Source organism: Mustelus asterias, chromosome 16 (assembly GCF_964213995.1).
Source record: "Mustelus asterias chromosome 16, sMusAst1.hap1.1, whole genome shotgun sequence".
Classification (NCBI taxonomy): Eukaryota; Metazoa; Chordata; class Chondrichthyes; order Carcharhiniformes; family Triakidae; genus Mustelus; species Mustelus asterias.
Genome location: NC_135816.1, coordinates 78,977,796 through 79,121,974, shown reverse-complemented (window position 1 = coordinate 79,121,974; position 144,179 = coordinate 78,977,796). Strand labels below are relative to the sequence as shown.

At 47.0% G+C, this 144,179-nt stretch overlaps 1 protein-coding gene across 1 annotated transcript; it reads right to left on the bottom strand.

Moving 5' to 3' along the window:
* Window positions 1-35,939: 35,939 nt before the first annotated feature.
* LOC144505574 (A-type potassium channel modulatory protein KCNIP1-like) lies at window positions 35,940-134,244 on the bottom strand. Its single transcript, XM_078231694.1, has 7 exons — window positions 134,133-134,244; window positions 94,186-94,310; window positions 78,240-78,309; window positions 62,949-63,019; window positions 39,714-39,821; window positions 37,651-37,755; window positions 35,940-36,041 (listed from the first exon to the last, which is right to left on the bottom strand). Exons 1-7 carry the CDS (start codon window positions 134,242-134,244, stop codon window positions 35,940-35,942), a joined length of 693 nt encoding a protein of 230 aa, XP_078087820.1.
* Window positions 134,245-144,179: the final 9,935 nt, after the last annotated feature.

Sequence of the window (144,179 nt, the reverse complement as noted above, 5' to 3'; positions counted from 1 at the left end):
CTCAGTACAGACAGACTGACCTCAGTACAGAAAGACTGTTTTAAAATAATCCATTCTTAAAGTTACAAAGCCAATGCTCAGAATCCATTCCTTGCTTGCTCCAAAATCCAAATGCAAATTCCAATTGAATCCAATTCAGGGTTCCCATAAAAGAGACAAACAAGATCCAAGCTGACAAGATAAGGCATTACACCATTCTTGGGCTTGATCTGACACTTGATTTTAGTGAAAAGGCCGAGAAGTGACAGACAGACTGTCCCCGATACGGACAGGTGGCCCCCAGTAGAGACTGACTGCCCAGTACAGGCACACTGTCCCTGGTATGGAAAGACTGACCCAGCACAGATAGACTGACCTCTGTACAGACAGACTGATCCAATACAGAAAGACGAACACAGTACAGAAAATCTGCCCTCACTAAAGACAGAATGTCCCCAGCACAGAAAGTCTGACCCAGTACAGAAAGACTATCCCTGAATATAGAAAGTCTGACCTCAGTATCGTCAGTCTGTCCCCAGTCCAGAAAGCCGAACCTCAATACAATCTGTGCCCAATACAGAAAGACTGCCTCCAGAATAGACAGACTGTCCACAGAAAGCATCGGCTACCTGCAGTACCATCAGACTGACACATTAGGGAGAGTCTGCCCCCACTACAGGCAAACTGATCCTGTATCGACAGACTCTCCAGTATGACCAGACTCCCCCTCACACAGACAGGCAGTCTCCAGTATTGACAAACTGTCTCCTGTAAAGACAGACTGTCCCCAGTAGACTGCCTCCAGTACGGACAGTCTATAAGACTGTTCACAATACAGTCAGATTGGTCACAGTACATAAAGTCTGCTCCCAGTACAGGCAGACTAGACTGTCTGCACCGAGCATGTACAGACTGTCTCCAGTACAGACAGTCTGAATTTACACCTTCCCCTTCCTCCACTCACTCTCTCTCTCTTTCGTATTGATTGTTGGCTTCTTGCCAGTGTTGGCAGTTTGAGTCACATTTGCAGTGTGGTTGTGCAGCTCAGCCTCAGGCTCCATCTGTTTACAGCCATTGCAATTGGATGTTGCTGTTTTGCATCATTTTGTCTAAAGCAGGGTTTCCCAAACAGGCTGCTGCTCCTTCTGCAGATCCAGGCTCTCTCAATCAGGGTCTCCCTCTGTGCATCCAGCCATACGTTCTGTCTATAATTGATGTACACACAGGAACAGACTGTCTGCACAACCAGTGCTGGACATCCCAGATCACAGATAATCACCAGGAAAATATCACAAATAAATCAGAGTGTCAGTGTAATTTCCTGGGATAAAACCAGGAACTATTCTAACACTTAATTTAATTCTTAAAACATTAATATGTGATACATGTGATAACATTAACACCACTTTAATTCACCTAGTAATATTTCTAAAGCTACTTTCACAATGAAACATCCTAAAGTGCTTCAAAGGAACATAATAAAACAAAATATGACACCAAGCCACAATCAGAAAATATTGGGTGAGAATTTGCACCCGCATTTGCCCCGGGCGCAACTCTCCCTCAATGTCAACGAAACAAACCCAATAGTCATCGACTTCAGGAAGCATAGTGGAGGACATGCCCCTGTCTACATCAACGGGGACGAAGTGGAAATGATTGAGCTTCAAGTTTCTAGGTGTCCAGATCACCAACAACCTGTCCTGGTCCCTCCATGCCACTAGAGTTAAAAAAGCCCATCACTACTTCCTCAGGAGGCTAAGGAAATTTGGCATGTTCGCCTCGACTCTCACCAACTTTTACAGATGCACCATCAAAAGCATTTTTTCTGTTGTATCACAGCTTGGTGTGGCTCCTGCTCTGTCCAAGACCGCAAGGAACTAAAAATGAAGCCCAATCCATCACGCAAACCAGCCTTTCATCCATTGACTCGGTCTGCACTTCTCACTGCCTCGGGCGGGCGGCACGGTAGCACAGTGGTTAGCACTGCTGCTTCACAACTCCAGGGACCTGGGTTCGATTCCTGGCTTGGGTCACTGTCTGTGTGGAGTTTGCACATGTGAGACCACATTTGGAATATTGTGTGCAGTTCTGGTCACCTCACTATAAGAAGGATGTGGAAGCGCTGGAAAGAGTGCAGAGGAGATTTACCAGGATGCTGCCTGGTTTGGAGAGTAGGTCTTATGAGGAAAAGTTGAGGGAGCTAGGGCTGTTCTCTCTGGAGCGGAGGAGGCTGAGGGGAGACTTAATAGAGGTTTATAAAATGATGAAGGGGATAGATAGAGTGAACGTTCAAAGACTATTTCCTCGGGTGGATGGAGCTATTACAAGGGGGCATAACTATAGGGTTCATGGTGGGAGATATAGGAAGGATATCAGAGGTAGGTTCTTTACGCAGAGAGTGGTTGGGGTGTGGAATGGACTGCCTGCAGTGATAGTGGAGTCAGACACTTTAGGAACATTTAAGCGGTTATTGGATAGGCACATGGAGCACACCAGGATGATAGGGAGTGGGATAGCTTGATCTTGGTTTCAGATAAAGCTTGGCACAACATCGTGGGCCGAAGGGCCTGTTTTGTGCTGTACTGTTCTACGTTCTATTCTCCTCATGTCTGCGTGGGTTTCCTCCGAGTGCTCCGGTTTCCTCCCACAGTCCAAAGATGTGCGGGTTAGGTTGATTGGCCATGCTAAAAATTGCCCCTTAGTGTCCTGAGATGTATAGGTTAGAGGGATTAGCGGGATCCCTAAATGTGTAGGGATATGGGGGTAGGGCCTGGGTGGGATTGTGGTTGGTGCAGACTCGATGGGCTGAATGGTCTGTTTCTGCACTGTAGGGTTTCTATGATTCTATGAAAAGCAGCCAGCATAATCAAGGACCCCATGCACCCCGACATACTCTTTTCCATCTTCTTCCTTTGGGAAAAAGATGACTGTAATATTACATTTTGCACCCTCTTCTTTCCTTGTGTGTGAACGGTACGCTTTGTCTGTATAGTGCGTAAGAAACAATACTTTTCACTCTATACTAATACATGTGACAATAAATCAAATCAAATTAAAATGTCACGTGTGCAAAATATCACAAGACTCAAAAAACAAGATTATCACTGACGAGATTGCAATTTTAATATTTTCCCCACCACCCTGCTCATGACGTAATGAGGTTCCTGCCCTTCATTTCAATATTTCATTAGCGGACAGTCCCACTGTAATCTCCCCACTGCTCGCATATTAGATGTCATACCAGCACGGTTTACAACAGACTTATTAAAATGTGAACCTGGCAATCTCATCTCTGAGGGAGAGTTCAGAGGTGAGTGCATAGCTTGCCACTACCCACCAGGGAATCATAGAGTCATAGAGGTTTATAGCATGGAAACAGGCCCTTCGACCCAACTTGTCCATGCCGCCCTTTTTTAAAACCCCCAAGCTAATCCCAATTGCCCTAATTTGACCCATATTCCTTTATACCCATCGTACTCATGTAATTATCTAAATGCTTTTTAACTGATAAAATTGTACCTGCCTCTACTACTACCTCTGGCAGCTTGTTCCAGACACTCACCACCTTCTGTGAAAAAATTGCCCCTCTGGACACTTTTGTATCTCTCCATGGGAGAGCCTAGGAGGGCACCCAGATAAGAAGGTATTGGGGTTTGGATGGAGGCCTAAAAGGAAAAGCTGATCCTGGGGTTTTGTAAGACAAACCCCTCATCTCTGGAAACAATCTAGTGAACCGCCTCTGAACTTGCTCCAATGCAGCTACATCCCTTCTCAAGTAAGGGGACCAAAATTGTACACAGTATTCTAAGTGCAGTCTCACTAATGCTTTGTACAGTAGCAGCAACACTTCACTACTTTTATACTCTATTCCTTCAGCAATAAATGCCAAGATTCCATTTGCCTTCCATATTTCCTGCATAGTAGTTTTCTGCAATTCATTCGCAAGTTTACTGAAGCATTCTGAAGTTTTTCCAAGGGTCACTTTAGTGACTCTCTTCCTCTTTATATGCCACTTTTTGCTTTTTTGTCTCCTTCAATATTATCAGTACAGAAGAAGTAACGCTTGAACTTAGTATACTGGGCCCGATCTTCCCCACTGGTATCATAGGGCTCGAATTCCCTGAAAAAAGGCAGAATGGCTTTTTCTTACTGGAGAGGAGGGAAAGATGAAGGAAAAGAATTTCACCTTATCGCAATTGTAGTAATTCAGCCAAATGCCAGTTTCCCATCACCAAGCACCCTTTATGGTACAACAAATAGAAGAGCCGCACCTGCGGCTTACAGCTAGACAGTCTCCACCTGGCGACCTGCAAGCCCAGTCCGGGTTGAGCAGCAAGTTTAAAAGCACCCACTTAAACAGTTCCCATTGTGCATGTCTCCACTCACTCAGCAAGGAAACTCATATTCCACAAAGCCCATGGGGAGATCTGTCAATGAGTCCCCATGTCCTTCGTGGCCATCTTAGCAGTTTAAAACCCACAACCGCAAACATAGTTAGGATATCACAAGAAGAATGGAGCTTGGGTGGCCCAACATTTCTATGTTTCTATAGATATAGCTCTTGGGGCTAAAGGGTTCAAGGGATCTGGGGGGGAAGGGAGGATCAGGATATTGAATTCAATGATCAGCCATGATCAAAATGAATGGTGGAGCAGGCTCCAAGGGCCAAATGGCCTACTCCTGCTTCTAGTTTCTATGTTTCTTTGTCATCAGCGTAGATGAGCTTGTGAGATGTGATTGTTCGCAGCATATTTGTTTAAATATTGAATAGGATTGGGGCTGGCACTAAGCTCTCTATTGCCCTGTCTTCTCCATGCACTTCTCCCTTGGCTAGGTGGGCTTTGAATCATCAGTTGTGAAGGTGTGTTTCAACAATCCAGGTTGGAAGCATTGAGGACAGCTTTAGGAGCTAGCCAGTGTGTGTCACATTGTATTATATATAATAGTGAGGACCAGCAGCACCACACTCCTGGCTTCAGGATTTTTTGGAATCCATTTCAATGTAGGCTGTGAGTGGCAGATCTAGATCACTTGTGCTCTTCCCCTTACAGAAAGCAGTTTGTTTAACAGTAAGGATGGCCTGTACTTCTGGAGATGTGGGTTTCAGGACAAGATGCTCAATGATCTTAAAGCACACAGAAAGTAGTGAAATTGGTCAATAGCTGAATGCTGGGAACAAGAGGTCAGCGAGAGCATGCCTTCCACCCCAGAATCCTCAGCCGAACAGGTATCCGAGGTCACCATCGTAGACATCAGATTAGCCTTCTCGAAAGTCAACCCATGGAAAGCGACCGGCTTGGATGGATGAGCACTCAGATCCTGCATGGGTACTCGCAGACATCTTCAACCTCTCTTTACAACAATCTGAGGTCCCTGTCTAGTTCAAGATGGCGATCATCAAGAAAAGCCAAGCAGCATGCCTTAATGAATATCGGCTGGTGGCTCAGACATGTATCATTATGAATTGCTTTGAAAGATTAGTCATGGCACGAATAATTCCTGCCTCCCAGATTGCCTGGATTCACTACAGTTCACCTATCGCTGCAACAGTTCCACAGCAGACGCCATCTCTCTGGCCCTAAACTCAACGTTGGAACCAGATCACCGGAACACCTGGATAACAAAGGCACCTATGTCAGACTCCTATTTTTTGACTGCAGCTCAGCCTTCAACACCACTATTTCTACAAAACTCATCTCTAAACTCCATGGCCTAACTCCACGGCTCCTCCCTCTGCAACTGGATCTTGAACCTCCTAATCACAGACCACAATCAGTAAGGATAGGTATCAACACCTCCTTCATGATCGTCCTCAACACCGGTGCCCCACAAGACTGTGTTCTCAGCCCCTTACTATATTCCTTTTTTCACCTGTGACTGTGTGGCCAAATACCCCTCCAACTCGATTTTCAAGTTTGCTACACCACTGTCGTGGGTTGGATCTCAAATAATGATAGACAAAGTACAGGAAAGAGATAGAGAATCTGGTGATCTGGTGCAACGACAATAATCTGTCAACAAAACAAAGGAGATTGTCATCGACTTCAGGAAGAGTAAAGGAGAACATGCCCCTGTCTACGTCAACGGGGACAAAGTGGAAATGGTCGAAAACTTCAGGTTTCTCGATGTCCAGGTCACCTGGTCCCTCCATGCTGACGCTATAGTTAAGGAAGCCCCACCAACGCCTCTACTTTCTCAGGAGGCCAAGGAAATTTGGCATGTCCGCTATGACTCTCACCAACTTTTACAAATGCACCATAGAAAGCATCCTTTCCAGTTGTATCACAGCTTGACATGGTTCCTGCTCTGTCCAACACTGCAAGAAACTAAAAAGGTCGTGAACGAAGCCCAGTCCATCAGGCAAATCAGCCTCCGATCCATTGACTGTCTACACTTCCTGCTGCCTCAGAAAAGCAGCCAGCATAATCAAGGACCCCACCTTCCAGGCATACTCTCTTCCACCTTCATCCGTCAGGAAAAAGATACAAAAGTCTGAAGTCCAAATGGAGCAGGTGACAGGCAACATGGTTCAGGCTAGCTGATGGGTGATTTAATTTTGGGGATTTGTGGGCTGCTCCAAGATAATGACCAGGGTGCAGTACTTCTGACTGGAATGAGTAAAACTGAGCCCTGCTGTCATTTTGTCCCATCTGACTGCAGCATTGGGAGACTCGACAAGGTGGTCTGACATCTGTTTGATAATACAAACCATTCTACACTCAGATTCCTTTCACCACTTTAAACTGTCTAGTTAAACCCCTCTCCCCTGACTTCACCACCCTCACTTCCAACAGCAAGTATGAGAAGCTCAGGGAATTCTTTGTCACTCTGATCAGCTGTTGCCTCTTCCCCTCCTGGTCCAAACGTTAGTTGTTATTGATAACAGTTCTCTTTTCCCTCTCTTTTTTTAACACTGCAGATGTCACCCCTCTCCTAAAAACAGTAATAACTTTTGAGCTCCTCCATCATTGCAAGTTACCAACATCCTTTTCCTCTCCAAAGTCCTTGAATGTGTTGCAGTTTTACAAATCTGTTTCCATCTTCCTGAGAACTCTACATGTGAATCCCTCCAATTATGTTTCTTCCCCAGCCACAGTTCTGAAATGGTACTGAAATGAGAATAGATTGATGCTTGATGGCTGGCACAGATCTGATGGATCAAAGGGTCTCTTTCTGCGCTGAAAAACTCTATGAATAAAAGTAAATTGTCCTTCCCTGTCTGGTCAATAGTCTTTGACGTGATGACCCTCCAATTCTCCTCCAACACTTCTCCCCCATTGTATAGCTGGATGCTCTCACCTACCCAATTCTTATCCATCTAATGGCTGGCAATGGCTTCCGTTCCTGCACTCTGGAGTCCTCAAGATCTATTCTTGACCCACTTGTATTGCTCATCCAGATTCTGTTGATCAGCAACAGCACCTAAGTCACGTTGTGAGATTCCACATGTACCACTGACCACATCTTCACTGCATTGAGATAGCACCCAGCTCTCCCTCACTTCCCCTGTAGCATTGATATAGTACCCACCTCCACCTCACCACCACTGCATTGATATGGCACCTAGATTTACATTACTCATCACACTGAACTGAGATAGCACCAGTGCAATGATATAGCATCCAGAGCTATGTCAAGCACTGCATTGATATAGAACCCAGCTCTACCTCACCCTACTGCATTGGTATAGCACCCAGCTCCAGCTCACCCCCACTGCATTGATATAGCAGCCAGCTCTACCTCACCCCTCCTGCATTGCTATAGCACCTAGCTCTACCTCATACCCATTGCATTAATATAACACCCAAATTTACCTCACCCCCCCCCCCCCCCCCCCACCCCGCATTGATATCGCATCCACATCTTTGTCAGGAGCATTGCATTGATAAGAATCTAACTCTACTTCACCTGATTGCATTGATATAGAATCCAGCTCAAGCTCACCCCCCGTGCATTTATATAGCACCCAGCTCTGCCTCAAACCCACTACATTCATATAGCACCAACTTCAACATCATGACCAATGCATTGCGATAGCACTCTGATCTACTACACGCCCACTGCATTGATATAGCACCCAGCTCTATCTCACCCTACTGCATTGATTTAACACCCAGCTTGACCTCACCACATCTGCATTGATATAGCACCTATCTCTAGCTCACCCCTACTGCATTGATACAGCATCTTCTTTATCTCCCCTGCATTGATATAGCATCCAGCTGTACTGCATCACGAACCCTGCTCTACTCTGTACCCACTGCACTGATGTAGTATCCAACTTTACCTCACCCCCCCACTGCATTCATATGGCATCCAGCTGTACCTCTCAATCAGTGGGTTAGGATAGCACCGAGCTCTAACACATCCTCACTGAATAGGTATAGCACCAAGTCCTGCTTCACTTCCACTGCATTGAGATAGCACCCAGTTCTACTTCAACCATAATGCATTGATATAGCACAGCTCCACATCACCCCCACTGGTGGCAGAAAGGACATTTGATGAGGACTCGTCTACTGAGGTAGTTTGGGCTGAGATTAGAAACAGGAAAGGAGAGGTCACCCTGTTGGGAGTTTTTTATAGACCTCCGAAAAGTTCCAGAGATGTAGAGGAAAAGATTGCAAAGATGATTCTGGATAGGAGCGAAAGTAACAGGGTAGTTGTACTGGGGGACTTTAACTTTACAGATATTGACTGGAAAAGCTATAGTTCGAGTAAGAACAAAGAACAATACAGCACAGGAACAGGCCCTTCGGCCCTCCAAGCCCGCGCCGCTCCCCGGTCCAGGATTGAATCCTGAATCCAGGATCCCCGCCCAATTTTCCAGCCTATCTACATACCAATATCCTATCCACCGAGCTGTCCCCACAGCTACGATGCTTTGTTCATTACAACCTATTAACTCACCCCCACCCCCCCATTCCAGACCATGTGATCTCCAGGGAGAGGCGAAAACCCAGAGTGAAAAACCCCAGGGCCAATATGGGGAAAAAAAAATCTGGGAAATTCCTCTCCGACCCCCTGAGGCGATCGAAACGAGTCCAGGAGATCACAATGGCCCTGATCGGAAAATGCTTCCCAACCCTAGTCATTTCCACTTCCACGAGAAACAAGGAACAATTAGCCCGCGCCGCTCCCTGGTCCAAACTAGACCACTCTTTTGTATCCCTCCATTCCCACTCCGTTCATATAGCTGTATGTACTTTAGAGGGGTCGGTTTTTGTCCAGTGTGTGCAGGAAGGCTTCCTGACACAGTATGTAGACAGATCAACAAGAGGCGAGGCCACATTGGATTTGGTACTGGGTAATGAACCAGCCCAGGTGTTAGATTTGGAGGTAGGTGAGCACTTTGGTGACAGTGACCACAATTCGATTACGTTTACTTTAGCAATGGAAAAGGATAGGTATATACCAAAGGGCAAGAGTTATAGCTGGGGGAAAGGAAATTATGATGCGATTAGGCGAGATTTAGGTGGCATAGGTTGGGGAAGGAAACTGCAGGGGATGGGCACAATTGTAATGTGGAACTTGTTCAAGGAACAGCTACTACGCGTCCATAAGACCATAAGACCATAAGACATAGGAGCGGAAGTAAGGCCATTCGGCCCATCGAGTCCACTCCACCATTCAATCATGGTTGATTTCAACTCCATTTACCCGCGCTCTCCCCATAGCCCTTAATTCCTCGAGAAATCAAGAATTTATCAATTTCTGTCTTGAAGACGCTCAACGTCTCGGCCTCCACAGCCCTCTGTGGCAATGAATTCCACAGACCCACCACTCTCTGGCTGAAGAAATTTCTCCTCATCTCTGTTCTAAAGTGACTCCCTTTTATTCTAAGGCTGTGCCCCCGCGTCCTAATCTCCCCTGTTAATGGAAACAACTTCCCTACGTCCATCCTATCTAAGCCGTTCATTATCTTGTAAGTTTCTATCAGATCTCCCCTCAACCTCCTAAACTCCAATGAATACAATCCCACGATCCTCAGACGTTCATCGTATGTCAGGCCTACCATTCCTGGGATCATCTGTGTGAATCTCCGCTGGACCCGCTCCAGTGCCAGTATGTCCTTCCTGAGGTGTGGGGCCCAAAATTGCTCACAGTACTCCAAATGGGGCCTAACCAGTGCTTTATAAAGCCTCAGAAGTACATCCCTGCTTTTGTATTCCAAGCCTCTTGAGATAAATGACAACATTGATAAATATGTACCTGTCAGGCAGGGAGGAAGCAGACGTGTGAGGGAACCGTGGTTTACTAAGGAGGTTGAATCTCTTGTGAAGAGGAAGAAGGAGACTTATGTTAAGATGAGATGTGAAGCTCAGTTAGGGCGCTTGAGAGTTACAAGTTAGCCAGGAAGGACCTAAAGAAAGAGTTAAGAAGAGCCAGGAGGGGACATGAGAAGTCTTTGGCGGGTAGGATCAAGGAAAACCCTAAAGCTTTCTATAGGTATGTCAGGAGTAAAAGAATGACTAGGGTAAGATTAGGGCCAGTCAAGGACAGGAGTGGGAAGTTGTGCGTGGAGTCTGAAGAGATAGGAGAGGCACCAAATGAATATTTTTCGTCGGTATTCACACTGGAGAGGGACAGTGTTGTCGAGGGGAGTACTGAGATGCAGGCTGTTGGACTGGACGGGATTGATGTTCATAAGGAGGAGGTGTTAGCAATTCTGGAAAGGGTAAAAATAGATAAGTCCGCTGGGCCGGATGGGATTTATCCTAGGATTCTCTGGGAGGCTAGAGAGGAGATTGCAGAGCCTTTGGCTTTGATCTTTGTGTCGTCATTGTCTACAGGAACAGTGCCAGAAGACTGGAGGATAGCAAATGTTGTCCCCTTGTTCAAGAAGGGGAGTAGGGACAACCCTGGTAATTATAGACCGGTGAGCCTTACTTCTGTTGTGGGCAAAGTATTGGAAAGGATTATAAGAGATAGGATTTATAATCACCTAGAAAGGAATAATTTGATTAGGGATAGTCAGCACGGTTTTGTGAAGGGTAGGTCGTGCCTCACAAACCTTATTGAGTTCTTTGAGAAGGTGACCAAAGAGGTGGATGAGAGTAAAGCGGTTGATGTGGTGTATATGGATTTCAGCAAAGCGTTTGATAAGGTTCCCCATGGTAAGCTTTTGCAGAAAATACGGACACATGGGATTGAGGGTGATTTAGTGGTTTGGATCAGGAATTGGCTAGCTGTAAGAAAACAAAGGGTGGTGGTTGATGGGAAATATTCATCCTGGAGTTCAGTTACTAGTGGTGTACCGCAAGGATCTGTTTTGGGGCCATTGCTGTTTGTCATTTTTATTAATGACTTGGATGAGGGTGTGGAAGGATGGATTAGTAAATTTGCGGATGACACTAAAGTCGGTGGAGTTGTAGACAGTGCGGAGGGAAGTGGCAGGTTACAGAGGGACATAGGTAAGCTGCAGAGCTGGGCTGAGAGGTGGCAAATGGAGTTTAATGCGGAAAAGTGTGAGGTGATTCACTTTGGAAGGAGTAACAGGAATACAGAGTACTGGGCTAATGGTAAGATACTTGGTAGTGTGGATGAACAGAGGGATCTGGGTGTCCACATGCATAGATCCCTGAAAGTTGGCACCCAGGTTGATAGGGTTGTTAAGAAGGCGTACGGTGTGTTAGCTTTTATTGGTAGAGGGATTGAGTTTCGGAGCCAGGAGTTCATGCTGTAACTGTACAAAACTCTGGTGCGGCCGCATTTGGAGTATTGCGTACAGTTCTGGTCACCGTATTATAGGAAAGATGTGGAAGTGTTGGAAAGGGTGCAGAGGAGATTTACCAGGATGTTGCCTGGTATGGTGGGAAAATCGTATGAGGAAAGGCTGAGGGGCTTCAGCTTGTTTTCGTTAGAGAGAAGAAGGTGACTTAATAGAGGCATACAAGATGACCAGAGGATTAGATAGGGTGGATAGTGAGAGCCTTTTTCCTCGGATGGTGTTGGCTAGCACGCGGGGACATAGCTTAAAATTGAGGGGTGAGAGATATAGGACAGCTGTTAGAGGTAGGTTCTTTACTCAGAGAGTAGTAAGGGCATGGAATGCCCTGCCTGCAGCAGTGGTGGACTCGTCAACGTTGAGAGCGTTCAAGTGGTAATTGGATAAACATATAGATGATATTGGAATAGTGTAGATTAGACGGGCTTTAGATTGGTACCACTGGTCGGCGCAACATCGAGGGCCGAAGGGCCTGCATTGCGCTGTAATGTTCTATGTTCTATGTTCTACTGCGTTGATACACCACTCAGCCCATGGGTGGCATGGTGGTTCAGTGGTTAGCACACATGAAGACGGCCTCAACTGGGATCTTGGGTTCATGTCACACTATCTGTAACCCTTATGACTTGCCTGGGCTTGCAAAATCTCACTAACTGTCCTGGCTGGACACAATTCACACCTCTTTAACATGTGCTTAACCTCTCTCCGCTCACATTGTCTGCACCTGAAAAGAATTGATTACCTGTTAAGACTCGCATTCCAACCATTAGCTTGTAATTGAGTTTGTGTCTATATATGCCCTGTTTGTGAAACAAATCCTGCACTCACCTGATGAAGGGCAGCGCTCCGAAAGTTCGTGCTACCAAATAAACCTGTTGGACTTAGACCTGGTGTTGAGAGACTACTTACTGTGCCTACCTCAGTCCAACGCTCGCAACTCCACACCATGGCTAATCAGAAGTTGAGGTGCTGTTCCTCCAGTTTTCATTGGGCTTCACTGGAACTTTGCAAAAGGCCAAGGATGGACATGTGGACATGAGAGCAGTGTGGTGTGTTATTATGGCAAGTCATAGGAAGGTCTGGCACCTGTTTGTGGACGGACTGAAGGTGTTTTGCAAAGAGGTCACCCAGTCTGTGTTTAGTTTCTCCAATATAGAGTAGACCGCATTGGGAGCAGCGAATACAATCGACTAGGTTAAAGGAGGTGCACGTGAATCTCTCCTCGTGTACATGGAGAGGTTGGACAAGCTCGGACTTTTTTCTTTGGAGCGTAGGAGACTGAGGGATGATCTTATCGAGGTGTATAAGATCATGAGAGGCATGGATAGGGTGAATGCACTCAGTCTTTTTCCCAGGGTTGGGAAATCAAGAACTAGAAGGCATAGGTTAAGAGGGGAAAGTAGTAATGGGGACCTGAGGAGCAACTATTTTTACACAGTGGGGTACATATGTGGAGTGAGCTGCCGGAGGAAATGGTTGAGGCGGGGACATTGACAACATTTAAAAGCATTTGGACAGGTAAATGGATAGGAAAGGTTTAAAGGGATATGGGCCAAATGCAGGCAAATGGGGTTAGCTTAGAAGAGCTTCTTGGTCGGTATGGACCAGTTTGGGCTGAAGGGCCTGTCTCCGTGCCATAGATTCTATGATTCACCTGAAGAGTGTTTTGGTCTCAGGGTGGAGCCTAATCTTGCCAGTGAAGCCAGCCGCTGAACTCTAGGGGCACCATTGTGCAGGTGCCCCAATCTCCCAGTGCACTTGCAGAGTTCACCCCTTCCCTCCACAGCCACACACCTCCACCATGGAGCTCCCCCACCATGTTGGTGATGACTGTACATGATCCTCGCCGATGGGGACTTCAACCGGTGAGGAGGTAAGTGAGCCTGGACACTAGAATCTTTAACTCACTCATGACATGTTAATGATATCATGACTATTGAAATCGAAAGGGCGTGAAGCCAATTTTGTTGCCAAATCAATGCCAGTAAGATCACTAGAGGTGAAAAACCAGGCAAGATTCTTATTTTTTGCCTCTCGCCTGATCTTACCGGCTCGCCTCAGTGATTGAACAGCGGGGCAAGCCAGAAAGATCGCTGCTTTTGTCTTTTTGTCTGTGACATTGTCAATTCCCCCCCACTTCCACCAACAGTATAAATCTGGTCCTATTTCCTACTGTCTTCAGCTGTGATGAAGGACCATCCCGACTTGAAGTGTTAGCTCTATTCTCTCTCTGCAGATGTGGAGAGAGGGGGTCAAATAAGGGGGTATAGGTCAGTGGAAGAGCATTTGCCTGCAGATCAAGAGGTCCCCAGTTCAAATCTGGGTGCCCCCTATCTAATATTTATGGGTAAGTTTTTCACTCAGAGGGTGGTGAGTGCGTGGAATCGGCTGCCGGTAGTGGTGGTGGAAGGGGATTCGAACAAAGAACAATACAGCACAGGAACAGGCCCTTCGGCCCTCCAAGCCTGTGCCACTCCCTGGTCCAAACTAGACCATTCTTTTGTATCCCTCCATTCTCACTCCGTTCATGTGGCTATCTAGATAAGTCTTAAACGTTCCCAGTGTGTCCGCCTCCACCACCTTGCCTGGCAGCGCATTCCAGGCCCCCATTCGATTGAGTCTTTTAAGAGACTTTTGGATAGGTTCATGAAGGTTAGTAAGATAGAGGGTTATAGATGAGCCTGGAAGGTAAGGAAATTGTTCGGCGCAACTTGTGGGCCAAAGGGCCTGTTTGTGCTGTAGCTTTTCTATGTTCTATGTGGCACAGTGGTTAGCACTGCTGCCTCACAGCGCCAGGGACCCGGGTTCAATTCCAACCTCGGATCACTATCTGTGGTGGAGTTTGCACATTTTCTCCGTGTCTGCGTGGATTTCCTCCAGGTGTTCCAGTTTCCTCCTACAGTCCGAAAGATGTGCAGGTTGGGTGAATTGGCCATGGTAAATTGCCCCTTAGTGTCAGGAGGATTAGCAGGAGATAGGGGGTGGATGGGATTGTTGTCGGTGCAGACTACCGTTCTATGATTTTATGCTGTCAGACTTGCTGTGATTTTCCAGCATTTTTTGTTTTTATTGCAGCTTTGACTTTCTGGCAGTCTGCGGCGCCATCTGCTGGCTATAGCTGATACCGCAGCCATGCTCGTGTATTGAAGTGCATTATTTCCTGGACTGGGAAAATGCATGTGCTATTGTGCTATTCAAAGCCACCGAACATCTCAAAGAGCTTTACAACTAATGAAGTCATTGTTGTAATGAAGAAATAGACCAGTTAATTTGTGCACAGCAAGCAGTACAATTTATGTTATTTCTAAAATCATAGAATTTACAGTGCAGAAGGAGACCATTCGGCCCATCGAGTCTGCGCCAACAACAATTCCACCTGGGCCCTATCCCCGTAGCCCCACATATACCTTTCTAATCCCCGACACTAAGGGGCAACTTTACCATGGCCAATCAACTTAACCTGCACATCTTTGGACTGTGGGAGGAAACTGGAGCACCCGGGGAAAACCTGCGCAGACACGGGGAGAACTTGCAGGCTCCACACAGACAGTGACCCAAGCCGGGAATTGAACCTGGGTCCCTGGTGCTGTGAGGCAGCAGTGCTAACCACTGTGCCACCGTGCCGCCCCTGATTGAGGAATAAATATTGTTCAGGACACCGGGGTGAACTCCTCTGCTCTTCCTTGAAATAATACCGCTGGACCTGGGTCTTCACCCTCAAGCATGTGCAGATTGAGTCTAATACTTCATCTGAAATGGCACGGGTGGCACAGTGGTTAACGCTGCTGCCTCACAGCACCAGCGTTTGATCCCTGGCTTGGATGACTGTCTGTGCGGAATCCGTACATTCTCTCCTACACGGGGAGAATGTACGGATTCCTTCGGGTGCTCCAGTTTCCTCCGGGTGCTCCAGTTTCCTCCCACAGAAAGTCCAAAGATGTGCGGGTTAGGTTGATTGGCCGTGCTAAAATTGCCCCTTAGTGTCCTGGGATGTGTAGATTAGAGGGATTAGTGGGTAAAATCTGTAGGGATATGAGGGTAGGGCCTGGGTGGGATTGTGGTCGGTGCAGACTCGATGGGCCGAATGGCCTCTTTCTGTACTGGAGGGTTTCTATGATTTCTATGAAAGACGTGCGGGTTAGGTGCATTGGCTGTGCTAAATGCTCCCTCAGTGTAACCCGAACAGGAGCAGGAGTCCGACAACTAGGGGATTTTCACAGTAACTTTATTGCAGTGTTAATGTAAGCCTACTTGTGACGAATAAATAAACATTACACTTTAAACCTACTGCAATACTGCAACTGGGTGCCATCGAGTTTCACAGCACAGAAAGAAGTCCTTCGGCCCATCCTGTCTGTGCCACTGTGTGCTGTGAAACTTTATGCTGGAACCTTGAGATTCAGAAAGAAAGGTTTTACAAACTCACCCATGGCTGTAATGATCACTCACTCATCACCGAGTCTGAACCCTTCTATACTCAGCAAAGGATTCAGTTTCCTCCCCTTCTCTTCTCACCTCGATAAAATTTGGACTCAGCATGATGCTGAACTCCATCCCCATGCCCACTTCTTTGGGCAGGAGTCTTCCCCCTTTCACCTGCCTGCAGTCTCCCTTTGGCCTACTACCTCAGGGCGGCACGGTAGCACAGTGGTTCGCACTGCTGCTTCACAGCTCCAGGGACCTGGGTTCGATTCCCGGCTTGGGTCACTGTCTGTGTGGAGTTTGCATTCTTCTCGTGTCTGCGTGGGTTTCCTCCGGGTGCTCCGGTTTCCTCCCACAGTCCAAAGATGTGCAGGTTAGGTTGATTGGCCATGCTAAAATTGCCCCTTAGTGTCCTGAGATGCGTAGATTAGAGGGATTAGTGGGTAAAATATGTAATGATATGGGGGTAGGGTTTGGGTGGGATTGTGGTCGGTGCAGACTTGATGGGCCGAATGGCCTCTTTCTGTACTGTAGGGTTTCTATGATTCTACCTGCTCTTGATCATTGAAGATTGTCGCCACAACATCAACCGTCTTAATTTCTCTGCCCCTCTCACCCACTCTAACGTTTCACCCTCTGAACTTGCTGCATTCCATTCCCATAGGTCCAACCCTGACCTTGTGATTAAATTTGTTGACAAGGGTGGTGCCAATGTTGTCTGGCAGAGGCTGAGTGCCAACTTTCAGACATTTCCTCCTATTTCCCCCTGGACCATGACCCCATCACCACCAAACATCAAACAATGGTTCCCAGGACTATCACTGGTCTCATCACCTCTGGAGATCTTCCCTCCACAGCCTCAAATCTCAGTCCCCCAGCCCTGCACAAGCCCATTTCTACCTCCTTCCCAAAATTCACAAATAGGACTGTCCAGGTAGACCCATCATATCAGCCTGTTCCTGCCCGACAGAACTCATTTCTTCCTATCTTGACTCCATCCTCTCTCCCTTTGTCTCGTCTCTTTCCACCTACATTCGTGATTCCTCTCATGATCTAAGTCGTATCAACAATCTCCAATTCCCTGGCTCCAACTGCCTCCTCCTCACCATGCATTTCCATCCCCCTGACAACTCCATCCCCCTGACAACTCCATCCCCCTGACAACTCCATCCCCCTGACAACTCCATCCCCCTGACAACTCCATCCCCCACCAGGACAGTCTGAGAGCTCTTCACTCCTTTCTTCAGCAGAGGTCTGAACAATCCCCATTCTCCGTCTGGCTGAACCTGTTCTCTCACTCAACAATTTCTCCTTCAACTTGTCTCACTTCTCCCAAATAAAAGGTGTGGCTATGGGCACCCACATGGGTTCAGGTTTTGTCTGCTTTTTATGGGATATGTGGACCATTACTTGTTCCAGTCCTACTCATCCCATTTTCCCAGTCTCTCTGCCTCTGTCACATCTGTTCTACTGATGTCACCTTCAAAAATGGGCCCTCAACCATGTCCAGCCCATCTCCTGCACCTCTGTCCTCCCACCATCCCACAACCATGATAAGGTGCCGGTAAGCCCACAGTGCTGTTAGGTGTACACAGTATATTGGGAGATCTGTCAACCATCCTCTCCCCATGGACGTGGCCCCCTTACACCACCCTCCATGACTCCCCCCCCCCCCCCCCCCCCGCCATTGATGGTACATACCCCACATCACCACCCTGCCCCTCGGCCCCACTGTTCAACCCCCAATGTGGAGATCCCTCTTCTCTCCCCTCCTATGGACTTGCACCCAACCATCCCCCGAGCTCCCTCCTTCAGACTCTGCCCCTGTCAGGCCCCTCTCAGGTCCCACCACCTTGACACTGCCAGTGGACATGTCAGGGCAATACCCAAGGGGCCTGGCCCAGCCATACCCCTAAACATCTGGGGTGGCGAGAATAGCCTCCGGTTCCACCAGTGCGGACATCTGGTTAACGTTGGTGGGGACCATTGTGAACTTCGCGGGGGAGAACCTCCACTGGCAAGGTGGGAACGATAGGTGTTCTCAGAGTTTGAAAGTTCAGAACTCATCCGTATTACTTCTGAAAAACGTGCTTTTACATCAGATTCCTATGCTGTACTACTATTTCCCATCATGTCCAATAATATTTCCCAGACCTTTCCATTCCCTGCATCCTTCTCTTTTATAATAAACCAGGTCACCAGAACAGGACTGTTCTCTTCCTGTTGGGGAGCACTTCAGCGGTCACGGGCATTCGGCCTCTGATATTCGGGTAAGCGTTCTCCAAGGCGGCCTTCACGACACACGACAGCGCAGAGTCGCTGAGCAGAAACTGATAGCCAAGTTCTGCACACATGAGGACGGCCTAAACCGGGATATTGGGTTCATGTCACACTATCTGTAATCCCCACAGCTTGCCTGGACCTGCAGAGTCTCACTGGCTGTCCTGTCTGGAGACAATACACATCTCTTTAACCTGTCTTAATGCTCTCTCCACTCACATTGTTTGTACCTTAAAGACTTGATTAGCTGTAAGTATTCGCATTCCAACCGTTATTCTGTAAATTGAGTTTGTGTCTTTATATGCCCTGTTTGTGAACAGAATTCCCACTCACCTGAAGAAGGGGCTTAAGGCTCCGAAAGCTTGTGACTTTTGCTACCAAATAAACCTGTTGGACTTTAACCTGGTGTTGTTAAACTTCTTACTGTGTTCAAAGCAAGCACACAGAGGCACAGGACTGATGGAATTCAAATGTGAGGTTTGTTATCAGCCTCAAGCCACTCAAAATCACAGGAATACTGAGGCAATTCCAGGTATTTAAAGGGAGATGAGAGTCAGAGTAATCTGACCGCCTCTTTAGACAGGAGGGAGGGGCTAGGCTCTCATATATAAAATCCTGCAGTTTAATGTATGTCTTCATCAAACTTACCATCCACAGTCAAAAATAGATAAATTCGGAAGATGTTTTAAACCTGAACAGCAAAGACCTTCAGACTTCTAACAAGTGCCTGATTATATATATATCCTTTTGAGAATGACTGGAATTTATAAGCTTTTGTTTCATTTGTGAGTCTTGCATTATTAGAACAGCATTCTATTGGGGAGTTTATTCAGTTTGTTAATTGTCTTAATAAGGTGGTCACCAATTTTAAAATAAAGACCTGTTAATTGTTCATGACAGAGAGTGCCAGATCCTGCTTTAATTTACCATAACTAGTAGCTTCCTACTATCTCTCACACACTTATTTAAGTTTACAAAGCGAGGTATATCCTTTGGGGGTTCCAAAATTGCACAGAGGGAAACATCACCTCAGCGTCATAACAGTATGGCTCTGCTCTATCCAAGACTGCAAGAAACTACAAAGGGTCATGAACGGAGCCCAGTCCATCACTCAAAACAGCCTCCCAACCATTGACACTGTCTACACTTCCCGCTGTCTCGGAAAAGCAGCCAGCATAATTAAGGGCCCTATGTACCTCAGATATACGCTCTTCCACCTTCTTCCATCGGGAAAAAGATACAAAAGTCTGAGGTCACGTACCAACTGACTCAAGAACAGCTTTTTCCGTGCTGCTGTCAGACTTTTGAATGGACCTACCTCACATTGAACTGATCTTCCTCTACACCCGAGCTATGACTGTAACACTACATTCTGCACTCTCACATTTCCTTATCTATGAACAGTATACCTTTTCTGTATAGTGTGCAAGAAACAATACTTTTCACTGTATACTATACATGTGATAATAAATCAAATCAAATCAAATAAATTGTGATATTTAAATTCACACTGGAAACACCTGGTAATGATTCCCTGCATATTTCTTGGATTTATTCATACATAGAACAGTACAGCACAGAACAGGCCCTTCGGCCCACCATGTTGTGCCGAGCTTTATCTGAAACCAAGATCAAGCTATCCCACTCCCTATCATCCTGGTGTGCTCCATGTGCCTATCCAATAACCGCTTAAATGTTCCTAAAGTGTCTGACTCCACTATCACTGCAGGCAATCCATTCCGCACCCCAACCACTCTCTGCGTAAAGAACCTACCTCTGATATCCTTCCTATATCTCCCACCATGAACCCTATAGTTATGCCCCCTTGTAATAGCTCCATCCACCCGAGGAAATAGTCTTTGACCGTTCACTCTATCTATCCCCTTCATCATTTTATAAACCTCTGTTAAGTCTCCCCTCAGCCTCCTCCGCTCCAGAGAGAACAGCCCTCGCTCCCTCAACCTTTCCTCATAAGACCTACCCTCCAAACCAGGCAGCATCCTGGTAAATCTCCTCTGCACTCTTTTCAGCGCTTCCACATCCTTCTTATAGTGAGGTGACCAGAACTGCACACAATATTCCAAATGTGGTCTCACCAAGGTCCTGTACAGTTGCAGCATAACCCCACGGCTCTTAAACTCCGACCCCCGTTAATAAAAGCTAACACACTATAGGCCTTCTTCACAGCTCTATCCACTTGAGTGGCAACCTTTAGAGATCTGTGGATATGAACCCCAAGATCTCTCTGTTCCTCCACAGTCTTCAGAACCCTACCTTTGACCCTGTAATCCACATTTAAATTTGTCCTACCAAAATGAATCACCTCACATTTATCAGGGTTAAACTCCATTTGCCATTTTTCAGCCCAGCTTTGCATCCTATCTATGTCTCTTTGCAGCCTACAACAGCCCTCCACCTCATCCACTACTCCACCAATCTTGGTGTCATCAGCAAATTTACTGATCCACCCTTCAGCCCCCTCCTCTAAGTCATTAATAAAAATCACAAAGAGCAGAGGACCAAGCACTGATCCCTGCGGCACTCCGCTAGCAACCTGCCTCCAATCCGAAAATTTTCCATCCACCACCACCCTCTGTCTTCGATCAGACAGCCAGTTACCTATCCAATCGGCCAACTTTCCCTCTATCCCACACCTCCTCACTTTCATCATAAGCCGACCATGGGGGACCTTATCAAACGCCTTACTAAAATCCATGTATATGGCATCAACTGCCCTACCTTCATCAACACACTTAGTTACCTCCTCAAAAAATTATATCAAATTTGTGAGGCACGACTTGCCCTTCACGAATCCGTGCTGACTATCCCGGATTAATCCGCATCTTTCTAAATGGTCGTAAATCCCACTCACAAAGATTGCTCAAAAGGATTGTTTCCTACAAGTCTTCCCTGCTTTTTAGAGCAGTGATCATTTATTCTCTAAAAAGAGAATCCTCAGAATGAAATTGAACACCTATCAAAACCACAAATCTATCCATGGGTGAGATTCATGCACAATCTGAACACAAGCACAGATTCCAGAATTTCTAGATATTTCTTTAGTCTTTCATTAGGTCTCTTAAAATCTGTGACACATCAGCTCTTTTTTCTCTTTACAGATGCTGCCAGACCTGCTGAGATTTTCCAGCATTTTCTCTTTTGGTTTCTTCCATGAGTTGATCATCCATCTTCTTAAATTGATCAAATAATGATTACACCTCCTAGGCCTCCAACAAGCCATCCTTTTTTGCAAATTTAGTCCATAATCTGTAGTAGAATCGGCAATCTCTCCAGTTTATATATCCGTTAAATTCAGCTCTGAATATACTTTATTTCTAACCTTCCTTCTTACTGGTAAAGACCGTACTTCCACCTCATTCTTCTCATTGTTTGTATGGTTCCACTTCCAGGGAGGCAATAGCCTCTTGGAATTATCACTAGATTATTAATCCAGAAATTCAGCTAATGTTCTGGGGACCCGGGTTCGAATCCCGCCATAGAAGATGGTGGAATTTGAATTCAATAAAAATATCTGGAATTAAGAATCTACTGATGACCATGAAACCATTGTCGATTGTTGGAAAAATCTATCTGGTACATTATTGTTCTTTAGGGAAGCAATTCTCCTGGTCTGGCCTACATGTGACACCAGAGCCATAGCATGTGGTTGACTCTCAACTGCCCTTGGGCAACATGGGATGTGCAATAAATGTTGGTCAGCAAGCGATGTATACATCCCACGAATGAATAAAAAAGATTGGTGGGTAATTATCATTTCTGATCCTGCAGTGTCACTCAAACATCAAACCTTAAAAGCTGCTTGGAGCTTTATTTTAGTCAGAAACAGGAAGTGCTTTCTGTTTCAGCTTTGACAAAGGATCATCTGGACTCGAAACGTCAGCTCTTTTCTCTCCTTACGGGTGCTGCCAGACTTGCTGAGATTTTCCAGCATTTTCTCTTTTGCTTTCTGTTTTCTTTATCTTCCCACCCGACACAATTGAGGCCAATCCTCTGCCACCATGTTGAATAGGTGAATATCCATTTCCTGAATTCAGCAGCAGAAGACGAATAAAGAACAAAGAAAATTACAGCACAGGATCAGCTCTTCTGTCCTCCAAGCCTGCACCGACCAAAAAATCCACCACCTGCCACAGTGGGATTTGAACTGGGGTCCCAGAACATTAGTTGAGTTCCTGGATTAAGTGTAGCAGAAATACCACTAGGCCATCGCCCACCCAAGACATTCTGTGATTCACGATTGGTTTATTGTGATACTTTAGTTCAGCACAGACATCAGTTTCTCTCAGGCAGCAATAGCTCCAACTTGCTGCAGTTTGCTCCTCTTTCCTCTTCTCAGTGCTCTACAGTTAAACCACTTCTTTGCCTTTGATTCTATCCTATGGAGTTGGATTTTTGCCGGTACGTGTCAATATCCTTCTCTCCGCTTTGAAGCTACCACGTCTATAGCTCCATTGTTCTCTCGAGTCACATATGTAAAATACTTGCTTTCCACAGATAGGCTAATTCGCATCTCATCATTTCACCAGCTGTCTGCCTCTAATCAACTCTCTACTTTTACTTTTTAAAAAATCTTTCCCAAATTCTAAACACCACCAGACAGCCAGAACACACATAACATTATAAACTCTTGTTATGTGCATGGTCCCTTTTACCTTGTGAATTGGGAGCCAGTGATCAACAGAGAGGTCAGGGAGATAGTACTGGCTGTGATCTACACTGAGCCCATGTGACGTGGTTCACAGAGTTCAGTTTCAATGTGTATCCATCAGCTGATTGAAGAGCAAGGTCAGGTGCACATCTTCCAGCTGATACCCATTGACTGGGGGTGACAGAAGGTGATCCCAGTGATTAGGGAAGGGGTGGGAGATACCACTGGAGCAAGGGTTGACTAGAGCAAAATTGACCGAAGCAAAGAGTGATTGAATTGCTGATTGGCTGGGGAGCTCAGGGCCTGAAGTCAGGGGGCAATGGAGGCCATGAAATTCGTAACCTGGTGAGATGGGGTTTGGGAGGATTGTGGTCTGCTCAGTGAGAAGGAGAGTCAGTGGGAGAGGGAGAGGTGTGAGAGAGGGAGAGATAGTGAGAGAGGGAGATGGAGAGATAGTGGGAGAGGGAGAAGCCTTGTGGGAGCAAGGTGAGGAGAGAGAGGAAGTGATGGTGGGAGAGGTAGTCAGGAGTGAGGGAGAGATATTAGTGGGGAAGTGGTGGGTAGGTCGGGGGAGGGGAAGATGGTATTGGAGCAGGAACATGTGAGGGATGACCAGGGGCAAAGTACTTTTCCTTGATGGTTCAGGAAGGGGAGAAAAACCTTTGGCCACTTTTGCAGCAGTAACTCCTCCATTTGTTAAGGTATTGCATTAGACATTGGTGAGAGATCCAGACCAAACTTATGGAAAATGTGCAGAAATTTACTTCAAAATGTAAAATTAGTGAGATTTAAAAAGACATTTTTTGACTGAGACCATGATTATTACACAAAGGTTATCAGAATGGTGTGTGTCTGTGAGTGGCTGTGTGGTCCAGGGAATGTTACTGTTTACTTGCGTCCATATGGCAAATAACTACAAACACTGAACTATCTGAAGAATCATTTTTTTCACATTATCTCCAAGAAAGATTCCAAGAGTTTATTCATTTAATGATACGGATACCAGCAACTAATGACATCACAGAAACCATTTGGCTTCATGTTTGTTTAATGAAAAAACACTGTTGTTGGATCTGATGCCAGTCTCAACTCATTAGTTTACAGGATGTCTGTAAAACTAAAGCTATTACTCACAGTTATATTTGCCACTTTGCTCCATTCTGGTTTGAGAGAGTGGATTTATAAAAAATGCCCAACTGACAAATATAGGCCCCAGAAATGGAAAGTGAAATATTTTAACTATCAAACTCCAATAATTCAAGGCATCTTGAAGAGTAAGAAATAGAATTTGTAGAAGAGTGGAGCAGGTGGAGTTTGGACCAAAGGAAGGCAGACAACAGAATGGGCAGTCATCAGAGATAAAGAGAGAGAGGAAATGAGAGTGAGAGAGATAAGAGAGATAGATAGATCATGAGAAAGAATGAGAATGAGAGACAGAGAGAGAGAAAATGAGAAAGAAAAAAGAATCAGAAAGAAGGATAGAAAGAAAAAGATGGAAAGAGAGCATGAGAGAGAAAGAATGAGAAAGAAAAGAGAAAGAATGGGAAAGAAAAGAGAAAGAATGGGAAAGAAAAGAAATAAACAAGAGAGGGAATGATAACGAAAGAGAGAAATAAATTGAGAATGAGAGAAAGAGGGAGAGGGAGGGAGAGGGGCGGTACGGTAGCACAGTGGTTAGCACTGCTGCTTCACAGCTCCAGGGACCTTGGGTCACTGTCTGTGTGGAGTTTGCACATTCTCCCCGTGTCTGCGTGGCTTTACTCCGGGTGCTCCGGTTTCCTCCCACAGTCCAAATATGTGCGGGTTAGGTTGATTGGCCAAGCTAAAATTGCCCCTTAGTGTCCTCAGATGTGTAGGTGAGAGGGATTAGCAGGTAAATATGTAGGGATATGGAGGTAGGGCCTGGGTGGGATTGTGGTCGGTGCAGACTCGATGGGCCGAATGGCCTCCTTCTGCACTGTAGGGTTTCTATGAGAGGGAGAGGGAGGCAGAGGGAGAAGGAGAGAGAGAGAGAGAGGAGAGAGAGAAAAAAGAAAGGAGAATGAGACAGAAAGAAATGAGAATGACAGGGAGAGAATGTGGAAGAAAGAATGAGAAACTAAAACAGAGAATTAGAAAGAAAGAGATAATGAGGAACAAAGAGAAGAGAAAAGAAACAAGGGGAAAATAAACAATGAAAGGGAATGAGAGAAACAGGAGATAGAGAAAAAGGGAAATAAAAGAGATATATGGGTGAGAGGATTAGCTGAAGGGAATAAAGAACAAGAGAAATGAGGGAAAATAAGGTAAAGAAGAAGTAATAAAAACAGAATAAAACTAAAGAGAGAGGAATGGAATGAGGTGAGGAAGAGTTCTGTCTTTGTGCTTCCAGTTTGAACAGTAGTCAGGCTTTAACAGATGAGTTGTGGAAGAGCGCTCTGATCCCCATAAACACACTGTGGTGGTGCAGCATGCTTTACAAATTCAAAAAATTACTCTTTACAATTTCTTAGCAAGTTTACAGTCTTTTTGTTGTAGAAAATTATTGTGATGGAATCTCTTCAGGGTTACATGCCATCCGGACAGGAAGCGTGCACAAATGGAAGGGGAGGTCCAGGCATTACTCATTCAAAGGGTCCCAATAAAATCTCTCAGTCTGGGAGTTCCATTCCTCAGTCTGAACAGCTACATCACATTTTCAAAGAGCTGCAAAGATCTCATGATATTTTCATCCTAAATAGAGGGAGAGACAGAGTTGCAGATGAATAATGTTTAATCAACAAACAGATTGCCACAAACATCAGGAAGGGTCAGCCTCAAAAACAGCCAGTAATCAGTGAGGTGACCTTAATTGGTGCAGAGGTGAGGCCCACACAGCTGAGGGGAGGCCAAGGCTTCATTCAAGACTCTTCTCACGCATCTCCCTGGTGTGGTCATTTGACCAACACTGCTGTCCCAATTATCATTATGATCAGAGTTTCTCCCCAAGCCCCTTCTCCACCCCATCTGCCCCCCCCCATTGTCCCTCAAACCCATTGCACCTCCACCCCATTCCCGCTCTTCCCTCATTCCGACTCTCACCCCATTCCCCCTCCTCCCTCATTCCAACTCCCACCCCATTCCCCCTCCTCCCTCATTCCCCCTCCTCTCCATTCCCCCCTCTTCCACCATTCTCCCTCCTCCAATCCCCTTGCAGTAAAGGCTGACATACAATTTTCCTTCCTGATTGCTAACTCTGTGCTGTTGGACAAGCACAGCCATGTCTCTTTGAACATCAGAAGTTTCTTACTTTTTGAAAAAGATTCTGTTTTTCTCTTCTCATGACCAAAGCGAATAACTTCATACTTTCCTATATTATGCTCCATCTGCCATCTTGTTGCCCACTTGCTTTAACCCATTTGCAGCCTCTCTGTGTGCTCCTACCAGCGTACCCTCCCATCCAGTATGGCTTCATCAGTAATTTTGATACAATTCTTTGTCCTTTCATCTGAGTCATTAATATAGATTGTAAATAGTTGATAATCCATCCTTGCGGCACTCCATGAGCCCTCATCATAGAAATCACAGAAACCCTACAGTACAGAAAGAGGCCATTCGGCCCATCGAGTCTGCACCGACCACAATCCCACCCAGGCCCTACCCCCATATCCCTACATATTTTACCCTCTAATCTACGCATCCCAGGACACTAAGGGGCAATTTTTAGCAAGGCCAATCAACCTAACCCGCACATCTTTGGACTGTGGGAGGAAACCGGAGCACCCGGAGGAAACCCACGCAGACATGAGGAGAATGTGCAAACTCCACACAGACATAAGAACATAAGAAATAGGAGCAGGAGTAGGCCATCTAGCCCCTCGAGCCTGCCCCGCCATTCAATAAGATCATGGCTGATCTGACGTGGATCAGTACCACTTACCCGCCTGATCCCCATAACCCTTAATTCCCTTACCGATCAGGAATCCATCCATCCGCGCTTTAAACATATTCAGCGAGGTAGCCTCCACCACCTCAGTGGGCAGAGAATTCCAGAGATTCACCACCCTCTGGGAGAAGAAGTTCCTCCTCAACTCTGTCTTAAACCGACCCCCCTTTATTTTGAGGCTGTGTCCTCTAGTTTTAACTTCCTTACTAAGTGGAAAGAATCTCTCCGCCTCCACCCTATCCAGCCCCCGCATTATCTTATAAGTCTCCATAAGATCCCCCCTCATCCTTCTAAACTCCAACGAGTACAAACCCAATCTCCTCAGCCTCTCCTCATAATCCAAACCCCTCATCTCCGGTATCAACCTGGTGAACCTTCTCTGCACTCCCTCCAATGCCAATATATCCTTCCTCATATAAGGGGACCAATACTGCACACAGTATTCCAGCTACGGCCTCACCAATGCCCTGTACAGGCGCATCAAGACATCCCTGCTTTTATATTCTATCCCCCTCGCAATATAGGCCAACATCCCATTTGCCTTCTTGATCACCTGTTGTACCTGCAGACTGGGCTTTTGCGTCTCATGCACAAGGACCCCCAGGTCCCTTTGCACGGTAGCATGTTTTAATTTGTTTCCATTGAGATAGTAATCCCATTTGTTATTATTTCCTCCAAAGTGTATAACCTCGCATTTCTCAACGTTATACTCCATTTGCCATATCCTCGCCCACTCACTCAGCCTGTCCAAATCTCTCTGCAGATCTTCTCCGTCCTCCACACGATTCACTTTTCCACTTATCTTTGTGTCGTCTGCAAACTTCGTTACCCTACACTCCGTCCCCTCCTCCAGATCATCTATATAAATGGTAAACAGTTGCGGCCCGAGTACCGATCCCTGCGGCACGCCACTAGTTACCTTCCTCCAACCGGAAAAACACCCATTTATTCCGACTCTTTGCTTCCTGTCGGATAGCCAGTCCCCAATCCACTTTAACACACTACCCCCAACTCCGTGTGCCCTAATCTTCTTCAGCAGCCTTTTATGGGGCACCTTATCAAACGCCTTTTGGAAATCCAAAAACACCGCATCCACCGGTTCTCCTCCATCAACCGCCCTAGTCACATCTTCATAAAAATCCAACATGTTCGTCAAGCACGACTTTCCCCTCATGAATCCATGCTGCGTCTGATTGATCGAACCATTTCTATCCAGATGCCCTGCTATCTCCTCTTTAATAATGGATTCCAGCATTTTCCCTACTACAGACTGACCCAAGCCGGGAATCGAACCCAGGTCCCTGGAGCTGTGAAGCAGCAGTGCTAACCACTGTGCTACCGTGCCGCCCCTACCTTGCCTATTAAGTGTAGGGGCCTGAAAAAAAAGGATAAATGAAAGAAAAATGAAAAGAGTGTGTTTTCTTGATGTATGGGTAAATTTAATAAAAAAGACATTTCCCATTATTCTTTGTTTTCTTGAGTTTCAATATCCTGTTTACTGGGCCCAATGTCCTGAACAGATACTGTTTGTTTGAGTGATGTAAGCTAAGCCAATCCGTTTTCTAGAGAGCTGCACTTTCAGCCAATCAGATTACATAGGGGGAGGGAAAAAGAAAAACGGCGGGAGGCAGAGGAAGCTGCAGTGGGGAGACACACGTGGGGGAGAGGAAGCTGCAGTGGGGAGACACACGTGGGGAAGGGGAGCTGCAGTGGGGAGACACACATGGGGAAGAGGAAGCTGCAGTGGGGAGACACACGTGGGGAAGGGGAGCTGCAGTGGGGAGACACACGTGGGGGAGAGGAAGCTGCAGTGGGGAGACACACGTGGGGAAGAGGAAGCTGCAGTGGGGAGACACACATGGGGAAGGGGAGCTGCAGTGGGGAGACACACGTGGGGAAGAGGAAGCTGCAGTGGGGAGACACACATGGGGAAGGGGAGCTGCAGTGGGGAGACACACATGGGGAAGAGGAAGCTGCAGTGGGGAGACACACGTGGGGAAGGGGAGCTGCAGTGGGGAGACACACGTGGGGAAGAGGAGCTGCAGTGGGGAGACACACGTGGGGAAGGGGAGCTGCAGTGGGGAGACACACGTGGGGAAGAGGAGCTGCAGTGGGGAGACACACGTGGGGAAGAGGAGCTGCAGTGGGGAGACACACGTGGGGGAGAGGAAGCTGCAGTGGGGAGACACACGTGTGGAAGGGGAGCTGCAGTGGGGAGACACACGTGGGGAAGGGGAGCTGCAGTGGGGAGACACACATGGGGAAGGGGAGCTGCAGCGGGGAGACACACGTGGGGAAGGGGAGCTGCAGTGGGGAGACACACGTGGGGAAGAGGAGCTGCAGTGGGGAGACACACGTGGGGAAGGGGAAGCTGCAGCGGGGAGACACACGTGGGGAAGGGGAGCTGCAGTGGGGAGACACACGTGGGGGAGAGGAAGCTGCAGTGGGGAGACACACGTAGGGGAGAGGAAGCTGCAGTGGGGAGACACACGTGGGGAAGGGGAAGCTGCAGTGGGGAGACACACGTGGGGAAGGGGAGCTGCAGTGGGGAGACACACGTGGGGAAGAGGAAGCTGCAGTGGGGAGACACACGTGGGGAAGGGGAGCTGCAGTGGGGAGACACACGTGGGGAAGGGGAGCTGCAGTGGGGAGACACACGTAGGGGAGAGGAAGCTGCAGTGGGGAGACACACGTGGGGAAGGGGAGCTGCAGTGGGGAGACACACGTGGGGAAGGGGAGCTGCAGTGGGGAGACACACGTGGGGAAGGGGAGCTGCAGTGGGGAGACACACGTGGGGAAGGGGAGCTGCAGTGGGGAGACACACGTGGGGAAGGGGAGCTGCAGTGGGGAGACACACGTGGGGAAGGGGAGCTGCAGTGGGGAGACACACGTGGGGAAGGGGAGCTGCAGTGGGGAGACACACGTGGGGAAGGGGAGCTGCAGTGGGGAGACACACGTGGGGAAGGGGAGCTGCAGTGGGGAGACACACGTGGGGAAGGGGAGCTGCAGTGGGGAGACACACGTGGGGAAGAGGAAGCTGCAGTGGGGAGACACACGTGGGGAAGAGGAGCTGCAGTGGGGAGACACACGTGGGGAAGGGGAGCTGCAGTGGGGAGACACACGTGGGGAAGGGGAGCTGCAGTGGGGAGACACACGTGGGGAAGGGGAGCTGCAGTGGGGAGACACACGTGGGGAAGGGGAGCTGCAGTGGGGAGACACACGTGGGGAAGGGGAGCTGCAGTGGGGAGACACACGTGGGGAAGAGGAGCTGTTTCCATGCGGTAAAAACCCAGTTTTAACGTCGAGGCAAATAATATTTGTAGACTAACATACTTCACAGTATGGGCACAAATATTACTGTGCAGTTAAAGCTCGTGTTTGTCGCAGTTTAGTAACTCGTTTTTTCCAGTTTGAAGTGAAAGACAGCAAGGTTTAGTCCTGTTTGTTATTTTCATTATTGTTGAGAAAAAGTGTAAAGTGCATTGTCTTGTACTCTCAAGCGTGGACGTTTCTGCTAGAAACTGCCGGTGAGGGACAGTCAGCTATAGACGCCGGGCGTAGTTTTCACTGAGAAGACGGAGAGAACGAGGATTAGCTGAAGCTAACTTGCTAAGTAGCACTGCCGAGGAGGACAGACTTCAGCGCACTGGACCTGCGTCACTACACGGACAGCTTGCTGCATTTTCTTTTCCTGCTGCATCATCTTCCCGCTCGCAGACCCTTCTGGACTGTGTGTGTCGTGGTTGCCTGAGCAACTGGAGACTATACTATCAGACACTGAACGGTATCAGCAGTGTGTTGTTGAGGGCGTGTTTTCTTCATATGTGCACCAACGTATGGGCCCCAACATTTATAAATCCAAGCGCTTGGTAATATTTTGAACATTTCTCAGAGTTGAAACTGTTTAATTGAAAAATCTTTAGTTTGGGACTCTTTGGGAATCCAGATAAATGCGAAGTGATGCATTTTGGTAGAACTAACGTACGGGGGAGCTATACGATAAATGGCAGAACCATAAAGGGTGTAGATACACAGAGGGACCTGGGTGTGCAAGTCCACAGATCCTTGAAGGTGACGTCACAGGTGGAGAAGGTGGTGAAGAAGACATATGGCATGCTTGCCTTTATAGGACGGGGCATAGAGTATAAAAGTTGGGGTCTGATGTTGCGGTTGTATAGCTTCGGCCGCATTTGGAATACTGCACCCAGTTCTGGTCGCCGCACTGCCAGAAGGACGTGGAGGCTTCAGAGAGAGTGCAGAGGAGGTTTACCAGGATGTTGCCTGGTATGGAAGGGCTTAGTTATGAGGAGAGATTGGGTAAACTGGGATTGTTCTCACTGGAAAGACGGAGGATGAAGGGTGACCTAATAGAGGTGTATAAAATTATGAAAGGCATAGATAGGGTGAACGGTGGGAAGCTTTTTCCCAGGTCGGTGGTGACGTTCACGAGGGGTCATAGGTTCAAGGTGAGGGAGGGGGGAGGTTTAACACGGATATCAGAAGGTCGTATTTTACACAGAGGGTGGTGGGGGCCTGGAATGCACTTCCGGGCAAGGTGGTGGAGGCGGACACACTGGGAATGTTTAAGACTTATCTAGATAGCCACATGACCGGAGTGGGAATGGAGGGATACAAAAGAATGGTCTAGTTTGAACCAGGGAGCGGCACGGGCTTGGAGGGCCGAAGGGCCTGTTCCTGTGCTGTATTGTTCTTTGTTCTCTTTGTTCTTTACCTGTTTTATGAGACGCAACAATGCAAGAAAATAAATTTATTTTTGTTATTCCTTTTGCATGGTTGTCCTGAACCTTTTCTTATTAGAAGGTTTACATACTTACCAGTTTAGGAGGCACATCGCTATTATTAATAGGTTATTACTCTAGATTGCAACTGCATACACTAATCCTTTTCATTCACGCCTGTACTGACATTTATTGGTAAATAGGAAATTTAGCCTAGCTCAACACCAACCGCTAAGAACTCAGGATCCTGTTAATTGAACATTTACATAGTAACCCCTTATAACATCAAGCACATCCCAGGTACAGCTTTACTGAGCATCTACTTGTCATGATGTGGAGATGCCGGCGTTGGACTGGGGTAAACACAGTAAGAAGTTTAACAACACCAGGTTAAAGTCCAACAGGTTTATTTGGTAGCAAAAGCCACACAAGCTTTCGAAGCTCTAAGCCCCTTCTTCAGGTGAGTGGGAATATGTTCCCACTCACCTGAAGAAGGGGCTTAGAGCTTCGAAAGCTTGTGTGGCTTTTGCTACCAAATAAACCTGTTGGACTTTAACCTGGTGTTGTTAAACTTCTTACTGCATCTATTTGTCAGCAGGGGGTTACATAAGTTTTTGTGCGGCAACTTATTGAATGTCTTTTTGGAAATCCAGTTATTTTACATCGACTGGTTCCCCTTTATCAAATCCTACTAGGTGCATTGTCAAAAATTCTAATGAGTTGTCAAACTGGATTTCCCTTTAGCAAAACAATGTTGACTTGTTCTAATCAAAGAACAAAGAAAATTACAGCACAGGCCCACCAAGCCTGCACCGATCATGCTGCCCGACTTAACTAAAACCCCCTACCCTTCCGGCAACCAGAGAAATCATAGAAACCCTACAGTGCAGAAAGAGGCCATTCGGCCCATCGAGTCTGCACCGACCACACTCCCACCCAGGCCCTATCCCCATATCCCTATATGTTACCTGCTAATCCGTCTAACCTACGCATCCCGGGACACTAAGGGGCAATTTTAGCATGGCCAATCAACCTAACCCGCACATCTTTGGACCGTGGGAGGAAACCAGAGAACCCGGAGGAAACATACGCAGACACGGGGAGAATGTGCAAACTCCACACAGACAGTGACCCAAGCCGGGAATCGAACCCAGGACCCTGGAGCTGTGAAGCAGCAGTGCTCACCATTGTGCTACCGTGCCGCCATATCGCTCTATTCCCATCCTATTCATGTACTTGTCATGCACTTTAAAAGTCACTACTGTATTCGCTTCCACTACCTCCCCCGGCAACGAGTTCCAGGCACCCATCACTTTCTGTGTAAAAAAATCTGCCTCGTACATCTCCTTTAAACCTTGCCCCTCGCACCTTAAACTTATGCCCCCTAGTAATTGACTCTTCCACCCTGGGAAAAAGCTTCTGACTATCCACTCTGTTCATGCCTCTCATAATCTTGTAGACTTCTATCAGGTCTCCCCCCAACCTCCGTCGCTCCAGTGAGAACAAACCAAGTTTCTCCAACCTCTCCTCATAGCTAATGCCTTCCATACCAGGCAACATCCTGGTAAATCTTTTCTGTACCCTCTCCAAAGCCTCCACATCCTTCTGGTGGTGTGGCGACCAGAATTGAACACTATATTCCAAGTGCGGCCTAACTAAGGTTCTTTTAAGCTGCAACATGACTTGCCAATTTTTAAACTCATTACCCCAGCCGATGAAACCAAGCATGCCTTCTTGACTACCTTCTCCACCTGCATTGCCACTTTCAGTGGCCTGTGTACCTGTACATCCAGATCCCTTTGCCTATCAATACTCTTAAGGGTTCTGCCATTTACTGTATATTTCCTATCTGTATTAGACCTTCCAAAATGCATTACCTCACATTTGTCCAGATTAAACTCCATCTGTCATCTCTCCGCCCAAGTCTCCAACTGATCTATATCCTGCTGTATCCTCTGATGGTCCTCATCGCTATCTGCAAATCTACCAACCTTTGTGTCATCCGCAAACTTACTAATCAAACCAGTTACATTTTCCTCTAAATCATTTATATATATTATAAACAGCAAAGGTCCCAGCACTGATCCCTGTCACAGCCCTCCATTCAGAAACGCACCCTTCCATTGCTACCCTCTGTCTTCTTTGACCGAGCCAGTTTTGTATCCACCTTGCCAGCTCACCTCTGATCCCATGCGACTTCACCTTCTGCACCAGTCTGCCATGAGGGAGCTTGTCAAAGGCCTTACTGAAGTTCATGTAGACAACATCCACTACCCTACCCTCATCAATCATCTTCGTCACTTCCTTGAAAAACTCGATCAAGTTCATGAGACATGACCTCCCCTTCACAAAACCATGTTGCCTCTCACTCATACGCCCACTTATTTCCAAGTGGGAATAAATCCTGTCTTGAAGAATCCTCTCCAATAATTTCCCTACCATTGATGTAATCATAAGATGTTTTTGCTAAGTGTATTGTTAAGACTTCTTTAGTAATAGATTTAATCTTGGTTTCATATTTAGCACATCTATTACCCCTGCCACTATCTCTTTTTGAACCCTCGGTGATCTTACCAGAATTTGGCAAAGTGTCGGTTTTAGCAAGAGAAATGGTGTGAACCACGTCGAAGGCTCTGGCATAATTTCTGACTGGGGATCCTGAGCCTCATTGACAAAACCTTCTGAGGCCACGAGAATCATGCTGTGTCTGCAACAGCCTCTCTCTGATTTACTCGCCATGGCTTCACTCAATCATGCCAATCACTATACACTGCATATAAACGGCTCCCCAGCACTTGTTCCACAGTGACTGCAGGGGATGGCAGCCAGGAAGCCCTCACTACATTTCTCAGAGGGAGCCCTGACCAGATTTCTCAAATGGAGTGGAACAGAAACAGGATGCATTCTACCCCTGCTCCAGGATGCAACCTGGTCACCACCCCCGCCTGGGATGCAGAGGCAGCCCTGGTGAGTACAAGCTCGCTGCAGAAGAGGACGGGGCAGCAGTGCCACAAGAAGATGAACGATCTTCTGCATTCAGCCAGTGTGCATTAATGTAGCCTTTTCCTGGACACCCCTCCCACCTCCATCTCTCATCCAGCCACTTTGATCTTTGCCAACATCTGTAACAAGGCCTTCCTTCCCTCCCCCCAATCACCATGTTCTTCCTACTCACTGCCATGCTCCTCACACACCAGCTCCAACTCAAGATCCATTCCTACCCACACTTCATCATCATCTTAAATGTCAACACTGCCATCTACACTCTCCCTATCTGTGTCATTGCAAACTCAACCACAACAAGCACGTCTAGTCGGAGTAATGCTGGAACTCAGAACCCTCATGCCATTTAACCAGAGCCCTCGAGCTGGCCTTTGCATATTGAAGTGCTCCCTCAGTCCACCCCTGTAAACCTACTAATCCAATGACTGCATTTAATCTTCACTTCTGTCTGACAATTAAAATCTCATGGTTAAACACTCGTCTCATTTCTTTCCCATTATAAATTCCTACATCCACATTTAGAATGTAAGTTGCCTAGGTAATCCTGTCATTCTGTAATTGTATCCTTCTATCTGTAGGGGAGCTGTTGGCCAGCTTTGTGAGGATGGTGTATTTACAATGGGATATGTTAACAGCAACTTAAAACTCTCTGGTAGTTCCTTACAGTGAAGAATACATCCCATGGCAAGAACATATGTGTGGAGTCTTTTAACATGAGGAGGATCTTGCACTGCGGTTACCACGTGGTTCTGTCTTGCCAAAATTCTCTCCCGCTCCTACCACCTGCCAGAGAAGGATTTACAAGTTGATATTCAATTTGTTTGACCACGTTATGAACATACCTTCTTTGGCCAGCAACTCCTGGAGTGGGACTCAAACTCGGAGCCTCTGGCTCACAGGCAGAGATACGACCCACTGCATCTCAAGACTTAAGAGTTAAACCCAAGAACAGAATGAATTGCCATTCATCACTGGAGATATCCAAGAGAGTAAGTGACTTGAATTGAATTCAAGGATTGAATTTTGAATCCAGGATGCAAGCGGTCATGGAGTTCAGTTCCTGTGACCTTAAAAATCAGGATTGAACCATGTTTTATGTGCCCTAATCTAATCATTGGTTCACCTCTCCTGAACTGCTGTTAGCTTCCTGTGCGCATCACTCCCAGAGATCATCCTCAAATTAAAGGAGAAATGGACAGTATGTCGGTGTGGCTACCCGTCTGGCTGAATGTTTCTCAAACAATCTCTTACCTGTAGGCAGGATTCTATAAACTCATCAATCGTGACCACACCATCTTTGTTCTTGTCCATTTTCTGTGAAGATTGACATAAAAGATCATTTGGAAACATTTCAGGAGAGATTACATCAGTTTGCTCTGTGCATGAAAAAGTCATGGTGAATTTTCATTTGTGACTAATTGAAACCCATGGAATGATGCCTGTCTGCTCAACTTCACCAATCACTAAGACTTGGAGAATTGGAGCTGACATCCAATAATGGCGATGAGGCACATGGGAACACCACCACGTCCAAGTTCCTTCACTGCTGCTGGGTCAAAATACTGGAACTCCCTCCCTAACAGCACTGTGAGTGTACCTACATCACATGGACTGCAATAAGACAGCTCAACTCCACCTTCTCGAGGGCAACTGGGGATGGGCAATAAATGCTGAAGAATAATTTGAAACTAAAATGCTAAGGTAGAAATGGGCACCATGTCCACTACTGTCAGACAGTGAGGCGTCTGAACGAGTATTGAAATGCAGCCCATCAGTCTGAGCTGCATCCTGTCATGCACTTGCCCTCAGGATGATCAAATCAATCAGCAAAGAGCCAAGAAAGAGTTTGTTAAGGCCAGATTTGTCCAGCTGCAATGTCGTCCCTGGAGGTTGTTTTCAAAATCTCAGTAAATGCAGTGGTAATTCCTCTATTCCTCTCGAACATTAATTCCCCATTCATCTAGTACCTAGCTCCCCATTAAAGACAATCTTATTAGTACAATTACTTCCAATTGAAGACAATTTCCCTGGTACACTAACTCCCAATGAACACCATCTCTCGAGTGGTAAAGAAAGTGTTCCCCCAATCACAGGCTCCTCTCCCAGATTTGCAGCTGATAAGTTCACTGGGAGTGAGTTGGACCTGCACACTCTCACCTTTACACACTAATGGTCACCTTTATTTATTGCTCATTCTTTCAATTGTTAATTTATTCCTGTGACTTTTTTTGCTCAGCAACTTGTTTATTTTCATTCATCAGCTTTATCTTTCCAAAATTTGAAAAAGGCCTCCAGAGTCTGGGAAAAATGGAAAAGTGGCCTCAACGTGAAAAAGTTGGGCAAGTTTGGTCTAAATTGAGCTGTTGCGATGAAGAAGATGAGAGTTTGGAACTGCAGTATAAGATCTGGGCATATCATAGAATCATAGAAACCCTACAGTACAGAAAGAGGCCATTTGGCCCATCGAGTCTGCACCGACCACAATCCCACCCAGGCCCTACCCCCACATCCCTACATATTTTACACGCCAATCCCTCTAATCTACGCATCCCAGGACACTAAGGGACAATTTTAGCATGGCCAATCAACCTAACCCGCACATCTTTGGACTGTGGGAGGAAACCGGAGCACCCGGAGGAAACCCACGCAGACACGAGGAGAATGTGCAAACTCCACACAGACAGTGACCCAAGCCAGGAATATAAAGGAATGTAGTACACTGCCCACACTGTGATGTAAGAGAACACATGACCCACACTTCAAGGTGTAGTGTTGACCCAGGTCAACACAAATTTACAAAATATTCCCATCAGCTTGGGCTGAATCCAAACTCAGGACCCAAGATGATAGGTGAAACCTGCTGCTCGATCTCAGACCATGTTAAATGAGGCATTCTAACAATTAAATACCTGGAAACATTTACCTGAAAAAAGACATCCACATGGTGCCGAGGAGCATCATCCTTGAGCACAGGATATGTGTATTTCCCCATCATGTCATAGATGGCTCTCACAATATCAGTCATCTCCTGTGGTTTCAATAATAGAAGGTTCAGTCTCTCCTTGACCATGGCCTATCAAACACTAACACACAAATTCTCTATTGCAGGCCACACCACTGAAACTCCATTGAAAATCATCTCTAGGTATAAAAACACACCATTGAAGATCATGCAAATAGTACACTAAGAACCGTTTGAAGACCAGTTTATAGAATCATAGAAACCCTACAGTGCAGAAGGAGGCCATTCAGTCCATCGGGTCTGCACCAACAACAATTCCACCCACCCAGGCCCTATCCCCGTAACCCCACATATTTACCCTGCTAATCCCTCTAACCTACGCATCCCACGACACTAAGGGGCAATTTAGCACGGCCAATCAACCTAACCCACTCATCTTTGGACTGTGGGAAGAAACCGGACACCTGGAGGAAACCCACGCAGACACGAGGAGAATGTGCAAACTCCACACAGACAATGACCCAAGCAGGGAATCGAACCCAGGTCCTTGGAGCTGCGAGGCAGCAGTGCGAATCACTGTGCCACTCTGCCGCCCTAAGTTTAGTTAGGGCATCATGACCAGCACAGTCTTGGAGGGCTGAAGGGCCTGTTCCTGTGCTGTACTGTTCTTTGTATCACTCTAGTACAGTAACTCCCGATTGAAGACCATCTGTCTGGTACTTTAACTCCCATTGAAGAGCAAACCCTCCAGTACACTAAGTCCCCATTGAAATCATCTCTCTAATTCACTAACTCCCCACTAAAACCATCCCTACTGTACACCAACTCTCCATTGAAGATCAGCCCTCAAGTACTAAATATCCCATTGAAGACAATACCTCGAGTTTACTAAATGCCCCATTCAACACCATTACTCCAGTTCACAAACTTGCCATTGAAGTCCATCTCTCCAGTACAGCAATACTTCATTGAAGACACTTCTAGTACACTAAGTCCCCATTGAAACCATCTCTCTAGTATATTAACACTTCACTGAAACTATCTCCCTCGTACACTAACTGCCCATTGCAGCTCATCCCTCTAGTACACCAACTTCCAATGAAAACCATCCCTCCCTCAATGGAGAGAATCTCTCCAGTAGAGTAATTCCCCAATGAAGAACATCCATCTAGTACACTAACTCGACAGTGATGACCATTTCTCTAATCACAACTCCCCTATTTAAGATCTTCCCCTCAATCCACCGACCCTCAAAGAAGACCATCTCTTTAGTGTAATAACTCACCATTAAAGACCATCTCACTAATACACTCACTCTCAATTGAAAATCATCTCTCTGGTACACCAACTCCAAATGAAGACTATTTCTCTAGGACATTAACTCCCCATTGAAGACCACTCGTCTAGTACACTAGCTCCCCATTAAAGACAATCTCATTAGTACAATTACTTCCAATTGAAGACAATTTCTCTGGTACACTAACTCCCAAAGAACATCATCTCTCTGGTGCATTAACTTCCCATCGAAGACCATCCCTCTAGTACACTAATTCCCAATGAACACCATCTCTCTAGTGCACTAACTTCCCATCGAAGACCAGCATTCTAGTACACTAACTCCCCATTGAAGACCATTCCTCCAGCAAACTAACTCTCCATTGAAGGCCATCTCTCCAGTACACTAACTCCCATTGAATACCATCTCTCGAGTAAACTAACTGCTCTTTGAATACCACTCCTACTCTGCACTCTCTTTTCCTTCTAATTATTACTCATACACAGCAAAGATGTGCGGGTTAGATGGATTGGCCATGCTAAATTGCCCCTTAGTGTTAGTGGGACTAGCTAGGCTAAATGCATGGGGTTACGGGGATAAGGCCTGGGTGGGATTGTAGTTGGTGCAGACTTGATGGGCTGAATAGCCTCCTTCTGCACTGGAGGACTCTATGATCAGAACCCCTCAAACATCGCTGCAGATATTTGGACCATTCTTTTTTGTTAGTTATTAGCTTAAGGTTGCTTACCTCTTTATTGATATATCCATCCTTATTAATATCATACAGGTTAAATGTCCATCTGAGCTTTTCATGAACAGTACCCCTCAGTAATACCGAAAGAGCCATCACAAAGTCCTGAAATGAGAGGATAGAACATAGAACATAGAACAGTACAGCACAGAACAGGCCCTTCGGCCCACGATGTTGTGCCGAGCTTTATCTGAAACCAAGATCAAGCTATCCCACTCCCTATCATCCTGGTGTGCTCCATGTGCCTATCCAATAACAGCTTAAATGTTCCTAAAGTGTCTGACTCCACTATCACTGCAGGCAGTCCATTCCACACCCCAACCACTCTCTGCGTAAAGAACCTACCTCTGATATCCTTCCTATATCTCCCACCATGAACCCTATAGTTATGCCCCCTTGTAATAGCTCCATCCACCCGAGGAAATAGTCTTTGAACGTTCACTCTATCTATCCCCTTCATCATTTTATAAACCTCTATTAAGTCTCCCCTCAGCCTCCTCCGCTCCAGAGAGAACAGCCCTAGCTCCCTCAACCTTTCCTCATAAGACCTACCCTCCAAACCAGGCAGCATCCTGGTAAATCTCCTCTGCACTCTTTCCAGCGCTTCCACATTCTTCTTATAGTGAGGTGACCAGAACTGCACACAATATTCCAAATGTGGTCTCACCAAGGTCCTGTACAGTTGCAGCATAACCCCACGGCTCTTAAACTCCAACCCCCTGTTAATAAAAGCTAACACACTATAGGCCTTCTTCACTGCTCTATCCACTTGAGTGGCAACCTTTAGAGATCTGTGGATATGGACCCCAAGATCTCTCTGTTCCTCCACAGTCTTCAGAACCCTACCTTTGACCCTGTAATCCACATTTAAGATTTAGGATGAGCATAGTATTAACTCTTGTCTCACTAAGGTAACACTATTGATTGATTTGTGACCAGCCCAGTCCTAAATCCCCTCACACACAAGTGTCACTGATCCCGGACCTCTCTCCCTTCAAACTCTACATGAGTGCTGGACGTTGGCACATCTCATGGAATTCCCTTCATTCACAGTAATGCACCAGGTCAGGGAGAGGAATCGGAAAGATGAATGCACACAAGGATCAGGTGCCCCAGTAGCAGCTGAAAGAACTGCTGCCAGGTAGCGCATACCACAAACTGCCACAGCGCTGAGACACACAGAGGATACTCCATAAAGGATGATGCTCACTGCCCCTGCATACCAACTGCTCCCTCATGTCTCTTCCTTATCCCACTGGATGACATTAACACTCCCGGAAACTAAAAGAACGCGATGGAAACCCAGATTCAAACCATTGCCAATGTCCCACACCCACTGAAGGGAAGACTGAAGTCTTCAGCACTAGGTGCTGTGAAGGGAGGGCTGATGGGACAGGAGGCCATGAGGCAAGAAGAGGGGACAAGGGGCAAAGGCCTCACTGTACAAGCCGGATGCTATTGAGAGCAGCTGTTGTAATGTGTCGCTGCGTGAGAGGAGGGAGTGGTGTTGAGAGTTGGGTGCTCTCCAGCCGCTGCACCACATAGGGATGACGGGGGTATGTTAGAGTGAAAAGATGGATAACATTGCTAACTGTCTCTCAATCTCTCTCTCTTCCACATCCTTAACCGGGATCTTGGGTTCATGTCACACTACTTATAACCTCTACCATACTGCCTGGATTTGCAAAATCCTACAAATTGTCCTGACTTGAGACAATTCACGCCTCTTTAACCTGTGATTATCCCTCTCTCCTCACACACTTTTTGTACCTGTAAAGACTTGATTACCTGTAAAGACTCGCATTCCAACCATTCCTTCATTGCAGTGTTAATGTAAGTCTTACTTGCGACTAATAAGTAAAAACTTTTAAACTTCTTCACATTCCAATCTGTAATTATCTTCAATTGTGTCTTTGCCTTTTTATGCTGTGTTTGTGAACTGACTTCCAATCATCTGATGAAGGAGCAGCACTCCGAAAGTTCATGATACATCGATGACATTTTCTTCCTTTGGACTCATGGTGATCAATCACTGAAACAACTATATGATGACATCAACAAGTTCCATCCCACCATCAGACTCACCATAGACTACTCTCCGGAATCGGTTGCATTCTTGGACACGCGCATCTCCATTAAGGACAGTCACCTCAGCACCTCACTGTACCGCAAGCCCACGGATAACCTCACGATGCTCCACTTCTCCAGCTTCCACCCTAAACACATTAAAGAAGCCATCCCCTACGGACAAGCCCTCCGTATACACAGGATCTGCTTGGATGAGGAGGATCGCAACAGACACCTCCAGACGCTGAAAGATGCCCTCATAAGAACAGGATATGGCGCTAGACTCATTGATCAACAGTTCCAACGCGCCACAGCGAAAAACCGCACCGACCTCCTCAGAAGACAAACACGGGACACAGTGGACAGAGTACCCTTCGTTGTCCAATACTTCCCCGGAGCGGAGAAGCTACGGCATCTCCTCCGGAGCCTTCAACATGTCATTGATGAAGACGAACATCTCGCCAAGGCCATCCCCACACCCCCACTTCTTGCCTTCAAACAACCGCACAACCTCAAACAGACCATTGTCCGCAGCAAACTACCCAGCCTTCAGAAGAACAGTGACCAAGACACCACACAACCCTGCCACACCAACCTCTGCAAGACGTGCCGGATCATCGACACAGATGCCATCATCTCACGTGAGAACACCATCCACCAGGTACACGGTACATACTCTTGCAACTCGGCCAACGTTGTCTACCTGATACGCTGCAAGAAAGGATGTCCCGAGGCATGGTGCATTGGGGAAACTATGCAGACGCTGCGACAATGGATGAATGAACACCGCTTGACAATCACCAGGCAAGACTGTTCTCTTCCTGTTGGGGAGCACTTCAGCGGTCACGGGCATTCGGCCTCTGATATTCGGGTAAGCGTTCTCCAAGGCGGCCTTTGCGACACACAACAGCGCAGAGTCGCTGAGCAGAAACTGATAGCCAAGTTCCGCACACACGAGGACGGCCTCAACCGGGATATTGGGTTCATGTCACACTATTTGTAACTCCCACAGTTGCGTGGACCTGCAGAGTTTCACTGGCTGTCTTGTCTGGAGACAATACACATCTTTTTAGCCTGTCTTGATGCTCTCTCCACTCCCATTGTTTTGTTTCTTAAAGACTTGATTAGTTGTAAGTATTCGCATTCCAACCATTATTCATGTAAATTGAGTCTGTGTCTTTATAAGCTCTGTTTGTGAACAGAATTCCCACTCACCTGAAGAAGGGGCTTAGAGCTTCGAAAGCTTGTGTGGCTTTTGCTACCAAATAAACCTGTTGGACTTTAACCTGGTGTTGTTAAACTTCTTACTGTGTTTACCCCAGTCCAACGCCGGCATCTCCACATCGGGGCTCTGAAATACAGCCCGGAGATGGTCACAAAGATTGTCGTTGCTTGCTGTGTGTTCCATAATCTTGCACAGCAGCAGGGCAACATGGTGGAGGAGGAGGAAGAGGAACAGACAGACCCTGAGGAGGGGGATGAGGAGGAGGAGAGGAGGTGCTGAAGAAGAGCCCGAGGAGGACCCAGAGGATGCTGGATAGGGAACAGTTGTCAACCGGCGTGCCTCACTCTGGCTTACATGGCCTCCTACTGAAGGGTCGGTCTGTCGAGCCTCTGAGGCCATGAGTGCTGTGCTGGAGACAGAAGGGTCATGGAATGTGGCAACTAGGGGATTTTCACAGTAACTTCATTGCAGTGTTAATGTAAGCCTACTTGTGACACTAATAAATAAACTTAAATTTCAATAAACTCTAAAAAAGGAAGTGGAGGCAGTCTGCTGCTTTCCACACCCTGTGGCCTGTGATGCCCTTGGCATGCAGCCTCTGGAGGGCCTGGACCTGGATTGGCCAGGTTGACTTTCAGGTGTCATTGGTGATGCCGTGTCACCCAGTTTTTCCTAAATCCCAGTAGATTCGCCGGTGTCAGGAAGGGAGGAATTCAGAAAGGCAATAGACTGCCAGAAGCTCCCTGAAGGAAATCCCTAGGCTGCGCTTCCTTCACCCTCAGGGTGCCTTGTGGTCCACCAGGTTACTCCATGAGTTGGAGGGATGGTTGGAGTGAAAACTAGCTGCCTCACTGTCATCTGGTGATGCCAGTCCTGGAGGCCTTCCATAGTCTGAGCAATGTGGGAAATGCCCTCATTGTCTAGTGTGACTGGACCAAACTCTTGAGCACTTCTGCAATGTCCACATCAGCCTTTGACATGCCCGTAAGAACGCTGTACATACTGTCTTGGCCCTCAGCAATGGACAACACAGAGTGAGCCAGGCCTTGGAAATCATTGGTCATTGCTAGGACCTCTTGCCCCAGGCTCTCCACTGCGGCCACCACTCTCACAGCATTGTCCTGGGTTGCACGCGTTGCTGGCACCATCTCCTGTGACAAAAGCCTGATGGACCCCTCCAGTTCACTTGCAGTTGCAGGAACATTCCGAATACCACTTCCTGATGAGCATGGCTTTGCTTCTGCATCTGTAGCAGTGCTGGGATGAACTCTCCCAGAGGATCGACATGTACCTTTGGGCAGTTGGTTCCTGGGAGTCCCCAGTTCTCTGAATCCAGGGCTCGCCTTGAAGTTTCTACCTCATCGGATGTGTAGCAGCTGCTGTGTGGTGTTCACCCACTAAGTGCCCAGAAGCCTGACCGCTCACATTTCCCACTGAGGTGAGTTTATCTACGCTGCTGGATGGTGCAGGTGAAGGTAATGCTGAGACTTCAGTGTCATCCTTGTTCAAACAGAGCAAGGGAGAGAGGAGAGATTTGTGGCTGCAGGGAAAAGGGTAAGGGATTAACTTTATTTTCATTACTTTTTCGCGGGGTTTCTTTTTTACGAGTTTAAGGGGAAAGCGGAAGTAGGCCGGGCGCGAGGTAACCTGGGAAGAAAAAAAAACTTTTTTTATAAGCGCGCGGGAGGTTTAAAAAGCAGGCCGCTCTATCCAGCGGGCAGCGTTATGAGCAGGTGGCGGAGTGAGAGGGAGCAGAGTGAAGGCTGAATGGGCTTAGGCGGAGACCGGCGAGGCAGGGTAGGTTTAGATAGTTTTTCCTGTGTTATTTGAAGAAAGGGGAATGATGAGTGTGAGGTCAGTTTGTTGTTCTCAGAGTCGGATGTGGGAGGTCCTGGAGTAAGCTAGCCTCCCGGACATCCATATCTGCGCCAGGTGCGTCGAGCTGCAGCTCCTAAGGGACCACGTTAGGGAACTGGAGCTGCAGCTCGATGACCTTCGTCTGGTCAGGGAGAATGAGGAGGTGATAGAGAGGAGTTACAGGCAGGTGGTCACACTGGGGCCACGGGAAGCAGACAAGTGGGTCATGGTTAGGAAGGGGAAGGGGAAAGGTCAGGTACTAGAGAGTACCCCAGTGGCTGTGCCCCTTAACAATAAGTACTCCTGTTTGAGTGCTGTTGGGGGGAGCAGCCAACCTGGGGGAAGCAACAGTGGCCGTGCCTCCGGCGCAGAGTCCGGCCCGGCAGCTCAGAAGGGGAGGGAAAGGGAGGATGAGCAAACTGACTTCAGCACCAAGGTACAGGGAGCCGTTCAAGTGGGGGGAGAAAAAAGAAATGTAGTAGAAATTGGGGATAGTACACTTTTGGATGCTGTTGGGCGGGGGACTTAGCAGGGGTAAGCCATGGTGTACAGGTCACTGGCTCAGAGTCTGTCCTTGTTGCTCAGAAGGGAAGGGGGGAGAGGAGTAGAGGATTAGTCACTGGGGACTCCATAGTTAAAGGGACGGATAGGAGATTCTGCGGGAATGAGAGAGACTCACGGTTGGTGTGTTGCCTCCCAGGAGCCAGAGTCCATGATGTCTCGGATCGTGTTTTCGAAATCGTTCAGGGGGAGGGGAACCAGCCCCAAGTTGTGGTTCACATAGGCACTCAAGACATAGTTAGGAAAAGGGATGGGGATGTAAGGCAGAAATTCAGAGAGTTAGGGTGGAAGCTTAGGGCTAGAATAAACAAAGTTGTTATCTCTGGTTTGTTACCCGTGCCACGTGATAGTGAGGAGAGGAATAGGGAGAGAGAACAGTTGAACACGTGGTTACAGGGATGGTGCAGGAGGGAGGGTTTCAGATACCTGGACAATTGGGACTCTTTCTGGGGTAGGTGGGACCTCTACAAACAGGATGGTCTGCACCTGAACCAGAGGGGGACCAATATCTTGGGGGGGGGGAAATTTGCTAATGCTCTTCGGGAGGGTTTAAACTAATTCAGCAGGGGGGTGGGTACCTGAATTGTAGCTCCAGTGTACAGGAGGTTGAGAGTAGTGAGGTCATGGATGAGGTTTCAGAGTCGCAGGAGTGTACTGGCAGGCAGGAAGGCGGTTTGAAGTGTGTATACTTCAACGCCAGGAGCATCCGGAATAAGGTGGGGAACTTGCAGCATGGGTTGGTACCTGGGATTTCGATGTTGTGGCCATCTCGGAGACATGGATAGAGCAGGGACAGAATTGGTTGTTGCAGGTTCCAGGGTTTAGATGTTTCAGTAAGTGCAGGGAAGGTGGTAAAAGAGGGGGAGGTGTGGCATTGTTAGTCAAGGACAGTATTACGGTGGCAGAAAGGACGTTTGATGAGGACTCGTCGACTGAGGTAGTTTGGGCTGAGGTTAGAAACAGGAAAGGAGAGGTCACACTGTTGGGAGTTTTTTATAGACCCCCGAAAAGTTCCAGTGATGTAGAGGAAAGGATTGCAAAGATGATTCTGGATAGGAGCGAAAGTAACAGGGTAGTTGTACTGGGGGACTGTAACTTTACAAATATTGACTGGAAAAGCTATAGTTCGAGTACTTTAGAGGGGTCAGTTTTTGTCCAATGTGTGCAGGAAGGCTTCCTGACACAGTATGTAGAACATAGAACATAGAACAGTACAGCACAGAACAGGCCCTTCGGCCCACGATGTTGTGCCGAGCTTTATCTGAAACCAAGATCAAGCTATCCCACTCCCTATCATCCTGGTGTGCTCCATGTGCCTTTCCAATAACCGCTTAAATGTTCCTAAAGTGTCTGACTCCACTATCACTGCAGGCAGTCCATTCCACACCCCAACCACTCTCTGCGTAAAGAACCTACCTCTGATATCCTTCCTGTATCTCCCACCACGAACCCTATAGTTATGCCCCCTTGTAATAGCTCCATCCACCCGAGGAAATAGTCTTTGAACGTTCACTCTATCTATCCCCTTCATCATTTTATAAACTTCTATTAAGTCTCCCCTCAGCCTCCTCCGCTCCAGAGAGAACAGCCCTAGCTCCCGCAACCTTTCCTCATAAGACCTACTCTCCAAACCAGGCAGCATCCTGGTAAATCTCCTCTGCACTCTTTCCAGCGCTTCCACATCCTTCTTATAGTGAGGTGACCAGAACTGCACACAATATTCCAAATGTGGTCTCACCAAGGTCCTGTACAGTTGCAGCATAACCCCACGGCTCTTAAACTCCGACCTCCGTTAATAAAAGCTAACACACTATAGGCCTTCTTCACAGCTCTATCCACTTGAGTGGCAACCTTTAGAGATCTGTGGATATGAACCCCAAGATCTCTCTGTTCCTCCACAGTCTTCAGAACCTTACCTTTGACCCTGTAATCCACATTTAAATTAGTCCTACCAAAATGAATCACCTCACATTTATCAGGGTTAAACTCCATTTGCCATTTTTCAGCCCAGCTTTGCATCCTATCTATGTCTCTTTGCAGCCTACAACAGCCCTCCACCTCATCCACTACTCCACCAATCTTGGTGTCATCAGCAAATTTACTGATCCACCCTTCAGCCCCCTCCTCTAAGTCATTAATAAAAATCACAAAGAGCAGAGGACCAAGCACTGATCCCTGCGGCACTCCGCTAGCAACCTGCCTCGAATCCGAAAATTTTCCATCGACCACCACCCTCTGTCTTCGATCAGACAGCCAGTTACCTATCCAATCAGCCAACTTTCCCTCTATCCCACACCTCCTCACTTTCATCATAAGCCGACCATGGGCAACCTTATCAAACGCCTTATTAAAATCCATGTATATGACATCAACTACCCTACCTTCATCAACACACTTAGTTACCTCCTCAAAAAATTCTATCAAATTTGTGAGGCACGACTTGTAGATAGACCAACAAGAGGCAAGGCCACATTGGATTTGGTACTGGGTAATGAACCAGGCCAGGTGTTAGATTTGGAGGTAGGTGAGCACTTTGGTGACAGTGACCACAATTCGATTACGTTTACCTTAGGAATGGAAAGGGATAGGTATATACCGAAGGGCAAGAGTTATAGCTGGGGGAAAGGAAATTATGATGCGATGAGGCGAGATTTAGGTGGCATAGGTTGGGGAAGGAAACTGCAGGGGATGGGCACAATTGTAATGTGGAACTTGTTCAAGGAACAGCTACTACGCGTCCTTGATAAATATGTACCTGTCAGGCAGGGAGGAAGCAGACGTGTGAGGGAACCGTGGTTTACTAAAGAGGTTGAATCTCTTGTGAAGAGGAAGAAGGAGACTTATGTTAAGATGAGACGTGAAGGCTCAGTTAGGGCGTTTGAGAGTTACAAGTTAGCCAGGAAGGACCTAAAGAAAGAGTTAAGAAGAGCCAGGAGGGGACATGAGAAGTCTTTGGCAGGTAGGATCAAGGAAAACCCTAAAGCTTTCTATAGGTATGTCAGGAGTAAAAGAATGACTCGGGTAAGATTAGGGCCAGTCAAGGACAGTAGTGGGAAGCTGTGCGTGGAGTCTGAAGAGATAGGAGAGGCACTAAATGAATATTTTTCGTCGGGGACATGAGAAGTCCTTGGCGGGTCGGATCAAGGAAAACCCCAAGGCTTTTTACTCTTATGTGAGGAATAAAAGAATGACCAGGGTGAGGTTAGGGCCGGTCAAGGACAGTGGTGGGAACTTGTGTATGGAATCAGTAGAGATAGGCGAGGTGATGAATGAATACTTTTCTTCAGTGTTCACCAAGGAGAGGGGCCATGTTTTTCAGGAAGAGAAGGTGTTACAGGCTAATAGGCTGGAGGAAATAGATGTTCGGAGGGAGGATGTATTGGCAGTTTTGAATAAACTGAAGGTCGATAAGTCCCCTGGGCCTGATGAAATGTATCCTAGGATTCTTTGGGAGGCGAGGGATGAGATTGCAGAGCCTTTGGCTTTGATCTTTGGGTCCTCGCTGTCCACGGGGATGGTGCCGGAGGACTGGAGAGTGGCAAATGTTGTTCCTCTGTTTAAGAAAGGGAATAGAAATGACCCTGGTAATTATAGACCGGTTAGTCTGACTTCGGTGGTTGGTAAATTGATGGAAAAGGTCCTTAGGGATGGGATTTACGACCATTTAGAAAGATGCGGATTAATCCGGGATAGTCAGCACGGATTTGTGAAGGGCAAATCGTGCCTCACAAATTTGATAGAATTTTTTGAGGAGGTAACTAGGTGTGTTGATGAAGGTAGGGCGGTTGATGTCATATACATGGATTTTAATAAGGCGTTTGATAAGGTCCCCCATGGTCGGCTTATGATGAAAGTAAGGAGGTGTGGGATAGAGGGAAAGTTGGCCGATTGGATAGGTAACTGGCTATCTGATCGAAGACAGAGGGTGGTGGTGGATGGAAAATTTTCGGACTGGAGGCAGGTTGCTAGCGGAGTGCCGCAGGGATCGGTGCTTGGTCCTCTGCTCTTTGTGATTTTTATTAATGACTTAGAGGAGGGGGCTGAAGGGTGGATCAGTAAATTTGCTGATGACACCAAGATTGGTGGAGTAGTGGATGAGGTGGAGGGCTGTTGTAGGCTGCAAAGAGACATAGATAGGATGCAAAGCTGGGCTGAAAAATGGCAAATGGAGTTTAACCCTGATAAATGTGAGGTGATTCATTTTGGTAGGACAAATTTAAATGTGGATTACAGGGTCAAAGGTAGGGTTCTGAAGACTGTGGAGGAACAGAGAGATCTTGGGGTCCATATCCACAGATCTCTAAAGGTTGCCACTCAAGTGGATAGAGCTGTGAAGAAGGCATATAGTGTGTTAGCTTTTATTAACAGGGGCTTGGAGTTTAAGAGCCGTGGGGTTATGCTGCAACTGTACAGGACCTTGGTGAGACCGCATTTGGAATATTGCGTGCAGTTCTGGTCACCTCACTATAAGAAGGATGTGGAAGCGCTGGAGAGAGTGCAGAGGAGATTTACCAGGGTGCTGCCTGGTTTGGAGTGTCGGTCTTATGAGGAAAGGTTGAGGGAGCTGGGGCTGTTCTCTCTGGAGCAGAGGAGATTGAGGGGAGACTTAATAGAGGTTTATAAAATGATGAAGGGGATAGATCGAGTGAACGTTCAAAGACTATTTCCTCGGGTGGATGGAGCTATTACAAGGGGGCATAACTATAGGGTTCATGGTGGGAGATATAGGAAGGATATCAGAGGTAGGTTCTTCACGCAGAGAGTGGTTGGGGTGTGGAATGGACTGCCTGCAGTGATAGTGGAGTCAGACACTTTAGGAACATTTAAGCGGTTATTGGATAGGCACATGGAGCACACCAGGATGATAGGGAGTGGGATAGCTTGATCTTGGTTTCAGATGAAGGTCGGCACAACATCGTGGGCCGAAAGGCCTGTTCTGTGCTGTACTGTTCTATGTTCTATGTTCTATTCACACAAGGGAGGGACAGTGTTGTCGAGGGGAGTACTGAGATGCAGGCTGTTGGACTGGACGGGATTGAGGTTCATAAGGAGGAGGTGTTAGCAATTCTGGAAAGGGTAAAAATAGCTAAGTCCCCTGGGCCGGATGGGATTCATCCTAGGATTCTTTGGGAGGCTACAGAGGAGATTGCAGAGCCTTTGGCTTTGATCTTTGTGTCATCATTGTCTACAGGAACAGTGCCAGAAGACTGGAGGATAGCAAATGTTGTCCCCTTGTTCAAGAAGGGAACATAGAACATAGAACATTACAGCGCAGAACAGGCCCTTCGGCCCACGATGTTGCACCGACCAGTTAAAAAAAAAAACTGTGACCCTCCAACCTAAACCAATTTCTTTTCGTCCATGAACCTATCTACGGATCTCTTAAACGCCCCCAAACTAGGCGCATTTACTACTGATGCTGGCAGGGCATTCCAATCCCTCACCACCCTCTGGGTAAAGAACCTACCCCTGACATCGGTTCTATAACTACCCCCCCTCAATTTAAAGCCATGCCCCCTCGTGCTGGATTTCTCCATCAGAGGAAAAAGGCTATCACTATCCACCCTATCTAAACCTCTAATCATCTTATATGTTTCAATAAGATCCCCTCTTAGCCGCCGCCTTTCCAGCGAAAAGTAGGGACAACCCTGGTAATTATAGACCGGTGAGTCTTACTTCTGTTGTGGGCAAAGTTTTGGAAAGGATTATAAGAGATAGGATTTATAAGCATCTGGAAAGGAATAATTTGATTAGGGATAGTGAGCACGGTTTTGTGAAGGGTAGGTCGTGCCTCACAAACCTTACTGAGTTCTTTGAGAAGGTGACCAGAGAGGTGGATGAGGGTAAAGCGGTTGATGTGGTGCATATGGATTTCAGCAAAGCGTTTGATAAGGTTCCCCATGGGAAGCTTTTGCAGAAAATACAGACACATGGGATTGAGGGTGATATAGTGGTTTGGATCAGGAATTGGCGAGCTGTAAGAAAACAGAGGGTGGTGGTTGATGGGAAATATTCATCCTGGAGTTCAGTTACTAGTGGTGTACCGCAAGGATCTGTTTTGGGGCCACTGCTGTTTGTCATTTTTATTAATGACCTGGATGAGGGTGTAGAAGGATGGATTAGTAAATTTGCGGATGACACTAAAGTCGGTGGAGTTGTAGACAGTGCGGAGGGAAGTGGCAGGTTACAGAGGGACATAGATAAGCTGGAGAGGTGGGCTGAGAGGTGGCAAATGGAGTTTAATGCGGAAAAGTGTGAGGTGATTCACTTTGGAAGGTGTAACAGGAATACAGAGTACTGGGCTAATGGTAAGATACTTGGTAGTGTGGATGAACAGAGGGATCTGTGTGTCCATGTGCATAGATCCCTGAAAGTTGGCACCCACGTTGATAGGGTTGTTAAGAAGGCATACATACGGTGTGTTAGCTTTTATTGGTAGAGGGATTGAGTTTCGGAGCCAGGAGGTCATGCTGCAACTGTACAAAACTCTGGTGCGGCCGCATTTGGAGTATTGCGTACAGTTCTGGTCGCCGCATTATAGGAAAGATGTGGAAGTGTTGGAAAGGGTGCAGAGGAGATTTACCAGGATGTTGCCTGGTATCATAGAAATCATAGAAACCCTACAGTGCAGAAGGAGGCCATTCGGCCCATCGAGTCTGCACCGACCACAATCCCACCGGTATGGTGGGAAGGTCTTATGAGGAAAGGCTGAGGGACTTGAAGCTGTTTTCGTTAGAGAGAAGAAGGTTAAGAGGTGACTTAATAGAGGCATACAAGATGATCAGAGGATTAGACAAGGTGGATAGTGAGAGCCTTTTTCCTCGGATGGTGATGGCTAACACGAGGGGACATAGTTTTAAATTAAGGGGTGATAGATATAGGACAGATGTTAGAGGTAGGTTCTTTACTCAGAGAGTAGTAAGGGCGTGGAATGCCCTGCCTGCAACAGTAGTGGACTCGTCAACATTAAGAGCATTCAAATGGTTATTGGATAAACATATGGATGATATTGGAATAGTGTAGATTAGAGGGGCTTTAGATTGGTTTCACTGGTCGGCGCAACATCGAGGGCCGAAGGGCCTGTACTGCGCTGTAATGTTCTATGTCTATCCTTGGAGCTGTGGTGCGGGATTGGGATAGGGGGTGCAGCACCACATAACATGGCCTCCTCGGATGGTGATCCTGTAAGAATGGACATTGGTCAGATTTTGGGAATCTCGATGATGTGGAGAACTCGAGATATGGATGAATGTGCTTTGGACTCTCACTTGTATGGACCATACCGCCCTCGCAGTTGGCTACTGGCCACGCCTGGTCCTCCCCTGCGATTTCCAGGGTCTTTTATTTGAAGCGGGTAAAGGCCCTCAGTGCAGGTATGTCCCCCACCTGTCTCCCTTTATCCCTCCTGTTTATGCGGTCTTATCCTTTGGGGACAGAATGGAGATTTTGAGAGGCTGGCCAGGTGGGTTTGGGTGCTTCACATTAGTGCCATGCGTGGGTCTGGGGCAAACCGGTGAATGATCATGATGGGTGTTGGGTGAAGAGGTGAGACTGCTGGGGATCATTGGGGGTTTGGGAGGGGAGAAATGGGGGTTCTGAGGGAGGGAGGCCGGTTGGTTGAAGGCGAGAAGTGCTTATTGTGGTTAGGGCCAGGAGAGGACAAGTGGGTACTCGTTCTTTCAGTTCTAAGGCGGTTGTTACTTTTCTCCCTGCAATGAACGTCGGTCCTCCAGGTCAAACTGCTGCTGCTGCTGACAGCCCCGGGCCCCGACTCCCAGGCCCCGGCCTCCGACTCCCAGGCCCCGGCCTCCGGCTCCCAGGCCCCGGCCTCCGGCTCCCAGGCCCCGGCCTCCGACTCCCAGGCCCCGGGCCCCGACTCCCAGACCCCGGCCTCCGACTCCCAGGCCCCAGCCTCCGACTCCCAGGTCCCGGCCTCCGACTCCCAGGCCCCGGCCTCCGACTCCCAGGCCCCGGCCTCTGACTCCCAGGCCTCGGTCACCGTGTTAGCAGGTAGTTTCCTGCCCACCCTGGGGAACAGGGTGACCCTCCTTTCCTCAATGATGTTCAACATCCGCATCCAGGATCTGCGGGGCTGGTCTCCTTCTGGCCATCTTCCCTGGTGATTTGACTGTGGGATGGGAAGGGAGCATTGTTAAGCTGCTCCCGCTTTCTGTCAGTCAGGTGATTCCCCACTGCAGCAACTCAGCCACAGGTGGAATTGGCGAATCTGCGAGTTTCACGCAGGGGCCAGACTGGTCCATTTGAATAGGCAGAGTGGCTTGTGAACATTGCTGCCAGCAGAAACGTGATTCACTTCTGTTTTCCCACCGGCGGGTGTACAGTCTCAAAACAGGAGAATTGGGCCCTCTATCTCTAATAATTTTAATCCAGCTCCTTCATACTCAGTTAGGTTTAAAACTTCTTCCATCCTATATTCAATATAGAAACACAGAAGATAGGAGCAGGAGGAGGCCATTTGGCCCTTTGAGCCTGCTCCGCCATTCATTAAGATCATAGCTGATCATCCAACTCAATAGCCTAATCCTGCTTTCTCCCATAACCTTTGATCCCATTTACCCCAAATGCTATATCCAGCCGCCTCTTGAATGCATTCAATGTTTTGGCATCAACTACTTCCTGTGGTAATGAATTCCACAGGCTCACCACTCTTTGGGTGAAGAAATGTCTCCTCACCTCTCTTCTAAATGGTCTACCTTGAATCCTCAGACTGTGATCCCTGGTTCTGGACTCCTCCACCATCGGGAACATCTTCCCTCAATCTATCCTGTCTAGACCTGTTAGAATTTTATAAGATTCTATGAGAACCCCCATCATTTGTCTGAACTCCAGGAAAAACAATCCTAACCTAGTCAATCTCTCCTATACATCAGTCTGATGGAATCAGCCTGGTAAACCTTCACTGCACTCCCTCGAGAGCAAGAACATCCTTCCTCAGAAAAGGAGACTAAAACTGCACACAATACTCTAGGTGTGGCCTCACTAAGGCCCTGCATAATTGCAACAACACATCCCTGCTCCTGTACTCGAAACCTCTCACAATGAAGGCCAACATGCCATTTGCCTTCTTTACCTTCTGCTGCACCTGCATACTCACCTTCAGCGACTGGTACACAAGGACACCCAGGTCCCGCTGCACACTCCCCTCTCCCAATTTACAGCCATTCAGGTAGTAATCTGCCTTCTTGTTTTTGCTTCCAAAGTGGATAACCTCACATTTATCCAAATTATATTGCATCTGCCACTTACCCAACCTGTCCAGATCATTCTGAAAGATTTCTTGCATCCTCAGCACAGTTCACCCTCCCACCCAACTTGGTATCATCTGCAAATTTTGAGATGTTACATTTTGTTCCCTGATCCAAATCATTAATATGTGAATAGCTGGGGTCGCAGCACCGATCCCTGTGGCACCCCACTCGTTACTGCCTGCCAATTTGAAAAGCACCCATTAATTCCTACTCTTTGTTTCCTTTCTGCCAACCAGTTTTCTATCCATCTCAATACACTTCCCCCAATCCCATGCGCTTTAATCTTGCATGATAATCTCTTGTGCGGGACTTTGTCAAATGCTTTCTGAAAGTCCAAATATACCATCTACTGGTTCCCCCTTGTCAACTCTACTAGTTCCAACAGATTTGTCAAGCATGATTTCCCCTTCATAAATCCATGCTGGCTCTGTCTAATCCTGCCACTGCTTTCTAAATCATAGAATCTTGGAACCCTACAGTGCAGAAGAGGTCATTTGGCCCGTCGAGTCTGCACCAACCACAATCCCATCCAGGCCCTACCCCCATATCTCTACATATTTACCCGCTAATCCCTCTAACCTACGCATCTCAGGACTTTATGGGGCAATTTTTAGCATGGTCAATCAACCTAATCAATCAAATGCTCCACTATAAAGTCCTTGACAATGGATTTGAGAATTTTCCCCACTACTGATGTTAAGCTAACTGGTCTATAATTCCCTGTTTTCTCTCTACCTCCCTTTTTGAATATTGGAGTAACATTCGCTATCCTCCAATCTGCAGGGACAGTTCCAGAATCTATAGAATCCTGCAAGATGACCATCCACTATTTCGAGAGCCACTTCCTTAAAGTACTCTGGGATGTAAATTATCAGGCCCTGGGGATTTATCCGTCTTCAATCCTATCAACTTTCCCAGTACCATTTCTCTGCGAATACTGATCTCCCTCAGTTCTTCCCTCTCACTAAATCTTGCATTTTCCAACATTTCTGGTATCTGATTTGTGTCCTTTTTTGTGAAGACAGAACCAAACTATGTATTCAGTTGCTCGGCCATTTCTTTGTCCCCTATTATACATTCCCCTGTTTCTGTCTGTAGGGGACCTACATTTGTCTTCACCAACCTCTTTCCCTCCATGTATCTATAGAAACTTAGTGCCAATCTTTATGTTCCCTGCAAGCTTACTTACGCACTGTATTTTCCCCTTCTTAATCAATCCCTTGGTCCTTCTTTGCTGAATTCTAAACTGCTCCCAATCCTCAGACCTATTATTTTTCTTGGCCAATCTACATGCTTCTTTTTTGGATCGGATACTCTCTCTAATTTCCTTTGTAAGCCATGGATTGGCCCTCTTACCCATTTTGCTTTTGTGCCAGACAGGAATAAACAGTTGCTGCAGTTCCCCCATGCATTCCTTGAATATTTGCCATTGTCTACCCACTATCATCCCTTTAAGTAACTTAGAACATAGAACATAGAACAGTACAGCACAGAACAGGCCCTTCGGCCCACGATGTTGTGCCGAGCTTTATCTGAAACCAAGATCAAGCTATCCCACTCCCTATCATCCTGGTGTGCTCCATGTGCCTATCCAATAACCGCTTAAATGTTTCTAAAGTGTCTGACTCCACTATCACTGCAGGCAGTCCATTCCACACCCCAACCACTCTCTGCGTAAAGAACCTACCTCTGATATCCTTCCTGTATCTCCCACCACGAACCCTATAGTTATGCTCCCTTGTAATAGCTCCATCCACCCGAGGAAATAGTCTTTGAACGTTCACTCTATCTATCCACTTCATCATTTTATAAACCTCTATTAAGTCTCCCCTCAGCCTCCTCCGCTCCAGAGAGAACAGCCCTAGCTCCCTCAACCTTTCCTCATAAGACCTACCCTCCAAACCAGGCAGCATCCTGGTAAATCTCCTCTGCACTCTTTCCAGCGCTTCCACATCCTTCTTAGAACATAGAACATAGAACATAGAACATTACAGCGCAGAACAGGCCCTTCGGCCCACGATGTTGCACCGACCAGTTAAAAAAAAAACTGTGACCCTCCAACCTAAACCAATTTCTTTTCGTCCATGAACCTATCTACGGATCTCTTAAACGCCCCCAAACTAGGCGCATTTACTACTGATGCTGGCAGGGCATTCCAATCCCTCACCACCCTCTGGGTAAAGAACCTACCCCTGACATCGGTTCTATAACTACCCACCCTCAATTTAAAGCCATGCCCCCTCGTGCTGGATTTCTCCATCAGAGGAAAAAGGCTATCACTATCCACCCTATCTAAACCTCTAATCATCTTATATGTTTCAATAAGATCCCCTCTTAGCCGCCGCCTTTCCAGCGAAAACAATCCCAAATCCCTCAGCCTCTCCTCATAGGATCTCCCCTCCATACCAGGCAACATCCTGGTAAACCTCCTCTGCACCCTCTCCAAAGCCTCCACATCCTTCCTGTAATGTGGGGACCAGAACTGCACACAGTACTCCAAGTGCGGCCGCACCAGAGTTGTGTACAGTTGCAACATAACGCTACGACTCCTAAATTCAATCCCCCTACCAATAAACGCCAAGACATCATATGCCTTCTTAACAACCTTATCTACTTGATTCCCAACTTTCAGGGATCTATGCACACATACACCTAGATCCCTCTGCTCCTCCACACTATTCAAAGTCCTCCCGTTAGCCCTATACTCAACACATCTGTTATTCCTACCAAAGTGAATTACCTCACACTTCTCCGCATTAAACTCCATCCGCCACCTCTCGGCCCAACTTTGCAACCTGTCTAAGTCTTCCTGCAGACTACGACACCCTTCCTCACTGTCTACCACACCACCGACTTTGGTGTCATCAGCAAATTTGCTAATCCACCCAACTATACCCTCATCCAGATCATTAATAAATATTACAAACAGCAGTGGCCCCAAAACAGATCCCTGAGGTACACCACTTGTAACCGCACTCCATGATGAATATTTACTATCAACCACCACCCTCTGTTTCCTATCCGCTAGCCAATTCCTGATCCAATTTCCTAGATCACCCCCAATCCCATACATCTGCATTTTCTGCAGAAGCCTACCATGGTGAACCTTATCAAACGCCTTACTAAAATCCATATATACCACGTCCACTGCCTTGCCCCCATCCACCTCCTTGGTCACTTTCTCAAAAAACTCAATAAGGTTAGTAAGGCACGACCTACCTGCCACAAAACCATGCTGACTATCACCTATCAATTCATTACTCTCCAAATAACTATAAATCCTATCCCTTATAATTTTTTCCAACATCTTGCCGACAACAGAAGTGAGACTCACCGGTCTATAATTCCCGGGGAAGTCTCTGTTCCCCTTCTTAAACAATGGGACAACATTCGCTAACCTCCAATCTTCTGGTACTATACCAGAGGCCAACGACGACCTGAAGATCAGAGCCAGAGGCTCTGCAATCACTTCTCTTGCCTCCCAGAGAATCCTTGGATAAATCCCATCCGGACCAGGGGATTTATCTATTTTCAGACCCTCCAGAATATCCTGCACATCCTCCTTATCAACTGTAATACTGTCTATTCTACTCCCTTGCAACCCAGTGTCCTCCTCAGCTATATTCATGTCCCCTTGCGTGAACACCGAAGAGAAATATTGGTTCAATGCTTCACCAATCTCCTCCGGTTCCACACATAACTTCCCTCTGCCATCTATAACTGGCCCTAAACTTGCCCTAACCAACCTTCTGTTCTTGACATACCTATAGAACGCCTTAGGATTCTCTTTAACCCTATCCGCCAAAGTCTTCTCATGTCCCCTTTTAGCCCTTCTAAGCTCGCTCTTCAACTCCCTCTTAGCCAATCTAAAGCTTTCTAGTGCACTACCCGAGTGCTCACGTCTCATCCGAACATAAGCCTCCTTTTTCTTTTTAACCAACAAAGAAACTTTTTTGGTGCACCACGGTTCCCTAGCCCTACCAATTCCTCCTTGCCTGACAGGGACATACCTATCACAGACTCGCAGTAGCTGCTCCTTGAAAAAACTCCACATGTCGGACGTTCCCAGTCCCTGTAATCTCCTAGTCCAACCTATGTTTCCTAATTCTCTCCTAATAGCCTCATAATTACCCTTCCCCCAGCTAAAACCACTGGCCCGAGGTTCATGCCTATCCCTTTCCATCACTAAGGTGAACGTAACCGAATTGTGGTCACTATCACCAAAATGCACACCAACTTCCAAGTCTAGCACCTGGTCTGGCTCATTTCCCAGCACCAGATCCAATATAGCCTCACCTCTAGTTGGCCTGTCTACATACTGAGTCAAAAAACCTTCCTGCACGCTTTGAACAAAAACTGACCCCTCTAACGAGCTAGAGCTATAACAATTCCAGTCAATATTAGTCAAGTTAAAATCCCCCATAACAATTGCCCTATTACTTTCACTCCTAAGCAGGATTGACTCCGCAATCCTTTCCTCAACCTCTCTAGAACTTTTAGGAGGTCTATAAAAGACTCCCAACAGGGTGACCTCTCCTCTCCTATTTCTAATCTCCGCCCATACTACCTCAACAGATAAGTCCTCATCAAACCTCCTCTCTGACACTGTGATACAATCTCTGACCAATAATGCTACCCCTCCCCCTCTTCTACCTCCTTCCCTACTTCGACTAAAACATTTGAACCCCGGGACCTGCAGCATCCATTCCTGCCCCTGCTCTATCCATGTCTCTGAAATAGCCACAACATCGATATAGTGAGGTGACCAGAACTGCACACAATATTCCAAATGTGGTCTCACCAAGGTCCTGTACAGTTGCAGCATAACCCCACGGCTCTTAAACTCCAACCCCCTGTTAATAAAAGCTAACACACTATAGGCCTTCTTCACAGCTCTATCCACTTGAGTGGCAACCTTTAGAAATCTGTGGATATGGACCCCAAGCTCTCTCTGTTCCTCCACAGTCTTCAGAACCCTACCTTTGACCCTGTAATCAACACCTAAATTAGTCTTACCAAAATGAATCACCTCACATTTATCAGGGTTAAACTCCATTTGCCATTTTTCGGCCCAGCTCTGCATCCTATCTATGTCTCTTTGCAGCCTACAACAGCCCTCCACCTCATCCACTACTCCACCAATCTTGGTGTCATCAGCAAATTTACTGATCCACCCTTCAGCCCCCTCCTCTAAGTCATTAATAAAAATCACAAAGAGCAGAGGACCAAGCACTGATCCCTGCGGCACTCCGCTAGCAACCTGCCTCCAATCCGAAAATTGGAGGCAACTCTCCCCAATTGGAGGCAACTCTCCCCAATTTATCAAGGCCAACTTATGCCTCATATCCTCATAGTTTCCTTTATTTCCTAAATATTGAATACCCTGGGACATTCAATTCCCACCCCTGGTCACCCTGCAGCCATGTCTCAGTAATCCCAATTATATCGTACCCGTTTATATCTATCTGCGCGATTAGTTAATTCACTTTTTTGCAAATGCTCTGCATTTAGGTACAGAGACTTTAAGCTTGTCTTTTTAACATTGTTTGTCTGGATCCCAGTATTTTTCGCTATAGCCCTGTGTGAACTTTCCTTGGTTTCTCTGCCTATCACTTTTCCTATTCTCTTTTCTCACCTTTTGTTTTTGTCCTTGCTCCCTCCTTCTCTGACTCCTTACATAGGTTCCCATCCCCCTGGCATATTAGTTTAAACAGTAAGAAGTCTCACAACACCAGGTTAAAGTCCAACAGTAGCAAATACCATAAGCTTTCGGAGCACTGCTCCTTCGTCAGATGGAGTGGAAATGTGCTCTCAAACAGACAAAATCAAGTTGCAGAATACTGATTAGAATGCGAATCCTACAGCCAGCCATGTCTTAAAGGTACACACAATGTGGGTAGAGGGAACATTAAACACAGGTTAAAGAGATGTGTATTGTCTCCAGACAGAACAGCTAGTGAGATTGTGCAAGCCCAGGAGGCAAGTTGTGGGGGTTACTGATAATGTGACATAAATCCAACATCCCGGTTTAGGCCGTCCTCATGTGTGCGGAACTTGGCGATCAGTTTCTGCTCAGCGACTCTGCGCTGTCGTGCATCGTGAAGGCCGCCTTGGAGAACGCTTACCTGAAGATCCAAGGCTGAATGCCCGTGACTGCTGAAGCGCTCCGCCACAGGAAGAGAACAGTCTTGCCTGCTGATTGTCGAGCAGTGTTCATTCATCCATTGTCATAGCGTCTGCATGGTTTCCCCAATGTACCATGCCTCGGGACATTCTTTCCTGCAGCGTATCAGGTAGACAATGTTGGCCGAGTTGCAAGAGTAGGTACCGTGTACCTGGTAGATGGTGTTCTCACGTGAGATGATGGCATCCGTGTCGATGATCCGGCACGTCTTGCCGACTCCAGACGCTGAAAGATGCCCTCATAAGAACAGGATATGGCGCTCGACTCATCGATCAACAGTTCCAACGCGCCACAGCGAAAAACCGCACCGACCTCCTCAGAAGACAAACACGGGACACGGTGGACAGAGTACCCTTCGTCGTCCAGTACTTCCCCGGAGCGGAGAAGCTACGGCATCTCCTCCGGAGCCTTCAACATGTCATTGATGAAGACGAACATCTCGCCAAGGCCATCCCCACACCCCCACTTCTTGCCTTCAAACAACCACGCAACCGCAAACAGACCATTGTCCGCAGCAAACTACCCAGCCTTCAGGAGAACAGTGACCACGACACCACACAACCCTGCCACAGCAACCTCTGCAAGATGTGCCGGATCATCGACACGGATGCCATCATCTCACGTGAGAACACCATCTACCAGGTACACGGTACCTACTCTTGCAACTCGGCCAACATTGTCTACCTGATACGCTGCAGGAAAGGATGTCCCGAGGCATGGTACATTGGGGAAACCATGCAGACGCTACGACAACGGATGAATGAACACCGCTCGACAATCACCAGGCAAGACTGTTCTCTTCCTGTGGGGGAGCACTTCAGCAGTCACAGGCATTCAGCCTTGGATCTTCAGGTAAGCGTTCTCCAAGGCGGCCTTCACGACGCACGACAGCGCAGAGTCGCTGAGCAGAAACTGATCGCCAAGTTCCGCACACATGAGAACGGCCTAAACCGGGATGTTGGATTTATGTCACATTATCAGTAACCCCCACAACCTGCCTCCTGGGCTTGTAGAATCTCACTAGCTGTTCTGTCTGGAGACAATACACATCTCTTTAACCTGTGTTTAATGTTCCCTCCACCCACATTGTCTGTACCTTTAAGACCTGGCTGGCTGTAGGATTCGCATTCTAATCAGTATTCTGTAACTTGATTTTGTCTGTTTGCACTGTTTGAGAGCACATTTCCACTCCATCTGACGAAGGAGCAGTGCTCCGAAAGCTTATGGTATTTGCTACCAAAGAAACCTGTTGGACTTTAACCTGGTGTTGTGAGACTTCTTATTGTGTTCACCCCAGTCCAACGCCGGCATCTCCACATCATATTAGTTTAAACCCTCCCCAACTGCTCTAGCAAACACTACCCCGAGGACATCAGTCCCAATCCTGTCCAGGTGTAACACATCCAATTTGTACAGGTCCCATCTCCCCGAGAACCAATCCCAATGCCCCAGGAATCTGAAACCCTCCTCCTGACACCATCTCTTCAGCCACGTGTTCATCCGATATATCCTGTCATTTCTACTCTGACTACCTATGGCACCGGTAGTAATCCTGAGATCACTATGTTTGAGGTCCGATTTCTTAACTTTATTCGTAGCTCCTTGTATTCTGCTTTTAGGACCTCATCCCTTTTTTTTAAACCTATGTTGTTTGTACCAGTGTGTACTACGACCACTGGCTGTTCACCCTCCCCCTTCCGAATGTCCTGCAGCCGCTCCGAGACATCCTTGACCCTAGCACCAGGGAGTCACGTTTGCAGCCACAGAAACGCCTGTCTATCCCCCTTACAATTGAATCCTCTATAACTATTGCACTGGCACACTTTTTACCCCTCCCCTCTGCAGCAGAACCAACCGTGGTGCAACGGGTTTGGCTGCTGCTGCTTTCCCCAGAGAAGTCATTCCCCTCAACAGTGCGGTATATCTGTTTTGCAGGGGAATGACCACAGGATTAAAAGTAAATATCAAAATTTTTGAGACAGATTGCAATTGATTTGCATGAAAAGACTTCTGGAGTCAATTAGATATCTTCGCCATGCAGAGGTAAGTTTTTATGGGACAAGATTTACCTCAAATTTGATGGATCCATTGTGAGCGCTGTCAAAAGCATTAAAGAGGTAATGAGCATACATACTGGCATCTGGAAAAAGAAAGAAGCAATAGTGCACTACAGCCTGTAACTGGGCAAAAATATCAAAAATCATCTCTGTAACTTTCTCTGTAATAATTTTTTATTAATAGGGGCTAGAGGTTATTCTGACCTCAGACAAGACACGAGTTAGATCTCAGCTGGAATGTTGGCAAAATCTTACTAAAAAATGGCAGTGTGTTGTTTCCAGTGAGAAAACCGGCATGCTTCTCTCCAGCGAAACCGGTCGGTTTCCTCTTCAGATCTTATGACATTCTGCCATAAAAGATTCAAGAGGGCATGCTTCAGACAATCATATAGGGAGATAGAGCAACATAAAGGCCAAACCCAGCTGCTCAGAGATTGGGCTCCCCAATCAGAACCTGACCAAACCTCATTTCCAGCCCATCCAGGCCCCCCTTCCTTTCTCCTGAAAGGAGTCGACACTCCTCTACCACTCACCCAAACCGCACCCCCCCCCCCTCCCCCGGATCATCAGCCCTACTCCCACCCCAACCTGAACAGGGCCCTTTCTTCATCCCCCTGATCAATGACACCTTCCAACCTTCTAACCCCGCCACACTCCTCCACCCCGCCTCTCCCCCACCCCGCCTCTCCCCAGATGCCATCGCTGGCATCCCCTGCTCCTGCGTCTGCTCCCAGCCACTACCACGTCATGCCAACCTGACAGTGCCAACCTGTGCCAAGAGGCAGTGCTGGGGCATTGCATAGCCACTTTTGGCTATGTCCCGCTCCCCCCAGGGTTTGACTGGGGGTGTCAATATCTGGCAAGGAGGCGTATTAATAATATTAAAATGTATGTAAATCAGGTTCACACCCATTGTGGGCATGGACCTGATGATGTCACCGGTAAGGGGCATGAAGATCCAAAATCATTATCTTGCCGGCAAGATCTGCGACTCCCAGATCTTGAGCCCCCACCAACATTCTGCGGACAGCGGGAGTGTGCTCAAGATCTTTAACCTTTCCAACATTTCTTAGATAAGGCAGGGTTGCAGAATTATCTCAAGATTCTGACTAATTCCTTGTCGGATGATCCCTGGAAGTTCAAACTTCCTGGACAATTCCTGCAGGCTCAGTGCATCAGAACGTCCACTGCATCCCAGCAATATTTTCAGTTGCATGTCCAGTCTCTGACATTCCAGAGATTGAGAGATTTTCCTATAATAATTTAATCAATTGGAATGTGTTCTCTGGGATCTGCTTGGTTTGGTGCTCTTTGCAACTTTTGGCACTGGATGCGGTCTCGGGTACCTTTGTTGGTCCCAGCTGAACTAACTGATACCAGGCAGAGTTCAGTTATCTGTGAGGGTTGGGTAGTTTTAACAATAGTCAGTTTGCCTGCACTGCGGTAACCCAGACCTGAAGCTTGGCCTCTGGGGGGTTTGGAAAATTCCCAGAACAGGGGAGAATTCAGAAGCAGTGAGTCCTGTCAGAAGAAATTTAACCCTATAAACGGTGGGCTGGTGTCAGGTGCTAAATAACAATTGAAACATTTAAAACCCAAACAAATGCCATCTTGAACCTGCACACTTCCCATTTTAATTAAGTTAGGATGTTTAATGGGGAACTAACCTGCTCCCAGGATATGAGCTGTTGATGTAAACATGTTACTGAGGCTGTGAGGCTCAGATTTTACTCAGCTCTGACTTTATTTCTGGTCAAGCTGAAGGGCTGTGTTATGGTGGAATTAAAGTGATGGGCACAAAATGGTTGCCTGGCACACAAAATGGTTACCTGGGAAGGGACATTAACAGGCACTGGCTTTTAGCACAGACAGTTACACAAAAGGTTAAAACCTGCAGGATCTGAATTGCTGCAGGAAGCTGGTCGGAGCTTGAGGCACTTTAGATAAGAGCAGCCCCAGAATAATGAGTCTGATAATAAGGTCAGCCACAGATGGGGACATAAATACATAAATGTAACAAGATCAGCCACTGAATGTATAGATCAAAACCAGTCATTGATAGAGGACATAACTGCATAAATGTATCCATTCTATGAACAATGATATGTTAACTGCCCATATCCGTACCTGTCTGCTTGTAACGATGTGTTAACTGTCGATGTCCGTATCTGTCTACTCAACTTGTAACGATGTGTTAATGGCTAATGTCCGTACTGCCTATTGTCTAAAAGGTATAAAAATGATCAACTACCATTGTGTAGTTGAGAAGGTAGCTGCTAAGTACTGCGGAGTACTAGTGCTTTCTCCGGAAGCTTTGTGTCCAAAATAAAACTGTATTGTTGAAACCTCCAAGTCTGACTCCGAAGTGGTAAATTTCCCACAACAATTGGCGTAGTCGGCAAGGATCTCATTGCTGGTAAGTCCGATCGATTGGCTACGATCGGAAAGCCGGGGTAGAGATCACTGAATCTGTGGGTGTCAGACGGGGTCAATAATACAGTTTAAAAGCGGTTAAAATTAAGGGGTATTTATAGTGATAAGTATTAATTGTATATGGTATAATGAGAAGTACTAACTGCTGATAGTGATAAGTAACTGTTACTTGTGCTGACCGACTAGAGGACAAGGAAATACCTGTCTCAAACGCGAAACCTTAGACCGGTTGTTAAGAGGGGAAATCCCCCACGCCAAGGTCAGAACCCTGAAGTGGGCTTAGAGGCACCAAGGGCACTTAGGATTGTGAAGCACAAGTGGCAAAGGTCGGTTAACATCAAACTCTGTAGTGGCGAACAAACACAGAGTTGCCACCTGTTTGCATGAAAGTTTGTATAGTTGGATACTGGACTGTCAATGTTGTAAAGCGGTGCGGAAAAGGAGCTGATCAACTCTGACCTAGAACCGGACTCCGGTGGAGAAACACATTGCCGGGGCGGTAATAGTGGAGCAGTGAGTATAAATTGAAACCCTGAGATGGTAGTGAAACACAGTGCTAGAGTAGTAATAGTGGCCGGGGGTAGTGAAGTCCCTACGGTAGAGAGCACACTTTGCTCGGAAGTAATCATGGCCGTACGGTGCCTAAAACACGTTGCCAAGGAGGCAATAGTGACCGGGGGTAGTGAAGTCTGCGAGATGACAGATAAAGAAGTTAAGAGAGGACCTGCAGGATCTCTTATTGAAGTGTACATGATAAACAAAGGCAAGCGTTAATAAAGAGGATGCAAAGGGATGGCTGGGATGCTTCTCAGATCTTAAAACAGCAGAGAAAGTGGATAGATGGGGAAAAGAGAAACAAGACAAAGAAGACAGGGGTATTATTAATACATCAGTTAGCTGGACTAATTGAGCAAGTAATCGCCTCTACTAAAAAGTGGAGTGAAGACAAAGAAAAGATTAGAGAGTTAGAATCCAGAGTAAGGGAACTGGAGAAATGAAACCAAGTGTTAGAAGAGAATCAATGGAGAGGGGAAACTGTTCCTCTACCTCCTTATGAGTCCACACAACAGGGACCAACTGCTCCTCCAGAGGAATGGGAAGCGCTAGAACACAACTTAGCGCCAGTAACCCGAGGGGGAACAGATGCGCAGCCAAAAGCAAATTATAAACCATTCACCCCAGGTGAGAGGCAGCAGATAATGGCTTCCCTGTGTAAATTACAACCTAGAAGCGCAAACACTAAATTCTGGGAAGAATTAGATACAATTTGGGTGGGACACCAATTACACCTGAGAGACGTACACCAGCTGGTCAGGGCAGCCTGTCCAGCGGATAAGTGGAGGCAGGTAGCGGGTGGACCCGCCGCTCCTCCAGCACAGGATTATAGTGGGGGACGGTGGACACATGTAGTCACCCTAACAGCAGAAATAGATGCCCAACAGGCACCCTTCACCCAATTCAAGACAGAAATTCAGAGAGTTTTAGGGAATGCTCCTACTAACTGGAGCAGAATTACCACAACCAAGCAGCTAAAGGCGGAAGGAGCTGCTGAATACGGGGAACGGTTGTTCCAAGTATACCAGGAATGCTAAGGGCAAGGAAACCCAGGTCGTGGGGATCGAGCGTTCATCCAGGCTTTTAAGGATGGACTCTCTAGTGCTCACCAAACCATCCTAAAAATGGGAGTGATTATGTCCCAAGATTGGTAGAATGGGCTAGTGGTGTACCAGGAGGCGGAGAGGAGAAATCCCAGACAAGAGCAAGGCTAGAAAGAGTAGCCGCTTACAGTAACGGGAATGGAACGAAGTCCAAACTGACTTGCCACAATTGTGGCTGACAAGGGCACTTTGCGAGGGATTGCGGGGTCCCAAGGAAAGGAAACAGATTTGGGAGCAGTGGGAAACATTGTAGCCACTGTAATAAACATGGACACAGAGAAGCAGTGTGTTGGGATAAACATGGGAGACCCCCGACCCGATCCATGACCACAGCAGAACCGGAGGAACCACAGGACCTCCGGGGTCAGCAAGATTGATGGTCTGCAGCCCCCATTCATAAGGGTAAGAAGGAGGGAAGGATTTATGTGTCTGCACTGGTAGGGGGCAGGCAATGTGAGATGCTGGTGGACACAGAAGGATCCATATCTGTCACCGACCTACCCTTACCCACTACAAGCAAAATGATTTACCTAACCGGGATAGGAGGGAACAAAACACCCGCCTACTTGAGCAAGACCACGTTAGTAGAAATAAATAATTTGTATATACCGATGAGGTTTTGAGTGTGTAAAAATAATGAGGGTACAATAATGGGAAATGATTTAATGAAAGAATATGAGATTTTGATAGGCTGTGGAAAGGGAGAATTAATCTGGCCAAGACAGGACGGTCGGAAAACTAGAATAGGGAAACTCACAAGTCACCTCGAAACTATTAAGGTGGCCACAGCCACCACCAGAAATTGGGAATTAGAGACAGGAGGGTTCGGAGCCATCTGTGCCTCCGTCCCCGGAGTATGGGCTAAAACAAAGTTAGATACCGGCTTAACTAAATGGACCCAATAAAAGGTACCTGGACCGGAGCATAAGCCCCATCAACAATACCCAATAAAACCAGAGGCAGAGAAAGCTGTAGTGGAGAGAGTTAAAGGGTTAGTGGAAAAAGGAATTCTGAGAGAAACCACGAGCACCACTAACTCCCCAACCTGGCCGGTAAGCAAACCTGACGGAAGCTATAGGCTCACGATAGATTACACCGGACTCAATAAAGTCACGTCCAAGTTGCACCCCATTGTAGCAAGCCCCTCGATAATCCTGAATGGACTGTCACAGGAGCACAAAATATTCACAGTATTGGAAATAGCCAACGGATTCTGGTCCCTACCCTTGGATCCCGAATCCCAAGACAAATTCGCCTTTACAGTGGGAAACAAACAGTACACTTGGACTCGCCTACCACAGGGATTCCATAACAGCCCCGCTATCTTCCATCGAGTAATGAGTGACAAACTGAACAGGGTAAAACTGCCAGAGGGTAGCACGAACCTACAACATGTAGATGATATCTTGATAGCTTCAGAATCCAAGTCAGGACATCAAGAAGCACTATATCTAGTATTAAACAAACTAAAAACCGCAGGGTTAAAGGTGAGCCCCAAAAAGGGACAAATCGGGAAAGCACAAGTCCTGTACCTAGGACACCTTATATCCCAAGGGCTTAAAGAAATGCCAACAGACCGAAAGAAGGCAGTACAACAAATGGCGCGACCCGTCACCATAAGAGGAGTCAGGAAGGTGCTGGGACTATTTAACTGTAGCCGGAGTTTCATCCCAGGATTCGCAAAATTGGCAGAACCTATACAAAGACTAGTCAAAGGGGGAAAACCAGCTTTAAATCCTGTAGAATGGGGACCCGAGCAGGAAGAGGCTTACAACAAACTAAAAACAGAACTGATATCAGCCCCTGGACTAAGATTACCAGATTCTAATAAAGACTTCCACATCCATTGTAGTAATGAGGGAGGGTTCTATTCTGCAGTGGTAACAGGACCATGGCGAACCAGGTACACGATACATACTCTTGCAACTCGGCCAACGTTGTCTACCTGATACGCTGCAGGAAAGGATGTCCCGAGGCATGGTACATTGGGGAAACCATGCAGACGCTACGACAACGGATGAATGAACACCGCTCGACATTCACCAGGCAAGACTGTTCTCTTCCTGTTTGGGGAGCACTTCAGCGGTCACGGGCATTCGGCCTCTGATCTTCACATAAGCGTTCTCCAAGGCGGCCTTCACGACACACGACAGCGCAGAGTCGCTGAGCAGAAACTGATAGCCAAGTTCCGCACACATGAGGACGGCCTCAACCGGGATCTTAGGTTCATGTCACACTATCTGTAACCCCCACAGCTTGCCTGGACTTGCAGAATCTCACTGGCAGTCCTGTCTGGAGACAATACACATCTCTTTAACCTGTGCTTAATGCTCTCTCCACTTACATTGTTTGTACCTTTAAGACTTGATTATCTGTAAAGACTGCATTCCAATCATTATTCTGTAAATTGAGTTTGTGTCTCTGTATGCCCTGTTTGTGAACATTTCTCCACTCCACCTGACAAAGGGGCAGCGCTCTGAAAGCTAGTGGCATTTGCTACCAAATAAACCTGTTGGACTTTAACCTGGTGTTGTTAAACTTCTTACTGACAAAAGGAGACCCATAGGTTATTATTCAACCACAGAAGGGCCGGTAGTCACCGGACAGCCAAGGTGCATAGCCGCCTTGGACTGCGCCGCCTGGGCCGTAAAGGTTAGCGAGCCAATAATAATAACAGGGAATATAATCCTTTACACCAAACACACCTTGGTGGAAATGCTGAACACGGGAAAGCTGAGGTCCATCTCAAACATGAGAAGGGCTAAATGGGAATGCTACCTCCAAGCAAATCCATAATAATAATAAGGGACACAGGAAATAACCCAGCAGAAGGGATTTTAGACACAGGAGAGCCACACAATTGTGGGGATATAGATATGGACGTAGAAGAAGGTAGGATAAAGGATGTACCTTTAACAACAGCTGAGGAGACCCTTTTTGTAGATGGTTCACGCAATATCATAGAAATCATAGAAACCCTACAGTACAGAAAGAGGCCATTCGGCCCATCGAGTCTGCACCGACCACAATCCCACCCAGGCCCCACCCCCACACCCCTACATATTTTACCCGCTAATCCCTCTAATCTACGCATCCCAGGACACTAAGGGGCAATTTTGGCATGGCCAATCAACCTAACCGCACATCTTTGGACTGTGGGAGGAAACCGGAGCACCCGGAGGAAACCCACGCAGACACGAGGAGAATGTGCAAACTCCACACAGACAGTGACCCAAGACGGGAATCGAACCCAGGTCCCTGGAGCTGTGAAGCAGCAGTGCTAACCACTGTGCTACCGTGCCGCCCAACCACTGTGCTACCGTGCCGCCCCTGGAATATGCTACCGTGCCGCCCCTGGAATATGTGGAAGGATCACCCCGGACAGTGTGGGCAGTAGTAAATGACAAACTAGAAACAGTAAGGTCAAAAAGGATTGACAGAGGTCTATCCGTGCAAGTGGCAGAACTAGTGGCACTCACACAGGCACCAGAGTTATCTGAAGGCAAAACGGTAAACATATATACAGATAGTCGGTACGCATTCGGGGTAATACATGACTATATGACAGCATGGGGTAGAAGGGGTTTCATAGCCACGGGAGGAACTCCTATTAAATACCAACAAAGAATTGAGGCATTGTTGAAAGCTAGTGAGAAACCTCGAGAAGCCGCAGTAATCAAAATTAAAGTGCACTAGAAAGAACCAGGAAGAGATAACCCGGACTGGTTAAATTTCAAAGGGAACCAAGCCGCAGATAGAGCAGCACAGTTAGCCTTAGAACAGGAGACAGTTGGCGAGCTGCCAATAGCAGCAACGGAACAGACAGGAGAGGAAATAGATATTCGGGACTTCCTCGAAAGAGGAAAAGGAGAAATGGAAAGCACAGGGTGCAGTCAAAGGGACTGATAACATTTGGAGACGAGAAGATAAGGTAATAGCACCAGAGTGCATACAAAACACCCTATTGGAACTACACCATGGACTCTCACATGCGGGTAGAGAGGCCATAATAACTAGTATAGGAAAGGAATGGTGGTGGAAAGGAATGGGGAGGGACATAGCCCGACACTGTCACCGATGCGTGACGTGCGCGCAACACAACCCTGGTCGACCCATAAAAATTCAGATGGAACACCAGCCCCGACCAAAGGGACGCTGGGAACATCTGCAAATAGATTTCACACGGCCACTACCACAACCCCATGGCAAATCCTATTGTCTGGTTATTATAGACCAGTTCACCAGGTGGGTAGAAGCGTTCCCTACTACAAATTGTACTGCTACCACGGTGGCTAGGATATTGGCAGAAGAGGTAATCCCTAGATGGGGAATACCCATACAAATCGATTCGGACCAAGGGACGCACTTCACCGGAAAGTTGGTAAAAACAGTGTGCCAATTGATGGGGATAAAACAAAAATTCCACATCCCTTACCACCCACAGAGTTCTGGAATGGTGGAACGTATGAATAGAACACTTAAGAATGCACTCGCTAAAGCCATACAAACATCGGGAAAAATGTGGACAGAAGTATTGCCCACTATATTAATGAGGCTAAGAGCTACCACAGACCGGACAACCGGATTAACCCCTTATGAACTGATGACAGGACGGGCGATGCAATTACCAGAAAGCATCATAACAGGTGGGACCGATGTAGGTCCACTAAAAGATAAAATCAGAAGATACGTTTTGGAACTAAGCGCCCAACTAAAAGGGATGCACAAATTGGTAAAAGATAATCAAGAAAAAAGAGACACAGAGAGAGAGCTTGAAATGCTCCCTGACGTCCCAACAGCAGGAAGTCGCGTCCTAGTAAAAACACTACCTGACAAACCAGGGTTTGCACAAAAATGGAATGGGCCATATGAAGTTATAATTAGTGGAGACACCTGTGCCTGTCTGGACATAAGAGGGAAAGGTGTATGGAAACATTAGACCCAGCTGAAATTACATGAAGAAATGAATGAATGAATTGAAGTGACCAGATTGCGTTCCCCAAAACAGGTGAAGACTACAAGCAAGAGTAACTGGTGCGTTCGGGTTGACAGTATAACTTTTGAAAATTGTATAACTTACAGTATTAGGATTGATACTTGCTCGTTGCGGACATGTATGAAATCGCGTATGTAACTGTATTACTTTGCGTTGTCGCGACTGTAAGCTTGACTGGGCTGGAGGATAACCTATTTTACAAAGCTCATATACACTTACACGGGAATCGAACTGTATGTTACCCGTTAGCCCAATCGGTAGAAGCCCTATTTGTGGCCATCCCTGGGTGGACCCCTCATGACTTATATACAGTGGATACATCAGACGCACCCTGTAAGGGACAAATTGGCAAATATAAAAGAGGTATGCAGGGAAGTTGTGTGGAACTTGTAAATCCCACAGATCCTGTGTGCAGGGGGCTCCAAAGGGTGGGAGGAAGAGCTTGCTCGGATAATGCAAGCTATCCGCTTTGTTTTACGGGGCAGGGATGGGGATGTGCCTATGCCTTGGTCCCCAAGAATGATTCCTGCGTACAGACGCAGTGTGTCCGTCAGCATTGTCGGGTAAATAGGGGTCAGTTTACTTGCACCTGTGATGAGCAGAAATGCCTGAATGTAACCGCGGGGAGGCAGCTGATTTGTGGACAGTGTAATGGGACTCCTGTCAGCTCAGCCGAATGGACATACCCACTTGATACTTACCAGGTGGTGGGATCAAACGGGGAGTCAAGTAAACCGAGCAATTGGTGGTATGAACAAACTAATAATCAGGACACTAAATGCTACCGGGCTAAGAAGGGATTTGTATTCATCTTCAATGGTACTTACACGACAGAAACCCCAACCCTCCCGATCCTTTTTGCAGTAGGAACAATAGGACCACTCACTGTTCCATGCCCTCACAAGGGGCATATCCGGAGAAAGATAGTAACTCGGGCTATCAGCAAAGAATTCTGCGCTGATTGGAAACCCCGGGCACAATGGGATCATCACTGGGATACGGGTTCCTCGGAGCCCTATCTCTGGGGAGGGCAGCAAGAGTAATTAGTGCAAAAAATAGGAATCATATTGTCTGTGGACTAACAGTCCTGGGAAACAGCACTTCAAAAGCACTGGAGGCTGTCAACCAAGAAATTGCTGAATTGAGATTATATGTACAGCAGACACGATACGCAGTGGACTACCAGTTAGCACAAGGGGGAGTATGTACAATCATAGGAAACAAATGCATAACCCATGTCACAGACGAATCCTATAACATTACCCAAGGCATTAATAACATCAGAGAACAACTGTTGCCTAATTGTTGGATGCCTTAATGTCTGTTGTAAAACAATGGTGACACGGATTGTAAGAAGCTTAACAACACCAGGTTAAAGTCCAACAGGTTTATTTGGTAGCAAAAGCCACAATGGCTTTTGCTACCAAATAAACCTGTTGGACTTTAACCTGGTGTTGTTAAGCTTCTTACTGTGTTGTTACTAATTGTTGTTACTTCTTACTAATTGTTCCTTGTTTCTCGTTTCAAGGCTTCATTCTATGATCATCTTGCTGGTGCCAGTACAGAGCGAGACTGCGGATAGTTGGGAACCTGTCTCGGGGGCAGGGAATTCATATGGTGTTCATGGAAGTGGAAATGACTAGGGTTGGGAAGCATTTTCCGATCAGGGCCATTGTGATCTCCTGGACTCGTTTCAATCGCCTCAGGGGGTCGGAGAGGAATTTCCCAGATTATTTTTTTCCCCATATTGGCCCTGGGGTTTTTCACTCTAGGTTTTCGCCTCTCCCTGGGGATCACATGGTCTGGAATAGGGGGTGGGGGTGAGTTAATAGGTTGTAATGAACAAAGCATCGTAGCTGTGAGGGACAGCTCGGTGGATAGGATATTGGTATGTAGATAGGCTGAAAAAATTGGGCGGGGATCCTGGATTCAGGATTCAATCCTGGACCGGGGAGCGGCGCGGGCTTGGAGGGCCGAAGGGCCTGTTCCTGTGCTGTATTGTTCTTTGTTCTTTTGTTCTTTGTGTTTACCCCAGCCCAACGCCGGCATCTCCACATCATGACACAGATTGTGCCAGGAGCCAGTGTAACCAGCGAGGAAGAATACATGATGGGAACCCCTGAAAACGCCAAAAGCTACGAAGAAGAAAAAAAGATGGACCTCTACCTGTGAAGATGCAGGTGTTGGTCTGGGGATTATTAAATAATAATCCTGACCAAAAACGGGGAGTGTTATGGTGGAATTAAAATGATGGACACGAAATGGTTGCCTGGCACACAAAATGGTTACCTGGGAAGGGACATTAACAGGCACTGGCTTTTAGCACAGACAGTTACACAAAAGGTTAAAAGCTGCAGGATCTGAATTGTTGCAGGAAGTTGGTCAGAGCTTGAGGCACTTTAGATAAGGGCAGACCCAGAACAATGAGTCTGATAATGTCAGCAAATACCATTAGCTTTCGGAGCGCTGCTCCTTCGTCAGATGGAGTGGAAATTTCCACTCCATCTGACGAAGGAGCAGTGCTCCGAAAGCTAATGGTATTTGCTACCAAATAAACCTGTTGGACTTTAACCTGGTGTTGTTAAAACTCTTACTGTGTTCACCCCAGTCCAACGCCAGCATCTCCACATAATAAGGTCAGCCACAGATGGGAACATAAATACATAAATGTAACAAGATCAGTCACTGAATGTATAGATCGAAACCAGTCATTGATGGAGGACATAACTGCATAAATGTATCCATTCTACGAACAATGATATGTTAACTGCCCATATCCGTACCTGTCTGCTTGTAACGATGTGTTAACTATCGATGTCCGTATCTGTCTACTCAACTTGTAACGATGTGTTAACGGCTAATGTCCGTACTGCCTATTGTCTAAAAGGTATGAAAATGATCAACTACCATTGTGTCGTTGAGAAGGTAGCTGCCAAGTACTGCGGAGTCCCGAAGCTTTGTGTCCGAAATAAAACTGTATTGTTGAAACCTCCAAGTCTGACTCCGAAGTGGTAAATTTCCCACAACAGCTGCAAGGACTGCTGTGTGGAAAAGGTAACTGCGTTTCCATCACCAAGTTACCACCAATACGTCTCCTGCTCCACCAGAGGCCCAAACATCCTAGATCACTGCTACACAAATATCAAACATGCCTACCGCTCTATCGCCCGCCCACACTTTGGCAAATCAGACCACAAGGCTGTGCTCCTACTCCCAGCTTACAAGCAAAAACTGAAGCGGGAGAATCCATCAAAGAGAGCCGTGTAATGTTGGTCTGAGGAATCGGATGATCTCCTACGGGGCTGCTTGGAGTCAGTGGATTGGTCAGTATTTAAAAACTCTGTGACCAGCCTGAATGAGTACACCACTACAGTAACTGACTTCATTAGTAAGTGTGGAGAAGACTGTGTGCCAAAGAAGCAAATCCGTGTGTTCCCCAACTGGAAACCATGGATGAACAGGGATATCCACTGCTTGCTGAAGTCCAGGTCTGAGGCGTTCAAGTCAGGCGACACTGACTTATACAAGAAATGATGTGGAGATGCCAGCGTTGGACTGGGGTAAACACAGTAAGAAGTCTCACAACACCAGGTTAAAGTCCAACAGGTTTATTTGGTAGCAAAAGCCACTAGCTTTCGGAGCGCTCACTGCTCCTTCGTCAGGTCCACAGCAGACTTCATTGCCCTGGCCCTGCACTCAACCCTGGAACACCTGGATAACAAGGACACCAATGTCAGACTCCTATTTATTGACTACAGTTCAGCCTTCAACATTATTATTCCCACAAAACCCATCTCCAAACTTCGTGGCCTGGGCCTCGGCACCTCCCTCTGCGACTGGATCCTGAACTTCCTAACCCACAGACCACAATCAGTAAGGATAGGCAACAACACCTCCTCCACAATCATGCTCAACACCGGTGCCCCACAAGGCTGTGTTCTCAGCGCCCTACTATACTCCTTATACACCTATGACTGTGTGGCCAAATTCCCTGCAATTCGATTTTCAAGTTTGCTGACGACACCACCGTAGTGGGTCGGATCTCAAACAATGACGAGACTGAGTACAGGAATGAGATAGAGAATCTGGTGAACTGGTGTGGCAACAATAATCTCTCCCTCAATGTCAACAAAACGAAGGAGATTGTCATCGACTTCAGGAAGCGTAAAGGAGAACATGCCCCTGTCTACATCAATGGGGACAAAGTAGAAAGGGTAGAGAGCTTCAAGTTTTTAGGTGTCCAGATCACCAACAACCTTCCTGGTCCCCCCATGCCGACACTATAGTTAAGAAAGCCCACCAACGCCTCTACTTTCTCAGAACATAAGAACATAAGAACATAAGAAATAGGAGCAGGAGTAGGCCATCTAGCCCCTCGAGCCTGCCCCGCCATTCAATAAGATCATGGCTGATCTGACGTGGATCAGTACCACTTACCCGCCTGATCCCCATAACCCTTAATTCCCTTACCGATCAGGAATCCATCCATCCGCGCCTTAAACATATTCAGCGAGGTAGCCTCCACCACCTCAGTGGGCAGAGAATTCCAGAGATTCACCACCCTCTAAGGAAGACTAAGGAAATTTGGCATGTCAGCTACAACTCTCATCAACTTTTATAGATGCACCATAGAAAGCATTCTTTCTGGTTGTATCACAGCTTGGTATGGCTCCTGCTCTGCCCAAGACCATAAGGAACCACAAAAGGTCGTGAATGTAGCCCAATCCATCACGCAAACCAGCCTCCCATCCATTGACTCTGTCTACACTTCCCGCTGCCTTGGCAAAGCAGCCAGCATAATTAAGGACCCCATGCATCCTAGACATTCTCTCTTCCACCTTCTTCCTTCGGGAAAAAGATACAGAAGTCTGAGGTCAGGTACCAACCGACTCAAGAACAGCTTCTTCTCTGCTGCCGTCTGACTTTTGAATGGACTTACTTTGCATTAAATTGATCTTTCTGTACACCCTAGCTATGACTGCAACTCTACATTCTGCACTCTCTTGTTTCCTTCTCTATGAACTTGTTTTGTCTGTATAGCGCACAAGAAACAATACTTTTCACTGTATGTTAATACATGTGACAATAATAAATCAAATCAAATCAAAAACTTCTGGACCAGGAGAAGCTGCATTTTCCACACCAGGCCCGAAACCTCCAAAATGAGTTGCTTCCGTTCTATGATCAGACTGAACCCTGGGAGTTTGATTTCCTGCTACAATCTCCACCAACGGCAAACCTCTGGGTATTGTGGCCAGTGGGGCACCAGGACCATCACCAAAATAGTGCCTGGAATCTTCCCAAAATTGCCTCGGGCAAAAAGTGTGAAGTTGGCAGGCTGCTTATCTCATCATTTGAACAGCACTTGGTGAAATTTCAGGTGAGATTCACACAGTCAGGCGGGGCCAAAGAAAGCTGGCAAAAACGCCAGGAATCCCGAGATTTAAAGGGTAGTCCAATCTCCAATTTAACTAAACGGCGCTGAAACTCCCTCCACAGAAATGGGGAACCCCCCAACGGATATCGTGACCATCCACGGATAAGTGGGAAACCATCCCCCCCGGCACCAAGGCCATCGAGGCCCCAAACGCAGATGGACAACCCCCTTCCCGTTGCGATGAAGACGGAACAATCACTGTTAAGTCTGCTGAGGTAATGTTAATTTATGCAAATAAGACACACGTCCTTCCTGCCTGTGAACCTGATTACATCACCAGCGCGTGCCGGGAAGGTCTTGTTCTGAGATCTCACCGGCGCAAATGGTCTGGCAGGATTTAGCAGACATTACAGGATTTGCACCCACGATGGGTAGGGCCGTTAGATCTTGGCTTTTAGATTGTGTTTAGCAAAGACACTTTGAGAATCAGTATCAGATAGTTTGAGAGATGACACTACATTTAGCAGCTATAAATAATGTTTGGGAGAGACTGTTGATTTGGGCTGTGGTTCCCAAAGCTCTCCACCTCTGAGAGATGCCTCACCTCATGTTTGCGTCTGTTCAGATACAGTGAAAGAGGCTGGGTGCTTTGATTAATAAAAACTGCTTTTCCATTGCCTCAAAGATGGCAGAAGATAAACTATATAGCCGTTGGAGATTTTTCATCAAACAATTCCAATGTCCTGAAGATGATTCACTTCATAGATTAAGGAGGACATATGAAACAAAGGCAGTTATTTCAGGTATTGGAATCATTTTATGTAATCTCAGTCACTCACCTCCCTGTGGAAAAAACTGAGAGTAAATCTGTTTGAAAGTCTCCTCATTGACAACACCACTGGGACATTCCTGGAAGAAAAAAAATATAGAGAAATGAAAAGAAGACATGGAGCAGAAGAATTAATGAAATGCTCTGTTTGAAAATCACACAGGTATGCTGAATGCAAACTCAAAAACAGAAACCAATGCTGAAAGGAAACTCAAACAATACTGAATATAAACTCAGTGGGCAGTACAGTGGCACAGTAGTTAGCACTGCTGCCTCAAAGCGTGATGGACCTGGGTTCAATTCCAGCCTCGGGTGACTGGAGTTTGCATGTTCTCCCCGTGTCTGCGTGGGTTTCCTCTGGGTGCTCTGGTTTCCTCCCACACTCCGAAGGTGTGCAGGTAGGTGCGTTGGCCATGCTAAATTGCTTCTTAGTGTCAGGGTGGGGTCACAGGGATAGGGCCTGGGTGGGATTGTTGTGGGTGCAGGCTTGATGGGTTGAATGGCCTCCTTTTGTACTGTATGGATTACAAAAACTCAATAACACAAACCAACACTGTGGGCGGAATTTCCCAAAATGTTTCTGTGTCATAACAGCAAGGAAACAGGTTTTATTTGCGTTGGCCTTTTCAGCACGTCCACTCGACTCTTGTCACCCCATACAAGATTAGGTCCATGGCCCTCTGGAACAGAGATAGGTGACATGATGCCAAAAGGAAACTGCTTATAACAGAACAGGCCCTGTGTGTGACGATCGTTAGCGGTGGCTGTGAATCCTTCAGTACCCCCCCATCTGCAAACAGGCTTGCGATAGGTCCATTTTGAAGAATACCTTTCCCCCTTCCAGACCACTGAATAGGTCCTTAATGAGAGGAAGCGGGTATTGGTCCACACACAAGGCTGGGTTTACTGTCACTTTAAAATCTGTCTGATTTAAAAACTGGAGCAATTGGGATGGCCCATTCACTGTGGTCACTGGTTCCAATGCCCCCAGATCCACCAGCCATTCCAATTCAGCATCCATCTTAAGCCTAATGGTGTACAGTACCAGACGTGCCTTTAAACAGGCATCTGGCTTCAGCCGTAATTTAACCTTGACATCCTTCATCTCTCCAAGGGTTCCTTGAAAGACATGTTTAAATTTTTCCAAGATATAGAACATAGAACATAGAACATAGAACATTACAGCGCAGAACAGGCCCTTCGGCCCACGATGTTGCACCGACCAGTTAAAAAAAAAACTGTGACCCTCCAACCTAAACCAATTTCTTTTCGTCCATGAACCTATCTACGGATCTCTTAAACGCCCCCAAACGAGGCGCATTTACTACTGATGCTGGCAGGGCATTCCAATCCCTCACCACCCTCTGGGTAAAGAACCTACCCCTGACATCGGTTCTATAACTACCCCCCCTCAATTTAAAGCCATGCCCCCTCGTGCTGGATTTCTCCATCAGAGGAAAAAGGCTATCACTATCCACCCTATCTAAACCTCTAATCATCTTATATGTTTCAATAAGATCCCCTCTTAGCCGCCGCCTTTCCAGCGAAAACAATCCCAAATCCCTCAGCCTCTCCTCATAGGATCTCCCCTCCATACCAGGCAACATCCTGGTAAACCTCCTCTGCACCCTCTCCAAAGCCTCCACATCCTTCCTGTAATGTGGGGACCAGAACTGCACACAGTACTCCAAGTGCGGCCGCACCAGAGTTGTGTACAGTTGCAACATAACGCTACGACTCCTAAATTCAATCCCCCTACCAATAAACGCCAAGACACCATATGCCTTCTTAACAACCTTATCTACTTGATTCCCAACTTTCAGGGATCTATGCACACATACACCTAGATCCCTCTGCTCCTCCACACTATTCAAAGTCCTCCCGTTAGCCCTATACTCAACACATCTGTTATTCCTACCAAAGTGAATTACCTCACACTTCTCCGCATTAAACTCCATCCGCCACCTCTCGGCCCAACTTTGCAACCTGTCTAAGTCTTCCTGCAAACTACGACACCCTTCCTCACTGTCTACCACACCACCGACTTTGGTGTCATCAGCAAATTTGCTAATCCACCCAACTATACCCTCATCCAGATCATTAATAAATATTACAAACAGCAGTGGCCCCAAAACAGATCCCTGAGGTACACCACTTGTAACCGCACTCCATGATGAATATTTACTATCAACCACCACCCTCTGTTTCCTATCCGCTAGCCAATTCCTGATCCAATTTCCTAGATCACCCCCAATCCCATACATCTGCATTTTCTGCAGAAGCCTACCATGGTGAACCTTATCAAACGCCTTACTAAAATCCATATATACCACGTCCACTGCCTTGCCCCCATCCACCTCCTTGGTCACTTTCTCAAAAAACTCAATAAGGTTAGTAAGGCACGACCTACCTGCCACAAAACCATGCTGACTATCACCTATCAATTCATTACTCTCCAAATAACTATAAATCCTATCCCTTATAATTTTTTCCAACATCTTGCCGACAACAGAAGTGAGACTCACCGGTCTATAATTCCCGGGGAAGTCTCTGTTCCCCTTCTTAAACAATGGGACAACATTCGCTAACCTCCAATCTTCTGGTACTATACCAGAGGCCAACGACGACCTGAAGATCAGAGCCAGAGGCTCTGCAATCACTTCTCTTGCCTCCCAGAGAATCCTTGGATAAATCCCATCCGGACCAGGGGATTTATCTATTTTCAGACCCTCCAGAATATCCTGCACATCCTCCTTATCAACTGTAATACTGTCTATTCTACTCCCTTGCAACCCAGTGTCCTCCTCAGCTATATTCATGTCCCCTTGCGTGAACACCGAAGAGAAATATTGGTTCAATGCTTCACCAATCTCCTCCGGTTCCACACATAACTTCCCTCTGCCATCTATAACTGGCCCTAAACTTGCCCTAACCAACCTTCTGTTCTTGACATACCTATAGAACGCCTTAGGATTCTCTTTAACCCTATCCGCCAAAGTCTTCTCATGTCCCCTTTTAGCCCTTCTAAGCTCGCTCTTCAACTCCCTCTTAGCCAATCTAAAGCTTTCTAGTGCACTACCCGAGTGCTCACGTCTCATCCGAACATAAGCCTCCTTTTTCTTTTTAACCAACAAAGAAACTTTTTTGGTGCACCACGGTTCCCTAGCCCTACCAATTCCTCCTTGCCTGACAGGGACATACCTATCACAGACTCGCAGTAGCTGCTCCTTGAAAAAATTCCACATGTCGGACGTTCCCAGTCCCTGTAATCTCCTAGTCCAACCTATGTTTCCTAATTCTCTCCTAATAGCCTCATAATTACCCTTCCCCCAGCTAAAACCATTGGCCCGAGGTTCATGCCTATCCCTTTCCATCACTAAGGTGAACGTAACCGAATTGTGGTCACTATCACCAAAATGCACACCAACTTCCAAGTCTAGCACCTGGTCTGGCTCATTTCCCAGCACCAGATCCAATATAGCCTCACCTCTAGTTGGCCTGTCTACATACTGAGTCAAAAAACCTTCCTGCACGCTTTGAACAAAAACTGACCCCTCTAACGAGCTAGAGCTATAACAATTCCAGTCAATATTAGTCAAGTTAAAATCCCCCATAACAATTGCCCTATTACTTTCACTCCTAAGCAGGATTGACTCCGCAATCCTTTCCTCAACCTCTCTAGAACTTTTAGGAGGTCTATAAAAGACTCCCAACAGGGTGACCTCTCCTCTCCTATTTCTAATCTCCGCCCATACTACCTCAACAGATAAGTCCTCATCAAACCTCCTCTCTGACACTGTGATACAATCTCTGACCAATAATGCTACCCCTCCCCCTCTTCTACCTCCTTCCCTACTTCGACTAAAACATTTGAACCCCGGGACCTGCAGCATCCATTCCTGCCCCTGCTCTATCCATGTCTCTGAAATAGCCACAACATCGAAGTCCCAGGTACTGATCCACGCTGCAAGTTCACCCACTTTATTGCGAATACTCCTGGCATTGAAGTATACACATTTCAAACCCTGCTCCACCCCACCTCTGCAATGCCGTGCATTGCAGTCCCCATCCATGCATCCCTCACTTTCAGCCCCACTACTCAGGATCCCTCCCCCCCCCCGAATCAGTTTAAACCTCCCTGCATGGCCTTAGCAAATTTACCCCCCAGGATATTGGTCCCCTTCTGATTAAGGTGTAGACCATCCTTCTCATAGAGGTCACACCTTCCCCAGTACGAGCCCCAATTGCTTAAGTACCTGAACCCCTCCCTCCTGCACCATCCCCTCAGCCATGAATTCAAACCTTCCCTCTCCCTATTCCTCTCTAAACTATCCCGTGGTACAGGCAAGAGTCCAGAGATAACCACTCTGTCAGTCTTGGCCTTTAGTTTCCACCCCAACTCCATAAATCCCTGCCTAATATCCCCTTCCCCTATCCTCCCTATGTCGTGTGTCCCCACATGTACAATAACTTGTGGTTTATCTCCCTCCCCCCTAAGAGTCCTGAATACCCTGTCAGACACATCCCGGACCCCAGCCCCTGGTAGGCAACACACCAACCCTGAGTCCCTACCTTTAGTTCCGACCCTCCTATCTGTCTCCTTAATTGTGGAGTCCCCAATCACAAGGCCCAGTCTTTTACAGCCCGTAACCACCTGAGCTTTCTCACTCGGCTCACCCCCAGAGATCTGCTCTCTATGCTCAGTTGATTCCTCCTCAACTGTAGCCTCCAGCACCGAAAACCTATTATGGAGGGGAACCGCCCCAGGGGATTGTCTTCCCGATTGCTTCTTACCCCTCCTCCTGGCATTGACCCAAGCCTCATTTCTAGGAGTTACTATTTCTCTATAACTCCTATCAACTTCCACCTCCGCCTCCCGAATTATGCGGAGTTCCTCTACCTCCCCCTCCAGCTCCTTTACACGCTCCTCCAGAAGCTGCAATCTAATGCACTTCTTACAACTAAAATCTCCTGAAACACTACTGGATTTCCTCACCACATACATCCCACAGGAGATGCAGCATACTGCCTGAACTGCCATCCCTGAAGCCATTACCATATCTTGTAACCTCGGGTTTGGGTCCACCGGTGTATTAACCATGTTCCAGTTCAATTTCAACTTCTGTAACCAGGAGCGTCCGAATAACACAGGGTAGTTGCATTTTACCACAAATAGTGGTAATTCTGCACATTTGTCCCTCAACTGTACCTTCACCAATACATAACTCTTGAGGGGTACCACTTGTTCACAATGTGGTCTTGACAGGCTTTAATTGCAGAGCTTTTAACTTCTCCCTGTATAATGATTTGGGTATCAAGGACACCGTCGCTCCCGTATCAACTTCCATTTTCATGGTTTCGCCCCCCACCCTTTTAGGGAGAAGCCAGAAACGACCGGCTTCATCCCGTACCAACAGAATTCATAGAATCATAGAATCCTTACAGTGCAGAGAGAGGCCATTGGGCACATCGAGCTTGCACTGACCACAATCCCACCCAGGTTCCATCCCCATAACTCCACGTATTTACCCTGCTAATCTCGCTGACACAAAAGGGGCAATTTAACATGGCTAATCAACAAGTAGCAACAAGTATTCCGCTTTGGTTACGGTTGAGGGGGACGACATACCAGTGGTGAGCCACAGTGAGAGGATCTCCAGCACTGTGTCCGTCTCTGTGGCTCGGGAGGGTAAGGGGGAGAGCGGGAGGGCAATAGTTATTGGGGACTCGTTAGTTAGAGGGATAGATAGAAGGTTCTGTGGCAGCAAAAGAGACTCGAGGATGGTATGTTGCCTACCGGATACCAGGGTCCGTGACGTCTCGGACCGTGTCTTCCGGATTCTTAAGGGGGAGGGGAAACAGTCACAAGTCGTGGTACACATTGGTACCAACGACATAGGTAAGAGAAGGGACGGGGATTTAAAACAGGAATTTCGGGAGCTGGGCTGGAAGCTGAGAGCCAAGACAAAACATGTGGTCATCTCTGGTACGTTACCGGTGCCACGTGATAGCGAGTTGAGGAACAGGGAGGGAGTGCAGTTAAACATGTGGTTGCAGGGATGGTGTAGGAGGGAGGGTTTCAGATACGTGGATAATTGGAACACGTTCTGGGGAAGGTGGGACCTGTACAAACAGGACGGGGTGCACCTGAACCAGAGGGGCACCAATATCCTGGGAGGGAAATTTGCTAGGGCTCTTCAGGGGGGTTTAAACTAATTTGTCAGGGGAGTGGGAAAAGGAGTTGTAGTCCAGAAGTCAGTGTTGAGGGTGGTGAGGTATTGGGGAAGGTGTCAAGGTCAAGGGTGAGTACCGGTAGACAGGAAGGTGGGTTGAAGTGTGTCTACTTCAATGCAAGGAGCATCCGGAACCTGTTTAGAGATTATAAAGAGCTAGGAATCAAATTAAAAAACAGGTCCTCAAGGGTCATAATCTCCGGATTACTGCCCGAGCCACGTGTAAATTGGCATAGGGAGGCAAGAATAAGGGAAGTCAACACGTGGCTGAAAGAGTGGTGTGGGTAAGAGGGGTTCTTTTTCATGGGACACTGGCATCAGTTTTGGGGCAGGGGGGACCTATACCGTTGGGATGGTCTCCACCTGGACCGAGCTGGGATCAGTGTTCTGGCGAAGAGAGTAAATAGGGTGGTCAATAGGACTTTAAACTAGAGATTGGGGGGGAAGGGAAAGTCAGGGAACCAAGAGGTGAAGGAATCAGTGGGAAGCGTAGCTGCTTAGGATTACAAAAAATCACGAAAAGACAGCACTCAGGAGAGGTTACGATAGTCCCCATCTCACAAAATATGACACAGTGTCTGGAAAGGCTCAGTAAACCAAGGTCCACCACACTACGAAAACAAAAAGGGACGGTCAATAGGGAATTAAAGGTGCTATATTTAAATGCCCGCAGTGTCCGGAACAAGGTAGATGAGCTTGTGGCCCAGATTGTGACTGGCAGGTATGATGTGGTAGGCATCACAGAGACGTGGTTGCAGGGGGTTCAGGACTGGCAGTTAAACATCCAGGGATTCACAACCTATCGAAAAGACAGAGAGGTGGGTAGAGGGGGCGGGGTTGCCTTGTTAATTAGAAATGAAATTAAATCAATAGCACTAAACGACATAGGGTCAGACGATGTGGAGTCTGTGTGGGTAGAGTTGAGGAACCACAAAGGCAAAAAAACCATAATGGGAGTTATGTACAGGCCTCCTGACAGTGGTCAGGACCAGGGGCACAAAATGCACCACGAAATAGAAAGGGCATGTCAGAAAGGCAAGGTCACAGTGATCATGGGGGATTTCAATATGCAGGTGGACTGGGTAAATAATGTTGCCAGTGGACCCAAAGAAAGGGAATTCATTGAATGTTTACAGGATGGCTTTTTGGAACAGCTTGTGATGGAGCCCACGAGGGAACAGGCTATTCTGGACTTAGTGTTATGTAATGAGCCGGACGTGATAAAAGATCTTAAAGTAAGGGAACACTTAGGAAGCAGTGATCATAATATGGTAGAATTCAGTCTGCAATTTGAAAGAAGGAAGGCAGAATCAGATGTGAAGGTTCTACAGTTAAATAAAGGTAATTACAGGCGCATGAGGGAGGAACTGACAAAAATCGACTGGAAGCAGAGCCTAGTGGGAAAGACAGTAGAACAGCAATGGCAGGAGTTTCTGGGAGTAATTGAGGACACAGTGCAGAGGTTCATCCCAAACAAAAGAAAGGTTATCAGAGGGGGGATTAGGCAGCCATGGCTGACAAAGGAAGTCAGGGAATGCATCAAGGCAAAAGAGAGAGCCTATAATGTGGCAAAGAGTAGTGGGAAGTCAGAAGATTGGGAAGGCTATAAAAACAAACAGAGGATAACAAAGAGAGAAATAAGGAAGGAGAGGATCAAATATGAAGGTAGGCTAGCCAGTAACATTAGGAATGATAGTAAAAGTTTCTTTAAATACATTAAAAACAAACGGGAGGCAAAAGTAGACATTGGGCCGCTCCAAAATGACGCTGGTAATCTAGTGATGGGAGACAAGGAAATAGCTGAGGAACTTAATAAGTACTTTGCGTCAGTCTTCACAGTAGAAGACATGAGTAATATCCCAACAATTCAGGAAAGTCAGGGGGCAGAGTTGAATATGGTTGCCATCACAAGGGAGAAAGTGCTAGAGAAACTAAAAGGTCTGAAAATTGATAAATCTCCGGGCCCAGATGGGCTACATCCTAGAGTTCTAAAGGAGATAGCTGAAGAAATAGTGGAGGCGTTAGTTATGATCTTTCAAAAGTCACTGGAGTCAGGGAAAGTCCCAGAGGATTGGAAAATCGCTGTTGTAACCCCACTGTTCAAGAAGGGAACAAGAAAAAATATGGAAAATTATAGGCCAATTAGCCTAACCTCAGTTGTTGGCAAAATTCTAGAATCCATCGTTAAGGATGAGATTTCTAAATTCTTGGAAGTGCAGGGTCGGATTAGGACAAGTCAGCATGGATTTAGTAAGGGGAGGTCGTGCCTGACAAACCTGTTAAGAGTTCTTTGAAGAGATAACAAATAGGTTAGACCAAGGAGAGCCAATGGATGTTATCTATCTTGACTTCCAAAAGGCCTTTGACAAGGTGTCTCACGGGAAGCTGCTGAGTAAAATAAGCGCCCATGGTATTCGAGGCAAGGTACTAAAATGGATTGACGATTGGCTGTCAGACAGAAGGCAGAGAGTTGGGATAAAAGGTTCTTTCTCAGAATGGCAACCGGTGACAAGTGGTGTCCCGCAGGGTTCAGTGTTGGGGCCACAGCTGTTCTCTTTATATATTAACGATCTAGATGACGGGACTGGGGGCATTCTGGCCAAGTTTGCCGATGATACAAAGATAGGTGGAGGGGCAGGTAGTATTGAGGAGGTGGGGAGGCTGCAGAAAGATTTAGACAGTTTAGGAGAGTGGTCCAAGAAGTGGCTGATGAAATTCAACGTGGGCAAGTGCGAGGTCTTGCACTTTGGAAAAAAGAATAGAGGCATGGACTATTTTCTAAACGGTGACAAAATTCATAATGCTAAAGTGCAAAGGGACTTGGGAGCCCTAGTCCAGGATTCTCTAAAGGTAAACTTGCAGGTTGAGTCCGTAATTAAGAAAGCAAATGTAATGTTGTCATTTATCTCAAGAGGCTTGGAATACAAAAGCAGGGATGTACTTCTGAGACTTTATAAAGCACTGGTTAGGCCCCATTTGGAGTACTGTGAGCAATTTTGGGCCCCACACCTCAGGAAGGACATACTGGCACTGGAGCGGGTCCAGCGGAGATTCACACGGATGATCCCAGGAATGGTAGGCCTGACATACGATGAACGTCTGAGGATCGTGGGATTATATTCATTGGAGTTTAGGAGGTTGAGGGGAGATCTAATAGAAACTTACAAGATAATGAACGGCTTAGATAGGATGGACGTAGGGAAGTTGTTTCCATTAGCAGGGGAGACTAGGACGCGGGGGCACAGCCTTAGAATAAAAGTGAGTCACTTTAGAACAGAGATGAGGAGAAATTTCTTCAGCCAGAGAGTGGTAGGTCTGTGGAATTCATTGCCACAGAGGGCTGTGGAGGCCGAGACGTTGAGCGTCTTCAAGACAGAAATTGATAAATTCTTGATTTCTCGAGGAATTAAGGGCTATGGGGAGAGAGCGGGTAAATGGAGTTGAAATCAACCATGATTGAATGGTGGAGTGGACTCGATGGGCCGAATGGCCTTACTTCCGCTCCTATGTCTTATGGTCTTATGGTCTTATGGAACAAAGTAGATGAACTTGGGGCGTGGATTGGTACTTGGGACTACGATGTTGTGGCCATTACGGAGACGTGGGTAGAACAAGGACAGGAATGGTTGTTGGACGTTCCGGGGTATAGATGTTTCAGTCAGGGTAGGGAAGCTGGTAAAAGAGGTGGAGGAGTGGCATTGTTAATCAAGGATAGTCTAACGGCTGCGGAAAGGCACTTCGAGGGGGATCTGCACACTGAGGTAATATGGGCTGAAGTTAGAAATAGGAAAGGAGCGGTCACGTTGTTAGGAGTTTACTATAGGCCCCCAAATAGTAATAGAGAGGTGGAGGAAGAAATTGCTAAGCAGGTTATGGATATGTGTGGGGGTCACAGGGTAGTTGTCATGGGGGACTTTAACTTTCCAAATATTGATTGGAACCTTTGTAGGTCGAATAGTTCGGATGGGGCAGTTTTTGTGCAGTGTGTGCAGGAGGGTTTCCTGACACAATATGTGGATAGACCGACAAGAGGTGCGGCCACATTGGATTTGGTACTGGGAAATGAACCGGGCCAAGTATTAGATTTGGTTGTGGGTGAGCACTTTGGAGATAGTGACCACAATTCGGTGTCTTTTGTTATTGCAATGGAGAGGGATAGGGCCATACGGCAGGGCAAGGTTTACAATTGGGGGAGAGGTAATTATAAGACCATAAGACCATAAGACATAGGAGTGGACGTAAGGCCATTCGGCCCATCGAGTCCACTCCACCATTCAATCATGGTTGATTTCAACTCCATTTACCCGCTCTCTCCCCATAGCCCTTAATTCCTCGAGAAATCAAGAATTTATCAATTTCTGTCTTGAAGACGCTCAACGTCTCGGCCTCCACAGCCCTCTGTGGCAATGAATTCCACAGACCCAACACTCTCTGGCTGAAGAAATTTCTCCTCATCTCTGTTCTAAAGTGACTCACTTTTATTCTAAGGCTGTGCCTCCGCGTCCTAGTCTCCCCTGTTAATGGAAACAACTTCCCCACGTCCATCCTATCTAAGCCGTTCATTATCTTGTAAGTTTCTATCAGATCTCCCCTCAACCTCCTAAACTCCAATGAATATAATCCCACGATCCTCAGACGTTCATCGTATGTCAGGCCTACCATTCCTGGGATCATCCGTGTGAATCTCCGCTGGACCCGCTCCAGTGCCAGTATGTCCTTCCTGAGGTGTGGGGCCCAAAATTGCTCACAGTACTCCAAATGGGGCCTAACCAGTGCTTTATAAAGCCTCAGAAGTACATCCCTGCTTTTGTATTCCAAGCCTCTTGAGATAAATGACAACATTACATTTGCTTTCTTAATTACGGACTCAACCTGCAAGTTTACCTTTAGAGAATCCTGGACTAGGACTCCCAAGTCCCTTTGCACTTTAGCATTATGAATTTTGTCACCGTTTAGAAAATAGTCCATGCCTCTATTCTTTTTTCCAAAGTGTACGACCTCGCACTTGCCCACGTTGAATTTCATCAGCCACTTCTTGGACCACTCTCCTAAACTGTCTAAATCTTTCTGCAGCCTCCCCACCTCCTCAATACTACCTGCCCCTCCACCTATCTTTGTATCATCGGCAAACTTGGCCAGAATGCTCCCAGTCCCGTCATCTAGATCGTTAATATATAAAGAGAACAGCTGTGGCCCCAACACTGAACCCTGCGGGACACCACTTGTCACCAGTTGCCATTCTGAGAAAGAACCTTTTATCCCAACTCTCTGCCTTCTGTCTGACAGCCAATCGTCAATCCATGTTAGTACCTTGCCTCGAATACCATGGGCCCTTATTTTACTCAGCAGTCTCCCGTGAGGCACCTTGTCAAAGGCCTTTTGGAAGTCAAGATAGATAACATCCATTGGCTCTCCTTGGTCTAACCTATTTGTTATCTCTTCAAAGAACTCTAACAGGTTTGTCAGGCACGACCTCCCCTTACTAAATCCATGCTGACTTGTCCTAATCCGACCCTGCACTTCCAAGAATTTAGAAATCTCATCCTTAACGATGGATTCTAGAATTTTGCCAACAACTGAGGTTAGGCTAATTGGCCTATAATTTTCCATATTTTTTCTTGTTCCCTTCTTGAACAGTGGGGTTACAACAGCGATTTTCCAATCCTCTGGGACTTTCCCTGACTCCAGTGACTTTTGAAAGATCATAACTAACGCCTCCACTATTTCTTCAGCTATCTCTTTTAGAACTCTAGGATGTAGCCCATCTGGGCCCGGAGATTTATCAATTTTCAGACCTTTTAGTTTCTCTAGCACTTTCTCCTTTGTGATGGCAACCATATTCAACTCTGCCCCCTGACTTTCCTGAATTGTTGGGATATTAATCAAGTCTTCTACTGTGAAGACTGACGCAAAGTACTTGTTAAGTTCCTCAGCTATTTCCTTGTCTCCCATCACTAGATTACCAGCATCATTTTGGAGCGGCCCAATGTCTACTTTTGCCTCCCGTTTGTTTTTAATGTATTTAAAGAAACTTTTACTCTCATTCCTAATGTTACTGGCTAGCCTACCTTCATATTTGATCCTCTCCTTCCTTATTTCTCTCTTTGTTATCCTCTGTTTGTTTTTATAGCCTTCCCAATCTTCTGACTTCCCACTACTCTTTGCCACATTATAGGCTCTCTCTTTTGCCTTGATGCATTCCCTGACTTCCTTTGTCAGCCATGGCTGCCTAATCCCCCCTCTGATAACCTTTCTTTTGTTTGGGATGAACCTCTGCACTGTGTCCTCAATTACTCCCAGAAACTCCTGCCATTGCTGTTCTACTGTCTTTCCCACTAGGCTCTGCTTCCAGTCGATTTTTGTCAGTTCCTCCCTCATGCGCCTGTAATTACCTTTATTTAACTGTAGAACCTTCACATCTGATTCTGCCTTCCTTCTTTCAAATTGCAGACTGAATTCTACCATATTATGATCACTGCTTCCTAAGTGTTCCCTTACTTTAAGATCTTTTATCACGTCCGGCTCATTACATAACACTAAGTCCAGAATAGCCTGTTCCCTCGTGGGCTCCATCACAAGCTGTTCCAAAAAGCCATCCTGTAAACATTCAATGAATTCCCTTTCTTTGGGTCCACTGGCAACATTATTTACCCAGTCCACCTGCATATTGAAATCCCCCATGATCACTGTGACCTTGCCTTTCTGACATGCCCTTTCTATTTCGTGGTGCATTTTGTGCCCCTGGTCCTGACCACTGTCAGGAGGCCTGTACATAACTCCCATTATGGTTTTTTTGCCTTTGTGGTTCCTCAACTCTACCCACACAGACTCCACATCGTCTGACCCTATGTCGTTTAGTGCTATTGATTTAATTTCATTTCTAATTAACAAGGCAACCCCGCCCCCTCTACCCACCTCTCTGTCTTTTCGATAGGTTGTGAATCCCTGGATGTTTAACTGCCAGTCCTGAACCCCCTGCAACCACGTCTCTGTGATGCCTACCACATCATACCTGCCAGTCACAATCTGGGCCACAAGCTCATCTACCTTGTTCCGGACACTGCGGGCATTTAAATATAGCACCTTTAATTCCCTATTGACCGTCCCTTTTTGTTTTCGTAGTGTGGTGGACCTTGGTTTACTGAGCCTTTCCAGACACTGTGTCATATTTTGTGAGATGGGGACTATCGTAACCTCTCCTGAGTGCTGTCTTTTCGTGATGTTTTGTAATCCTAAGCAGCTACGCTTCCCACTGATTCCTTCACCTCTTGGTTCCCTGACTTTCCCTTCCCCCCCAATCTCTAGTTTAAAGTCCTATTGACCACCCCATTTACTCTCTTCGCCAGAACACTGATCCCAGCTCGGTCCAGGTGGAGACCATCCCAACGGTATAGGTCCCCCCTGCCCCAAAACTGATGCCAGTGTCCCATGAAAAAGAACCCCTCTTTCCCACATTTGGCAAGAATTTGGGGGCATAAGATGGGAACAGAAACTGTCAGGGAAAGGCACTGATGAAAAGTGGAACTTTTTCAAGGAACAAATACTGGGTGTCCTTGATAGGTATGTCCCTGTCAGGCAGGGAGGAAATGGCCGAGTGAGGGAACCATGGTTCACGAAAGAGGTGGAATGTCTTGTGAAAAGGAAGAGGGAAGCTTATGTAGGGATGAGGAAACAAGGTTCAGATGGCTCGATTGAGGGTTACAAGTTAGCAAGGAATGAGCCGAAAAAGAGGCTTAGGAGAGCTAGGAGGGGACATGAGAAGTCCTTGGCGGGTCGGATCAAGGAAAACCCCAAGGCTTTTTACTCTTATGTGAGGAATAAAAGAATGACCAGGGTGAGGTTAGGGCCGGTCAAGGACAGTAGTGGGAACTTGTGTATGGAGTCAGTAGAGATAGGTGAGGTGATGAATGAATACTTTTCTTCAGTGTTCACCAAGGAGAGGGGCCATGTTTTTGAGGAAGAGAAGGTGTTACAGGCTAATAGGCTGGAGGAAATAGTTGTTCGGAGGGAGGATGTACTAGCAGTTTTGAATAAACTGAAGGTCGATAAGTCCCCTGGGCCTGATGAAATGTATCCTAGGATTCTTTGGGAGGCAAGGGATGTGATTGCAGAGCATTTGGCTTTGATCTTTGGGTCCTCACTGTCTACGGGGATGGTGCCAGAGGACTGGAGAGTGGCGAATGTGGTTCCTCTGTTTAAGAAAGGGAATAGAAATGACCCTGGTAATTATAGACCGGTTAGTCTTACTTCGGTGGTTGGTAAATTGATGGAAAAGGTCCTTAGGGATGGGATTTACGACCATTTAGAAAGATGCGGATTAATCCGGGATAGTCAGCACGGATTCGTGAAGGGCAAGTCGTGCCTCACAAATTTGATAGAATTTTTTGAGGAGGTAACTAAGTGTGTTGATGAAGGTAGGGCAGTTGATGTCATATACATGGATTTTAGTAAGGCGTTTGATAAGGTCCCCCATGGTCGGCTTATGATGAAAGTAAGGAGGTGTGGTATAGAGGGAAAGTTGGCAGATTGGATAGGTAACTGGCTATCTGATCGAAGACAGAGGGTGGTGGTGGATGGAAAATTTTTGGACTGGAGGCAGGTTGCTAGCGGAGTGCCACAGGGATCAGTGCTTGGTCCTCTGCTCTTTGTGATTTTTATTAATGACTTAGAGGAGGGGGCTGAAGGGTGGATCAGTAAATTTGCTGATGACACCAAGATTGGTGGAGTAGTGGATGAGGTGGAGGGCTGTTGTAGGCTGCAAAGAGACATAGATAGGATGCAAAGCTGGGCTGAAAAATGGCAAATGGAGTTTAACCCTGATAAATGTGAGGTGATTCATTTTGGTAGGACTAATTTAAATGTGGATTACAGGGTCAAAGGTAGGGTTCTGAAGACTGTGGAGGAACAGAGAGATCTTGGGGTCCATATCCACAGATCTCTAAAGGTTGCCACTCAAGTGGATAGAGCGGTGAAGAAGGCCTATAATGTGTTAGCTCTTATTAACCGGGGGTTGGAGTTTACGAGCCGTGGGGTTATGCTGCAACCGTACAGGACCTTGGTGAGACCACATTTGGAATATTGTGTGCAGTTCTGGTCACCTCACTATAAGAACGATGTGGAAGCGCTGGAAAGAGTGCAGAGGAGATTTACCAGGATGCTGCCTGGGTTGGAGGGTAGGTCTTATGAGGAAAGGTTGAGGGAGCTAGGGCTGTTCTCTCTGGAGCGGAGGAGGCTGAGGGGAGACTTAATAGAGGTTTATAAAATGATGAAGGGGATAGATAGAGTGAACGTTCAAAGACTATTTCCTCGGGTGGATGGAGCTATTACAAGGGGGCATAACTATAGGGTTCATGGTGGGAGATATAGGAAGGATATCAGAGGTAGGTTCTTTACGCAGAGAGTGGTTGGGGTGTGGAATGGACTGCCTGCAGTGATAGTGGAGTCAGACACTTTAGGAACATTTAAGCGGTTATTGGATAGGCACATGGAGCACACCAGGATGATAGGGAGTGGGATAGCTTGATCTTGGTTTCAGATAAAGCTCGGCACAACATCGTGGGCCGAAGGGCCTGTTCTGTGCTGTACTGTTCTATGTTCTGTTCTATATTCTTAATCCAGGCTACAAAAGTATATAGCTAGGTTCAGTGAATGGACCAAGTTCTGGCAAATACAAACAAGATAAAGATGGTGCAGTGAGAATGAGATTGAAAAAAAGACTCTTACATTCTTAAAGCCCCGGTAGAGCACCTGGAGCTCCCTCTTGGTGAAGTTGGTTTGGGCCTGAAGTTGTCGTAACCCTTCAGGCCGATGGCAGACGGTGGCCATTTCCAACTCATCTTCAACCTTATCTGGAAAAATAAGCAGACAAAAAAATGTCAGGTCGATTATGAGAATGGTGTGTCTCTGGAAGAAAGGAGAGAAATCCAGCAATGAGAACCTCCAGTCAACATCATACATCTTGTATAAACTTAGAACAGATCACGGTAAATGTGGCTATCACACCTGCTCTGGATAGTCATAGCAACTCTCTCTCTCTCTGTCTCTATTAATGCTGCTTTACTAGCTGGGTTTTTTAAGTACTGTCAGTTTTATTTCAGAATTCCAGCATCAGTAGGATATTGCTTTTACTGCTAGTGTGTTCCTGGATTCAATGTGGGGAGAATTTTCCGTCCCCATTTTCAGTGGCGGGAATGGCAGCAGGGACAGAGAATCAAGGGAAACAGATTTCATGCCGGTGGAATTTTCCTGCTCGATTGTTCCTGTCCCCTGCTGATGATGCCAGGATGACATGGTGGCACAGTGGTTAGCACTGCTGCCTCACAGTGCCATTCAATTCCAGCATTGGGTGACTGTTTGTGTGGAGTGTGCACATTCTCCCAGTGTCTGCATGGTTTTCCTCGAGGTGCTTTGGTTTCCTCCCAGACTCCAAAAATGTGCAGGTTGGGTGGATTGGCCATGTTAAATGCCCCTTAGTGTCCCACGATATGTAGGTTAGAGAGATTGTAAGAAGTTTAACAACACCAGGTTACAGTCCAACAGGTTTATTTGGTAGCAAAAGCCACAAGCTTTCGGAGCCTTTAACCCCTTCTTCAGGCGAGTGGGAATTCTGTTCACAAACAGGGCATATAGAACAGTCCAGCACAGAACAGGCCCTTCAGCCCACGATGTTGTGCCGAGCTTTATATGAAACCATATAAAGACACAGACTCAATTTACAGAATAATGATTGGAATGCGAATACTTACAGCTAATCAAGTCTTTAAGACACAAACAATGTGAGTGGAGAGAGCATTAAGACAGGTTAAAGAGATGTGCATTGTCTCCAGACAGGACAGCCAGTGAGACTCTGCAGGTCCAGGAAAGCTGTGGGGATTACAGATAGTGTGACATGAACCCAATATCCCGGTTGAGGCCATGCTCATGTGTGCGGAACTTGGCTATCCGTTTCTGCTCAGCAACTCGGCGCCGTCATGTGTCATGAAGGCCGCCTTGGAGAACGCTTACCCGAATATCAGAGGCCGAATGCCCGTGACTCTTGAAGTGCTCCCCAACAGAATCCGAGCAGATCCTGTGTATACGGAGAGCTTGTCCGTAGGGGAAGCCATCCCCTACGGGCAAGCCCTCCGTATACACAGGATCTGCTTGGATGAGGAGGATCGCAACAAACACCTCCAGACGCTGAAAGATGCCCTCATAAGAACAGGATATGGCGCTCGACTCATCGATCAACAGTTCCGACGCGCCACAGCGAAAAACCGCACCAACCTCCTCAGAAGACAAACACGGGACACGGTGGACAGAGTACCCTTCATCGTCCAGTACTTCCCCGGAGCGGAGAAGCTACGGCATCTCCTCCGGAGCCTTCAACATGTCATTGATGAAGACGAACATCTCGCCAAGGCCATCCCCACACCCCCACTTCTTGCCTTCAAACAACCGCACAACCTCAAAGAGACCATTGTCCACAGCAAACTACCCAGCCTTCAGGGGAACAGTGACCACGACACCACACAACCCTGCCACAACAAACTCTGCAAGACGTGCCGGATCATCGACACAGATGCCATCATCTCACGTGAGAACACCATCCACCAGGTACACGGTACATACTTTTGCAACTCGGCCAACGTTGTCTACCTGATACGCTGCAGGAAAGGATGTCCCGAGGCATGGTACATTGGGGAAACCATGCAGACGCTACGACAATGGATGAATGAACACCGCTCGACAATCACCAGGCAAGACTGTTCTCTTCCTGTTGGGGAGCACTTCAGCGGTCACGGGCATTCGGCCTCTGATATTCGGGTAGGCTGTCTCCAAGGCGGCCTTCATGACACACAACGGCACAGAGTCGCTGAGCATAGAACATAGAACAGTACAGCACAGAACAGGCCCTTCGGCCCACGATGTTGTGCCGAGCTTTGTCTGAAACCCAGATCAAGCTATTTCCTCCCTATCATCCCGAAGTACTCCATGTGCCTATCCAATAGCTTCTTAAATGTTCCTAAAGTTTCTGACTCCACTATCCCTGCAGGCAGTCCATTCCACACCCCAACCACTCTCTGAGTAAAAACCCTACCTCGGACATCCTTCCTATATCTCCCACCATGAACCCTATAGTTATGCCCCCTAGTTACCGCTCCATTCACCCGAGGAAATAGTCTTTGAACGTTCACTCTATCTATCCCCCTCATCATCTTATAAACCTCTATCAAGTCTCCTCTCAACCTCCTCCGCTCCAAAGAGAAAAGCCCAAGTTCCCTCAACCTTTCCTCATAAGACCTACCCTCCAAACCAGGCAGCATCCTGGTAAATCCCCTTTGCACTCTTTCCAGCGCTTCCACATCCTTCTTGTACTGAGGTGACCAGAACTGCACACAATATTCCAAATGTGGTCTCACCAAGGTCCTGTACAGTTGCAGCATAACCCCACGGCTCTTAAACTCAAACCCCCTGTTAATGAACGCCAACACACTATAGGCCTTCTTCACGGCTCTATCCACTTGAGTGGCAACCTTCAGAGATCTATGGATATGAACCCCAAGATCTCTCTGTTCCTCCACATTCTTCAGAACCCTACCTTTGACCCTGTAATCCACATTTAAATTTGTCCTACCAAAATGAATCACCTCGCATTCATCAGGGTTAAACTCCATTTGCCATTTTTCAGCCCAGCTTTGCATCCTATCTATGTCTCTTTGCAGCCTACAACAGCCCTCCACCTCATCCACTACTCCACCAATCTTGGAATCAGCAGAAACTGATAGCCAAGTTCCGCACACATGAGGATGGCCTCAACCGGGATATTGAGTTCATGTCACACTATCTGTAATCCCCACAGCTTGCCTGGACTTGCAGAGTCTCACTGGCTGTCCTGTCTGGAGACAATACACATCTCTTCAACCTGTGCTTAATGCTCTCTCCACTCACATTGTTTGTATCTTAAAGACTTGATTAGCTGTAAGTATTCGCATTCCAACCATTATTCTGTAAATTGAGTTTGTGTCTTTATATGCCCTGTTAGTGAACAGAATTCCCACTCACCTGAAGAAGGGGCTTAAGGCTCCGAAGGCTTGTGGCTTTTGCTACCAGATAAACCTGTTGGACTTTAACCTGGTGTTGTTAAACTTCTTACTGTGTTTACCCCAGTCCAACGCCGGCATCTCCACATCATGGTTAGAGAGATTAGCAGGGATAGTGGTGGGTCTGAGTAAGACGCTCTGTCAGAGAGTTGGTGCAGACTCAATGGGCCGAATGGCCTCCTTCTGCACTGTAGGGATTCTGTGATTCTATGACGTAATGGAGATCCCACCATGAAAGATCAAGAACTACATTATCATATATTACCATATACTTAGCAGGCCTCCCCGCTCTACTTTTCACCCACTCCCCCACACCTCCCTCCACTGGCCGGTGTGACATCATGCTGGTGGGGTTTACGACAGGTTATCTGCAAAGGGGTCCGGGCAAATGGTCCCCACTAGGGGTCATGCCCGGTAAATCCCCAGTAAGTCATGCCTGGACAGTACCCTGTCAGTGACCAGGCACTGCCAAGGTGCCAGCTTTGTGCCAGGATAATGCAAGGTGCACATCCTTTTGAAGATGTGTTTGAGGGGGCAGTTTCCTCGGGTGGGTAGGAGGTTCCCTGAGTCCATGGCGGGACTGTACCCTGTATCTACTGGGGGAGGGGTTTCCTGTGTCATTGAGAAGGGGGTCTATGTGAATGCAGAGGTTCCTTGTGTCTTTTGGGGGTGTGGGGGGAGGAGGATGGTCCAGCTGCTAACGCTGCCTCAGGGATCGGTAGGGTAAGGGGGGAGGACGGCACGCTGCCACTCTGCATCAGGGATTGAAGAGGGTCGGAGGGGGATGATCAGGACTGGCCTTGGTGGGGGTATCAGGTCCGGGGGGGGGGGGGTGGTTAGGCCAACAATCGTGCGGGGTTCGGGCCGGTGATCGCAGGGAGGTAGGGGGGGATTGGTCTGGGTGGGTCAGGGTCACGATAGGCCGCAGGCCCCTGCGGTAGCTGGAGGGGGTGGGGTGGGGGGGGGGGGGGGGGGATGTTGGAGTGCTTTGTAGAGGACATGGAGGCTAGCTGAGGGCAGCAGTGTCTCTGTGACAAGTCTCTGCTGCTGGAGACCTGCACATGCGCATTGACGCCCTTTGCTGCTCAGCCAGTGTTGGGGAACCCCCTCCCTCTGCAGGCAAGAATGCTGTCTTCTTCATGCACTGAGTGTACAATATAGCAGATTTGAACTCGCCCAAAAACGGATCTGCAACTCTTCCGTTTTCACATCCTGAACTTGGAATTTTTTTTGGTAAGGTCCCCACACCCCCACACCTCTATTGGGGGGCGGGTGGGGAGGGATTCCTTCCTTGTGTGTGTGTGTGTTGGGGATGGGGATTCCCTTGCCTCTGTTTGGGGGTGTTTCCCTGTGACTCCGTGGGTGGGGATTTGCTGTTTCTGTGTCGGAAGTGTTCCCTGTGTCTCTCAGGGGCGGGGTCTCTATGTCCGTATGGAGTTCTTGGAGTTATTGCGGGGGTTCTCCATGTCTGTGGGAGGAGGCAATCTTTATTTTTAGGCTGAGGATGCTGGCGGGTTGAGCCTCTGAATGAACAACCCCGCCAGTGCCATGTCATGGGACCCGCCTCCAGCATTTCTTTTTAAGTTTTGAAACATATGGTGGGAGAATCCAGCAATGGGGCCTGTGGACAGCACAGAGCCTTTGCTGCTTGAGTTGACACAAAGTTAATATATAAATAAATTTCACTCAGTGTGTGTGAATGCTGACCCAGAGCTGTGTCCTCCAGACACATTCTGCTGATACCCACATTTAATCTGATTAGCGTTTTGACATTCCCTATTTATATTTATTAACTTTGAGCACCCTCTCAGGGAGAGATCATCAACCTGTTAAAGACTGTCTCTCACTCTCTGCTGGTTCATTAATCTCAGTTCTTCACCCTGATGTATACACTAGTGATTGAACAGTTCTGTTTAGCATCTACATCATCAAATTTCAACACTTCTCTCAGAACAGCATGCTCTGACTATTTCTGCTTCACTTCATTCAGATACAGATTGGAAATTTTCATTCCAGCATACATTGATCATTTTGACATGGTAATAGGTGTAATATTTCCACAGATCTGTGGTCAGGACTGGGTATATTTATTACTGATGAGCATCTTAACTATCCATGCTCTCCTCATAAACATGAATAAACACAGAATAGAAAGACTATTCCTGATCCAGTTCATCACTCAACTTGTCCATTATCCCTCAGATTGATGTATTTCTTGTTAGAAACTCTATCTCTGATGGATAAAGCTACATCAGCAATTTCCATTGATTGAACATTGCTGAAATTGGAGCACTTCGCACTATCATTAGAAAATCTGTCACGAAGGGCAGGGGACTGAGGGGTGAAACAAACCTTTATAGAGGGAAGAGAGAGGCAAAGGTTCAAGGAGAGAATTCCCAAGCTTGGGTCCTCGGCAGCTGAAAGCACAGATACCAGTGATGGTGGAGCGATTAAAACTGAAGATGCTCAAGAAGCCAGAATTAGAGTTCGCAGAGATCTCAGAGGATTGTGGGGTTGGAGGAGGTACCAGAGATTGGGAGGCCTATAGCGGCTGGAGGAGGTTACAGAGATAGGGAGGGTGTGGGGGCTGGACGAAATTGCAGAGATAGGGACAGTTGTAGCGGCTGGATGAGTGACAGAGATAGGGCGGGTTGTAGGGAATGGAGGAGACTGTAGAAATAGGGCTGGAGGAGCTGCAGGAATTTACAGAGCTAGGGAAGAGTGTAGGGGTTGGAGGACATTGTAGAGATTGGGAGGCTTGTGGGGCTGGAGGAGGTTACAGAGATAGGGAAAATTGTGGGGGTGGGAGGAGATTGCAGAGATTGGGAGGATTTAGGGGCACCAGGGGGTTACAGAGATAGGGAGAGGTTTGAAAGGGATGAAAATTTTGGGATAGTCAAGTTTCAAGGTGGACGATGACTTGGAGAAAATTTCATGAGAAACATTGGAAAGTTACTGATCACAATAGAGGAATGAACATATTAGCCTCTGATTGTTTCACTTTGCATTCAGGAGGGAAAGGAAAGGTTTGGTACTCATGTAACAGCTGAGCACATCATTCAGATATATTATGAAAGCAAACCTGTCTCTGCCATTTGGCCATTCACATCCTTTATTCTCTCTGGACAGTATTAGCAGTTTTTTCCCCTGGTTTCTATGGCTATGACTCATCTTTCATTCCCTCACCCTGCAGTATAAATATCTCCAACTTTCTATGCCTTTTAGCTTTGACAAAGGGTCATCTGGACTCAAATCTTTTCTCTCCTTACAGATGCTGCCAGATCTGCTGAGACTTTCCAGCGTTCTCTGTTTTGGATTCAGATATATGACTTCTCACTGAAACAGATTGTCACCATTGTCGTAGCAAATATAAACATGACAGCCAATGGTAGTACAGCAAGATCCACAAATGACAAGAGTGAAGAGGCCAATGCAATATTACCATGTCCATGAAATACATTCTCAGCTGGGAAATGAGTTTAAATACCTGCCATGACTTCATGCCAGAGACTTCTAAACACGATCCAAGTTGCAACTCAAAGGCAAATAAGCAGTCTCCCATTTAAGACTGAGATGAAGAGGATTTTTTTCTCTCTCAGGTTGGTTAGGCTGTGGAACTCTCTCCCCTAGAGGGCAATGGAGACTGGCTCGTGAACATATTCAAGGCTCAAGGTTATGGAAGACAGACAGGAAAGTGAAATTAAGGCCACAATCAGATCAGCCATGATGTGGCACGGTGGCCAGCACCGCTGTCTCACACCGCCAGGGACCTGGGTTCAATTCCCGGCTTGGGTCACTGTCTGTGTGGAGTCTGCACATTCTCTCCGTGTCTATGTGGGTTTACTCCGGGTGCTCTGGTTTCCTCCCACAGTGCGAAAGATGTGCTGGTTTGGTGCATTGGCCATGCTAAATTCTCCCTCAATGTAACCGAACAGGCACCCTGTAAAGGAGTGTGGCGACTAGGGGATTTTCACAGTAACTTCATTGCAGTGTTAATGTAAGCCCAGTTATCACACTTGTTACAAAGTGGAGGTGGATCCCCCCCTCTGAGAACTAACACCTAACCACTCAAAGAGGAGTACCTCACCTCATAATCTGTTAAAGTGAGTATGAAGTGGTACGATCTGCTCTTCAGCTACTTTTAGTGGTTAAATCAAAATAACTCCCTGACCCACTCTCTAAAGTTGACAAGTAACAATTTATTTATCAAACTAACAGGGAACAAGTTAACTAAACTATTAACAAACTGAATAAAACAGGATTCTAATGGAATGCTGTTTAGATAAGTACAATTCCCACTTCTCAACAAAAAAAATAGAATTTTAGTCACTCTCTGAATTACAGCCAGATTTGGTGTCTTCTGGAATATTCCGGGCTTTCTATGTTGATTCTTCTGCCTGGAACTTCTGTCTTCTTTGGTACCTTCGCTATCAAGATGGAGCTTTCTCTAAGACATGGATGAGGCTATTACTCTGGCAGATGGCAGTTGCTCTCTCTGCTTTTGTCCCACTGCCTCCTTCCTTTGATACTCGTGATGACATATTAATATCCCCTACAAAACCATCAATTTCAAATTCAATAAGTGCTTGGTATCTAAGTGCCTAATTCAAATTGATTGGTTGAATTTAAAAAATTCAAGAAGCCTGAAAGCATGTTGCTTGGCCTTCGATACAAATATTTCAGTCTGTGACCCCACATGCAACTGTATTTCTTTTTAACTTTAAGCACAGAATAATACACCACCTTTTAAAGGGACCATGCAATGTTTTCACCTCTTAGCATTTTACAATTTAAAAAATAATTTTACAGCACCAAATCTACAATTACTCAACTGCGCAACACTAATAAATAAACTTTAAAAAAACTTATTGAATGACAGATCAGGCTTGATGGGCTGAATGGCCTACTCCAGCTCCTATTTCCTATGATTTTACTGATGAAGGGCTGGATTGTTGAAGGGGCCGTTTTCCAGGTAGAGTGTTAAACTAAGACCCTGGTTTGCCGGACTGAGTGATGCAACTTGATTCGGCATCATTTGTAGAGGAGAAATAGGCTTTTCCAATGTCCTGGACATTGTTTGTCCATCAACCACATCCTGTAAAAGAATCATTCATCCATTTTCATCCCAGGGCTGATACCTGCTTGATCACAGATCTCCAGTCAGAAAAACACCCTTCCACCGCGAATCTCTGTCTTCTACGACCAAGATGTGGAGATGCCGGTGTTGGACTGGGGTAAACACAGTAAGAAGTTTAACAACACCAGGTTGAAGTCCAACAGGTTTATTTGGTAGCACAAGCCACAAGCTTTCGGAGCGCTGCTCCTTCGTCAGGTGAGTGGGAATTCTGTTCACAAACAGGGCATATAAAGACACAAACTCAATTTACAGAATAATGGTTGGAATGCGAATACTTACAGCTAATCAAGTCTTAAAGGTGCAAACAATGTGAGTGGAGAGAGCACCAGGTCAAAGAGATGTGTATGGTCTCCAGACAGGACAGCCAGTGAAATTCTGCAAGTCCAGGCAAGCTGTGGGGATTACAGATAGTGTGACATGAACCCAATATCCCAGTTGAGGCCATCCTCATGTGTGCGGAACTTGGCTATCAGTTTCTGCACAGCAACTCTGCGCCGTCGTGTGTCGTGAAGGCCGCCTTGGAGAACGCTTACCCGAATATCAGAGGCCGAATGCCCGTGACCGCTGAAGTGCCCCCCAACAGGAAGAGAACAGTCTTGCTTGCTGATTGTCGAACGGTGTTCATTCATCCGTTGTCGCAGCGTCTGCATGGTTTCCCCAATGTACCATGCCTCGGGACATCCTTTCCTGCAGCGTATCAGGTAGACAACGTTGGCCGAGTTGCAAAAGTATGTACCGTGTACCTGGTGGATGGTGTTCTCACGTGAGATGATGGCATCTGTGTTGATGATCCGGCACATCTTGCAGAGGTTGCTGTGGCAGGGTTGTGTGGTGTCGTGGTCACTGTTCTCCTGAAGGCTGGGTAGTTTGCTGCGGACAATGGTCTGTTTGAGGTTGTGCGGTTGTTTGAAGGCAAGAATGGGGTTGTGGGGATGGCCTTGGCGAGATGTTCGTCTTCATCAATGACATGTTGAAGGCTCCGGAGGAGATGCCGTAGCTTCTCCGCTCCGGGGAAGTACTGGACGACGAAGGGTACTCTGTCCACCGTGTCCCATGTTTGTCTTCTGAGGAGGTCGGTGCGGTTTTTCGCTGTGGCGCATCGGAACTGTCGATCGATGAGTCGAGCGCCATATCCTGTTCTTATGAGGGCATCTTTCAGCGTCTGGAGGTGTCTGTTGTGATCCTCCTGAGCATCGTGAGGTTATCCGTGGGCTTGCGGTATAGTGAGGTGCTGTGGTGACCGTCCTTAATGGAGATGCGTGTCTCCAAGAATGCAACCGATTCCAGAGACCATGGTGAGTCTGATGGTGGGATGGAACTTGTTGATGTCATCATAGAGTTGTTTCAGTGATTGTTCAGCATGAGTCCAAACGAAGAAAATGTCATCGATGTATCTAGTGTATAGCATCGGTTGAAGGTCCTGTGGGGTGTAGAAGTCTTGTTCGAACCTGTGTCTGAAGATGTTTGCATATTGAGGTGCGAATTTGGTCCCCATGGCTGTTCTGTGTGTCTGGATGAAGAACTGGTTGTTGAAGGTGAAGACATTGTGGTCCAGGATGAAGCGGATGAGTTGTAAAATTGCATCTGGAAACTGGCAGTTGTCGGCGCTGGGCACTGAGGCCGTTGCAGCAATGCCATCATTATGGGGGATGCTGGTGTAGAGTGCTGAGACATCCATTGTGACGAGGAGCGCTCCTGGTTCAACTGCTCCATGTGTGCCAAGTTTCTGTAGGAAGTCCGTAGTGTCGCGACAAAAGCTGGGGGTTTTTGTACAATGGGTTTCAGGATGCCCTCGACATAGCCGGAGAGGTTCTCGCACAGGGTCCCATTGCCCGATACAATGGGACGGCCGGGTGTGTTTGCCTTGTGTATCTTTGGGAGGCAGTAGAGATCTCCAACGTACGTGGGATGAGAGCACGGAGTGTGCTCTGAAGGTCTGGATCAAAGGTCTTGTTCAGAGTGTTGAGTTGACGGGTGTGTTCTTTGGTCGGATCTGCGGGTAACTGTCTGCAGTATTCCTCGTTGTTCAGTTGTCGGTACACTTCTTTGCAGTAATCCGTTCTGTTCAGTATGACGATGGCCCCTCCTTTGTCTGCTGGTTTGATGACAATGTTGCGGTTGGTCTTGAGAGCGCGGGTGGCGTTGCGTTGTGCTTGGGTGATGTTCGGGGCTGTCTTGTAAGTGCGGCTGATGAATTTGGTGTTAACGCACCTCCTGATGGCTTGGGCATACATGTCAAGTCGACGGCAGCGGCCTTCCGGAGGAGTCCAATTCGACTCTTTCCTCTTCGGATGCACTGCGGATCTCTCTGTCGGCTGTTCCGGTTCACTGGCTGTCTCATTGTGTTCGCTGTTGGCCTCTTGGGGTTTGTGGAAGAACTCCCGCAGCCTCATTTGCCTGATGAATTCCTCTGTGTCCGCTGTGAGACTGATGGGGTCTATTTTGGTGGTGGGGCAAAAATTAAGCCCTCAGCTGAGAACTTCGATTTCATCTGGTTGAAGTGTGTAGTCCGACAAGTTGACAATGGACTTCCCTGCAGTGGTACTGTTTTCTACTGTGGTACCGGGGGAGGCTTGGTTGCTGCTGGTGGTGATGCCGAGTTTCTCAAGTTTCCTGTTCTTGGTGTGCATGTAGATGGTGTAGTTCCTTTATCTTGTCTGCTTGGCAGAGTTTCACAGCTGGTCTGCGTCCTGAGCGCAAGTTGAGAATATGGATTCTATCTTGGTTTCCAGGTTGCGGCGTTTGCTGTAGAGCTGGTGTATGAGTTGGTTGAGGAGTGTGAGAGAGGTGCGACGGCAAAGTCTCTCAGCGTGGTCTGTGTTACAGGTTGACCTGAGTGGGTTCGTGATCTGTAGTCCTTTCGGTATCTTGTCTGCTTTCTTGCATCTTTGTAGAAACTTGATGTCTGTCGATATGCGCGATCTTCTTGGAGATCCTCTCCACTTGGAGCCGGCAGTTTGCGGTGTCAATGGTAGTCATTGATGCTCTCTCCACTCACATTGTTTGTACCTTAAAGACTTGATTAGCTGCAAGTATTCGCGTTCCAACCATTATTCTGTAAATTGAGTTTGTGTCTTTATATGCCCTGTTTGTGAACAGAATTCCCACTCACCTGACGAAGGAGCAGCGCTCCGAAAGCTTGTGGCTTTTGCTACCAAATAAACCTATTGGACTTCAACCTGGTGTTGTTAAACTTCTTACTGTTCTATGACCAAGTCAGGGATGTCTCTGATCGCATGCACAGCGTTCTAAAGTGGGAAGGTGATCAGCCAGATGTCGTGGTACATGTCGGTACCAATGACGTGGGAAGGAAGAGTGAGGAGGTCCTAAAGAGTGAGTACAAAGAGCTTGGAAGGAAGTTAAAAAGCAGGACCCCGAGGGTAGTAATCTCAGGATTGCTACCTGAGCCACATGGCAGTGAGGGCAGGATTAGGATGCTTGGGCGGATGAACACATGGCTGAGGAACTGGTGTAGGGGGCAGGGTTTCCGATTCTTGGATCATTGGGACCTCTTTTGGGGCAGGTGGGACCTGTACAAGAGAGACGGGTTACACCTAAACTACAAGAGGACCAATATACTTGCAGGGAGATTTGCTAGTGTTATTGGGGAGCGTTTAAACTAGATTTGAGGGGGGTGGGAACCAGAGTGTCAGAGCAGATAGTGGAGCAGGGGTAAAAAGGCAGTTAGTTCAAGCAAAATCACAAATGGAAGGGTTGAGTGTGGTGGAAATAACCGTTTGAGGTGTGTCTATTTCAATGCCAGGAGTACTGTGGGGAAGGCAGATGAGCTGAAGGCATGGATAGACACATGGAAATATGACATTATAGCCATTAGTGAAACTTGGCTACAGGAGGGGCAGGACTGGCAGCTCAATGTTCCAGGGTTCCAATGTTTCAGGCGGAATAGAGGCAGAGGGATAAAAGGTGGGGGGGTGGCATTGTTGGTCAGGGAAAATGTTACAGCGGTACTCAGGCAGGATAGATTAGGGAGCTTGTCTGCAGAGGCCCTGTGGGTGGAGCTGAGAAATAGGAAAGGTATGACCACATTAATGGGGTTGTATTATAGACCACCCAATAGTCAGCGAGAATTGGAGGAGCAAATCAGCAGAGAGATAGCTGACAACTGCAAGAAACACAAAGTTGTGATAGTAGGGGATTTTAATTTTCCACATATAGATTGGGACTCGCATACTGTTAAAGGTTTAGACGGTGTAGAGTTTGTAAAATGTATTCAGGAAAATTTTTTACATCAGTATATAGAGGTGCCAACTAGAGAGGATGCGATATTGGATCTCCTATTGGGAAATGAGTTAGGGCAGGTGAAGAATGTGAGTGTGAGGGAACACTTTGGATCCAGTGATCATAATGCCATTAGTTTCAACCTGATCATGGATAAGGATAGATCTGGTCCTCGGGTTGAAGTTCTGAACTGGAAAAAGGCCAAATTTGATGAAATGAGAAGGGATCTGGGAAGTGTGGATTGGCACAGGCTGTTCTCTGGTAAGGATGTAAATGGAAAGTGGGAGGCCTTCAAAGGAGAAATTTTGAGAGTGCAGAATTTGTATGTTCCTGTCAGGATTAAAGGCAAAGTAAATAGGAATAAGGAACCTTGGTTCTCGAGGGAGATTGTAACACTGATTAAGAGGAAGAGAGAGTTGTATGAAATGTACAGGCAGCAAGGAACAGATCAGATGCTCGAGGAGTATAAAAAGTGCAAGAAGCTACTTAAGAGGGAAATCAGGAGGGCTAAAAGAAGACATGAGGTTGCTTTGGCAGACAGAGTGAAGGAAAATCCAAAGAGCTTCTATAAGTATGTTAGGAGCAAAAGGATAGTGAGGGATAAAATTGGTCCTCTTGAAGACCAGAGTGGTAGACTGTGTATGGAACCAAAAGAGATGGGGGAGATACTAAATGGTTTTTTTGCATCCGTATTTACTGAGGAAATGGGCATGGAGTCTACGGAAATAGGGCAAACAGATAGAGGGGTCATGGAACCTTTACAGATTAAAGGGGAGGAGGTGCTTGCTGTCTTGGGGCAAATCAGAGTGGATAAATCCCCAGGACCGGACAGGGTATTCCCACGGACCTTGAAGGAAGCTAGTGTTGAACTTGCAGGGGCCCTGGCAGACATATTTAAAATGTCAGTATTCACGGGGGAGGTGCCGGATGATTGGAGGGTGGCTCATGTTGTTCCGTTGTTTAAAAAAGGTTCCAAAAAAAATCCGGGAAATTATAGGCCAGTAAGTTTGACGTCGGTGGTGGGCAAGTTATTGGAAGGTGTGATAAGGGATAGGATCTACAAATATTTGGATAGACAGGGACTTATGAGGGAGAGTCAACATGGCTTTGTGTGTGGTAGGTCATGTTTGACCAATCTATTAGAGTTTTTCGAGGAGGTTCCCAGGAAAGTGGATGAAGGGAAGGCAGTGGATGTTGTCTACCTGGATTTCAGCAAGGCCTTTGACAAGGTCCCTCATGGGAGGTTAGTTAGGAAGGTTCAGTCGCTGGGTATACATGGGGAGGTAGTAAATTGGATTAGACACTAGCTCAATGGAAGAAGCCAGAGAGTGGTTGTGGAGGATTGCTTCTCTGAGTGGAGGCCTGTGACTAGTGGTGTGCCGCAGGGATTGGTGTTGGGTCCATTGTTGTTTGTCATCTATATCAATAATCTGGATGATAATGTGGTAAATTGGATCAGCAAATTTGCTGATGATACAAAGATTGGAGGTGTAGTGGACAGTGAGGAAGGTTTTCAAAGCTTGCAGAGGGATTTGGACCAACTAGAAAAATGGGCTGAAAAATGGCAAATGAACTTTAACGCAGACAAGTGTGAGATATTGCACTTTGGAAGGACAAACCAAAGTAGAACGTACAGGGTAAATGGTAGGACTCTGAAGAGTGCAGTTGAACAGAGGGATCTGGGAATACAGGTACAGAATTCCCTAAAAGTGACGTCACAGGTGGATAGGGTCGTAAAGAGTGCCTTTGGTACATTGGCCTTTATAAATCGGAGTATCGAGTATAAAAGTTGGAGTGTTATGGTAAGGTTATATAAGGCATTGGTGAGGCTGAATTTAGAGTATTGTGTACAGTTTTGGTCACCTAGTTACAGGAAGGATGTAAATAAGGTTGAAAGAGTGCAGAGAAGGTCCACAAAGATGTTGCCGGGACTTGAGAAGCTGAGTTACAGAGAGAGATTGAATAGGTTGGGACTTTATTCCCTGGAGCGTAGAATCATAGAAACCGTACAGTACAGAAAGAGGCCCTTCGGCCCATCGAGTCTGCACCGACCACAATCCCACCCAGGCCCTACCCCCATATCCCTACATATTTTACCCGCTAATCCCTCTAATCTATGCATCACAGGACACTAAGGGGCAATTTTAGCATGGCCAATCAACCTAACCCGCACATCTTTGGACTGTGGGAGGAAACCGGAGCACCCGGAGGAAACCCACGCAGACACGAGGAGAACGTGCAAACTCCACACAGACAGTGACCCAAGCCGGGAATCGAACCCAGGTCCCTGGAGCTGTGAAGCAGCAGTGGTAACCGCTGTGAAGCAGCAGTGGTAACCACTGTGCTACCGTGCCACCCAGAAGATTGAGGGGAGATTTGATAGAGGTGTATAAGATTTTGATGGGTATAGATAAAGTGAATGCAAGCAGGCTTTTTCCACTGAGGCTGGGGGAGAAAAAAACCAGAGGGCATGGGTTAAGGGTGAAAGGAGAAAAGTTTAAAGGGAATATTAGGGAGGGCTTCTTCACGCAGAAAGTGGTGGGGGTGTGGAATGAGCTGCCGGATAAAGTGGTGAATGCTTTTTGCTTTTAAGAAAAACTTGGATGGGTTCATGGATGAGAGGGGTGTGGAGGGATATGGTCCAAGTGCAGGTCAGTGGGACTAGGCAAAAAATGGTTCGGCACAGACAAGAAGGGCCAAAAGGCCTGTTTCTGAGCTGTAATTTTCTATGGTTCTATGGTAAGCCAGTTCTGTATCCATCTTACCAGCTCACTGTGGATCCTATGTGACTTCACCTACTGTATCAGCCTGCCATTAGGGACCTTATCAAAGGCCTTGCTAAAGTCTATGTAGACAACATCCACTGCCCTGCCCTCATCAAACATCGTTCTCACTTCTTCAAAACGCTCAGTCAAGTTTGTGAGACTCAACTTCCCCCACACAAAGTCATGCTGCCTAATACTAGGAAGTCCACATTTTTCCAAATATGAGTAAATCCCGTCCCTAAGAATCATCGCCAATAACTTCCCTACCACTGATGTAAGGCTCACTGGCCTATAATTTCCCGGATTATCCCTGTTGCCTTTCTTAAGCAAAGGAGCAACATTGGCTATTCTCCAGTCCTCTGGGATCTCCTGTTACTAAAGAGGATACAAAGATTTTGTACAAGGCTCCAGCAATTTCCTCCCTTGCCTCTCTCAGTATTTTGGGATAGATCCCATCAGGGCCTGGGGATTGTCAACCTTAATGTTTTTCAAAACACCCCCTTTTATATTGACATGCCCTAGAATATCAACATACCCCAATCTAGACTCACTATCCACCATGTCCTTTTCCTTTGTGAATACCGATGTCAAGCATTCGTTAAGGACCTCATCCATTCTTCTCTGGCTCCACTCATAAGTTCCCTCCTTTTGTCCTTGAGTCATAGAGCCCATCGAGTCTGCACTGACAATAACTGCCACTAAAGGCGTACTAATCCTATTTTCCTGCACTTGACCCATGTTATATTGGTTCAAGTGCTCATCCAAATATCCTTTTAAAGGCCATAAGGTTTGCACTCTCCACTACCTTCCCAGGCAGTGCATTCCAGATTCCCACCATCCTCTGAGTGAAAATGTTTTTCTCAAACTCCCTCTGAATCTCCTGCCCAGCGGCACAGTGGTTAGTATTGCTGCCTCACAGCTACAGGGACCTGGGTTTGCACATGTGGAGTTTGCACATTCTCCCCGTGTCTGCATCGGTTTCCTCCCACAGTTCAAAGATGTGTGGGTTAGGTTGATTGGCCATGCTAAATTGACCCTAGTGTCAGGGGATTGGCAGGGTAAATTTGTGGGGTTACGGAAATACGGCCTGGGTGGGATTGTGGTCGGTGTAGACTCGATGGGCTGGATGGCCTCCTTCTGCACTGTAGAGATTCTATGATTCTGTACCTCCTTGCTCTTATACTCTATACCACGACTGGTGAAAGCAAGTGTCCCATATACCTCCTTAATTACCCCATTCATCTGCCCAGCCATCTTCAGGAATCTGTGAATAATTGTCCCAATATCCCTCTGAACTCAGACCTTCCCTTTCCCCAGCTACCCTGTTTCCTCTCCTTCCTCGGTCCTGACCCTCCAACAGTGCTGACTTTCTGACAATGCAGCATTGCCTCAGTGCTGACTCTCTGACAGTGCAGCACTCCCTCATTACTGATCCTCCGAAAGTGCAGTGCTCTCTCAGTGCTGAACGTCTGACAGTGCAGCACTCCTTCATTACTGACCCTCTGACAGTGCAGCACTCCCTCATTACTGACCCTCGGAAAGTGCAGCACTCCCTCAGCACTGACCCTCGGAAAGTGCAGTGCTCCCTCAGCACTGAACCTCTGACAGTGCAGTGCTCCATCAATACTGACCCTCCAACAGTGCAGCACTCTCTCGGTATTGACCCAATGATAGTGCTGCACTCCCTCAGTACTGACTCTTCGGCAGTGCCGCACTCCCTCAGTACTGACCCTCTGACAGTGCAGCACTCCCTCAGTACTGACCCTCTGACGATGCAGCACTCCCTCAGTACTGATTTTCCAACAGTGCAGCACTCCCTCAGTGCTGAAACTCTGACATTACAGCACTCGGTCAGTACTGACCCGTTGACAGTTCAGCGCACCCGCATTACTGTCCTTCTGACAGTGCAGCACTCTCTCTCTCCATCCCTCACAGTAACAGTGAAGCTCTCCATCTGTACTGACCCTCTGACAATGCAGTGCTCCCTCAGTACTGACCCCCCAACAGTGCAGTGAACAAAGAACATAGAACAGTACAGCACAGGAACAGACCCTTCGGCCCTCCAAGCTATTGTTGATCATGATGCCTTAACTAAACTTAAAAACCTTCTGCCCTGACTCAGTCCACATCCCTCTATTCCCTTCCTATTCATGTACCCATCCAGATGCCTCTTAAATGTTGCTAATGTACCTGCTTCCACCACCTCCTCTGGCAGCACGTTCCAGGCACCCACCACTCTTTGCATGAAAATCTTCCCCTGCACATCTCCCTTAAACTTCCCCCTCTCACCTTGAACCTGTGCCCCCTTGTAATTGACACCCACCTTTGAAAAAAGCCTCTGATTATCCACCCTGTCGATGCCCCTCTTAATTTTGGAGACCTTTATTAGGTCTCTCCTCAGCCTCTGTCTTTCCAGTGAAAACAATCCGAGTTTATTCAATCTCTCCTCATAGCCAAAACCCTCGAGATCAGGCGAACATCCTGGTGAACCTTTTTTGCACTCTCTCCAAAGTTTCCACGTCCTCTGATAGTATGGTGACCAGAGCTGCATGCAGTACTCCAAATGCGGCCTAACCAAGGTTTTATATAGCTGCAACATGATTTCCCAACTCTTATACTCAATGCCCCAGCTGATAAAGGCAAGCATGCCATATGCTATCTTAACCATCTGTGATGTCACTTTTAAGGAACTGGGACCTGCACACCCAGATTCCTCTGTCTGTTAATATACCTAAGGGTTCTTCAATTTACAGTATAATTCACACCTAAATTTCATCCTCCAAAATGCATCATCTCACATTTGTCCTGGTTAAACTCTACCTGACTTTTCTGTGTCCAAGGTTATATCCTCTGACAATCCCCGGCACTTTCAGCAACTCCACCAATCTTCATGTCATCTGCAAACTTACTAATCAGACCACCCATATTTTCTTCCAGGTCATTTATACTACAAACAACAAAAGTCCCAGCTCTGATCCCTGCGGAACACCACTAGCTACAGATCTCCATTCAGAAAAACACCCTCCCACCACTCCTCACGGTCTCCTATAACCAAGCCAGTCCTGTATCCATCTAGCCAGCACCCAAAATTCAATGTGATTTTTGTTTTAGTACCAGTGTTCCCTCAGTACAGACCCTCCAACAATGCAGCACTCCCTCAGTACTGACCCTCTGACAGTGCGTTTCTCCCTCTATACTGTCCCTCTCACAGCGCAGCACTCCCTCAATACTGACCCTGACAGTGCAGCACTCCCTCAGAACTGACTCTCTGACAGTGCAGCAGTCTCTCAGTACTGACCCTCTGACAGTGCAGCATTCCCTCAGTACTGACCCTCTGACAATACTGTATCCTCAGTACTGACCCTTGGACAGGGAGCACTCCTTTGGTACTGGCTCCTAACATTCCAGTGCTTCCTGTTAGTTAAGGTTAGTCATAATACATGTCAACTCCAGATCCGCTACAGTTCGTCTATTGCCCCAACAGGTCCACAGTAGGACACCATCTCCCTGCCCTACACTCAACCCTGTAACACCTGGATAACAAAGCCACTTATGTCAGACTCCTATTTATTGACTACAGCTCAGCCTTCAACACCATTATCCCAACAAAACTCATCTCCAAACTCCGTGGCCGAAGACTCAGCTCCTCCCTCTGCAACTGGATCATAGATTTCCTAACCCACACACTGAAATCAGGAAGGATAGGCAACAACATCTCCCCCACAATTATCCTCAATCCTGGTGCCCCGAAGGGTGTGTCCTCAGCCCCATACTATACTCCTTACATAGCTATGACTGTGTGGCCAAATTCTCCTCCAACTCGATTTTCAAGTTTGCTGATGACACCACTGTAGTGGGTCGGATCTCAAACAATGATGAGACGGAGATAGAGAATCTGGTGAAATGGTACAGTGACAATAATCTCTCCTTCAATGTCAGTAAAGTGAAGGAGACAGTCATCAACTTCAGGAAATAGTAGAGGACATGCCCCTGTCTAGATCAAAGATGGTGAAGTGAAGATGGGGCGAGCTTCAAGTTTCTAGGTGTCCAGATCACCAACACCCTGTCCTGGTCCCTCCATGCCAACACTATAGTTAGGAAAGCCCACCAACACCTCTACTTTCTCAGAAATCTAAGGAAATTCGGCATGTCCGTTACGACTCTCACCAATTTTTACAGATGCACCATAGAAAGCATCCTTTCTGGATGCATCACAGCTTGGTATGGCTCCTGCTCTGCTCAAGAAACTACAAAGAGTTGTGAACATTGCCCAGTCCATCACGCAAACCAGCCTCCCATCCATCGACTCAGTCTACACTTCCCGCTTCTTCGGGAAATCTGCCAAAGTCTTCACGCATCCCGGACATACTCTCTTTCACCTTCGTCCGTTGGAAAAAAGATACAAAAATCTGAAAACGTAGCAACCAACTCAAGAAAAGCTTCTTCTCTGCTGCCATCAGGCTTTTGCATGATCCTATCAGATATTAAGCTGATCTTTCTCTTCACCCTATTCGTAACTGCAACACTACATTCTGCACCTTCTCCTTTCCTTCGCCCCTATGTATTCTATGAATGGTATGTTTTGTCTGTACAGCTCACAAGAAACAACACTTTTCACCGTATCCAATACATGCGCCAAGAATAAATCGATTCAATTCAATAATGACACTCCGACTATTCAGCACTCCATCGGTATCAACTCTCCAACAATACGGCACTCTCTCAGTACACACCCTCTGACAAAGCAGCACACCCTCAGTACTGAACCTCTGACAGTGCCCCACTTCCTCAATACTGACCGATTAATAGTACAATGCTCCCTCAGTACTGACCCTCTGACAGCGCAACAGTCCTCAGGACTGACATAGAAACTAGAAAATAAGTGCAGGAGTAGGCCGTTCGGCCCTTCAAGCCTGCACCACCATTCAATATGATCATGGCTGATCATGCACTTTCAGTATCCCACTCCCACTTTCTCTCCATATCCCTTGATTCCTTTAGCCACAAGGGCCATGTCCAGCTCCCTGTTGAGCGTATCTAACGAACTGGCCCCAACAGCTTTCTGTGGCAGAGAATTCCACAGGTTCACAACCATGTGAAGAAATTCTTCCTCCTCTCAGTCCTGATTGGCTTACCCCTTATCCTTCGACTGTAACCCCTAGCTCTGGACTTCCCCAACATCGGGAACATTCTTCCCCCATCTATCCTGTCCAGTCCCATCAGGATTTTATATGTTTCTATGAGAACCCCTCTCATTCTTCTAAATTCCAGTGAGTACAAGCCCAGTTGATCCAGTCTTTCTTTATATGTCAGTCCTACCATTCTGGGAATCAGTCTGGTGAACCTTCGCTGGACTCCCTCAATATCAAGAATGTTCTTCCTCAGATTAGGAGACCAAAACTGCACACAATACTCAAGGTGTGGCCTCACCAAGGCCCTGTGTAACTGCAGCAAGACATCACTGCTCCTATACTCGAACCCTCTTGCTATCAAGGCCAGCATGCCATTAGCTTTCCTGACCGCCTGCATGCCAATTGCATGCCAATCTTCAGCGACTGTTTCACCATGACACCCAGGTCACGTTGCACTTCCCCTTTTCCTAAACTGCCACCATTGAGATAATAATCTTCCTGTTTTTGCCACCAAAGTGAATAATCTCATTTATACACATCATATTGCATTTGCCAAATATTTTCCAATTCAGTCATCCTGCAGCCTTTTAACATCTTCCTAATAGCTCACACTGCCACCCAGCTTAGTGTCGTCTGCAAATTTGAAGATATTGCGTTCAATTCCTTCGTCCAAATCATTAACGTACATTTTGAATAGCTGGGGTCCCAGCACTGAACCCTGCAGTATCCCACTAGCTACTGCCTGCCACTCTGAAAAGAACCCGTTTATTCCCACTCTCTGCTTCCTGTCTGCTAACCAGTTCTCTATCCACGTGAATACATTACCCCCAATACCATGAGCTTTAATTTTACTCACTAATCTCTTGTGTGGGACCTTGTCAAAAGCCTTTTGAAAGTCCAGATACACAACATCCAACCTTGTCCACTCTACTGGTCACATCCTCAAAAAATTCCAGAAGATTTGTCAAACATGATTTCCCTTTAGTGAATCCATGCTAACTTGGACCGATCCTGTCACTGCTTTCCAAATACTTAATGATTACATTCTTAGTAATCGACTCCAGCATTTTTCTCACCACGGATATCAGGCTAACTGGTCTATAATTCCCCGATTTCTCTCTCCCTCCTTTTTTAAAAAGTGGGGTTACATTAACTACCCTCCAATCCATTAGAACTTTTCCAGAGTCCATAGAATGCTGGAAAATGTGTCCATTATTTCTAGGGCCACTTTCTTAAGTACCCTGAGATGCAGAGCATCAGGCCCTGGGGATTTAATCCCAGCAACTTCCCCAGTACAATTTCCTAACTAATCAGGACTTCCTTCAGTTCCTACTTCAAGACCCTCTGTCCCCTATTATTTCTGGAGGGTTATTTGTATCCTTAGTGAAGATAGATCCAAAGTATTTGGTCAGCTGGTCTGCCATTTCTTTGTCCGTTATGAATTCACCTGATTCTAACTGTAATTTGTCTTCACCATTCTTTTTGTCTCCACATATCTATAGAAGCTTTTGCAATTAGTTTTTATGTTTTCTTCAAGCTTGCTCTCGTATTCTATTTTCCCCTTCCGAATTAAGCTCTTTGCCCTCTTCTGCTGGATTTTAAATTTCTTCCAGTCCTCAGGTTTGCTGCATTTTCTGACCAATCTATATGTCTCCTCTTTGACTTTAACACTTTTCCTGATTTCCTTTGTTAGCCATGGTTGAGCCACCTTCCCTCTTCAACTCTTACTCCAGAAAGGGTTGGACAGTTGTCGAAGTTCATCGATGTGTTCTTTAAATATCTGCCATTGCCTATCCACTGTCAACCCTTAAGTATCCTTTGCCAGCTTATCCTCGCCAATGCACATCTCATACCATCAAAGTTGGCTTTCCTTAAGTTCAGAACCCTAGTCTCAAACTTAACTGTGCCACTCTCCATCTTAATGAAGAATTCTACCATATTATGGTCACTCTTTCCCAAAGGATCTCGCACTACAAGGTTGCTAATTAATCCTCTCTCATTACACAATACCCAGTCTAGGATGGCTTGCTCTCTAGTTGGTTCCTCGACATATTGGTCGAGAAACCCATCCCTGATACATTCAGGAAATCCTCCTCCATTGAATTGCTACCAATTTGGTGAGACCAATCAATATGCAGATTGAAGAAACTTATAATAACTTACTGCACACATCTCTAATTTCCTGCTTGATGCCATCCCCAACCTCACTACTACTGTGGCCTGTACACAATTCCCACTAATTCTTTTTGTCCTTTGGTTTTCCGCAGCTTCACCCATACAGATTCCACATCGTCCAGGCTAATGTCCTTCCTTACTATTGTGTTAATCTCCTCTTTAGCCAACAATGCTCCCCCTCCCCCCTTTCCTTTCCATCTACCTTTCCTGAATAATGAATACTCCTGGATGTTGAGTTCCCATCCTTGGTCACCCTAGAGCCAGGTCTCCATGATCCCAATTACATCACATCCGTTAATAACTGTCTGCGCAGTTAATTCATCCACCTTATTACAAATGCTCCTCGAAGTGAGACACAGAGCCTTCAAGTAACATGGCCCTTTTTGATCTTTGTCTTTGGTTTCTCTGCCTTCCACTTTTCCCCTTATTGCCTTTTGTTTCTGTCTGCACTTTACTTCTCTCTGACTTCCTGCATTGGTTTCCATCCCCTTACAATTGAATCTTCTATCACTATAGCTCTGCTACTCTTTTTCCTGCCTTCCTGTGCAGTAGAGCCAGCCACAGTGCCATAAACCTGGCTGCTGCCTTCTTCCTCTGGTGAGTCATCTCCCCTAACAGTATCCAAAACGGTATATCTGTTTTGGAGGGAGATTACTACAGGGGACCCCTATTCAGCCTTCCTACTCTTCCTCAGTCTAATGGTCATCCATTCCCTATCTTCCGCAGTAGTTTTTATCTGCGGTGTGACCAACTCACAGAATATGCTATCCATGAATTCCTCAGCATCACGGATGCTCCAAAGTGAATCCATCTGCAGCTCCAGAGCCATCAAGCAGTCTGACAGAAGCTGCAGTTGGACACACTTCCTGCATGTGAAGGAGCCAGGGACACTGGAAGGGTCCCTAAATTCCCACATCTCACAGGAGGAGCATGACACGGGTCTGGCGTCTCCTGCCAGGTGAACAACAACAACAACTACAAAGCCAAGAGAAAAAAAAGTGCAGTACTCCCTCAGTACTGAAGTGGTGACCGTGTTGCACTCCATCAGTTCAGGCTCACTGACAGAACAGCATCCCTTCAACGCTGACCCTCAAACTGCAGCACTCGCTCAGTACAGATGCTACAACAGTGCAGGACACCCTCAGTACTGACAATTGAAAGAGCAGCTATCCCTCAATACTGACCCTCCGACAGTGCAGTGCTCCCTCAGTATTGACCCTCTGACAGTGCAGTGCTCCCTCGGTATTGACCCTCTGACAGTGCAGTACTCCATCAGTACTGATATTGCAACACCTCCTCAGTACTGGCGCTTTGACAATGCAGGACTCCCTTGGTACTGACCTCTGACATGTGCAGCACTCACTACTGAACTTAGATAATGCAGCACTCTACTGATCCCCCTAATGTGCGGCCCTCTCTCAGTACTGAAGTTCTGACAGTGCAGTGCTCCCTCAGCACCATTGATATTCTACACCCAGACATTCCTTGAGAAGCTACAGTTAGAACCTATACTCTGTTTTTTGACAGCCTCCCTTTCTGCTGAAAGATGTTTAATGTCTGAACCTGGCAACTGGTTCCGAACACTTCCTTCACAATGAATAACTAACTCGGAGTGTTATCTGTGGAGGCTTGATTTCTGCTGATGGACGATCAAACCATCCACTGAATCCACTTCATCTATCATACGTCATTCTAATTATAGACCTCATTGAGAAATAGGATGTGCTGGAGATTTTTTTTGAGATGAATGTACACTCAGTGTGGATCCTATTGAAGCATCCCCCATTCCTCACACTCTTTCTGCTGTCAGTTTGATTGAGTACAGGCTCTGCACCTACACATGAATCCAGCAAACTATTATACCCGACTGCTATTTTTAATCCAACACATTTTGCCTGCACCTTGCTAAGTCCTACTTATGGTGAGTTTGTGGTAGGGAGCTGGTTGCGGGCAGTGGATCCTTGGTTCAATTCTGTCGGAGGGGCAATGTGATCCAGTCTCAGTTTCAGATTGGCATGTAAGCAGAATACAGCACACACAGCTCTGCTCTTAACGTCTTCAAACTTCCTACTTATATAAATATTCCCGTTTCCTGTGTGCCTAGTATCCTCGGTGCATCAGGAAGAAAAATATATATACATCCCTATTCCAGTCAACTGGGCTACTCTATAAAATTATCTATTTTAAAAACAGGCAAGGCTTTACCCTGACTAACCATAACTCATCAGAGGAATTCCTAACCTTCAGACAACCAGCAGAGTCTTGTTAGCTCTAAAAGAAAAAGGACACTTATGTCCCTTCCTGGGACTGCACAAAGCCTCTTTACATTTCTATGGCAGAGCTCCAGCACTGGAGATGGTGTATCAGCCAGCTATGAACAAAGGCAGCTATTTGAGACTCTTTTTCCTGTCCCACCACCATGGGAATCATAGCGGGCGGGCGGCGGACCATAAAAAGGTCCGTTGACCTTGGGTGGGATTTTCCGGTCTTGGGGTGAGCGTGCCCAGAAAATCCCGCCCCTAATGGCAGAACCCTTAAGAGTATTGATAGGCAAAGGGATCTGGGTGTACAGGTACACAGGTCACTGAAAGTGGCAATGCAGGTGGAGAAGGTAGTCAAGAAGGCATATGGCATGCTTGCCTTCATCAGCCGGGGTATTGAGTTTAAAAATTGGCAAGTCATGTTGCAGTTTTATAGAACCTTCGTTAGGCGCACTTGGAATATAGTGTTCAATTCTGGTCGCCACACTACTAGAAGGATGTGGAAGCTTTGGAGAGGATACAGAAAAGATTTACCAGGATATTGCCTGGTATGGAGGGATTAGCTATGAGGAGAGGTTGGAGAAACTTGGTTTGTTCTCACTGAAGCGACGGAGGTTGAGGAGAGACCTGATAGAAGTCTACAAGATTATGAGAGGCATGGACAGAGTAGATAGTCAGAAGCTTTTTCCCAGGGTGGAAGAGTCAATTACTAGGGGGCATAGATTTAAGGTGCGAGGGGCAAGGTTTAAAGGAGATGTACGAGGCAGATTTTTTTTACACTGAGAGTGGTGGGTGCCTGGAACTCGTTGCCCGGGGAGGTAGTGGAAGCAGATACGGTAGTGACTTTTAAGGGGCGTCTGGACAAGTACATGAATAGGATGGTAATAGAGGGATATGGTCCCCAGAAGGGTAGGGGGTTTTAGTTAAGTCAGGCAGCATGGTCGGTGCAGGCTTGGAGGGCCGAAGGGCCTGTTCCCGTACTGTAATTTTCTTTGTTCTTTGTTCTAATCTCCAATGTGATGTTAATGATCTGAATGTTACCTGCTCCAAAACAGAATGGATTTCAACCAGGGGCCTCCTTAGTCAACCCAAAACCATCCTGTCACATGATCGAGACTTGAGCTGTCTGAATTCCTTAAATTAATAAGCTATTGGTTCTTATGGTCAGGCACTGTTTGACCTCCAAAGAGAAAGAGAAACAGTAACTCCTGGCTAACAGCCTGTGTTTGTCTACCATCTTAGCATCGAGCATATGGCAATAGAAAAAGAACTCTGGCCCTTCACACAACTGTGAACTACTGGAACATTGGAACTTGAGACTTCAAAACTAACTTAACTCTTCTCCTGTCCTCACTTCTGAAAAGATGGATCACTCTACAACAGTCTGTCAACTACCTCCCTGAAGGAATACACATTAGACAAGTAGTACAGGAAGCTTGAGGAGGTAGGAGAGGATCATGAGCCAGAGGAGATAGGGGGTCAGAGCAAGGAGCCAGAGGAGTTGGGATGGCAGGGAGCCTGATGAGATGCAATGGGAGGGGGCCAGAGGAAGTTGGGAAGGGGGGGAATGCATAGGGGAGGCATCAGAGTTTCTTTCAGGTAGCATGGTGCCCAGAACTATTGTGCCACTCAGTCAGGTTTGAGATTTACGTGCACAGTTGAGGTTAACAATCAAGAAGTGAGCTCCTGCCTGTCCCTTTTCACTGCTACCTCGTGGAATCCCGACAGTGCAGAAGGAGGCCATTTGGCCTATCAAGTCTACACCGACCACAATACCACCCAGTCCCTATAACAATACCCCATGCATTTACCTTAGCTAGTCCGCCTCACATTACGGAGCAATTTAGCACTGGTTAGCACTGCTGCCCCACAAGTCCAGGGACCTGGGTTCGATTCCTGGTTTGGGTCACTGTGTGTGTGGGGTTTGCACGTTCTCCCCGTGTCTGTGTGGGTTTCCTCCGGTTTCCTCCCACAGTCCAAAGATGTGTGGGTTAGGTGCATTGGTCATGCTAAATTACCCATTAATGTCCCAGATGCATAGGTTAGAGGGATTAGCAAGTTAATAATAATGTGGGGTTAAGGGGATAGGGCCTAGATGGCATTGTGGTAGGTGCAGACTCGATGGGCCAAAGGCCTCCTTCTGCTCCTTCTGCACTGCAGGGATTCTATGATTCTATCATTAAATCAGGCTTTTATAGATCAATCAGTGCCAGATTGAAATTTACTAATGATCGTATAGACTCTGGAAACCTGGGAGCAATTTGGAGTGGCAATTGACAACTTTTCAAACACTCCTCGGTACCCGCTCCCTCAGCTGTACCTCCACAGCTGTACCTCCACAGCTGTACACACCCGCAATAGCCTCCTCAGCGGTACCCCTCCCAGGGGTAGAACCCCACCCAGTGATACACCCCCGCAGCTGTACCCTCCAGCTGTAATCCCCCGCAGTAACTCTCCAACGGTACCCCCAGTGCATTATCCACCAACTGTACCCCCAAGCAGTAACACCCCACTGTACCACCCCAAAGGTAATCCCCCCAGAGGTTTCCCCATGACACCACCTCCCAGTTGTTACCCCTAGGTGGTACCACTGCAGCTGTACCCCCAGATGCAATGTTTTTGCTGTTTCTACTGTTTCTACCTGGTACTGGCAAGGTACCTAGAGGGGATGGGTGTGCAGGCAGTGCTATGTTCCTCTTGCACTATGTTTGAGGTGAGGGACGACGACAGTGTCCCTGCTGATTACACCTGTGGGAAGTGCACCCATCTGCAGCTCTTCCAAAACCGTGTTAGGGAACTGGAGCTGGAGTTGGATGAACTTAGGATCATTAGGGACGCAGAGGTGGCCATAGACAGAAGCTTTAGGAATACAGTTACTCCGAGGAATGAAAACAGATGGGTGACGGTGAGAGGGGCTGGGAGGAAGCAGTCCGTGCAGGGATCCCCGGTGGTCGTTCCCCTTAGCAACAAGTATTCCGCTTTGGATACGGTTGAGGGGGATGACATACCAGTGGTGAGCCGCAGTGAGAGGATCTCTGGCACTGTGTCCGTCTCTGTGGCTCGGGAGGGTAAGGGGCAGAGCGGGAGGGCAATAGTTATTGGGGACTCGTTAGTTAGAGGGATAGATAGGAGGTTCTGTGGCAGCAAAAGAGACTCATGGATGGTATGTTGCCTACCGGATGCCAAGGTCCGTGACGTCTCAGACCGTGTTTTCCGGATTCTGAAGGGGGAGGGGAAACAGTCACAAGTCGTGGTACACATTGGTACCAATGACATAGGTAAGAGAAGGGACGGGGATTTAAAGCAGGAATTTCTGGAGCTGGGCTGGAAGCTGAGAGCCAAGACAAAACATGTGGTCATCTCTGGTACATTGCCGGTGCCACGTGATAGCGAGTTGAGGAACAGGGAGAGAGTGCAGTTAAACATGTGGTTACAGGGATGGTGCAGGAGGGAGGGTTTCAGATACGTGGATAATTGGAACACATTCTGGGGAAGGTGGGACCTGTACAAACAGGACGAGGTGCACCTGAACCAGAGGGGCACCAATATCCTAGGAGGGAAATTTGTTACGGCTCTTCAGGGGGGTTTAAACTAATTTGTCAGGGGAGTGAACAAAGAACAAAGAACAATACAGCACAGGAACAGGCCCTTCGGCCCTCCAAGCCCGCGCCACTCCCTGGTCCAAACTAGACCATTCTTTTGTATCCCTCCATTCCCACTCCGTTCATATGGCTGTCTAGATAAGTCTTAAACGTTCCCAGTGTGTCCGCCTCCACCACCTTGCCTGGCAGCGCATTCCAGGCCCCCACCACCCCCTGTGTAAAATATGTCCGTCTGATATCTGTGTTAAACCTCCCCCCCTTCACCTTGAACCTATGACCCCTCGTGAACGTCACCACCGACCTGGGGAAAAGCTTCCCACCGTTCACCCTATCTATGCCTTTCATAATTTTATACACCTCTATTAAGTCTCCCCTCATCCTCCGTCTTTCCAGGGAGAACAACCCCAGTTTACCCAATCTCTCCTCATAACTAAGCCCCTCCATACCAGGCAACATCCTGGTAAACCTTCTCTGTACTCTCTCCAAAGCCTCCACGTCCTTCTGGTAGTGTGGCGACCAGAACTGGACGCAGTATTCCAAATGCGGCCGAACCAACGTTCTATACATCTGCAACTTCAGACCCCAACTTTTATACTCTATGCCCCGTCCTATAAAGGCAAGGGAGAAGGGAAGTGCTCAGGCTGAAGGTCTGAGATGTGTCTATTTTAATGCCAGGAGTGTAGTGAATAAAGTGGATGAGCTTGGAGCGTGGATTGCTGCTTCGAATTGTGATGTGGTGGCCATTACGGAGACTTGGATGTCTCAGGGACAGGACTGGGTGCTTCAGGTGCCGGGTTTTAGATGTTTCAGGAAGGACAGGGAGGGAGGCAAGAGAGGGGGGGGAGTGGCACTGTTGATCAGGGATAGTGTCACGGCTGTAGAGAAGGTGGACGCCGTGGAGGGACTGACTACGGAATCTCTGTGGGTGGAGGTTAGGAACAGGAAGGGGTCGGTAACTTTGCTGGGTGTTTTCTATAGGCCGCCCAATAGTAACAGAGATGTTGAGGAGCAGATGGGGAAACAGATCCTGGAGAGATGTAGGAATAACAGAGTTGTCGTGATGGGAGATTTTAATTTCCCAAACATAGATTGGAATATCCCTAGGGCTAGGGGTTTGGATGGAGAGGAGTTTGTTAGGTGTGTCCAGGAGAGTTTCCTGACACAGTATGTGGATAAGCCTACTAGAGGAGAGGCTGTTCTTGATCTGGTGCTGGCTAATGAACCTGGACAGGTGGAGGATCTCTCGGTGGGTGAGCATCTTGGGGATAGCGATCATAATTCTATCTCCTTCACGATAGCATTGGAAAGAGATAGGGTCAGGCAGGCTAGGAAGGTGTTTCTCTGGAGTAAAGGGAAATACAGTGTCATCAGGGAGGAAATTAGACGGGTAAATTGGAAGGAGGCATTCTTGGGGAAAAGTGCCGAAGGAAAGTGGAGGATTTTCAAGGAATGTTTGTCTGGAGCTCTGCATGACAACGTTCCGATGAGACAGGGGGGTGTTGGTAGGGTACGGGAACCGTGGTGCACGAAGGTTGTGATGAACCTGGTAAATAAGAAAAGAGAGGCGTACAGAAGGTTCAGAGAGCTAGGAGGTGTTAAGGATTTAGAGGAGTATACGCGATGTAGGAAGGAGCTTAAGAAGGAAATTAGGAGAGCGAGAAGGGGTCATGAGAAGACCTTGGCGGGTAAGATTAAGGAGAATCCCAAGGCTTTCTACAAATATGTCAAGAGTAAAAGGATGAGATGTGAAGGCATAGGACCCTTAAAAGGTGAAGGGGGAAAAGTTTGTGCGGAACCGTTAGAAATGGCGGAGGTGCTTAATGAATACTTTACCTCGGTATTCACGGTGGAAAGGGATCTGGGTGGTTGTACTGCTGGATTGCGGAGGACAGAAAGGATCGAGCATGTGGACATAAAGAAAGAGGATGTGTTGGAACTATTGAATGGCATCAAGGTTGGTAAGTCGCCGGGACCGGATGGGATGTACCCCAGGTTACTGTGGGAGGCGAGGGAGGAGATTGCGGAGCCTTTGGCGATGATCTTTGCATCGTCGATGGAGACGGGAGAGGTTCCGGAGGATTGGAGGATTGCGGATGTGGTCCCTATATTCAAGAAAGGGAACAGGGACAGCCCGGGAAATTACCGACCGGTGAGTCTAACCTCAGTGGTTGGTAAGTTGATGGAGAGGATCCTGAGAGACAGGATTTATGATCATCTAGAGAAGTTTAGTATGATCAAAAGTAGTCAGCACGGCTTTGTCAGGGGCAGGTCGTGCCTTACGAGCCTGGTTGAGTTCTTTGAAAATGTGACCAAGCACATTGACGAAGGAAGAGCGGTGGATGTGGTCTATATGGACTTCAGCAAAGCGTTCGATAAGGTCCCCCATGCAAGACTTCTTGAGAAAGTGAGAGGGCATGGGATCCAAGGGGCTGTTGCCTTGTGGATCCAGAACTGGCTTGCCTGCAGAAGGCAGAGAGTGGCTGTGGAGGGGTCTTTCTCTGCATGGAGGTCAGTGACCAGTGGAGTGCCCCAGGGATCTGTTCTGGGACCCTTGCTGTTTGTCATTTTCATAAATGACCTGGATGAGGAAGTGGAGGGATGGGTTGGTAAGTTTGCTGACGACACCAAGGTAGGTGGTGTTGTGGATAGTTTGGAGGGATGTCAGAAGTTGCAGCGAGACATAGATAGAATGCAGGACTGGGCGGAGAAGTGGCAGATGGACTTCAACCCGGATAAGTGTGTGGTGATCCATTTTGGCAGATCCAATGGGATGGAGCAGCAGTATAAAATGAAGGGTACCATTCTTAGCAGTGTAGAGGATCAGAGGGACCTTGGGGTCCGGGTCCATAGGACTCTTAAATCGGCCTCGCAGGTGGAGGATGCGGTCAAGAAGGCGTATGGCGTACTAGCCTTCATTAATCGAGGGATTGAGTTTAGGAGTCGGGAGATAATGCTGCAGCTTTATAGGACCCTGGTTAGACCCCACTTGGAGTACTGCGCGCAGTTCTGGTCACCTCATTACAGGAAAGATGTTGAAGCCATTGAAAGGGTGCAGAGGAGATTTACAAGGATGTTGCCTGGATTGGGGGGCATGCCTTATGAGGATAGGTTGAGGGAGCTTGGTCTCTTCTCCCTGGAGAGACGAAGGATGAGAGGTGACCTGATAGAGGTTTACAAGATGTTGAGGGGTCTGGATAGGGTGGACTCTCAGAGGCTATTTCCAAGGGCTGAAATGGTTGCTACGAGAGGACACAGGTTTAAGGTGCTGGGGGGTAGGTACAGGGGGGATGTCAGGGGTAAGTTTTTCACTCAGAGGGTGGTGGGTGAGTGGAATCGGCTGACGTCGGTGGTGGTGGAGGCAAACTCGTTGGGGTCTTTTAAGAGACTTCTGGATGAGTACATGGGATTTAATGGGATTGAGGGCTATAGATAGGCCTAGAGGTGGGGATGTGATCGGCGCAACTTGTGGGCCGAAGGGCCTGTTTGTGCTGTGGCTTTCTATGTTCTATGTTCTATGCCATATGCCTTCTTCACCACCTTCTCCACCTGTGACGTCACCTTCAAGGATCTGTGGACTTGCACACCCAGGCCCTCTGCGTATCTACACCCTTTATGGTTCTGCCATTTATCGTATAGCTCCTCCCTACATTATTTCTACCAAAATGCATCACATAGAACATAAAACATAGAACAGTACAGCACAGAACAGGCCCTTCGGCCCACGATGTTGTGCCGAGCTTTATCTGAAACCAAGATCAAGCTATCCCACTCCCTATCATCCTGGTGTGCTCCATGTGCCTATCCAATAACCGCTTAAATGTTTCTAAAGTGTCTGACTCCACTATCACTGCAGGCAGTCCATTCCACACCCCAACCACTCTCTGCATAAAGAACCTACCTCTGATATCCGTCCTGTATCTCCCACCACGAACCCTATAGTTATGCCCCCTTGTAATAGCTCCATCCACCCGAGGAAATAGTCTTTGAACGTTCACTCTATCTATCCCCTTCATCATTTTATAAACCTCTATTAAGTCTCCCCTCAGCCTCCTCCGCTCCAGAGAGAACAGCCCTAGCTCTCTCAACCTTTCCTCATATGACCTACCCTCCAAACCAGGCAGCATCCTGGTAAATCTCCTCTGCACTCTTTCCAGCGCTTCCACATCCTTCTTATAGTGAGGTGACCAGAACTGCACACAATATTCCAAATGTGGTCTCACCAAGGTCCTGTACAGTTGCAGCATAACCCCACGGCTCTTAAACTCCAACCCCCTGTTAATAAAAGCTAACACACTATAGGCCTTCTTCACAGCTCTATCCACTTGACTGGCAACCTTTAGAGATCTGTGGATATGGACCCCAAGATCTCTCTGTTCCTCCACAGTCTTCAGAACCCTACCTTTGACCCTGTAATCCACATTTAAATTAGTCCTACCAAAATGAATCACCTCACATTTATCAGGATTGAACTCCATCTGCCATTTCTTTGCCCAAATTTCCAGCCTATCTATATCCTTCTGTAGCTTCTGACAATGCTCCTCACTATCTGCAAGTCCTGCCAATTTTGTGTCGTCCGCAAACTTACTGATCACCCCAGTTACACCTTCCAGATCATTTATATAAATCACAAACAGCAGCGGTCCCAATACAGAGCCCTGCGGAACACCACTAGTCACAGGCCTCCAGCCGGAAAAAGACCCTTCCACTACCACCCTCTGTCTTCTGTGACCAAGCCAGTTCTCCACCCATCTAGCCACCTCCCCCTTTATCCCAGTGGGAAAAGGAGTTGTAGTCCAGAAGTCAGTGAGGGTGGTGAGGTATTGGGGAAGGTATCAGGGTCAAGGGTGGGTACCGGTAGACAGGAAGGTGGGTTGAAGTGTGTCTACTTCAATGCAAGGAGCATCCGGAACAAGGTAGATGAACTTGGGGCGTGGATTGGTACTTGGGACTACGATGTTGTGGCCATTACGGAGACGTGGGTAGAACAAGGACAGGAATGGTTGTTGGACGTTCCAGGGTATAGATGTTTCACTAAGTGTAGGGAAGCTGGTAAAAGAGGTGGAGGAGTGGCATTGTTAATCAAGGATAGTCTAACGGCTGCGGAAAGGCACTTCGAGGGGGATCTGCACACTGAGGTAATATGGGCTGAGGTTAGAAATAGGAGAGGAGCGGTCACGTTGTTAGGAGTTTACTATAGGCCCCCAAATAGTAATAGAGATGTGGAGGAAGAAATTGCTAAGCAGATTATGGATATGTGTGGGGGTCACAGGGTAGTTGTCATGGGGGACTTTAACTTTCCAAATATTGATTGGAACCTTCGTAGGTTGAATAGTTCGGATGGGGCAGTTTTTGTGCAGTGTATGCAGGAGGGTTTCCTGACACAATATGTGGATAGGCCAACAAGAGGTGAGGCCACATTGGATTTGGTACTGGGAAATGAACCAGGCCAAGTGTTAGATTTGGTTGTGGGAGAGCAATTTGGAGATAGTGACCACAATTCGGTGTCTTTTGTTATTGCAATGGAGAGGGATAGGGCCGTACGGCAGGGCAAGGTTTACAATTGGGGGAGAGGTAATTATGATGCGATTAGGCAAGAATTAGGGGGCATAAGTTGGGAACAGAAACTGTCAGAGAAAGGAACTAATGAAAAGTGGAACTTTTTCAAGGAACAAATACTGGATGTCCTTGATAGGTATGTCCCTGTCAGGCAGGGAGGAAATGGCCGAGTGAGGGAACCATGGTTCACGAAAGAGGTGGAATGTCTTGTGAAAAGGAAGAGGGAAGCTTATGTAGGGATGAGGAAACAAGGTTCAGATGGCTCGATTGAGGGTTACAAGTTAGCAAGGAATGAGCCGAAAAAGGGGCTTAGGAGAGCTAGGAGGGGACACGAGAAGTCCTTGGCGGGTCGGATCAAGGAAAACCCCAAGGCTTTTTACTCTTATGTGAGGAATAAAAGAATGACCAGGGTGAGGTTAGGGCCGGTCAAGGACAGTAGTGGGAACTTGTGTATGGAGTCAGTAGAGATAGGCGAGGTGATGAATGAATACTTTTCATCAGTGTTCACCAAGGAGAGGGGCCATGTTTTTGAGGAAGAGAAGGTGTTACAGGCTAATGGAGGAGTACAAAGAAAGTAGGAAAGAACTCAAACGGGGAATTAGAAGAGCAAAAAGGAGTCACGAAATGTTCTTGGCAGACAGGATTAAGGAGAATCCCAAGTCATGTTATTCATACGTTAGGAACAAAAGGGTTGTCAGGGAAAAAATCGGACCTCTCAGGGACAAAAGTGGGGAATTATGCTTGGAGCCCAAAGAAGTAGGGGAGATCCTAAATGAATACTTTGCGTCGGTATTCACAAAGGAGAGGGATGTGTTGACTGGGAGTGTCTCGGAGGGGAGTGTTGAACCGTTGGAGAAAATCTCCATTACAAAGGAGGAAGTGTTAGGTTTGTTAGAGAAGTTAAAGACTGACAAATCCCCAGGGCCTGATGGAATCTATCCAAGGCTGCTCAGGGAGACGAGAGATGAAATCGCTGGACCTCTGACGCAAATCTTTGTCTCGTCACTGGACGCAGGTGAGGTCCCAGAGGATTGGAGGATAGCTAATGTGGTCCCGTTATTTAAGAAGGGTAGGAAGGATAACCCGGGTAATTCTAGGCTGGTGAGCTTGACGTCCGTGGTGGGGAAGTTGTTGGAGAAGATTCTTAGAGATAGGATGTATGCGCATTTAGAAAGGAATAAACTCATTAACGATAGTCAGCATGGTTTTGTGAGAGGGAGGTCATGCCTCACTAACCTGGTGGAGTTTTTTGAAGAAGTGACCAAAATGGTTGATGAGGGAAGGGCCGTGGATGTCGTCTATATGGACTTTAGTAAAGCGTTTGACAAAGTCCCTCATGGTAGGCTGGTGAAAAAGGTTGGATCTCATGGGATAAAGGGGGAGGTGGCTAGATGGGTGGAGAACTGGCTTGGTCACAGAAGACAGAGGGTGGTAGTGGAAGGGTCTTTTTCCGGCTGGAGGCCTGTGACTAGTGGTGTTCCGCAGGGCTCTGTATTGGGACCTCTGCTGTTTGTGATTTATATAAATGATCTGGAAGAAGGTGTAACTGGGGTGATCAGTAAGTTTGCGGACGACACAAAATTGGCAGGACTTGCAGATAGTGAGGAGCATTGTCAGAAGCTACAGAAGGATATAGATAGGCTGGAAATTTGGGCAAAGAAATGGCAGATGGAGTTCAATCCTGATAAATGCGAAGTGATGCATTTTGGTAGAAATAATGTAGGGAGGAGCTATACGATAAATGGCAGAACCATAAAGGGTGTAGATACGCAGAGGGACCTGGGTGTGCAAGTCCACAGATCCTTGAAGGTGACGTCACAGGTGGAGAAGGTGGTGAAGAAGGCATATGGCATGCTTGCCTTTATAGGACGGGGCATAGAGTATAAAAGTTGGGGTCTGAAGTTGCAGATGTATAGAACGTTGGTTCGGCCGCATTTGGAATACTGCGTCCAGTTCTGGTCGCCACACTACCAGAAGGACGTGGAGGCTTTGGAGAGAGTACAGAGGAGGTTTACCAGGATGTTGCCTGGTATGGAGGGGCTTAGTTATGAGGAGAGATTGGGTAAACTGGGGTTGTTCTCCCTGGAAAGACGGAGGATGAGGGGAGACTTAATAGAGGTGTATAAAATTATGAAAGGCATAGATAGGGTGAACGGTGGGAAGCTTTTCCCCAGGTCGGTGGTGACGTTCACGAGGGGTCATAGGTTCAAGGTGAAGGGGGGGAGGTTTAACACAGATATCAGACGGACATATTTTACACAGGGGGTGGTGGGGGCCTGGAATGCGCTGCCAGGCAAGGTGGTGGAGGCGGACACACTGGGAACGTTTAAGACTTATCTAGACAGCCATATGAACGGAGTGGGAATGGAGGGATACAAAAGAATGGTCTAGTTTGGACCAGGGAGTGGCACGGGCTTGGAGGGCCGAAGAGCCTGTTCCTGTGCTGCATTGTTCTTTGTTCTCTGCTCTTTGTGATTTTTATTAATGACTTAGAGGAGGGGGCTGAAGGGTGGATCAGTAAATTTGCTGATGACACCAAGATTGGTGGAGTAGTGGATGAGGTGGAGGGCTGTTGTAGGCTGCAAAGAGACATAGATAGGATGCAAAGCTGGGCTGAAAAATGGCAGATGGAGTTTAACCCTGATAAATGTGAGGTGATTCATTTTGGTAGGACTAATTTAAATGTGGATTACAGGGTCAAAGGTAGGGTTCTGAAGACTGTGGAGGAACAGAGAGATCTTGGGGTCCATATCCACAGATCTCTAAAGGTTGCCACTCAAGTGGATAGAGCTGTGAAGAAGGCCTATAGTGTGTTAGCTTTTATTAACAGGGGGTTGGAGTTTAAGAGCCGTGGGATTATGCTGCAACTGTACAGGACCTTGGTGAGACCACATTTGGAATATTGTGTGCAGTTCTGGTCACCTCACTATAAGAAGGATGTGGAAGCGCTGGAAAGAGTGCAGAGGAGATTTACCAGGATGCTGCCTGGTTTGGAGGGTAGGTCTTATGAGGAAACGTTGAGGGAGCTAGGGCTGTTCTCTCTGGAGCGGAGGAGGCTGAGGGGAGACTTAATAGAGGTTTATAAAATGATGAAGGGGATAGATAGAGTGAACGTTCAAAGACTATTTCCTCGGGTGGATGGAGCTATTACAAGGGGGCATAACTATAGGGTTCGTGGTGGGAAATACAGGAAGGATATCAGAGGTAGGTTCTTTGCACAGAGAGTGGTTGGGGTGTGAAATGGACTGCCTGCAGTGATAGTGGAGTCAGACACTTTAGGAACATTTAAGCGGTTATTGGATAGGCACATGGAGCACACCAGGATGATAGGGAGTGGGGTAGCTTGATCTTGGTTTCAGATAAAGCTCGGCACAACATTGTGGGCCGAAGGGCCTGTTCTGTGCTGTACTGTTCTATGTTCTAGATGCAATCCTCACGGTACCCCCCCAAACTGTACACCCCAGCTGTACTTTCCCAGTGGCATCCCCGCAGTGGTACCACCCCAGATGTGCCTTCCCAGATGTACCTGCTGAGCTGCACTCCCATAACTCGAATCACCAACTGCAATCGCCAAACCCCAACCCCTGAACCTTAAGGCCTGAACCCTAACAGGCGAACCCTAACCCCCGAACTCTAACCCCAACTCCCACCATGTACCTGACAAACCTGAACACCTCCTTTGTGAGAAGACAAACATGTAAACCAAATATGTGAAATCATTCATTATGGGTAGCACAGTGGTTAGCATTGCTGCCTCACAGGGCTTGGGATCTGGGCTGGACTCCCAACTTGGGTCACTGTCTGTGTGCAGTCTGCCCGTTCTCCCCTGTCTGCGTGGGTTTCCTCCAGATGTTCCAGTTTCCTCCCACACTCCAAAGATGTGTTAGTTAAGTAGATTAGCCATGCTAAATTCTTCCACAGTAACTTCACTACAGTGTTAATGTAAGCCTACTTGGGACACTAACTAATTAATTAATTAATTAAATTGTTGAAGAAGTAATTTTTGTACTGCCAACAAAGGTTCTTGCCTCATGGCAAACCTATAAATCATCCTGACAAACAAGGATGTTCCTACACCCTCTTGCTCCACCAATTAGTGTCCCCACATCAGCCTGATACATACTACCCCAATCCACACCACACCATCCTGCCCACCACAACATAAAACACCCACAAACAAAAAGTCACTCCATCCCACCAGCTCTGGTAGCCCCCTGCCCACCACAACAGAAATATACAATGGAGGCAAAAGAGCCAAGACACGGGAAGACAACAAACCATCCTTCAACCCACTAGCTACCCATCAACATCCCTATCAGGAAACCCCCAGGAATCTCTCCACCCACCGCCTGACCTCCCCCCAGTAGCCCACCTGCTAAACCCCACCCCCCAGAAAAAAAACCTAATCTGGAGATTGACTCAGCAACAGGCACACAAAACCTCCCCAGTCAGGAAACTCAAAAACCTCCACCCCAACCCCTGGAAACACAACAAAAGCCCCCAACCTAACAGCCCCCTCCCGCCTACACACACCACCTCAACAACCACCTCCCCCCAACCACCTAAAATACAGAAGAACCCACTACCCTCTTCCTCCAGGGGTCCCGACCAACACCCCCTCCCACCGCCCCCCCCTCCCCCCCACACGAATATACTCCCCCATCCACCACCCCACACAAGAAAAAACTAATAGGAGTAACAATATAAAAAAAGGGAAAAGGCCCAGGAGACAAGAAGACAACAAGCCACAATTTGAAGGCAAGGCATCACAAGGGGCAACAAGGGTTGGAAGTGAGCCGAACGAAAAGAGGCAGAGCAAGGAGAAAAGGGGACATGTCCTCTCTCTCTGGCCGTCTCCAAAAACCCAACTCTAACCCCGCCTAACTCTAACCCCCCAGGTGTTCCTCCCCCCGATCCCACAAAGCGACCTCTGTCTTCCCTTCTCCCAATCACAGCATCTCTCTGCTCTGTCAATTTCAATGACACTTTCTTCCCAATTTACAAATCCCAAACCCTTCTCCCATTTCCACCGTCCCCTTTTGTGATTTATTTTCCCTGATCACTAAGGTGTGTGGCTTTTCCTTTCTGCTACAGAATTCCTCACCTGGGAGGTAAGTGGATTGACAAGGATTGAAGTGGAAGAAGCAGATAATAGTGACCTCCCACTGTTAGTATCCGAGAGAGCTGCACCTTCCTGGGATTTACAGCTTTCCTCTTTGCTACCACACTGCCCTGTTTCCTCTCACTTTCCAGAGAGACTGAGCCTATCTTTCCTTGTAGCCTGTAGTAATCCTTTAGGTTCCCAAATTCTGCAGTGTCCTGGTCAGATTCTCCACAAGCCTGGATTTCCTTCCTCAGTAAGAACACTGCTATTGCTGTATAATTGTGATATAAGATGAATCTGTCCTAGTTTTAGGAAGTGCTGCATTTTGTAATCTTATTAACTGTGCTGAAATGGAAAACGATGCCGATTTCTCTGTGTAATTAAGGAGAACCCGGAACAGTCGGAGTGCCGGAGTCCCAGCCACACAGTCAGAGACACAGTCAGCACCGTGGGGTTAGAGCCTCAAGTTCAAAACAACTTACAGAAAAATGAATAAAGCTGCTGGGGACCCTGAGAGAGGTGAGAGCAGCTTCCAGTATTATTAGCAAACACTTTGTTAAACTCATTCCTAAATAAGGACCAAGAAAGGCAAAGAAACAAGTAAGAGGCTCACTTACTGTCAGAGAAATCGATGAGTCCAAGGGAGTGTAGAAGCTTCAGTGACGTACACACTACCACCACAATCCCCAGAGTCTGTAGCCCCTCTGACTCCCCTTTAATATTCAGCATTCTTCCAAGTACTTCACTGGGATGTGCTGCTTTCCGGTCATGACAAGCTGCAGTGTGTAACCCACAGACCTGTTCTACTTTGCATTACTCTCTCTAAACTGCTACCAGTATTCTTCTTCTCCCTTTTCACTCATCACTTTCTCTCTCTGCCTTGTTTTCACTCTCTCACTCCTCTCTCTTTGTCTTGTCTTTCTCTCTCTCTCTCACTTTCCATCTGTGTTCCTCCATCTCTCTGCTCACAGATTCTTCCTCTATTTGAATGTCTCTCTCTTCCTCTTTCTATGCCTCTCTGTCTTTCTGTTGCTCATCTCACTCTGTCTCTATATTTTGCTTTCTTTGTGTCTGTTCCACACACTTTCTCTCTGACTCCCTCTCTTTCGTTGTCACTCTCTACCTTTCTCTCTGTCTCTGACATTGTCTCCCCACCCTAACTCACTATGTTTCTACTTGAATTGCTGTTTTTCTCCATCTGCCTGTCTATTCTTCTCACTCTCGGTCGCTTTTTCTTTTCTTCATTCACCTCTGCAAAGCTGTGATTCAGCCACCCTCAGCAACCTCTTATATGGGGAACTGTTGAAGCTCCCTCTGTGGTAATTTGTTCTGTAGCGCAGTGCAAACTCAGAAGTCTGTACCTTGCATTCCCAGCAGCAGTATTAAATACACTTTCAAACTCTGCTGTTTAGAAACATAGAAAAACTACAGCACAAAACAGGCCCTTCGGCCCCACAAGTTGTGCCGAACATATCCCTACCTTTTAGGCCTACCTATAACCCTCCATCCTATTAAGTCCCATGTACTCATCCAGGAGTCTCTTAAAAAACCCTATTGAGTTTGCCTCCACCACCACTGACAGCAGCCGATTCCACTCGCCCACCACCCTCTGTGTGAAAAACTTCTCCCTAACATTTCCCCTGTACCTAGCCCCCAGCACCTTAAACCTGTGTCCTCTCGTAGCAGCCATTTCCACCCTGGGAAAAAGCCTCTGAGAGTCCACCCGATCTATGCCTCTCAACATCTCATATATCTCTATTAGGTCTCCTTTCATCCTACGTCTCTCCAAGGAGAAAAGACCAAGCCTATCCTCATAAGGCATGCCACCCAATCCAGGCAACATCCTTGTAAATCTTCTCTGCACCCTTTCAATAATTTCTACATCCTTCCTGTAATGAAGCGACCAGAACTGAGCACAGTACTCTAAGTGGGGTCTGACGAGGGTCTTATAAAGCTGCATCATTATCTCCCGACTCCTAAACTCAATCCCTCGATTGATGAAGGCCAGCACACCATACGCCTTCTTAACCACCTCCTCTACCTGCGAGGTCGATTTAAGAGTCCTATGGATCCGGACCCCAAGGTCCTTCTGATCCTCTACACTGCTAAGAGTCTTACCCTTGATATTATACTCCTTCATCCCATTTGACCTGATCCCATTCACAGATTTAAAAAATAATTGTCAAAAGAACGAGAGGAGGGTTGTCGAGATCTGGAACACACAAAAGAAATTCCATTTGACAATGGAATTGACAGTGGTCACCAGTAGATTTTTAATTCCAGATTTTTATTGAATCTGCCATGGTGGGATTTGAACTGGGCCCCCAGAACTTTACCCTAAGTCTCTGGATTACTAGTGCAGTGACAATACAATGACACTACTGCCTCCCTCACCCCCCCGCCCCCCTGTAATCACCTGAATGTCCCTCTCCTGTTCCTATGCTATCATATTTTAAGTGTAGTTTCACCTTGTTTTTATTTTATTGGAAATAAATCCTACTGAGCATTTAGTCCTCATTGCCTTGTGAAAGGTGGCTGCAATTCAATGCTCAATGAAGGAAACTACACTTGCAGAGAGTAACAATACAGGCTTTGATCCTTAATCTCCCCATGCTCGGGGAGTCATAGGAAAGCTGTTGAGAAAAGTACAAAGATGAAACAGATGATAATCATCATCTAAAATTAGTAAAAATCTTTCCCTCTGCTGTCAATGTGTAACACCAATGTGTTGAGCTCAAAATATATAATCAGAATTATTGCTGAAAAAGACACATTGGCATGAGACACATAACAACAAATCAGCACTCTTCTCAGGAAGTATAAATTGTTGTTCCCTTTACATCTGACGTTCTTGCGAATTCTCCTGATGTGTGCAAGATAAAAAGCTGTGACAATATGTCTTTGTTCAGCAGTACCCAAGTTCTATACTACCGAACGACTATAATCAGTTATAAAATCATAGAACCTCCAGCCAAATAGAGTCTATTCACCCTGTTTGTCTCTGTTTTTTTGAAAACAGCGATGCAGTTTAGTTCCAAAGCCCACTTTCGTCCCCATCCATGTAAATAAATCCTCTTCTTGCCCACAATAGCCTTTTGAAAGTTCCAATGTTCCAGATCTCAACAACCCTCCTCTTGTTCTTTTGATAATTATTTTAAATCTATGAATTTTGGTTGGTGACTCATTTGTCAGAGGAAGTGTTTTTTTCCTGTTTGCTCCAGTGAAACCCCTCATCATTATGAATGCTTCCAGTGACTCACTCCTTTCCTCACTCTGAGAATGACTTCAGTTTCCCCCAAGTCTCCCAAGTCCTTGATCTCCTTGGCAAAGTACGGCGGTGGTTTCTGTTGTCTTTAGCTGATCAGGAAACTCTCAAAATTCACCATTTGGACCAGAAACAAAACTGTCTTTGTTTCCAAGGAATTGTTGAGAGACAGTGAGAGCAGGACTCTCCAAGTCCTCGATCTCCTTCCTTACTTACAGGGCTTGGATTTGCCTTCAGTTAGATGGATTTAATTTTATTGGAATGAGTTTTAGAATCACAGTTTGCTGCTCCCTTACTGACCCTCTTTCTTGGAAACAAAGACAGTTTTGTTTTTGGTCCAAATGGTGAGTTTTGAGAGTTTCCCGGTAACAGTAACTACTGCCGTACTTTGCCAAGTATAATCATGGACCAGCCCAATGAAACTCCATGGTTTCCCACACCCTCTTAGGGCATGATAACTGAGAGGGGAGGTGGTGAACTTTGGCACAGCAGAAATTCTCCATTCTGATTCTGGTTGTCGATATAAAAAGGACAAGTGGAGATTAGGATGAACTCATCTCACCTGTAGATTTCAGAGATATGTATCCATTCTCCTTCCCTCTTCAAAGCATATTTCACAACTTCAGCATGTCCCTGTTTCCAACCAAATGAAGTACGTTTGATGACTACGCAGTTAGAGTGCAGGGAAATGCTGCAGAAAATATCTACACAGTAAGATCTCACAAATAGCAATGAGATAAATGAGCAAAAAATCTAATTTTAGTGCTGTTGATTTTAAGATAGATATTGCTCAAGACACCAACAAGAGCTCCCCTGCCTTTCTTCAATATAGTGGCCATGGGATCCTTTACCTGTGGGGTCTGATGGGGCCTCGGATAAATGTCTCGTCGAAGAGACAGCATCACTACAAAGCAACACTCCCTCAGTGCTGCACTGATAAAGTTCGACTGGATTTTGTATTCAAGTCTGTCAGTCGGCTTTTCATTCGTGACTTTATAAGTCAGTCACATGTGTTAACCACAATTCATTAAGAGCAGATCAGTCTCGCATCAAAGACCAAGTCAGGCTATGTACTGAGTAATATTAATTACAACTGATTGCTTTCCTCATATCAGACACTGACATGTCTTTTCGAGTCTCTCCTGCTATGTCAAGTTGCATACTTCTTCAGAACTGAGTTTAACATTTGGAATCATGGAATCCCGAGAGTGCAGAGAGGCCATTCAGCCCATTGGATCTTTACCGACTCTCTGAAAGAGCATCCCATCTATGCCCTCCCCCGGCCCTATCCGTGTAACCCCACAGATTTACCATGGCTAATCCACATAACCTACACATCTTTGGACATTTCTGAGTTTGCTGATGATACAAAGCTAGCTAGGAAGGTGAGCTGTGAGGAGGATGTAATGAGCCTGTAGAGGAATATAGTCCAGTCAGATGATTGGTTAAGAACCTGTTGAATGGAATACAATGTGGGAAGAGTGAGGCTATAGGGAAAATTAAAAATCTGAATATTTTTGATTGGGAAACCTTTACAATCTGAGCGAGCGTCCTCGTACACGAATCACAGGAAGCTAACATGCAGGTACAGCAAGGAATTAGGAAGGCAAATTGTATGTTAGATTGTGTTACAAAGGGATTGGAGTATAATTGGAAAGAAGTTTTACTACAATTTTACAAGGGATTAGAAAGGCCACACCTGGAAACCGGATGTGATCTTACCTGCTTGCCACATCATTCGATCAGCATGACAAGCTGGGAAGATTGCATGGAAGGCTAAGAAACCGATTCACGCCATCCCTCCCTTGTTTAGCCAGCGTGAACAGCTTTGTAGCCAGAAAGAGCCTGAAGCCTATAAACATAAAATTAAGGTAAGTTAAAAGGATTTAAGGGCTCCTGCAGAGCTTCTCCCAGCCACACAAAATCCTTCCCCTCGTCGACGAAACATCATACCAGCAAGAATCACTACTGCTCTGCAGTAGTGGGGACCAAGCGCCATGGCCAGTGGGCTCAGAGGCCAATGAAGCTCCCGGGTGGTCAGGGGCATGGCTGGGCAATGCCCACCTGGCACCCTGGCAGTGCTCGTTGGGCACTATAAGTATATTCCACAGCATCTCCACATCATGACTACCATCGACACCACAAACTGCCGACTCCAAGTGGAGAGGATCTCCAAGAAGATCGCGCATATCGACACAGACATCAAGTCGGCATCTCCACATCATCACTATAAGTATGCCAGCTATGATGGGGGGTATGCACAATGAAAGGGGATGAGACATCAGGAAAGAGCATCTGAATAATATTAATTACAACTGATTGGAGGTGTAGTGGACAGTGAGGAAGGTTTTCAAAGCTTGCAGAGGGATTTGGACCAACTAGAAAAATGGGCTGAAAAATGGCAAATGGAATTTAACGCAGACAAGTGTGAGATATTGCACTTTGGAAGGACAAACCAAAGAAGAACATACAGGGTAAATGGTAGGACTCTGAAGAGTGCAGTTGAACAGAGGGATCTGGGAATACAGGTACAGAATTCCCTAAAAGTGACGTCACAGGTGGATAGGGTCGTAAAGAGTGCCTTTGGTACATTGGCCTTTATAAATCGGAGCATCGAGTATAAACGTTGGAGTGTTATGGTAAGGTTATATAAGGCATTGGTGAGGCCGAATTTGGAGTATTGTGTACAGTTTTGGTCACCTAGTTACAGGAAGGATGTAAATAAGATTGAAAGAGTGCAGAGAAGGTTCACAAGGATGTTGCCGGGACTTGAGAAGCTGAGTTACAGAGAGAGATTGAATAGGTTGGGACTTTATTCCCTGGAGCATAGAAGATTGAGGGGAGATTTGATAGAGGTGTATAAGATTTTGATGGGTATAGATAGAATGAATGCAAGCAGGCTTTTTCCGTTGAGGCTAGGAGAGAAAAAAACCAGAGGGCATGGGTTAAGGGTGAAAGGAGAAAAGTTTAAAGGGAATATTAGGGGGGGCTTCTTCATGCAGAGAGTGGTGGGAGTGTGGAATGAGCTGCCGGATAAAGTGGTAAATGCGGGGTCACTTTTAACATTTAAGAAAAACTTGGACGGGTTCATGGATGAGAGGGATATGGAGGGATATGGTCCAAGTGCAGGTCAGTGGGACTAGGCATAAAATGGTTCGGCACAGACAAGAAGGGCCAAAAGGCCTGTTTCTGAGCTGTAATTTTCTATGGTTCTATGGTTCTATGATTGCCTTCCTCATATCAGACACTGACATGTCTTTTCAAGTCCATCCCGCTATGTCAAATTGCATGCTTCTTCAGAACTGAGCTTTGAGTTGAGTATAGAAGTTGGGAAGTTATGTTGCAGTTGTACAGGACCTGGAGTACTGTGTTCAGTTTTGGTTGCCTTGTTATCGGAAAGATGTTATTAAACTGGACAGAGTGCAGATGAGATTTACAAGGATGTTGCCAGGACTCAAGGGACTGAGTTATAGGGAGAGATTGGACAGGCGAGGACTTTTTTCTTTGGAGCGCAGGAGACTGAGGGGTGATCTTATAGAGGTGTATAAGATCATGAGAGGCATGGATAGGGTGAATGTACTCTTTTTCCTAGGGTTGGGGAATCGAGAACTAGAGGGCATAGGTTTAAATTAAGAGGGGAAAGAATTAATAGAATCTGAGGAGCAAATTCTTTACACAGAGGGGGGTACGTACGTGGAATGAGCTGCCAGAGGAAGTGGATGAGGCAGGGACATTGATAACATTTAAAAGGCATTTGGATAGATACATGGATAGGAAAGGTTTACTCGGATATGGGCCAAATGCAGGCAAATGGGGGGGGGGGGGCAAACATTGGGGGTGCCAGTGAGGGGGGTGGTTTGGTGGGATCTATTGGTGGAGGCAGAGATTGGGGTTGCCAGTAGGGGGCGGGGGGGGGGGGGGGGGGGTCGGAGCTGGGCCCAGACATGTCCGGGAGGGGGGGGTAGCAATCGAACCTTGGTCGAGAGGCCAGCAGACAGAGGCCACTGTGCGTGCGCCGATCTCAGCGCTGACAGATCAGATCATGTGCAGTGTCCCGCCTCTCCAGCGGGAATATTCCTCGCCCATAGCTTTTTAGAGTGATTTACAATGGTGCACTCAGCAGTGCACAGAGTGTGGGAGATTCATTTTTAAACTCCCTCTGAAAAAAACAGCGTGATTTACTCCAGTTTTTACGCAAATTCGACAATTAGAATTTTTGTGGGAGAATCGCCCCCCCCCCCGTGATTCTTTGCCCCACACCCAATCTTACCACCTTGCCTTGCCGAATGACGGGAGGGATAAGGTCGTGAGATTGTGCCCTTAGAATATTTTTCGGAAGATTCCGCCCACTGTAGGCAGTGTTAGTTTCCTATCTACTTGCTCGAGAGAGACTGCAATGAAAGTTCACCAGCCTGCTTCCTGTGGTGAGGGCATTGGCATATAAGGAGAGATTGAGTAGACTAGGCCGATATTCCCTGGAGTTTCAAAAAATGAGAGGTGAGATACGTTAGGCTAAATATTTGTTTTCTTCCATTTTCGACTTGAATTTGTTGAGCATTAACCTTTTGTGGTGAGCTGTCAGTACAACATGTCCCCTCTGTAGACAGTCACGAATTGGTGGGTCAAAATGAATTAGCATATTAGAGCAGCAAACAACATGAATACACCAATTGATGGCAGCAACTTGTCAAGGCTTCATCAGCAGCTCCTAAACATACCACCACCACCATCTAGAAGGTCAAGGCTGGCAGATACCCGAGATTACCTCCACATGGAGGCTCCCCTCCAAGTCACTCACCATCCTGACTTAGAAATATATCACCATGCATTCACTGTCGCTGGGTCAAAATACTGGAACTCCCTCTCTAACAGCACTGTGGATGTACCTATACCACACGACTGCAGTGGTTCAAGAAGACAGCTCACCACCACCTTCTCAAGGGCAATTGGAGATGGGCAATAAATGTTGGTCTAATCAGCGATGCCCACATCAAAAAAATTGGGGGAAATTTTAACTTGAATGAACATGTCTTATTGTGGACAGGTTTTAAATTTGGCAAAATTTCCAGAAAAGCAGGAGCCCATCTCCAACCTACACAGGTCTGACATTGAAGGAGGGATAAGGGGTGGGCAGCCAACCCCATTCCAGAGGCGGCTTGGTAATTAACATATTTTATTGAGATGAGCAACCTCTGATTTCAGTTGATTTCCCAGGTTCAGCAGCTGAAGTGAGATGAGGACAGCTTCAGGGCAATGCAAGTGATTTTACAGCACTGCTTGTAGATTCATCCTGACCTCACAAACTCCAAAGGGCGGCACGGTAGCACAGTGGTTAGCACTGCTGCTTCACAGCTCCAGGGACCTGGGTTCGAATCCCGTCTTGGGTCGCTGTCTCTGTGGAGTTTGCACATTCTCCGTGTCTGCATGGGTTTCCTCCGGGTGCTCCGGTTTCCTCCCACAGTCCAAAGATGTACGGTCTAGGTTGATTGGCCATTCTAAATTGCCCCTTAGTGTCCCGGGATGCATAGGTTAGAGGGGTTAGTGGGTAAATATGTAGGGATATGTGGATGGGGCTTGGGTGGGATTGTGGTTGGTGCAGACTCGATGGGCCGAATGGCCTCTTTCTGCACTGTAGGATTCTATGATCTATGATCCACCCCATTCACAGCCTCCTCACTGTACATACACCCTGAGGATTTAATCCCATGAGGGTTAATAATTGTTCTCCCACACCCCAACTCAGTCAAAGTCCTGGGTGAAACCGCAAACATCAGGGCCGGAATTCTCCCAAAAAAATTCTAAGTGTCGAATTCGCGTGAAAACTGGAGTAATTCACGCTGGTTTTTTCAGAGAAGAATCTCCCACACTTTGTGCACTGCAGAGGCCGCCAGCATGAATATCATTAAATTTCAGGTGACAGAGCTAGAGAGGCTGAAATCAGTATGCTGAACAGGCTACTGCGCACGCGCCGATCTGCCAGTGCCCCTGCTGATCTGTGGCCCTGCATTGCCGGCCTCCCGATTGCTGGCCAGCCCCGTGAATCCCGCAATTTTGAAGGGGTAATCAGGAAAGTAGATGAGGGTCGTGCAGTTGATGTTGTCTGCATGGACTTTAGCAAGGCCTTTGACAAGGTGCCACATGGTAGGTTGTTGAATAAGGTTAAATCTCACGGGATCCAGGGTGAGGTAGCTAAATGGATACAAAATTGGCTTGATGACAGAAGCCAGAGGGTGGTTGTAGAGGGTTGTTTTTCAAACTGGAGACCTGTGACCAGCGGTGTGCCTCAGGGATCGGTGCTGGGTCCACTGTTACTTGTCATTTATATTAATGATTTGGATGAGAATTTAGAAGGCATGGTTAGTAAGTTTGCAGATGACACCAAGATTGGTGGCATAGTGGACAGTGAAGAAGGTTTTCTCGGATTGCAACGGGATATTGATCAATTGGGCCAGTGGGCTGACGAATGGCAGATGGAGTTTAATTTAGATAAATGCGAGATGATGCATTCTGGTAGATTGAACCAGGGCACGACATACTCAGTTAATGGTAGGGTGTTGGGGAGAGTTACAGAACAAAGAGATCTAGGGGTACAGGTTCATAGCTCCTTGAAAGTGGAGTCACAGGTGGACAGAGTGGTGAACAAGGCATTCAGCATGCTTTGTATCGTTGGTCAGAACATTGAAAGAGATCTCACAACACCAGGTTAAAGTCCAACAGGTTTATTTGGTAGCACAAGCCACTAGCTTTCGGAGCACTGCTCCTTCATCAGGTAAGTGGGAGCTCTGTTCACAAACAGGGCATATAAAGACACAAACTCAATTTACAGAATAATGGTTGGAATGCGAGTTTTTACAGGTAATCAAGTCTTAAAGGTACAGAGAATGTGAGTGGAGAGAGGGTTAAGCACAGGTTAAAGAGATGTGTACTGTCTCCAGCCAGGACAGTTAGTGAGATTTTGCAAGCCCAGGCAAGTCGTGGGGGTTACAGATAGTGTGACATGAACCGAAGATCCGGGTTGAGGCCATCCTCATGTGTGCGGAACTTGGCTATCAGTCTCTGCTCAGTGACTCTGCGTTGTCGTGTATCGTGAAGGCCGCTTTGGAGAACGCTTACCCGAGGATCAGAGGCCGAATGCCCGTGACCGCTGAAGTGTTCCCCAACAGGAAGAGAACAGTCTTGCCTGGTGATTGTTGAGCGGTGTTCATTCATCCATTGTCATAGCGTCTGCATGGTCTCCCCAGTGTACCATGCCTCGGGACATCCTTTCCTGCAGCGTATCAGGTAGACAATGTTGGCCGAGTTGCAAGAGTAGGTACCGTGTACCTGGCGGATGGTGTTCTCACGTGAGATGATAGCATCAGTGTCGATAATCCGGCACGTCTTGCAGAGGTTGCTGTGC

Excerpts from the sequence above, each read along its gene's own strand:
- LOC144505574 (XM_078231694.1), bottom strand. The coding sequence starts at position 134,244 with ATGCTGAATATTAAAGGGGAGTCAGAGGGGCTACAGACTCTGGGGATT. Across the intron at positions 63,020-78,239 it reads TCAGTTTTTTCCACAGGGAG|ATGCCAGTATGTATGCTCAT; the intron begins GTGAGTGACTGA and ends TTCTTTTTCCAG. Across the intron at positions 36,042-37,650 it reads ATGTGGATGTCTTTTTTCAG|AAAATGGACAAGAACAAAGA; the intron begins GTAAATGTTTCC and ends CAATCTTCACAG.